This window comes from Monodon monoceros, unplaced genomic scaffold (assembly GCF_005190385.1).
Source record: "Monodon monoceros isolate NGI ecotype Baffin Bay Population unplaced genomic scaffold, NGI_Narwhal_1 Super_Scaffold_20, whole genome shotgun sequence".
Lineage (NCBI taxonomy): Eukaryota > Metazoa > Chordata > Mammalia > Artiodactyla > Monodontidae > Monodon > Monodon monoceros.
In genome coordinates, this window is record NW_021703777.1 from 72,899,001 (window position 1) to 73,022,899 (window position 123,899).

General features: G+C 37.9%; 1 protein-coding gene and 1 pseudogene across 8 annotated transcripts; both read right to left on the bottom strand.

The window, feature by feature from the left end:
• Positions 1-16,577: 16,577 nt before the first annotated feature.
• Positions 16,578-107,491, bottom strand: N4BP2 (NEDD4 binding protein 2). Of its 8 annotated transcripts, none has more exons than XM_029234864.1 (20): positions 107,343-107,491; positions 101,844-101,907; positions 92,875-92,974; positions 79,033-79,115; positions 77,026-77,365; positions 71,914-73,051; positions 68,201-68,325; positions 65,563-65,585; positions 60,572-60,648; positions 54,901-55,053; positions 50,979-53,356; positions 50,273-50,358; positions 49,717-49,762; positions 47,925-48,121; positions 45,014-45,132; positions 40,229-40,367; positions 28,508-28,696; positions 27,436-27,604; positions 20,488-20,611; positions 16,578-19,299 (listed from the first exon to the last, which is right to left on the bottom strand). In XM_029234864.1, exons 5-20 carry the CDS (start codon positions 77,249-77,251, stop codon positions 19,254-19,256), a joined length of 5,235 nt encoding a protein of 1,744 aa, XP_029090697.1. In that variant the 5' UTR covers positions 77,252-77,365; positions 79,033-79,115; positions 92,875-92,974; positions 101,844-101,907; positions 107,343-107,491; the 3' UTR covers positions 16,578-19,253. The 8 variants fall into 8 exon arrangements, with proteins under 8 accessions (XP_029090697.1, XP_029090693.1, XP_029090695.1 ...); XM_029234860.1 differs by having other exon boundaries at positions 19,175-19,299; positions 65,497-65,585; XM_029234866.1 differs by having other exon boundaries at positions 19,254-19,299; positions 65,497-65,585; positions 77,316-77,365.
• Positions 107,492-118,851: 11,360 nt separating this feature from the next.
• On the bottom strand, positions 118,852-121,582 carry LOC114902421 (annotated as a pseudogene).
• Positions 121,583-123,899: the final 2,317 nt, after the last annotated feature.

The following is a 123,899-nucleotide window of genomic DNA, read 5'->3' on the forward strand; positions in this document are numbered from 1 at the left end:
TTTACTAGTATAACCAAGTTATAATTTATCCCCTTTTCCCCTTACTAATTTCAAAATGATATTATTCTTTCCCATTCCACTAGTGGTTATCTTCTTTTTTTAATGTGCATCACCAAATGCATATTTTATTACTAGTCTTTGAAAAGATACTATTTCTCCACCACATTAGTCTATTTCTTGATACTTTCCCTCCATCTCAATAAAATAATACTTTTAGAATGCTTTTAATTTCCACTTCCCTTCCCCCAACCCCACCTCTTGGGTTCTGCTGAGAAATTTTACGACTTTTACTTCCAGGCTCTCATTAGGTGAGTCTCATTTATCTGAAGGCTATTTATTGAACATATGCAGTACACATTCCCATCCAATCCATCATTATCCATGTTTACTACAAAGCTCACTGTTCACTCACCATTTTTTCCTTTCTACTTCACCTTCTCCTTTCTTGAGATCTCTATTCTCATTAACTTGCTGTTAGAGTCCTTTTTTTATAGTTTCCTTGGATGGGGCATATGAGTGATATATTCTTGGTATCCTTACATTTCTGCATCTCTTTCACCCTGGCAGGTGAATAATGCTAGGTTGGAAAGAGATCTCTAGGGTTACATCTTTTTTCTCTCAAAAGATGTAGACATTATTCCACTGTCTGATGCCAGTCTGATTCTTTTCCATTTGTAAATAATTCCTTATTTCTGTCTAGAAATTTATAAGGTTTTTCTGTTCAACATTGAGATTCAGGAATTCTGTCAGAATACGTTTAAGTGCGTGCCTTTTCTCATCAATCCTGTCTAGAACTTGGTGTGCCTGCAAATTCAAGTCTTCATTCAGCTCAGGAACTTTTGCATCTATTAAATTTGGCTTTTCCCTTGTAATTCACTTACATATTAGATCTCCAGGATCTGCCCTCCCCCTCTTCTCCTAGCTGTGAAAGTATCCATTTGAGAGCTTAAAAAGGTATATTAATGCTTTTCCTGATAATATTGGATCATCATAGATATCAGCTAAATTATCTAAGTATAACATTTGGTAAAGCAGCCTAAAGTGAAATATAATAATATATATATATGTTACACACTAGATAATTCACTCTATCAAGTATGACATTTTCATTGTATTTTAAAATATGTATCGGGACTTCCCTGGTGGTCCAGTGATTAAGACTCTGCGCTCCCAATGCGGGGTCCCGGGTTTGATCCCTGGTCAGTGAACTAGATCCCACGTGCATGCTGCAACTAAGAGTTCGCATGCCACAACTAAGGAGCCGGTGAGCCGCAACTAAGGAGCCTGCAAGCTGCAACTAAGGAGCCTGTCTGCCGCAACTAAGGCCTGGTGCAACCAAATAAAGAAAGAAAGAAAGGTCCAGGCCTATTCACCATGTGGAGAAAAAAAAGGAAAAGGAAAGAAAGGAGGGGTAATAGATGAGGCCTAGCACTGGCAAAGATATCAGGGAGGGTTTTGGTGAAAGGGAGAGTAAGAACTATGGGGTAGAGGCTTCCGGTTATCTACAGGATATGAGAGAGTGGGAGACAGAAAGACTATGTGGGAATGCAGACTTAAAGAGGTGTTCATACAAGTTACATATCACAAGTTATATAAAATACTAGTGCTTCTTGTAAGTTCTTTGAGAAATACAAATAAAGATTAGAATTACTTTTACTGTCTTCTGAACACGATACGCTCTGAGGCTGAGTCATTAAAGACCCAGGATCTATTCTGTTCACTCTGTTTGTGGGTTTGCATTCGTGTGTGTGTACACAGAAAGAGATGTATAGTATATAAGTGGATTTATCTATATAAATCTTTTTCAAAAAACACAAATGGGATCATACTGTAAGTACCCTTTTGCACCTTGCTTCTTTTTCCCTCAAACACATAAGTACCCTTTTGCACCCTGCTTCTTTTTCTCTTTTGCACCTTGCTTCTTTTTCCCTTAAACACATAGATGTATTTCTTTATATCCTGCCTGCTTTCTAAAAAGATCTGAGTTAGTTTATGGTGAAATCACAGGCATATGACCTAAAACTGTTAACATGACTCCAAGGACAGGAACCAAGAAATATGAGGGCCAAGGAAGAAAGTATATTCAGAAATTCTAGAATGATTTCATTTCATGAGTGTAATAAAAAATTAATAAGGTCCTTTAAAAACAGATTCCTAAGTAACCACATGCCAGACATTATTTTTAAAAGGAAGAAATTAATTTTACCTAAGACAGAACAATGAAAAGAAAAACTTAGCCCAGACCTTAAAAAGACAGTGAGAACTTCTTACTATACAGCTCCCCCTGCTTCTGAGTCTTAACAAAGAGATTCAAGAGAGTGCCATTAATTCTCCATTGTGGACTTCCGTAGTGGTGCAGTGGTTAAGAATCCACTTGCCAATGCAGGGGACATGGGTTCGATCCCTGGTCCAGGAAGATCTCACATGCTGCGGAACTAAGCCCGTGCGCCACAACTACTGAGCCTGCGCTCTAGAGCCCGCAAGCCACAACTACTGAGCCCGTGTGCCACAACTACTGAAGCCCACGCACCTAGAGCCCATGCTCCAAAACAAGAGAAGCCCGTGAACTGCAATGACAAGTAACCCCCACTTGCCACAACTAGAGAAATCCCGCACGCAGCAACGAAGACCCAATGCAGCCAAAAAATAAATAAATAAATAAAATAAAAATAAATGTACTCAGACAAGTATGTTTAAAAAAATATTCCCCATTGTTTATACCCACAGGGAAACTGAGATAATTCAAAAAGTAGGTGATTTTTAAAGTATATTTCATTGGTTTTCATATATTCAGATGGATAAATGAACAGGGAAGAGTCACTTCTAACATAACAGTGAAATCCCACTGCAAAGAATTATTTCAGAAAGAACTGAGAAACTGTTCATTTCCCACAATCCTCTCAGCTCCTCCCAATGACCCCATCCATCTCATCTCTCTACTTGGTGCAAAACAGCAGATAAAAGCAGAATAATCCTTATAAATCTTTCCTCAACATGGGCTGTGTTGAGTCACATCCTATCAGTGTGAAGGATGGGGACCATGCAAATAAAGAAAACATTTTTTAATCCATCCATATTTTCAGCAGACTGGCTTTCAATCTATCTTCCTCGAGACTCCATTGCCTGTCACCTTCCTGGGCAATATGTACATTAAATGGATGATCCAGAAATTTGATATCAGCTCTGTGACCTTCTCCACTCTCACAACCATCATCTCCATTCTCAGCCACAAATCAAACTCTGCTGGGAACAAATATTCACATCCCTAACATCTTGTACTCTGAAATTCTCTCCCTATCTACAACCTCCTTCCACTTTCCCTCACATGCTCTGAGTCTGTTCTTTATCTTCACTATTCATCTCCATTTCCCCAGTCTACCAGCCCCCTCTGGGTGCCACTTGACTCCTTACCTAGTATGTATCTCCCAGTCAGCCATTTCAACTTTACATATATAACACCCTTTACATATATAACATCCTTCTCCCTTCCTTCCCACATTGACCACCTACCATACCTGTTTGCCAACCACTGATTCTACTTAACCCAACTGATGTCTCTGTTTCTCCTCTCTGACTCCTAAGAACTGCTGGAGAAAAATCACTTGATACAATACACAAATACCAAGTTTTTAAGATATACAAATCTCAATCTGAAACATGATTTTGCTATTTATTAGCTGGGAAAGTTGGGGCAAGTGACATAACCTCTCTGAACATCTTTTTCTAATCTGTGAAATGGTGTATGTCCATTAGGATGCTTTCAGCTGTAACAGAAAACCCAGCCAACCTACGTTGTCTCCCATAACAAGGTGGTTAAAATTGGTTCCAGGGTTGATTCAGTGGCTCATTGATGTCATCAAGAAAAAAGCTTCTTTCCTTTATGCTCTACAATCCTTATTTCGTGGAGTTGGGCCTTGGATGTGTCTCTTCATGGTTACGACATTGGATACTGCAATTCCAGGCAACACAAATAGACACAAAGTCTTGCTGAAGAAGAGCGCACTTCCTCCCATGTGCCTTTCTGTATTAGTGAGGAAAACCTTTCCTAGAACCCTCCTAGTACAATCCTCCAGTCCCTTTGGCTTGGTCATATATCCACCCTCTAACCAGTCACTGACAAAGGGAAATGGGAGTGCTATGACTGCCTTTTCAACCAATCATAATTCACCCTCTGGGGCTAGAGAGGGGTCAATCTTTCCTGAGCACATTGCCACCAGATACCTGAACAAAAAGAGTTGGGATAATGAGAAAGAAGAATAGCTGTTGGGTAGGCTGACAACCTCTGCCATGTGGGTAATGATACCTACCCTGAGGGTGGTTATGAAGATTATGTTGGATACATTTGCAAAGTACCTAGCAGTGCCTGGCACATGGTAGACATGATGTGCTTCAAAGATGTCCACGGGCTTCCCTGGTGGCGCAGTGGTTGAGAATCTGCCTGCCAATGCAGGGGACACGGGTTCGAGCCCTGGTCTGGGAAGATCCCACATGCCGCGGAGCAACCAGGCCCGTGAGCCACAACTACTGAGCCTGCGCGTCTGGAGTCTGCGCTCCGCAACGAGAGAGGCCGCGATAGTGAGAGGCCCGCACATCGCGATGAAGAGTGGCCCCCGCATGCCGCAACTAGAGAAAGCCCTCGCACAGAAATGAAGACCCAACACAGCCAAAAATAAATTAATTTAAAAAAATGTCCACCAATTCTTTGACATTCTTTCCTTCAAAAAGTAGAGCTTATTCCCCTACCTATGAATGTAGACTGTTCTTAGTGACTTGTTTCTAACAAATAGAATTTGGCAAAAATAATGGTGTGAAACTTACAGACATAGAGATCAGACCTGTGATTGCCAAGGTGGGGGCTGGGGGAGGGTTGGATTCAGATTTTGGGACAAGCAGATGCAAACTATTATATATAGAATGGATAAAAAACAAGGTCCTATTGTATAGCACAGGGAAATATATTCAATATCCTGTAATAAACCATAATGGAAAAGAAAAAAATAATGGTGTGAGACTTCCAATACTAGGTCATAAAAGATATTGCAGCTTCTGTTTTGCTCACATGGACTGCTCACTCTGGGGAGAGCTGCCATGTTCGAAGGACACTCAAGCAGCCTGTGGAGAAGCTCGCATAGGGAGAAATTGGGGATTCTCACCAACAACCAGCACCAACTTACAATACATATGAATGAGCCACCACCTTGGAAGTGGATTCCCAAGCCCCAGTCAAGCCTTCAAATGACCGACATCCCAATAGACATGTTGGCTACAACCTCCTGAAAGACTCCAGCTTAGAATTCCCCAGGTAGACCACTCCCAGAATCCTGGGAAACTCTAAGAATAATAAATGTTTATTGTTGTTTTAAGCCACTAAGTCTTGGAATAATTTCTTAGACAGCAATAGATAACTAATGGAGATTTTGGTACCAAAAGGGGGTTCTGCTATAACAAAAACCTAAAATGTGAGAGTAGCTTTGGAATTTGGCATTTGGAAGAAGCTGGAAGAACCTTGAGGAGAAAATTAGTGAAAACTTAAAGGGCCTTGACGAGACTGTTAGTGAAGCCTGGTGGGCTCTGAGGAGACTGCCAGGGAGGGCAGGGAGGTTCATTAGCTTACTATGACAGTGCAAGTAAAATGTATCTTGGTTTTCTCCTTGATAAATTTGAAGTCTGAGCTTCTTAGACCATTGCTTGGAGGTAACAGATATCATAGTTAAATGCACAGGCTTTGGAACCTGAGTGCCTTAGTTTGAACCTTGGTCCCATCACCTCTTGTCTGTGTAAACTTCAAGTCACTTAACCTCTTCGTTCTTCAACTTCCCTCACTGGATTGTTATGAGAATTAAATAAGCTACTGCATGTAAACTTAAAAGAGTACATATTTCTTTCTGTGTCCCATTGCAGAGTTAATTATGGTTGAGAACCTGCAAACCAGGATTGGGGTAGAAGCCAAGAAACACTACCTTGAGTAAGGAAAGGATAAAGTGTTCATGGGGGCCCATCATACTAGGGTAGCATTTCTTAAGGTGTGGCCCACCTGCATTAGAATCATCTGGGGTATTTATTTAAAATTCAGAGCCCAACCTCCTGAAATTGTTTCAGGAAATCTGAAGGAATGCAAAAATCTGTATTTTAACTGAGCATTTTGTGGATGATTATTGTGTATGCTGAAGTTTGAGAGACTACTCTGGGGAGAGTCCAAGTAAACAGCCTAAAGATTGATCTCTTTGAACCCTACTTTTTTTTTTTTAGCATCTTTATTGGAGTATAATTGCTCTACAATGGTGTGTTAGTGTCTGCTTTATAACAAAGTGAATCAGCTACACATATACATATATCCCCATATCTCCTCCCTCTTGCGTCTGAACCCTACTGTTATATTTTGAAAATTAAGGCAGTTTTCCATTCTTCTCCACAATTTATCCATTTTTGTTTTAATGTACAAATAAGGCACATTAAATAATAATGTGGATTATTTGCCATTGAATAAAATTAATGCTTCTGAAAGACATGCTAAGTTTATCCTGGGCTTGTGGTAACCCCTGGCATACCTCTACATACCTTAGTTGACATGCAAGGCTTTTGTGATAAATTCATCAACCTAGTGTATTTCTAGTGCCTGATTTGACAAGTACCATAAGTGTTGTAAATATGGACATTTGATAATTCATCCTCCAGCTCCACTTTCTTCTAATGAGACTTTTTGTATTGTAGAGGCTGGAAAGTTTAAAACTACATTTCCTAGACTCCTCTTGCAGGTAAAAATCTGGGTATAAAATAATTTCCACCAGTTAGGTATACTCTTATGAGATTTGGGAGGCAGAAATAAGTTGGAGGCCATCTATCTACTGCTATTGCTCATTCTGCTAAAAAGTCAGGTTATGGAGATGCCAGGGTTTTCGGCAATATTTTTCTAGTGTCTAGTCACAAGCTCTGGGTATGTTGAGAGTAAGTCGTAGTGGCCTCCTGATTGCCCATCTTTTAATAATGACAGAGGTGGCAGCTACTATGGCAGGTTAATTCTGCTGTATTCTGGAAGTCATTCGCATAGCCAAGTCTAGAATCCACTTTTTCAGCTCTTCTACCAACTTTTTAAATTATATTTTTTATTATAGAGTTTTAAATACTTTCAAAAATAGGCATTATAGAATAATGAATCCTCAGCTTGAACATTTACCAACTTAGGCCAATCTTATTTCATAAGTACCCCCACCCAATTCATCTTGTTTTCAAGAAAATCCCAGACATCATTATCATTTTATGTAAATATGTATCATTTTTTCAAAAAGCAAAGATTCTTTAAAAAAATACAACCACTGTGAGATTAGAAAATATATATTGGTCTTTGCCCCTGGTTCCTGGCACAGAGCTCTTGAAACCCTTGTAATTTCCTAAGTGATAAGAACATAAGGGGCATCTCTTATTCTAATATTTGTCTTTGACCCTGTCCCTGACACAGGGCTCCTAAAACCTCTATAAATTCCTAAGTGATAAGAGCACTAGGAGAATCTTTTATTCTACTGAGGGGACTTTGGGTGGCCTCCTGGATGGGGGCTGGTCCTCAGAAAGACCAAGTCTTGATTAGAAGCTTGGAATTTTCGGTCCCATCCCTTATCCTCCAGAGAGGAGAGAGGGGATGGAAACAGAGTTTTAAATTTATCATGCCCAGGGACTTCCCTGGTGGCACAGTGGCTGGGAATCTGCCTGCCAATGCAGGGGACATGGGTTCGATCCCTGGTCTGGAAAGATCCCACATGCCACAAAGGAACTGAGCCCGTGCGCCACAACTATTGAGCCTGTGCTCTAGAGCCCATGTGCCACAACTACTGAGCCTGTGTGCTGCAACTACTGAAGCCTGCACACTCTAAGGCTGCTCTAGGGCCATGTGCCACAACTACTGAGCCTGCGTGCTGCAACTACTGAAGCCCATGCACCTAGAGGCCGTGCTCCGCAACAAGAGAAGCCACCACAGTGAGAAGCCTGCGCACCGCAACAGAGTAGACCCCGCTTGCTGCAACCAGAGAAAGCCCGTGTGCGGCAATGAAGGCCCAACACAGCCAAAAATAAAGAAAAAAATAAAAATAAAAAAATTCATCATGCCCATGTGAGGAAGCCTCCATAAAACCCCAATACAATGGGGCTCAGAGAGCTTCCAGGTGGGTGAACACCTTCACACCAGAAGGGTGATACACCCCAACTCCACAGGGACAGAAGTTCCTGAGCTCAGGACCCTCCCAGACCTTGCCCTATGTATTTCTTCATATGGTTGTTCATCTGTATCCTTTATCATGTTCTTTAATAACCTAGTAAACATAAGGAAGTGTTTCAGTGAGCCACTGAGTTCAGTGAGCCACTCCAGCAAATTAATTGAAATTGAGGAGAGGGTCATGAGAATCTCCAATATGTAGCCAGGTCAGACAGAAGTGTGGGTAGGGGCTTCCCTGGTGGCACACTGGTTAAGAATCCACTTGCCAATGCAGGGGACACGGGTTTGAGTCCTGGTCTGGGAAGATCCCACATGCCACGGAGCAGCTAAGTCCGTGCACCACAACTACTGAGCCTGCGCTCTAGAGCCCACGAGCCACAACTACTGAGCCCACACACCTAGAGCCCGTGCTCCGCAACAAGAGAAGCCACCGCAATGAGAAGCCTGTGCACTGCAACAAACAGTAGCCCCCGCTTGCCGCAATTAGAGAAAGCCCGCACACAACGAGGACCCAACACAGCCAAATATAAATAAATAAATAAATTTATTTTTTTAAAAAAGTTGTGGGTAACCTGGGGACCTACTACTTGTGATTGTCATCTGAAGTGGGGGGGGGGCGCGGGTAAGTCTTGTGAGACTGAGCCCTTAACCTGTGGAATCTGATGCTATCTCTGGGTAGATAGTGTCAAATTGAGTTGAATTGTAGAACACCCACTGGTGTCACAGACAATTGCTTGGTGTGGGCGAAAACTACACACTTGGTGACCAGAAGTGAAGTGTTCTGTGTGAATAGTAAAGGAGACACACAGAAAAGAAACACACAGGAAGCACGACTGGGTTTTCCTAATGCAACCACAGTATCATCATCCCTAAAAGAAGACAAAAAAGTTCTTTAATATAATTAAGTAACCAATCAATCTTCACATTGCCAATTGTCTTGTTATTGTCATAAAATTTTTCATAGTTTTTTTTTCTGAACCAGCACCCAAATAAGGACTACAAATTGCAATGGCTAATATGCCTCTTAAATCTCCCTTTCCCTTTGTGTTTTTTTTTTCTTCTCTTTGTAATTTTTGAAGAAACTGTGTTGTTAGAGTTTCCCACAGTCTGTATTTTGATGATTACATCCCACGGTGTTAACATATTCCTCTGTCTTCTGTAATTCCTAGAAATTGCATGTTGGATCTATAGGCTTGGTCAGATTTAAGTTGAATTTGGTTTTGTTTTTGACAATATAAGGTGATTTCCACTGATTTTTGAGCAACTGGTTCATTCTATGTATTAGATACCTTTCTGGGATAGTAGAAGCCACCAAAAAAACCCAAAACAAAAACATAATATTCTGCATTCAATCAAATGGGACCACAACTATACAGTTAATGGGGATAAACAACCTGACCCCATTAAAGGCAGGAAATCTTTCCTAACAATATTATCCAATTGATTTTTTAATTCACTGTACTCCAAAGAGGTAGTATTACCAAGATCCACCTAAAGAGAAGCCAATTCATTAGCTTATTATGACAGCCCAGGTAAAATGTGCCTTCCTTTTCTCTTGATAAACTGTAAGTCTGAGCTTCCTGGACTGTTGATTTTAGCTTATATAAAGCTGATAGTGGGAAACCTCCCAAAGGGCATTTGGATAATGGCTTCTGGAACTGTTTGCTCAAAATTACAACATGTGTCTAACTACCAAAAAAATCTGTTTTCATTTCTGACTGCTACAGCCAAGCACAGGCCTCCCAAGAGATACACTATTTACTGTCTACATTGTTTCTGGGAAGCTTGCCGTTTCCAATAAGATTTAAATAGCTTAAGATCCTGGATAACCTCTTCTTTACTTCATTTTACTAACCTGGCTAAGCAATTTTAGCAACCTCATTGTATTATTAGTCAGGGTTCAGTTAACAGAACAAGAACAATTCCAGGTACTTTTTCAGAAAAAGATCTCAGTTACTGTAACCATTGGCTCTACCATGCAGTTTTAGCATTAGCAGAAGTTGGGCAAAGATGACCCAAACCAAACTAAAGCATGTCTAAGCATCAGTTTCTAGAAACAAGCAGACCTTGGCCTCCCCCCAACACCGGGCCCACCAAGTTATTTATTTAGTGGATTTCATAGCAGAGGGTTGAGTTAGTCATTCTCCCTAGTTCATGGCAACTATCACCTTTGTTCTGTGTAAGGCCCCTACATTTTATTGATTTATTCCTTTTTTGCTACCTTCCTCATTTCCATATCCTTTCCTCACCCCCAGGCAAACTTTGTATTTGCATGTGTATCATTGTTATCTGTTGTAAAACATGCATTTTTTTGTGTGTATTTTTAATTTACAAATAGTATTGTGCTATATATCTTTTTTTCCCACATAGCACTGTTTTTAAGATTTATCCACATTGCTGTGTGTACATCATTGCCCATTCTAACTCCTTCACAGTACTCAATAGTGTATTATCCACCACCTTCACATTCTCCCAGTAATGAAGACCTAAATTACCTCCAATTTCCTGCGTCCTTGTGAACTTGTGTAGAAATTCCTTAGGGATACACCCCCCAGCAGTACAACTGCTGTGCCAAAGGATATATAAACATTTTAACTCAACTAAGCACTACCAGAATGCTCTCCAGGTCTCTCACCAGTAGTGCATGAGAGTAACATGTAGCATTGTCCAGGTTTCCATTTTGCCAGACTAATAAGTGTGAGAGAATACCTCATTTTTATTTTAATTGTATTTCTCTTATTAGGAATAAACTTGAGCATCTGTTTATTGGCTTGCTGGCTTTTAGTCTCTCCTTCTGTAAACGGCCTTACCATATTCTTTGACCATTTTCCTGTTAGATTTATTTTTACCAGAGTTCCTCTATATTTAGAAACTAGTTCCTTGTCCCTCAGACATTGCAAATATTTTCTATTGTCACTCATGTTCTTCATTGGGCAGAAAACCTTAATTTTGTTATCAAATGCATCACAGTTTTGCCTTACGGCTTTTGTTTCTGGGTGTTTTAAATTCCTCCCCGTCCCTACGTGACAAAGATGTTTTCCAAAACTATTTTTCATATTTAATGAAATCTCAGATGCAGTATATGAAGACGCATACTGATATCAGAGGTGTTTAACTGTGGGAAAAAATGGCCAATGGCAATTTGTAAAAAATCTATGGTAAGGCTCATCCCATTTTCAGAAATAATAAATCGTGATTCTTAAAATTGATGACACAATTTTATAGCTTCACGGGTCACAACTGAATCATTAGTCCTTCTGGAGCCCACCTATGTATATGTTTAGGTAGGAATCCATTTTGATTTTAATTCATATAGATCTAGCTTCCTGATCTCAGGAGGCAAGATTTCCATATTTTACCTTTAAATATGTTTGTGATTTTTAAATACTCTTGATCAGACTAAAGTAATTCCATTCTATTCTTAAGTATCTGAAGTATTTTACCATGATAGGTGTTGAATTTTATCAAATACTTTTTCCATATCTAGCAAGTTAACTATGATTTTTTTCCTTTTTTCTCTCCTTCTGTTACTGTGGTAAATTATATCCTTGTAAAACCCTCTTAGTTGCGATATATTATCCTTTTTATATATCACTGGATTTGTTTTTGTAGTATTTTGTTAGGATTTCTGCATATATGGTCATTAAGAACATAGGATATATCTTTTATTATGTTTTAATCTATTGTTGCCAATGAAGACAGTTTTTACATGTCTGTTTCTGCTCTCTTATTTCTACTAGTTGGCACTCTTGGTGAATTAGTTCCTTGTATGCTTGGTTATTTTATTATAAACTGCTTGTTTTCCTTGGAAGTAATTTGTGGGATTTTTTTTTTTTTTAATCCACCAAGATGACGGTGTACTCTCCCTGAGAAGACGTGCATTTGCCTCTGCCAGGCAGCTAATGGTGGCATTATCGGGCTGGAACCTCTTCAAACGCACTTCATTGAAGTTTTTTGGACTACCTACATCATGTGACTTTGGGCTGCTAATCTGTGAGGGCCAGTAGTGGTTTTAAGTTTTTATGATTTTTTTTTTTTTTTTGGTCTCTTGCTCTGCTCAGTGCCAAGGCAACTGAGTCTTTTGCAGTCCAAAAGACTGAGTCCTTGCAGTCTTTTGGCAGTGGGAAGGAGGAGAAGGGAAAAATTACTTCTGATTCATCCCCACTAAGGGTGAAGCCCCTTCAGGTGCTATATTTATGGGGTGTCTCTTAGCCTCCAGGTTTGCTGGCTTTGTCTTTTCTCACTGCTCCCCAGTGAGACTTTGAAAACTGAAGCCAAGGTGACTCGTCATGCTCAATGGTGAAAGGCTGAAAGCATTCCCTCTACAATCAAGAAAAAGACAATGGTGCCTGCTCTTACCACTCCTACTCAACACGGTACTGAAATCTTAGCTAGAGCAATTATTCAAGAAAAAGAAATAAAAGGCAACCAAGTCTGAAGGGAAGAGGTTAAACTGTCTGTTTGCAGATGATATAATCTTAATATAGAAAAGCCTAAACACGCCAACAAAAACTGTTAGAACTAATAAACGAATTCAGTAAAGCTGCAAGATACAAAATCAACATACAAAAAGCAGCTGTGTTTCTATACACTAACAATGAACTATCTGATAAAGAAATAAAGAAAACAACCCCATTTACAATAGCATCAAAAACAATAAAATACTTAGGAATAAATGTAACCAAGGAAGTGAAAGGTATGTACACTGAAAACTATAAGAGGTTGATGACAGAAAACAAGACACAAATAAGTGGAAAAATTATCTCATGCTCATTGATCAGAAGAGTTAACATTAAAATGTCCATACTACCCAAAACCATCTATAGATTCATTGCAATCCCTATCAAAATTCCAGTGGCATTTTTCACAGAAACAGAACAATCCTAAAATTTGTATGGAACCACAAAAGATCCTGAATAGCCAAAGCAATCTTGAGAAAGAACAAAACTGGAGGCATCACACTTCCTGATTTAAAACTACACTACAAAGCTATAGCATCATCAAAACAGACACAGACCAATGGAACACAACAGAGAGCCCAGAAATAAACCCACTAACATCTGACAAGGGAGCCAAGAATACTCAAGGGGAAACAGATACTCTCTTCAATAAATGGTGTTAGGAAACCTGGATAGTCACATGCAAAAGAATGAAATTGGACCACTGTCTTACACCAGTCACAAAATTAAATTTAAATTGAGATTACCCAGAGAAGCGCTCCAGAACCTATGAAAGGTACAATTGTATGGTTATACATGTACAAAAGCCATAAATTTGCAGTATTTAATCTTTTCCCTACAAAAAGTCACTTAAAAATTCAATCAAGAGAGCAAAGTTCAAGTTTACCACCTCCAAAAAGAATTACTTGTTCCCCACAGTGCTTCCACAATTCTTTATACACAGCTTCTAGTTCTTAGGACATTTACATGTTTACATCTCCCTACCCCAGTTTATTTAGCTTTACATCACTTGTACCAAGTACTGCTTGTACACATGGATGTGATTAATGAATGTTTAAGAAAACACAGAAGTCACTATGCAAATATATTTAGCAGTATCACTAGAAATAACTTATGTACTTAATCTAGTTGCCACAACTGAGTTATTAAATTAAAAGTGATCCCACTAGCAGTTAAATTGTCAACTGAAAACCCATTCCATCAGCCATGTTGGTTACTATTTGAATATTTAAATTTAAATACATACAACTGTGATACCTTTTTTATTATTCCTAGCACATAGTAGTCATCAACAAAGATCTGTTGAATAAACATATAAGAACTAATTTTCACATTACTTGCATTCAGTAATCAAAAATGATGTGGCAGAGACTGCTCTTCATTCCCCTAATATACATTCTCTTTCCTCCAAGAGAATGCCCAAATTTTAGCTGAATATTTGGCAGTCTGAAATAAAGACAATTTCCCAGCCTCTCTTGCAGCTAGATGTGACCACATGACTGAGTTCTGGCCAATGAGATGTAAGTGGAAGTGTCCTGTGGCAGCTTCCATAATTCTTCTATAAAAGATCATGGCACTTGCCTGTTGCTCCCTTCTTTGTCTTCCCTCCAACAGAATGTAGATGTGATGATCAGAGCTGTAGCCACCCACACTGCTTTAGGAAAATGAGAGCCACACCTTGGATATGGTAGAGTGGTGAGCTAAAAGGATCCTAGATCCCCAAAAACTGTGGAAAAGAGCATGCCCATCAGTCCTGGACTCTCTATATCTCTGAATTTTAAATTAAGAGAAAAATGAACTTTTATCTTTGCCATTGGGAAAATCCATAATACCAGCTTCCCCTGGATAAAGGAGGAAGGCAGATTTATAAACGACAGACTTTCATAGACATATACTGTGGAGCCACATCTCTCTCAGTTGGGGATAATAGGATATTATCTCTTTTTCAGTAATTATTTTTACTGTTATGACAAATGCTGTTGCTCTATACTAGGAGTCAGAGAATCTAAGTTGAAGTCTTACCTCCATCACTAACTAGGCAAATCAGTCTAAGCTTTTGTAACACACCTATGTAATAAAATTCTCTTGAGTCTTAAAATATAATGTATATGAAAATTGTTCCACCATATAAATCACTATACACAAAATAGTTGATGAGACTGTAAGATACCTGTGGATAGAAGCTCTGTCTGTCTCACTTTGTATCCCTAGTAACAAATGCTCAATAAATATTTGTTGAATAAATATTTTTAAGTCCTTGCTAAATGAGTAAATTATTCTGCTTTGGAGGTGAATAAAGTTCAAAGGTCTTTAATATTAATTAAAGTATTACTTGAATCCTTTAGAGATGCAATTCTTAATTTTGACATCAGTCAAAAGATATAAGGTTATGAAAAGATAAACCTAGCTAACCCATTTACCTGGTTCAAAAGTAGACCCCTATTTGCTATAGCAAAATAATTTAAACTAGAATAAAAGGTGTGGTACAAAAATGAAAATTTTTTGACCCTTTTCCCTTGAAATTACAAAGTTACACATACACATATATTTTAATATTTAAACCACTAACCCTACCACATCAAATGAAGGATATCCTCACACTAGACAGTGGTTAAAGTATTTTATTAAATTAAGTACATAATTTGCAAATGGTTTCATAAGAAATTTTAAAAGCAAAGTTATAAAACATTTTCAATAAAAAAGTACAGAGTTAACAGCAAAATTACATTTTCTTTATAGTACAAATAAAAGTATTTTGTTTCTTATATACTATCTGAAAATTTTATAATATATTCTCCAACTGACAGCTGCAATATATTTTAATGAGAAGTCTCATGGTTAATTCAATCATTTGTTAATCAGGGTTCATCATTTGGACCATAAAATTCAATTGCTCAACTTTAAGGAAAATAATAAAATTCATCACCATGTAATGTGGAGTTATAAAAAGCTCTTCGGGATGTAGATGTATTCTAGCCTTATTTCTCTAATAAATTCTGCAAAGAGACATGAAGTAACACTGTAAACTTGAATTACAATTTAAAAATAAGCACCATTAACATACATTCTACACAAACTTACTTCACCTTTTAAATGACAATTTTTTTTGGCCACGCAAACATTTAAATCTGTTTTCTTTACCATGTAAATAAAAATAAGCAATATTTAACCACTACACAGAAAAATTATCAAACTTCACCTCAATTGCACAATGGAAAAGCACTTGGAAAAAAACAGCACACATTATTTCTGTCTTTTTTATACATTTTGTCATTTTCTTAAATTGAGAGCAGTTAAAACATTGTCAGAGCAATTTCCTGAGTTTCAAAGTTTCCAATTTCCAGCTCAGAAATAACCAATCTTACTTTTATACATGTCCTTTTTCTAAGCATACAAAACACTTGAATTTAAAAAGAAAAAAGACCAAAATAAAGGATTGGAAACAATCCAACAGAATTATTTAGCTTTTCTTTTCAAAATGTGTTATAATACACAAGACACTTTAAAGTCAGGATTTCTACTATACAATATGTCCTATATTTAAAGGCCTTAGAAATGCAAGTAGTATTGAAACACTAATAAATTGAAGAAACCTCAACTTGAAAACAATATAGAGATATACGAACAGCCAATAAATGTAAGACAACATGCTTCCATTTCTCCTATTGAAGGAAGGAAATGAATAGTTGGAAATACTGTTAAGAGTCCCCTCATTCCAACCCCACTTTCCCTGTGGTTTCCACATTAGTTCTCTTTTTCCCCTGGTAGATACTGGTAAGAGACTACTGAAAGAATATAACTGTTACTAAACTCTTGCAAATTATACAAGTGTTATACATTTTTTTTTTTTTTTTTTTGGGGTCACGGGCCTTTCCCTTTTTGTGCCCTCCCCTTTGGGGGCACAAGGGCCCGACGCGCGGGGTCAGCGGCCATGGCTCACGGGCCCAGCCGCTCTGCGGCATGTGGGATCTTCCCGGACCGGGGCACGAACCCGTGTCCCCTGAATCGGCAGGCGGACTCTCAACCACTGCGCCACCAGGGAAGCCCTATACTTTTAAAATGTTAATAACTTTGCAAAGAGCCATTCTAGTAAGTCATATATTAGCACAAATATACCAATACATACATCAAAACTTCGATAATCCCCACATTATCATTAGTTTTGACACACAGGATTTAGAAATGGGCAAAAGAGAAAAATTTGATAATCCTCAAACTCTGTTTACCTTTGGCATACAGGATTTAGAAACAGGCAAAACAAGAAAGGGGCAATTATAAAATTTTCTTTCATAATTATGTGTTGGTTAAACTATGCTACACAGTGGGGTAGGAGGCAGTTTGGTACTAAACAACTTCATAAAAACATTTATGATGCTCAAAATTTGCCTATATATTTATGGATGATTAAGAAGAAATACCCTAGATTTACCAAATAAAGCATAAAATTAGAGTTGATACAGTACAAAACATAGGTTCTTTCATTTGGTTTCTGCCCACAAAATACCCCACCTCTCGTTCTGTTTGACTGCTCCCACATCAATCATAATTATAATAAATAATACTGAAATAAGTCTAGCTGAAGTGCTCAAAAGTGATGTTTTTTAAAAACTGGGTAAGGAAATATAAAAACACAGAAAATGAGTATGCAGCTGCACACACTAGAATAATTCTAGGTTTTAGTATTGTTATTCACATTTCTTAAATCATATCAATTTATATGTAGAAAGATTTTATTTCATTAACAGTTGTAGTTTTGTAATAAGTTGCTGAAAGGAATTGCTTTATTTTTAATGTACACAATTCTTCTAGACATCACAAAAAACATAATGCCAAACTGTTGGCATTCTTTTCTTTTTTTTAACAAATTACCACAAACATAACAAATGTGAATAATACTTCAATACCAGTCACTATTTCTAAGTAATAAACATATATTTTTATTTTTGTGGAAATAAATTCAATGATATGGCTCTTCTTTTACAGGCATGCTTTCATGATATATAAAAACATTTTTTGAATTTTATTTTCATTAAAATGTCTGTTCTTTTGGGAAACCATTCTGAAATTCAGGATTCTTTCAGTAATAGCTCAATCGTATCATTCCTGATCCAATTATTTTTTTAAGCTCATCAAAAAACAATACAATTGTTTGCTAAAATTACGTATGTTGAAAATATCCTTCATATCCAAAGTCAAATTTATTTAAGCCAGTGTCTCACATTGGAAAATTATACTTCGCCACACTAAACTTGTGTGTAAAGGAAATTATAACTGACATACTAACAGGACTTTTTTAGCTCACCAAAAAACAGAAGTCAATGAAAGTTTCCTTTCAGAAAGTTGGTTCTTTTTAAAAATAAAGGTAAAAAACTTTTAAATTGTAAGAATTTCTTTTATGATTATATCAAAAAAATTTTCTATATCTATTTAAGTTAATAGGATTTTGACCTACTGTAGTTTAGAAATTACATGCCTCAAATATAAAATATAGCTCTTTAGTACTGTCTTCAATACCACTTACACAGACAGTTCTGTAAGACTAGAAGCAGTTTTTATAAGACAGCAGCACTTGGTAGATATCTAACCATTTCTCCTTCTCTGAAAACTTGCCTGCCTGTGGAAGGTATAAAACTGCAATATAATCTCAGACTCCAACTTTACTCCTAGAAAATGTACACACACAGAACAAAGGAACAAAAGGTAAGAGATCACGATCATATACAAAGCAGAGGAAAGTGCAACAGCATGTCTTCCTTCCTGCAGGATACAGCAAAATGATTTTTTTTGTATTGTTTTGAAATCAAAAAGCACTCAAGTGTTTTTGTTAGATCTCCTTTCTTTCATTACTACTGGTACTAGTACTTTTTTTTTTTTTAATTAATTTATTTACCTTTGGCTGCGTTGGGTCTTCATTTCTGTGCGAGGGCTCCCTCCAATTGCGGCAAGCGGGGGCCACTCTTCATTGCGGTGTGCGGGCCTCTCACCATCGCGGCCTCTCCTGTTGCGGAGCACAGGCTCCAGACGCGCAGGCTCAGTAGTTGTGGCCCACGGGCCCCGACGCTCCGCGGCATGTGGGACCCTCCCAGACCAGGGCTCAAACCTGTGTCCCCCACACTGGCAGGCAGATTCTCAACCACTGCGCCACCAGGGAAGCCCAGTACTTCTTTTTTAAATACAAGCTTTTGAAGGGCTTGTATTATGAACCAGGTCTCAAAGCACTTTAAATACCTCTCATAGAAGCCTTTAAGACTTTACTAAATGTCAAACAACAATTAATATAAAGGTTACATTTTCTGTCTGAGAAAGAATCAGAGCATTTCAATCTTTAAAACTGCAGCTGATAATTTTCTTAGATATCTTGTAATCAGTAAAAATTCTCTTTAATACTTTTAATAGACTACATATTTGGCATGTGATTCAGTAAAAAATTAAACTTCTCTTGAATTTTGAAAAACATAATGTTTTTCTGTTTTATAACTGGACATTACTTCTAATAAAACACACATTTACAGTACAGTTGACTAAATTACTGCAAATAAAACTAATTTTAACCTACAAACCTTCACACTTTTAAGTCAAGGACATTTATTTTACTTTAGCATGACTTTCAAGCACCCTGGTTTAATTTCAGAGAACCTGCAGAAATGAAAAAAAGAGTTATTTTAAAGATAAGAATTTCAAACTGATTAAGAAACATAATCTTGTAATCAATTCAAGTGCCTATGGTAAACATAATATTCACTATCAAAACACTCTCCTTTAAGTTAAATCCAGCACTAATATCTATGCTTATGTTCCTTTTAATCTATTGCCAAAATAAATACATGACTAAGGCTGGGGGTTATTCCTAATTAAGTGTGACAATTTAAGATTTTTTAAAATTCTCAAGCCTGAATTTGACCCTCATGAACAACAGCACGCTGCATGAAGGAGAAGACGATGTCTGCATTACATTATTTCTATGCATTGTAACAGTACAAAGAAATCTCTAATAGGTAAGTCTGATTCATCAGGCCATGAAATGCTTTCAACTCCCTCACTGTGAAATTTAAAGAAACACAAGTCTCTAAAACAGATCATCAATCCCAACATGATAATGTTGTGGTCTAACTACTCCTTTTGTAAAAGTAACTCTAAAATGTCATCTATTTTCATGCTCAGAATTAACACTACCATTTTCTATAATATAGCCAACATTTTATTACATGACATAAACAAAATATGCTACATTCATTGAAACTGAAGTAAGGGAAGGAGGGTACTTAGATTCCTCATAACCACTTAATGAAAAAGGACATTTCATGTTTGTCAGCTAAGATCAATAATGGCACTTAATTTATGAAGATGTGTAAATTCGTAACTGACTGGAGATTTCCACTAATGTGGAAATTACATCCAAATTATAACCACATTTTAGCAGAAGCTCCAACTCCTTCCAAAATCCACAGACATGTTATTTCTTTTCAAAGGAATTAATTAAACAGCAACCTTAAACTATGATATGTATAATCTAACTACCTTGAATGATACATTATCAAAAAAACACAAATATACTTAGTTTCTTTTAGATTTTTAATTTATGATAGAAATAGTTTTGTCAAATGATTACTTCAATAACAAACATTTTTCTTTCATTTCTGGTTTAGTGGACATCATAAATCTAGAAAGGAATGTTATATATCATAATCTAGTCATGAATTTATGGCTAGAATCAGATGGTTAAATTTAGTTAACTATTTTAACAAATTGTTCTGAGCAAACTATTAGTGTTTACCATCTGCATATGAGCAACTGCCATTATCGATAACAGAAATCTATACTCACCTGAAGCTATGGCTTGTGAGGTATTTAATGACAGCTGGTTTGATGCGAGCAACTCCTCCCTGGCTGTGGTTTCCTCTCCCCGTAATCACAGAAAGATAGGGCTTACCACCATTCTGCTTAAATTCTGTTACAACAGGAATTGGAACCATTAAAATTGATCTATCTTACATTCTCAACAGAAAACAAACCTTTACTCAAACACGTATGAAATAATTTTCATGAGGATTTAGAGATTTATCACTTCAAAAATCCCCAAATTAACGTTTTTAAATGTACTGTTTCACCTACACTTTAAGTATGGAAGCTTCCTAGCAACTCATCCACCTAAAGACTTAAGTGGGACTTCTCCGGTGGGGAGAGAGATTTCCATGTGTTATCAGAATTTCTCTCTGAAATAATAACAACAATAATATTAACGATACTTAACAATTATTACACATGGAGTCAGGCATTGCTTTAAGTGACTTATATTTATTAACTAAGAATCTTTACAACAACTCTATTACTCTGAAGCCACGCAGCTTTGGTCTGATTAGCAGCTCTGCCACTAAATGACTGTGTGATAGGACCATGGACAATTATTTAGCCTATCTGTGCCTATTTCCTTAACAATAAAATGGGGTATAAGGCAACTGCTTTATAGAATATCATCCTCAGGAAGAGCCATTAGCAAATCCACTAATTATAGCATGGACTGCAGTCTTACTGCTAAAGATAATCAATTAGTAACTTAAGAAACTCTTCCAAACTGATGATTTTAAAATATTGAATGAACCTGAGACTCTTAAAAGACCACAGCTTCTGCTTTGGAGGTGACCTTGTGAAAATCAAGTATATAAATCCTGAAAGTCAGTAATAGCTACAATAAAATAACAAAAAAAACTTGTTAATAATAGGAGTTGATTTAGTAATTCAATAGATACTTGTTCCTCAGTTATAAATTGCACAAGTTTTGGGCTTCCCTAGTGGCGCAGTGGTTGAGAGTCCGCCTGCCGATGCAGGGGACACGGGTTCGTGCCCCGGTCCGGGAAGATCCCACATGCCGCGGAGTGGCTGGGCCCGTGAGCCATGGCCGCTGAGCCTGCGCGTCCGGAGCCTGTGCTCCGCAACGGGAGAAGCCACAACAGTGAGAGGCCCGCGTACCGCAAAAAAAAAAAAACAAAAGCACAAGTTTTGACCTTTAGCATAAAATACATATACACATAAACATTCCATATTCTGCTCAGTAAGTTGCCCTAAGACTCCATCAGATCCACAGATTGTTTTTCGAGTCTCATATCTCCAGGGCAATATTTAGACTAGAATTTTAGTGGATATGTTGGTCCTGCATTTATAATTCCTTCTTTGCTTAAGATCCACCTCCATAACTTCAAGCAACATTTTGTTCAAAATTCAACTCTCTCTGGGTGATGGCTATACACGGGTATTCACTTTGTAAAAAGTTTTTATGCTATACAATAATTATTTGTGCATTGTTCTTTATGTATGTGATATTACAAATAAATGCTTACTTAAAAAAAAAATATCTCAACTAACCATAATTCAGCTCTCATCACTCCTTCACTACTGCTCCTCTCATCAGTTAAGTCAGTCATTTACAGCATTTCACCTTTCAATAGTTTACTTACTGCTCTGAAAATGTTCTCACATGCCTCAAAGTAGGGTGTCAGAGGATGTTTATTGAATGAATTAATATAATATGCTTAGGCTCCCAAATTTCAGGTTAATCCTGCTTACCACCTTTTTTAACTGATTTTTAAGCATATCTCAGATTTCTTATCATTTCAACTGTAAATATTTCAGTATGTATTCAAAAAGGACCCTTTAAAAAAAACATAACCACAATGTCACCATCATATGGTACAAAGTAAAAAATAGTTCCTTAATATGTTTCTAAAAATGGCTAAAAATGTCCCCTAGTAGTCTCAAAAAAATGTTTTTACTGTGACTTGTTTGAATCAGGGTTGAAACAAGTCTCCACACATTGTATTTGGTTGATATATTTCTTAATTTTTAATCTAAAGGTTCTCCTTCCCGTGTGTGTGTGTGTGTGTGTGTGTGTGTGTGTGTGTGTGCTTTCTTTTCTTATCTTTTTTTTTTACAATTTGTTGAAAAAATTAGATCATTTATCCTAGATATTTACAGTCTGGATTTTGCTGACTGTATCCCCATGGTGCCATCTAACATGTTCCTCTGTTCCCTATAAATCTGTATAAAGTAGTAGTCAGATCTAAAGGCTCTACCTGCTTCTGGTTATTTGGGGGCAAAAGAAGCTTCATGAGTAGTAGTGGTGTATATTTCAATAAGAAGACACAAAAGGTTCAGATATCTTTTTTGTTTTTTAATTCATCCCCAATTTTGACAATCATCTTTTATGACTAAAAGCAATGCGGGGCAGAGCCACAGATTTTTCACCTGGACACATTTCTATTCAACAATACTACCATCTGCTGGTGATGTCAGTAACTACAGGCTACCACAGGTAGCACGCACAAGATGGGCTTTGGCTTCCAAAAAGGGTTTGTATCTTGAGTCTGATCCAGTATCACCTTACACAAATTATTTAACACTTTTATTCTCATAATTTTTTCTATTGAGATAAAATTCACCTAACATAAAATTCATGATTTTAAAATGTACAATTCAGTAGTTTTTAGTACATTATTACAATGTTGTGTAACCATCAACACGATCTAATTCCAGAACATTCCATCATCTCAAAAAGAAATTCTGTTCCTGTTAGCAGTCAATCTCCATCCCCCCTTTCCAGTCCCAGCAAACATTAATGTACTTTCTGTTTCTATTGATCTGCCCATTCTAGACATTTCATGTACAATAAATGGAAATCATGTAATATGTGGCCCTTTGTATCTGGCTTCTTTCACACTGCATAATGTTTACAAGGTTCATCCATGTTGTAGCACGTATCAGCATTTCATTCCTTTTTATGGCTGAATTATATTCCATTGTATGGATATACCACATTTTTTCCATTCACCAGTTGATAGATTTGGGTTGTTTCCACCTTTTGGCTATTATGAACATTCATGTACCAGCTTTTGTGTGGATGAATTGTGTTTTCAATTATCTTGTGTACAAACCTAGGAGCAGAACTGCTGGGTTAGATGGTAGCTCTGTGTTTAACCTTTCAAGGAATGTCAACCTTTTCCACAGTGGTTGTACCACTTAACATTCCCACCAGCAATATATGAGGGTTCCAATTCTCTATATCCTTACTGACACTTATTATTTTCCACTTTATTAAACTGTTTATATCATCAGTTTCCCTACTATAAAATGAGAGGAATACCTACCCTTTATTCAGTCATTTATTCAAAAGTTTTTTAAAGTGGTGAATGAAAGGCTCAGTATACAATAATGATTCAATAATCATCATTGACTCAATTCTTGGCCAAAAAGATGGACATTTAATAATCAATTATACAACAAGCTTTTTATAAGTACTGTGATACAGAGTACTATGAGAAGCTTTTAATAGGGAGCCTAACTTAATCTGGAGGTTAACAAATGATAATGTAACATAAAGAAAAGGAGAAGAAGCAAAACACGAGATGAGAATGTAGAGACAGGCCAAGGAACAATTATGTAGGGATCTGGGAATTTATGCTAAATGAAACATAGCAACCTGTACTTTTTATCACAATGCTAACCATTTATGTAACTATTTATTCACTGTCATCTATCCTACTAGACAGCAAACTCCATAAAGACAGGGATTGTGTGTCTTTTTCACTGCTTTATCCCTGATGTCTAGAATATAGAAGATAATCAAATTTTACTGAGTAAATGATTTACTCATCCTCTATAGACAAAATATTCCCTTATAATACTTCCATATAATACTTCTACTTTTCCTTTCTCCAGATTAAATAATGTATTTAAACCGCTCTTAAATTTTCTCTTTTCTAATCTTTATTGTTTTCTAGTTCTTTCTCCAAGATTTTCAAAATTCTATTTAAAAAACAACTGGGGGAGGGGGATCCTCTACTTTATCAAAGAATGTCTGCTAATAAACAGAGAAGGAACACAAAATTATAAAACACCATTATGAGAACTTCCCTGGTAGCGCAGTGGTTAAGAATCCTCCTGCCAATGCAGGGGACGTGGGTTTGATCCCTGGTCCTGGAAGATCCCACATGCCGCGGAGCAACTAAGCCCGTGCGCCACAAGCACTGAGCCTGCGCTCTAGAGCCCGTGAGCCACAACTACTGAAGCCCGCATGCCTACAGCCAGTGCTCTGCAACAAGAGAAGCCACCGCAACTAGAGAAAGCCCACGTGCAACAACAAAGACCCAACACAGACAAAAATAAATTTTAAAAAATAAAATTTTTTTAAAACACCATTATGCAACCACCAATATAATAATTGATTCAGACAAGGATCATCTGTGGATGCTAAAATCATTAGGCAAAATGAGAACAGTTATTCACACAGTCACAAAGTATCAATCACCAAAATTTACTAATTGATTACAAAGGGAGAAAAGGTACATTTACAAAGTGAAATCTGATATGATAGAGTCCCACATTAAGCTAAGAAATCAAACTTAACACCACCAATACTGGGGCAAACTGACCATATATGTCTCTTGATTAGTTCCCCAAGGATGACCTAACATCTCCTATGCAGTGTTTTCACCAAGAAAATTTTAAACTGAATCTAATCATGAAGAAACAATTAGACAAAGTAAAATTGTAGGGCAATCTACCAAACAACTGGCGTGGAGTCTTTAAAAGTGTCAATAACATGGAAAACAAAAAACAGACTGAGGAACTCTTCTATATTATAGGAGGCTACAGATTTGGGACAATCAACTGGAACATATGATGCATGACTAGATCCTGGATTGGGGGTGGAACATGGCACAGCTACATAGGACATTTCCATATAACTGGAAAAATCTGAATATGGCCTGTATATTAGACAACATCATTATAACAATGTTAAATGTCTTAAAAGTGATAATGTATTGTGATTATGTAGGAGAATGAATTTGTCCTCAAGAGATAAACATGCTGAGGTATGCAAAAGTAAAGCACCACAATGTTTAATGAGACTTATTATCAAATGGTTCAGCAGAAAAAAATTCTAGAGAGATAATAAACAAATGTGGCCAAATGCTGACGACTGATCAATCTAGGTAAAGGATATATGTACAATTCATATATTGTACAAAATTTGTACAATATGTATATTGTACAAGTCTTTCAACTTCTCTGCAGGTTTTTAATTTTTCAATATAAAAAGCTAGGAAAAAGGATAATGATAAGAGGACACATGTTGATATGCAAAATAAAGCTCACTGCAACATTATAATTAAACGTCCATCAATAGAGGGATGGATACATTATGATAAGGTCACACAATACTACACAGCAGTTATAATTTAAAAAACACTCAATCCGTCGAGATGAGTAGATCTTGAAAACTGTATTGGGTAAAAATAAAATAAGTGGCTTGGCTGACGATATAGTGTGACACCATGTATGTTCATTTTTTAAAACTCACAAAAAGGATACTATAGACCAATTACGGATGAATGTACAATACACGTAGTAAAGGTATTTTCAAAACTGTCCAGGATGATGCAGACCAAACTGAAGGATGTTGATTTCCATCAGAAGGGGAGAGAAGAAAGAGAAAAGGATTGGGGATAATGCAAAGGGAGGAACAACAACAACAACAAATATATATATGAAGCACATACAGTAAAATGTTATCACTTGTTACTTACATTCATGGGTACACAGGTGTTCGTTATTTTACTCGCAACTTTTTCAATGTGGTTTTCATAATAAAGTTTTTATATCAATTATATTTAATCAAGCATTTAATTACAACTGAATTGTACAAGCTATATGTGCTGAACTGATAAACCTATATAACATATAGTATAAAACTTTCTAAAATATATACAAATTAATTAATCAGAACAATACAGCTATCAATGACATAGCAGTATTATTGAACCACAGGGTAATAACTGAGGCATGGATTCCATGTCTCCACAATAAAATGTAAGACAAAGAGAAAGCCAAGTTGAGAATTCAAAAATATCCTAGTAGTGCTAAGAGGAGATGACTCCCTAGTATTAGAGTCTGGGGTACTACAACAGATTGAATTTTCCCAAGTGCTACCATCTGGTGATGAAAAGGAAACAAGATGATAAACCAACAAGATACTTTAACGTATATAAAGTACATGATATTGATTGTAAGAGGCAGGCAGTAGCATTCCTACTGACCCGCAAAGACAAAATACAAGCAGAAAGGGAGAAGGGCATACTACCAAAATGTAAACGCTCATAAATCCTGCCTTTATGATAATTCTACAAAAATCCTATCACCTAATTTACTTCTGCACTTTTTATTTTTTTTTATTTTTTTTTTTGCGGTACGCAGGCCTCTCACTGCTGTGGCCTCTCCCGTTGCAGAGCACAGGCTCCGGACGCGCAGGCTCAGCGGCCATGGCTCACGGGCCCAGCCACTACGCGGCATTTGGGATCTTCCCGGACCGGGGCACAAACCCGTGTCCCCTGCATCGGCAGGTGGACTCCCAACCACTGCGCCACCAGGGAAGCCCTACTTCTGCATTTTATTAAACATCTGTTGAGCAACTGACATCTAATAAGTATCTATTAGCTTTAATAAGTGTCTACTGAACAAAGATGTATTATATTCCTGAATGGTCCAGAGGATTCTCAGATTACATCATGCCCTCCCTTTGACAATTATAACAAAGGAATACAAACATAACTGAAACAGGAAAATAAAAATGTTAATGGACATGGCAGTTAGAATTCTTTCCCAAGGTTTTCTTGAAGAATGAATCTAATACAAACATCTATAAATGTGGCACAGATATCCTCAGCCTGCACATTCAGACTTCCTTGAATTTGTGAAAATCTGTCATGACTATAGTCCTACCTTCAGTTTTCTGCTGTAAAACTGTCATCAAATGTTCTATAGCCTCATCCACATGCAGCCCATGGAGGTCTAAAACATTCTGTGGCAGCAGGGAGGCGTTGACTTTCTCAAAGATCTCCACAGCAGCAAGGTGATTGGCTTCTTTCATCTTCTGCTCATGGAGACTACCCTTTAATTATAAACATATCATCAGTAATCACTTTTGATATCTGCTACTTAGTAAGCAATGAGGAAACAAATAGTGCCCCAAATAAAAGGAAGAACAAAAAAGGCAACAACAAATGTAAAATTTTAAATAATGCAATGGGCTAATATGCAAGAATGCACCAAAATTTAGGTGAATTTCAGTGGACAAATAACATAGTTATTAAACTACTAAATCATCATTTCTAACACATTCTCTGATCCAAAAATCATAGGAAAGGGACACTTAAATAAACAACACACATCTCAAGAAGGAATCCACTGGTTTATCTTCTGATAATCCTGAGTCTCAACCCTTTAAAACCTTGCAGTTACCCCTGAAGTCATTCCTCAAGGTTTGCTATTATTGCTCACAAGGTTATACCGGTTTGATACCTTTTTCTGCTCCATCATAAAAAAGTAAGCGATATGGAACCACAGAAAACAAAAAGTAAATCAATCAGGTTTCTTGTAATACCATGCTGTATGAGACCAGGTAGAAATTTTACTTCCCTGAGAGATATTAATGTAACTTTCTTTTTCTGACTATGACAGTGATACACAACTTAAAATTCAAGCATGATAGAAAGCACAAGACCTCTGTAATCCCACCCTGGGATGGCCAATATTAACATTCTGCTTCCTTTCCTCCAGAAAATTCATGTCTGTTTAGAAGCAGTACTGAATGAGAGAATCCAACCTAAAAGAAAATATGGACTGTCGGAAGAATTCTCAGACCCATACATTTCTTACATATTAGGATACTTTATATCACTTATACAATGTACATTCCCCAGAATAACTTAATCAAGTCACAGTATGAGTATTATCTGCTTCAAGATTATTCAGACATTGTAAGTGACAAAGAAAAAATAATTTTCCTCTTTACTTGTTGGGCATAAAACGTGGCAACGTTTTTCTTCCCCATCCGATAAGCTTCTTTTGCCTTGCTATAGCATTCCATCCTCTTCTGCTGGTGCAGGAAAGCCTCTGCCCTGTAGTCATCATACTCTGGGTACTCAAAATCCTGGAAAGATGGTTCGCTTGGTATATCTTCAGTCTCTTTCAATTTCTTTGCCTGTACGGTGTTACACAATAAGTAAAATACGAAAGAAAGTAGAAAGCACAAACTTTACCTTCAAAAAAATGTACATGAAAACTGGGCTCTACTAATTTTTATCTTTCTTCTTAAAAAACAGACTCTCCCTGCTGTCTATCTAGTAAGTCATGCACTTAGCAACTATTGTTAACCTTTTCATGCCATAAGGGTACTCCTTCTTTAACCATTCTTATCTTAGAAGATGTTAAAAAGTTCTCTAAAATTATGAAAATAAAAAAAAATCAAGCCAAAAGAGAGAATATAAGATATTCAAGGAATGATGCTCATTTATCTAAATGCAATATTTTCCAAATTTTAGTTTGTAAACCCATTCAAAGGATCAGTCCAACCACTGAAGGAAGTAATGGCGTATTTCAATATTTTTTATAAACCAATTGAGAAAGTAATTGAATAATATTCTTGTTAAAACAGAAAGGCATGTGGAGTAACCATGCCTTATAGTAGGTAAAAAATCATAAGGAGGTTTATGGGCAGTTTTCAGCCAGCTAACTACCAACTAGCCGCTATGGTAGTGTTGACTTCTTGAGTTTTCTGAAATATCATCAAGTAGTTGTTACCCATATGAGACCCTGAATTAAAGAAACTAAACTAACTCTAATTTAAAACACAAGGTTAATGAAAATAATAATTATTATACAAATATGCCTCAATACTCTCCACCAAATAGAAAAGAATAAAATTAATGCATCACCATATTCCTAACTCATTACCACAGTCAAAAATCTGTAAATATACAGTCAGTTTATTTTTTGCAACAAACCCAAGGCTCTCTCTTACCTAAGAATATTCATAGGACCTACATCCTTATGTCACACTCAGTAGTCAAGCTTCACAAGCTTCTTTCATATTAACGTTTAAATATTCTGTGAGTATATGGCTTGCATCCCTGATAAAATCAAAGATTTTCCAGGGAGAGGATAATAAAAACACTTTCTATGACCTTTGAAAAGCCCATAGTGCCTAACAATATGGACATAAACATTTCATAGCTTTAAAATCTCTCTGTGTTGGTGTTCATACTAAAAAATGCAAATACATTTGGTTCTCTGGGAAGGGACCCTTCATTGCTTATTTTTAAAAAAGAAAAAACATGGAATTCCCTGGCAGTCCAGTGGTTAGGACTCGGCACTTTCACTGCCAGAGGCCGGGGTTCAATCCCTAGTGGGGAAACCAAGATCCCGCAAGCCGCATGGTGTGGCCCAAAACAGACAGTACATAATGAGAGACACTTTATCAAATAGCTACTCTCTTTTTAAATAAAACCAAAATTTATTTTGACATCCCTTTCATAGTGATGTGGTTTACTTCATTAACAAGGGCCAAATGAAATACGTGCTGCCTAAGAATTTATGTAATTAGTGTCACTTGAAAGTGTGATGGACTATTATACCAAAACCATTTCCAATGGTAACAAACTTGCAAATTTTATTAAAGGGTAAAGGGAAAAAGTAGTAGTATTAATAAAACACAGTTTTAAATAAATGTTAGTTTCTTGAACAAAGCAGACAAACCAAAATGTTACTGATATCATGATATTCCCCTTTAGTATCTCTGATCCCTTGGGATCCTGGGATATCAAAGACAGACTATTCTGTTCACAAATCTTAAAAGATTTTTATCAGTGTTGTGACACCTACCTACGTTTTTTTGAGAAAGGCTAAGAATAATCTCCAGTATAACTTACCCAAATTTACGTTCTGGCCAACATTTACACAGCTCACAAACCCCTTTCTGATTCCAACATTTTCTAACCATCTCCCACTCTGAGCAAGCACACTTTGTCCCCATCACTTCCTCTATTGCCATAATGACCAAGAGTGCCTTGCTCTATTATCAGGTGAAAAAGTAATCTTCATTCCCAGTTTGGCACTGAAGGTCTCATCATCATCTTGTACACTCCCTGAATCTTATAATACTGCACCTATCCATGATGAACACAGGCATCAGCAGTACACTTGGTTCCTGTTCCGTGTACACACTAACAGATCACATGAAAACCAAAATTACCTAAGTTCTACATATAAGCTAAGTGATGGTGAAATATTCAAAGAAAAAAGGCAACATACAAGTGGTGCTCCACTATCCCTGAGTGGTCTTATTAATGAGCAAGTATAGCAGGATGATTGAGGACTGTTTAAAAAAGAAAAAAAAGCCTAAAACGAATACAAGATTAATATACAAAATCATACAAAATCAATTGTATTTCTATGTATTTGCAATGTACAATCCAAAAATAAACTTAAGAAACCAATTTCATTTATAATAGCATCAAAAAAATAAAATGCTTAGAAATAAATTTTTTAAAAGGCATGTAAAACTTATACTCAAAACTACAACAGGGGCTTCCCTGGTGGCGCAGTGGTTGAGAGTCCGCCTGCCGATGCAGGGGACATGGGTTCGTGCCCCGGGCCGGGAAGATCCCACATGCCGCGGAGCGGCTGGGCCCGTGGGCCATGGCCGCTAAGCCTGCACGTCCGGAGCCTGTGAGGCCACAACGGTGAGAGGCCCGCGTGGCGCAAAAAAAAAACGAAAAAAAACCCTACAACACACTGTTGAATGAAATTAAGAGGACCTAAATAAATCGAAAGGTACTCTATATTCATGAATTGGAAGACAATATTGTTAAGATCGCAATACACCTCAAATTGATCCACAGGCTCAACAAAATCCCCATGAAAATTCCAACTGGCTTCTTTGCAGAAATTGACAAGCTGATCCTAAAATTCACATGGAAATGCATGAGGACCAGAATAGACAAAATAATCTTGAAAATAGTTGAAAACACACACTTCCTAATTTCAAAACTTACTACAAAGCTACAGTAATCAAGGCTGTGGTACTGGCATAATGAGAAACATACAGGTCAACGGAATGAAACTGAGAGTCTAGTTACAAATTTATAGTCAATTCATTTTCAACTAGGGTGCTAAGGAAATTCAATGGGGAAAAGCAGTCTTTGCAACAAGTGGTGCTGTGACAACTGGATATCCACATGCAAAAGAACGAACCTGGACCCCTATCTCATACCATATACAAAAATTAACCCAAAATAGATCAAAGCTCTAAATGTAAACACTAAAACTATAAAACTCTTAGAAGAAAACTCAGGTGTAAATCCTCATGACCTTGGATTAGGCAATAGTTTCTTAGATATGACACCAAAAGTACATCCAACAGGTTCCTGTTTCAAGATGGCGGAAGAGTAAGACACGGAGACCACCTTCCTCCCCACAGATACACCAGAAATACATCTACACATGGAACAACTCCTACAGAATACCTACTGAACGCTGGCAGAAGACCTCAGACCTCCCAAAAGGCAAGAAACCCCCCAAGTACCTGGGTAGGGCAAAAGAAAAAAGAATAAACAGAGACGGGACAGGAGAATAGGGACGGGACCTGCACCAGTGGGAGGGAGCTGTGAAGGAGGAAAGGTTTCCACACACTAGGAAGCCCCCTCGCGGGCGGAGACTGCGGGTGGCGGAGGGGGAAGCTTCGGGGCCGCAGAGGAGAGCACAGCAACAGGGGTGCGGAGGGCAAAGCGGGGAGATTTCCGCACAGAGGATCGGTGCCGAGCAGCACTCACCAGCCCGAGAGGCTTGTCCTCTCACCCGCCGGAATGGGCGGGGCTGGGAGCTGAGGCCCGGGCTTTGGTCAGAGCACCGGGAGAGGACTGCGGTTGGCAGCGTGAACACAGCCTGCAGGGGGTTAGTGCGCCACGGCTAACCGAGAGGGAGTCCGGGGGAAAAGTCTGGACCTGCCGAAGAGGCAAGAGACTTTTTCTTCCCTCTGTTTCCTGGTGTGCGAGGAGAGGGGATTAAGAGCACTGCTTAAAGGAGCTCCAGAGACGGACGTGAGCCGCGGCTAAAAGCACGGACCCCAGAGACGGGCAGGAGACGCTAAGGCTGCTGCTGCCGCCACCAAGAAGCCTGTGTGCGAGCACAGGTCACTATCCACACACCCCCTTCCGGGGAGCCTGTGCAGCTCGCTACTGCCAGGGCCCCAGGATCCAGCGACAACTCCCCCAGGAGAACGCACGGCACGCCTCAGGCTGGTGCAATGTCATGCTGGCCTCTGCTGCCGCAGGCCCGCCCCGCACGTACCCCTCCCCCCCCCGGCCTGAGTGAGCCAGAGCCCCCGAATCAGCTGCTCCTTTAACCCCATCCTGTCTGAGCGAAGAACAGACGCCCTCCAGCGACCTACATGCAGAGGTGGGCCAAATCCAAAGCTGAGCCCCTGGGAGCTGTGAGAACAAAGAAGAGAAAGGGAAATCTCTCCCAGCAGCCTCAGAAGCAGTGGATTAAATCTCCACAATCAACTTGATGTACCCTGCATCTGTGGAATACATGAATAGACAACGAATCATCCCAAATTGAGGAGATGGACTTTGAGAACAAGATTTATGATTTTTTCCCCTTTTCCTCTTTTTGTGAGTGTGTATGTGTATGCTTCTGTGTGAGATTTTGTCTGTATAGCTTTGCTTCCACCATTTGTCCTAGGGTTCTATACGTCTGTTTTTTTGTTGTTGTTGTTTTAATTTTTTTCTTTTTTCTCTTAATAATTATTTTTTTATTTTAATAACTTTACTATATTTTATCTTATTACTTTATTTTATTTTATCTTCTTTCTCTCTTTTTTCCTTCCTTCACTCACCCCTCCCTCCCTCCCTCCGTTCTTTCTTTCTTTCTTTCTTTCTTTCTTTCTTTCTTTCTTTCTTTCTTTCTTTCTTTCTTTCTTTCTTTCTTCTTCTACTAATTCTTTCTTTCTATTTTTTCTCCCTTTTATTCTGAGCCGTGTGGATGAAAGGCTCTTGGTGCTGCACCTCTGAGGTGGGAGAGCCAACTTCAGGACACTGGTCCACAAGAGACCTCCCAGCTACACATAATATCAAACGGCGAAAACCTCCCAGAGATCTCCATTTCAACACCAGCACCCAGCTTCACTCAACGACCAGCAAGCTACACTGCTGGACATCTTATGCCAAACAACTAGCAAGACAGGAACACAACCCCACCCATTAGCAGAGAGGCTGCCTAAAATCATAATAAGTCCACAGACACCCCAAAACACACCACCAGACGTGGACCTGCCCACCAGAAAGACAAGATCCAGCCTCATCCACCAGAACACAGGCACTAGTCCCCTCCACCAGGAAGCCTTCACAACCCACTGAACCAACCTTAGCCACTGGGGACAGACACCAAAAACAACGGGAACTATGAACCTGCAGCCTGCAAAAAGGAGGCCCCAAACACAGTAAGATAAGCAAAATGAGAAGACAAAAAAACACACAGCAGATGAAGGAGCAAGATAAAAACCCACCAGACCTAATAAATGAAGAGGAAATAGGCAGTCTACCTGAAAAAGAATTCAGAATAATGATAGTAAAGATGATCCAAAATCTTGGAAATAGACAAAATGCAAGAAACATTTAACAAGCACCTAGAAGAACTAAAGATGAAACAAACAACAATGAACAACACAATAAATGAAATTAAAAATACTCTAGATGGTATCAATAGCAGAATAACTGAGGCAGAATAACGGATAAGTGACCTGGAAGATAAAATGGTAGAAATAACTACTGCAGAGCAGAATAAAGAAAAAAGAATGAAAAGAACTGAGGACAATCTCAGAGACCTCTGGGACAACATTAAATGCACCAACATTTGAATTATAGGGGTTCCAGAAGGAGAAGAGAAAAAGAAAGGGACTGAGAAAATATTTCAAGAGATTATAGTTGGAAACGTCCCTAATATGGAAAAGGAAATAGTTAATCAAGTCCAGGAAGCACAGAGACTCTCATACAGGATAAATCCAAGGAGAAACACGCCAAGACACATAGTAATCAAACTGTCAAAAATTAAATACAAAGAAAACATATTAAAAGCAGCAAGGGAAAAACAACAAATAACACACAAGGGAATCTCCATAAGGTTAACAGCTGATCTTTCAGCAGAAACTCTGCAAGCCAGAGGGGACTGGCAGGACATATTTAAAGTGATGAAGGAGAAAAACCGGCAACCAAGATTACTCTACCCAGCAAGGATCTCATTCAGATTTGATGGAGAAATTAAAACCTTTACAGACAAGCAAAAGCTGAGAGAGTTCAGCACAACCAAACCAGCTTTACAACAACTGTTAAAGGAACTTCTCTAGGCAAGAAACACAAGAGAAGGAAAAGACCTAAAATAACAAACCCAAAACAATTTAGAAAATGGGAATAGGAACATACATATCGATAATTACCTTAAATGTAAATGGATTGAATGCCCCCACCAAAAGACACAGATTGGCTGAATGGATACAGAAACAAGACCCATATATTTGCTGTCTACAAGAGACCCACTTCAGACCTAGAGACACATACAGACTGAAAGTAAGGGGATGGAAAAAGATATTTCATGCAAATGGAAACCAAAAAAAAGCTGGAGTAGCTATTCTCATATCAGACAAAATAGACTTTAAAATAAAGACTATTAGGAGAGACAAAGAAGGACACTACATAATGATCAAGGGATCGATCCAAGAAGAAGATATAACAATTGTAAATATTTATGCACCCAACATAGGAGCACCTCAATACATAAGGCAAATACTAACAGCCATAAGAGGGGAAATCGACAGTAACACACTCATAGCAGGGGACTTTAACACCCCACTTTCACCAATGGACAGATCATCCCAAATGAAAATAAATAAGGAAACACAAGCTTTAAATGATACATTAAACAAGATGAACTTAATCGATAATTATAGGACATTCTATCCAAAAACAACAGAATACACATTTTTATCAAGTGCTCATGGAACATTCTCCAGGATAGATCATATCTTGGGTCACAAATCAAGCCTTGGTAAATTTAAGAAAACTGAAATTGTATCAAGTATCTTTTCTGACCACAATGCTGAGACTAGATATCAATTACAGGAAAAGATCTGTAAAAAATACAAACACATGGAGGCTAAACAATACACTACTTAATAACGAAGTGATCACTGAAGAAATCAAAGAGGAAATCAAAACATACCTAGAAACAAATGACAATGGAGACACGACAACCCAAAATCTATGGGATGCAGCAAAAGCAGTTCTAAGAGGGAAGTTTATAGCAATACAATCCTACCTTAAGAAACAGGAAACATCTCGAATAAAAAACCTAACCTTGCATGTAAAGCAATTAGAGAAAGAAGAACAAAAAAACCCCAAAGTCAGCAGAAGAAAAGAAATCATAAAAATCAGGTCAGAAATAAATGAAAAAGAAATGAAGGAAACGATAGCAAAGATCAATAAAACTAAAAGCTGGTTCTTTGAGAAGATAAACAAAATTGATAAACCATTAGCCAGACTCATCAAGAAAAAATGGGAGAAGACTCAAATCAATAGAATTAGAAATGAAAAAGGAGAAGTAACAACTGACACTGCAGAAATACAAAAGATCATGAGAGATTACTACAAGAAACTCTATGCCAATAAAATGGACAACCTGGAAGAAATGGACAAATTCTTAGAAAGGCACAACCTGCCAAGACTGAATTAGGAAGAAATAGAAAATATGAACAGGCCAATCACAAGTACTGAAATTGAAACTGTGATTAAAAATCTTCCAACAAACAAAAGCCCAGGACCAGATGGCTTCACAGACAAATTCTATCAAACATTTAGAGAACAGCTAACACCTTTCCTTCTCAAACTCTTACAAAATATAGCAGAGGGAGGAACACTCCCAAACTCATTCTACGAGGCCACCATCACCCTGATACCAAAACCATACAAGGATGTCACAAAGAAAGAAAACTACAGGCCAATATCACTGATGAACATAGATGCAAAAATCCTCAACAAAATACTAGCAAACAGAATTCAACAGCACATTAAACGGATCATACACCATGATCAAGTGGGGTTTATTCCAGGAATGCAAGGATTCTTCAATATACGCAAATCAATCAATGTGATAAACCATATTAACAAATTGAAGGAGAAAAACCATATGATCATCTCAATAGATGCAGAGAAAGCTTTTGACAAAATTCAACACCCATTTATGATAAAAACCCTGCAGAAAGTAGGCATAGAGGGAACTTTCCTCAACATAATAAAGGCCAAATATGACAAACCCACAGCCATCATCGTCCTCAATGGTGAAAAACTGAAAGCATTTCCACTAAGATAAGGAACAAGACACGGTTGCCCACTCTCACCACTCTTATTCAACATAGTTTTGGAAGTTTTAGCCACAGCAATCAGAGAAGAAAAGGAAATAAAAGGAATCCAAACTGGAAAAGAAGAAGTAAAGCTGTCACTGTTTGCAGATACATAGAGAATCCTAAAGATGCTACCAGAAAGCTACTAGAGCTAATCAATGAATTTGGTAAAGTAGCAGGATACAAAATTAATGCACAGAAATATCTGGCATTCCTATACACTAATGATGAAAAATCTGAAAGTGAAATCAAGAAAACACTCCCATTTACCATTGCAACAAAAAGAATAAAATATCTAGGAATAAACCTACCTAAGGAGACAAAAGACCTGTATGCAGAAAATTATAAGACACTGATGAAAGAAATTAAAGATGATACAAATAGATGGAGAGATATACCATGTTCTTGGACTGGAAGAATCAACATTGTGAAAATGACTCTACTACCCAAAGCAATCTACAGATTCAATGCAATCCCTATCAAACTACCACTGGCATTTTTCACAGAACTAGAACAAAAAATTTCACAATTTGTATGGAAACACAAAAGACCCCGAATAGCCAAAGCAATCTTGAGAATGAAAAATGGAGCTGGAGGAATCAGGCTCCCTGACTTCAGACTATACTAAAAAGCTACAGTAATCAACACAGTATGGTACTGGCACAAAAACAGAAAGATAGATCAATGGAACAGGACAGAAAGCCCAGAGATAAACCCACGCACATATGGTCACCTTATCTTTGATAAAGGAGTCAGGAATGTACAGTGGAGAAAGGACAGCCTCTTCAGTAAGTGGTGCTGGGAAAACTGGACAGTTACATGTAAAAGTATGAGATTAGACCACTCCCTAACACCATACACAAAAATAAGGTGAAAATGGATTAAATACTTAAATGTAAGGCCAGAAACTATCAAACTCTTAGAGGAAAACATAGGCAGAACACTCTATGACATAAATCACAGCAAGATCCTTTTTGACCCACCTCCTAGAGAAATGGAAATGAAAACAAAAATAAACAAATGGGACCTAATGAAACTTCAAAGCTTTTGCACAGCAAAGGAAACCATAAACAAGACCAAAAGACAATCCTCAGAATGGGAGAAAATATTTGCAAATGAAGCAACTGACAAAGGATTAATCTCCAAAATTTATAAGCAGCTCAATAACAAAAAAACCAACAACCCATTCCAAAAATGGGCAGAAGACCTAAGTAGACATTTCTCCAAAGAAGATATACAGACTGCCAACAAACACATGAAAGAATGCTCAACATCATTAATCATTAGAGAAATGCAAATCAAAACTACAATGAGATATCATCTCACACCAGTCAGGATGGCCATCATCAGAAAATCTAGAAACAATAAATGCTGGAGAGGGTGTGGAGAAAAGGGAACCCTCTTGCACTGTTGGTGGGAATGTAAATTGATACAGCCACTGTGGAGAACAGTATGGAGGTTCCTTAAAAAACTACAAATAGAACTACCATATGACCCAGCAATCCCACTACTGGGCATACACCATGATAAAACCATAATTCAAAAAGAGTCAGGTACCAAAATGTTCATTGCAGCTCTATTTACAATAGCCCGGAGATGGAAACAACCTAAGTGTCCATCATCGGATGAATGGATAAAGAAGATGTGGCACATATATACAATGGAATATTACTCAGCCATAAAAAGATACGAAATTGAGCTATTTGTAATGAGGTGGATAGACCTAGAGTCTGTCATACAGAGTGAAGTAAGTCAGAAAGAGAAAGACAAATACCGTATGCTAACACATATATATGGAATTTAAGAAAAAAAAATGTCATGAAGAACCTAGGGGTAAGACAGGAATAAAGACACAGACCTACTGGAGAATGGACTTGAGGATATGGGGAGGGGGAAGGGTAAGCTGTGACAAAGCGAGAAAAAAGAAAAAACAAAAAGAAAACAAAAGTACATCCAACAAAAGAAAAAATTGTGATCAATTTTTAAAACTTTTGTGCTTCAAAGGACATCATCAAAAAAGTGAAAAGACAACCCTTGGAACAGGAAAATTTCTGCAAGTCATATGTCTGATAAGGATCTTGTATGTAGACTATATAAAAATTCATACAACTAGAGAATTTTTTAATTGTAATGGGTAATGGATATTAATAGACATTTCCTCAAAGAAGTTATACAAATGGCCAATAAGCACATGATAAGATGCTCAACATCACCAGTAATCAGGGAAATGCAAATCAAAATCACAACGAGATACCACTTCTGTATTAGCCATGTCTTTTATTTCCTGTATTCTGATGCTTTGACATCTGGGGCCTTGGTGACCCCCGGAGACACAGCACCCACCACCTTGGGGTTAGCTAATTCCTAGAGATAGGAAACAACTCACTTGCTAGAACGTTTTATATATGCAAACCATCCAATCTAGAGCCCATACCCCCAACCACCTTCTTTATGGGGCTCTCACTCTCTGACTACCATCTATATACCCTGATCACCGAAGCCAGGTATCAGAAAACTAGGGACAGTTCCTATGCCCCAGAGCCTGCTGAAATTATTCAAACTAGTCCATCCTAAACATGCTTATTACTCTGCGTGGCCCAGTCCTTCCTGCAGACACCACAAAAAAGGTTCTTGCCCACACTTCCCCCCTACTTCCTTTGCCTCCTTGACCCTGGTGCTTCCTCATGTGGCTTTGGGCCATGCCTCCTGTTTCTAGGGATCCTTCACAACGTTTCCATGTCTGGGTGTCTTACCATACCTGATTAAAACAAATCCCAGGTACCCATAAGACAACTTCACACCCACTAGGATGGCTATAATCAGAAAGACAGATGATAACAAGTGTCAGAGAGGATGTGGAGAAATTGTAACCCTCATACACTGCTGATGGAAATGTAAAAGAACGCAGCCATTTGGGGAAAATGCTTGGTAGCTTCTCAAATGGCTAAACATTTCCACCCACATTATTTATGCCCTAAGACCCATCATATTACACCCACTGCTATTCAATTAAGCTTCATACTCTACTGTGTAGTCTATACATAAAAAGTTACAGAAATTCCAATGCTTGTTGTGCACAAAGGGTTTAAAGAAAAAACATATAATCAGCTATAAATTCACTATTTTGAGCAAACAGATATTCTAAACCAAATATGCTATTGGTGGTTAAATTTCCAGTCTATGAAAAATGGTGAGAAATAATCATTAAACTATCTAACAAACCAATTATATTTTCAAACACAATTATTTACCATTACTGTAAAAAATTAAGTAGCTCTATACCTTTTTCTCCTTAGACTTCTGTGCAGTATGAGAAGTGACATTCTCATTTTGGTGAACAAACTCTTGTGCTACCACTGTTTTTACAGGGTCTCCTTCAAGAACACAATTTAGAAATTGCACTGTGTGTTCTAACGAATAGCTGTAGAGAGTTGAAGTACAAATATGAGGTCAATAAATGAAAATAAAAGTTATGTGGAAACATTAACATAAGCAATCTTACAAAATCTTAGAAGAATATGAAAAATTGGCTCACTTCTGAGTTTTAAACATGAAAATTAAATGTTCATTGTGTATCTCAAGACTCAAGAATGAACAGAGGGAAAGTGTCAAGTCAGAGACTCTCAAAAACTAATTTTTTAAATGAATACCGAAAAGTAACATATTGATAATTAATTCATTTTCTTATCTTTTATTCCAGGTAAATTTTCCACAAATCTTTCTTTCATCTTATCACCTATACTTAAGTCCCTTGTTGGATTCACACATGGTTTCAGTTTCCTTCAAACATCAAAAACAGACAATAAATCCTTAAACTGACATTCTTATCCTGTCAAATTTTACATTTTACTTATACCATGGCGTTCTAGTCAAAGAAATTCTAAGCAGGGATATAGAAAGGAAAAACTAAAACACTACCCTACCTCCCACCCCTACATTATTTAGGCATATTTTCATGGTGATACTATAGTATGTGGAATACGAAATTCTACAAAAATTGACAAACATCTGAAACGCTAATGTCCCTGTATCCAAAGAAACTCATTCCAAAGAAAATTATAAATGATTTTATACTGCTCATTATTTCAGACTATTTATGCCTCTGATCTTTTCCAACGGCCAGATAATGAAGAGCTGACCACAAAGGACTGTTTTTGAAATGTGACAGCTATCTAAAATACTGTGATATTTTGCTATTCATCAATTTATTAAAGACAACCCTTGAAGGTGAACCATTTGGGACTACCAATTCTCCTTGAGCACTCTCATCTTGCCGCCTCACATATGCTCAACAAATTGGGGTTTCTAGGGGCTAGAAACTACCAGAAATTAACCACATCCTAACTAGTTCTTAAAATCACCTGGCTTGCCCACTCCTAGGGCCGGAAGCCAGTCTCCACCACAGGCGCTGTTAGCAGTGCGTGGCCCTGGAAGATGACACTGCAGGCGTATACTGCAGTAACTGAACGAACCTACCCTTCTTACCCGGGGTGAAACTGAAGCTACTGGTAACTGAGACAATTATCCACCTGTTGGCAGACAAATGGAGGTAATCATTTAATACCATAATACCTGCCCCGAGGGGCCTGACTGACCAATCACTCTGAGCATCGAGAGGAAGGACTCAACTCGGTCCCCTTACCTTGCCTGGGGAACCACAACTCTGGGTAATTTCACATCAGGGCTTCTTGCCCTAGGTCCCCATAGAAGAGAGTTGCCATATGCCAGCATCACCCTCCTAACCCCTAGTGGCTTGGGATATTTTAACACACAACTCTAAGAAAACAGCTGTTTAGGTAGCAAAAATAAATAGAAAAATTGTGGATTGAAATAATACCATGAAAAACTTGATTCAAGTGACATATTTAGAACTCTGCATACTCAGCAGAGAATATTCTTTTTCAAAAGCACTTTCAGGGACTTTCCTGGTGGTCCAGTGGTTGCGAATCCACCTTCCAATGCAGGGGACATGGGTTCAATCTCTGGTTGGGAACTAAGATGCCACAGGCCACAGGGCAACTAAGCCCACGTGCCGCAGCTACCGAGCCTGCGCGCTCTGCAGCCCGTGAGCCAGAACTAGAGAGAAGTCAGCATGCTGCAATGAAAGATCCCGCATGCCACAACTAAGACACGAAGAAGCCAAATAAATAAGTAAATAAATAAATATTTTTTAAAAGAGGCACTTTGTGCAATATTTATAATAACTGATCATGTATTAAACCACAAAGGAAATCTCAACTTCCAAAAAGCAGGACTCTTTCAGGCTGGATTCTTATACCCCAACACAAAAAAACAAAGAGTAATCCCCCCCCCTCCACCAAACTATCAAACCATTTAGAAAATATAAAACTCTTGGATAAATTAGAAAGTCAAAGTGAATTAGATATTATTTAGAAAAAAAATGAAAATACTATATATCAAAATCAAAACATTACATATATATCAAAAACATTACACAGAAAAAAATTCACACCCTTAAGTATATTTGTTATTAAAGATTGAAAGGAAACAAACTAACCAAAGAATTGAAAACATAACAAATTTAAAGAGAAAGGAACCATCAAAAATAGAAAAGAATCACCAAAAATAAATGATTAGAGAAATAAAACAGACTTTGATCAATAAACCAAGAGCCTGTTCTTTAAAAGGGTCAATCTGATAAACAGCAATAACAAAGAAAATAGAAAAAAAACATTAGGAAAGGAAAAAAGGACATGATAAATACAAAATAATGTTTTAATTATCACAGAATATTATATACAACTTAACAATAATAAACCTGATGATTTTCTAGAAGACAAACTACCAGAAAAGACTCATGGAAAAAAAGCAAACAACTGGGCTTCCCTGGTGGCGCAGTGGTTGAGAGTCCGCCTGCCGATGCAGGGGACACGGGTTCGTGCCCCAGTCTGGGAAGATCCCACGTGCCGCGGAGCGGCTGGGCCCGTGAGCCATGGCCGCTGAGCCTGCGCGTCCAGAGCCTGTGCTCCGCAACGGGAGAGGCCACAACAGTGAGAGGCCCACGTACCGCAAAAAAAAAAAACACAAACATCTGAATAAAGCAATACTCCTAAAAAGATAGTGAAAATACCTTCTCCCTAAAGAAAAGTGAAGAGACCTTCCCCCTAAAAAGGCACAACCCCAGAACCTTCAAGGTACTAATTTATTTAAACTTTCCAGGGCACAGAGAAAAATGGCAGTCTTGCCAGGTTCTTTTATTAAGCCAAACACCAAATTAAACCCTAAAACCAAAATCTGACAAAGATAACACAGGAACAGAATATCACAGACTTATCTCATTTAACTACTGTTGCAAAAATCCTGAAATCAATTCCGACACTACATTAAAGGAAAAAAACAAAACCTGAAAGATTTTTTTACTTCAGAAATTACTGTGACTAACATGAAATATACTAATAAACTAAAGAAAAAAAGTCTATATTGGATTCTCCAAAGATTCTAAACAGGCATCTATTTAAAACAACTCTTGCTAAAATAGGAATTTAAGGAATACATTAAGATCGAAAGTATGTATTACTCAAACCAGAAGCATTCCTAACATACTAAGCATCAAAACACACTACAACACCACAATAACTAAAACAAGATGGTGGAAACTTAGGACCAAATAGCTCAATGGAATCAAAGAGTCTATAAAAGAAAATGTATATTTGAGAATGTAGTAAATATTAGTAATTATATTTTATATCAATGGGTAAAGGTGAGCTATTCATCCAGTTAATCATTTGGAGAAAACAATTAAGTTAAACTCTACTTCATACCATACACATAAAAATGCTAGATAAACTTTTTAAATTTAACTATTAAAAATACTGCAGAGGGCTTCCCTGGTGGTGCAGTGGTTGAGAGTCCGCCTGCCGATGCAGGGGATACGGGTTTGTGCCCCAGTCCGGGAAGAACCCACATGCTGCGGAGCGGCTGGGCCCGTGAGCCATGGCTGCTGAGCCTGTGCGTCTGGAGCCTGTGCTCCGCAACGGGAGAGGCCACAACAGTGAGAGGCCCACGTAACACAAAAAAAAAAAAAAAAAATTTACTGCAGAAAATATTTTCATAATATTGGGGTAGGACAGATTTTCTTAAAAAGTGATAAAACTCAGAACCAATAAGGGAAAAGACTTTCTGATAAAACATGAATTAAAATATGTATATGGCTATATCAGAAAAAATTACTATAATCTATATTAACAAAGATAACTACACATGATATATAAAGAGCTCTCACAGATCTAGAAAGAAATACAAACAGTCAAAAGGAAGACAGGCAAAGGGTAAGCAATTAATAGAAAAAGAAATTAATGGAAAAAAAGCTCAACCTCAGTAGTAATAAGGAAAATAAAAGTTTAAACAGCAATGAAATATTTTTCGCACCAGACTGGCAAAAAATTTAAAGATTCTTAATATCCAGGGCAGGTTACACTATCAGCGCATATAACTAATATGGAAAGCCCTTTTAAAAGGAAATTTGGCATTAGCTGTAAAAAAATTTAATATACACACGCTGGACCAGCAATTTCACCTTTAGGAACTAGCCTACAATAACATTCATCCATGCACACAAAAATGTATGTTCAAGGATACTCAGTGCAACATGGTTTCCAACTTTTCTTACAGTCAAAAAGCCCATAAACAGAGCATGTTTAAATAAACTACGGTACTTTAAGAAATCACTTAAGAATACTATGGAATACTCTGTAGACTTTAAAAAGAAAAGAGTAGATCACAAAGTATGGACAGAAAAAATAAATAACAGTAAAACTACAAAATAGTACATAAAACACAACCTATTTTTGTGTTTATATAGACACAAAAGCAAATAGGTACACGTGTACACACATACATTAGTGTATGTATATGAGAAAAAACTGAGGAGGAATATGAACCAATTGACAGAAACTCCTCACTTTCTACATTATTGCATTTAAATGGTTTATAATATACCTATATTATTTTTGTTAACAGAAAAATAAAAATAAGAGATTAAAATGCATGACATATGCTTTCAATGACATCACAACAGAAACTACACACAATCCTTCTAGCACTCACTTGTGGTCCTTGAAAATGTCCACCAGAAAATTTTGGTTAATGGCTGGAAATATCTTAAAGAGCTGCTTCTCCTTTAGTTTAGTGGCACAATCTTTTTCAAATATAAGCGGCTCCCTTCTCTAAAACAAACAAAAAAAAGACAAAAACCATCTTTATGATGGAATTTACAATACTAGTTATGCTGACCCAAAAGCATGGTTATTTTATTGCAAAAAGACTAATAATTTAAAAGCAGTCACAGACTTTCTTCACTGATTAAAGGCTAAAATTAGTAATATAAGTATTCTTGCACAATTTATTTATATCCCATTTTTTGCTAAGTATTTGAAGCTGTTCATTAACACACACATACATACACACAATCACACATATACATATATGTGTGTGCATGTGTATATATACTCTCACATATACACACCCAACACATTCAATCATATTATACAAAAAAGGATATATATATATATATAAACAGGATATAAATAAATGAAGTCAGAGAGTAGAGAAAATAAAGGTAAGAATATAGGATAAAGCTAGCAAGTAAAATTAGTATATAAATGCATGCCACAAAATCCTGTACAATTGCTAAAGGTGGGCCACAAATTCAGTTCTTAGCTTCTTAGTGGCCAAAGCAAAGGGGGAAACAAAGATTCTCAGTGTCCATAAAATAAAAACAAACCAGTTGCTCAGGAGAAGTACAGCTTTTTCTGGTACTGAGACCTGAGAGAAATTTCTCCCATGGGTCCTCATTAAAGGGACACTGTGTGATGCTGTGAACAACGTCCTCAAAAACATATTCTCCTCAATGGGCAGAAACTACAATGTACAAATAAGTTGCAAATTCAGGTTGACAGAAAATCTTAAAATTCACATAAAAAAATTTTTTTCACAAACATATTTACTCCAAAGTAATTGCATGAGATTTGTTACTAATTGTTATTTTTTCAAAGTCATATTTGGATTGTTTAAATAGCCAAACCGAAAGAGCTTTCCTAAAATGTGCCATGTGAATTCTAATTGAGGAATATGGTAATCATTCTTAAAGTGATTTCTAACTCTAAGACAATTTACTGACATTGTGATTTAGCTATGTAATATTTTTGTTTATTCCAAAAATCCTAATGTCTGAAAAATAACTTCCTATAAAATTTCAAAGGTGTCTCTGAAAATATAAAAATTACAATAATTTAGGAAAATCCTGGAATAGTTAATGGCTTTGAAGCCTAACCATATTTAGGCCATTTATAACACCAAACAACAATAAAAAAAGAACCACAATAGGTGACAATCTGACCAGTAAAAAAGACTGATCAGACATCACAAGAGTGATGAAAACAAGCCACCTCAAGAATTTTAAATATTCACGTCTTATTTAAGATATACATTATAATCCGACCTTACTAAAAAATTCAGTGATCAGATTTACTAGCAATCTGCCAGATCATAGAGTTTCTAAACTACAAACTCTAAGGTCCCATCAATAAACTGAAAACTCATAACTGTAATCATGTTACAATTAATTATCCTATTCATACATTATGCCTAATGCTTACTTTATATGCTTTGCTTTAGAAGAATTTAAATGATATTTCTCCTTTGGGAAATTCTCTTACTGAGAAATTTCTCCAGAAATTCTCTTAACTGAGGCTCTAAGGGGGAATACCCTCAGGATGAAGAGTATAGCTTCTATTACCAAACCCATGGAAAAAAAAGCAAAAATCACTGACAGGAGAAAAAAAAAAAAAAATTAAGTTGGAAAGTCAAAGAAACTTTTTTGTTCATTATTATACTAAGAGATTAAAAGACAGGTTAGAACCATAAAGATAAGTTTCAGTAGAGGAAAATGGCATTTCAACAAAAAGTGTCACACCATTTGAGCATAAGTTCTAGGCTTTCCTTATTTTTTAAGAAAATCTATTTCTCCAATTTATTACATATGTAAATTGAAGAAGATATCTTAAACAACACTAAATTATAAGATCCTACTGAAGAGATTGTTCTTTGGATTATGTAAACATGCAAAGATGGTAATGGTAGCTTATTTCCAACTTAATTAACAAGATAACTGGGGGAAATAAATATGAAGGTAGAAGAATCCCATCATTCTTTCTATGCCCCAATTCTATGTATTTCGGCCAATATAAAGGTGTTCCTTTGAGCAGTCAAATGAGTGAAAAAAGAGGGTAAAATGCTTTAATATCACCAACTAAGAAATTTTTTTTCCTTGAGAATTGGACTAAATAACCTCTAAGGTCTTTTCCGTTTTGGTTCTGAAATTCTCTAATACTAATTTTCAGAATTCCAAAAAACGTTAAGAAAAAGAAATGGAAAATAAACAAAATTCTCTTACGGCTTCATATCATATAATTAGATATGTTGAATAAAGAACAAAAATTAAGTTCAAAGCAAAGTGAAATATCTGTTTGAACTTGTTTAATTGCAAAGTTAGATAAAAAAGAAGAGTACTTAATTTCAGATTCATAAGTTTCTAAAATTTTTCTCTAAAAAATTTTGTTTCAAAGATGGACAATTCTTTAATAGCAAGTGTCATTTCTTATTACTAACTTATAAATGAAATTATCTTCAAAGGAAATATTCTTTCATGTTTTTCTAGAATCAAAAAATTGCAGAAGTAAATGTTAAAGATAAGATATATACACCTGCAAAATTAAATCTAAAACAACAGATTTAACATAAATTGGCTTACTGTTATAGAATATCAACTAATTTTCCAGAAGCAAAGACCTCCAACTTCAAACTACATTTAAAACATTTTTCAATTTTAACATTAACTTCAATCAGGTTAAAATATGATTTCAGACTAGGAAAAGTAGAATCAAATGAAAATCAAAAAGTAAACATATGATTAAATTAGAGTCAGAGACAAAGGCTTAATATTTATACTAACTCATACCAAATCATGCTTTTCCTGTAAGGCAATTTCTTCTGACATTATTTCTCTGAGTGATACTTTTTTAGTATGAGTGTTCCAATGATCCAATAAGGGTTGCATTTCAGGTGCTGCTAAAGTCTTCAGTAATTTTTTGCCCGCTCTCTGAGATGATTTTTGTTCTGGATTATCAAGACCAACACGCCCAACCAGGGAAGGATCTACAAAAGCAGTATCAATAGTGTCAGACCATCAACAATAAATGTACAAATTAGGCATTATTCATTCTGTTACATCTACCTCAGAGAGACCCAGAAAACATGATTTTTTACTCTTTGCTTATAAATACAATATTCCAAGTTGTATTTCAAAGTTTCAAAATACATCTTCACATAATTGCAAGCAAGTATAAATGTAGAAATATTCAAATGAACAATGATCTGGGTATTACTGTAAATCAACTCAGTGCTTCCCCACTCTTTTTCATATCACATCAACACAGAGAAAACAGTGACACACATATACACTGGTAAACAGAGGAAGCTGCAGCCAGCCGGAAGTGAGCAGCTTTGGTCAGCTCTGCTTGGCCACTCCAAGAACTGAAAGGATGAATATTTCTGCAAATCTGTAACCCACTGGAGGTCTACAATAAATACTGAACAAATGATATTCAACATAAGGAAGGAACTAAACATTCTAAGAAGTTCATAATAACAAGACTTAATGTATAATATTTCAGCTTTTCTAAGTACCACATTCTGATATACTCCTTTGATTTCCTGGAGAGTGAAGAAATAGCAAATGCTGTCATCTGAATAACTCTGATACTCTTTGGAAACCTCCAGCTCTCAAACAGCTTTAGCTCTTGAAGCTACAACACAGGTCTGAACTAAAGTTAAGAATCTTCATTCTCACAATCTTCAACCTGGAGTCCTAGTATGGAGTGGACAAGAGAGGCATCTGGAGGAACTCAGGCACAAAAGGAGGACCCTGTAACAGGTCTGCCACCCTGCACTAACCACTTACGACAATGCTATCTAAGAAATCTTCTGGAATCAATTATTTTCAATTTGGCAGATGTAATCAAAAAGCAGGTTGACTTTTGTGCTCTAATTATATTAACATCAATAAAAAATTTGAAAAATCAAGTAATATTTCAATGATACTCTCAAACACAGGAATACTTTATTGCTCTCAAACCAGAACAGTTTCCCTTCATTCAGAGCAAAATCATAAACAGGAAACACCCTGACTATGTGCATTAGAGCACACCTTGGGTGTTCCACAGCACTCCTGTTTGTTTTTTTTTTAATTGAAATATAGTTGATTTATAATGTTGTGTTAGCTTTCAGGTGTTAACTGAAAGTTAAATGATATTATAGGGGCTTTTTTCTTCTTTAAGCTTTATTTTCTTTTGTATCAATATTAAATGTTAAAACTTTTATTTGCAAATCAAAATTCTTGGGTAACATATTTTGTGGAAGTATATTTAAAATGAGTAAGATTCAGGGACTTCCCTGGCCTGCTCACAGTGCAGGGGGGCCCGGGTTCAATCCCTGGTCAGGGACCTAGATCCCGCATGCTACAGCTAAGAGCCTGCATGCCACAACTAAAAGACCCCTCACGCCACAACTAAAGATCCTGCACACCTCAACAAAGATCCCACACGCGGCAATGAAGATCCCACATGCCACAACTAAGACCTGGCGCAGCCAAACAAATAAACGCTTAAAAAAAAAAAGAGAGAGTTAAAATTCACACACACCAAGTTTCAACATCAAGACAAGAACATTAGAAGTGAAAATATGTGCTTTACCTTGCATTAATTTGCCACAGGATACCTCTTCTTGTCTTTGTCGCTCCTAAACACAGAGGCAGAACAGGATTGGCAAAGCAGGGTGCATTAGAAAACAAGCTTATATTATTTTTCTCTAGTAATCATTTCTCCCTGTAAAACTATCAATCATTCTTGCTAAATCTAATAAAAGCAGATAAATATAATTATAAATTGATTCCATCTATATATTTTTTCTACTTATAGAGCTCTTATGCTGTGATTTTTTAAAAACTGTTTATGAAAATTAGCACTGCAAGTCTTTAAGGAGTAAAAAACTATTTATGATTTTTTTCCATTAAAAAAAATAATCAACAGTCATATTGAGCTCCATCATTAATTATATAATTTGGCCAGTCTGGAAATAATCTAAAATACTGGAAGGAGAAAAAAAAAATCAGTAGCCTGTTAACTGGTAAAATTACTTCTCTCTCAAAGTCAAAATTCAATAGAATCTTTCATATAACAGATTTTATTGAAGAGCAAAGGTGACAAAATGTACACAAAAGGAGCTTTCTATAAAAAGAAGCCTACCAACCATTACAGATTCTTTCCATTTTTCATGAATCACTTTAGCCAGATTCAGATCTATATGAACCACACAGTCCTCAACTGTTAAGGACCCTTGTGAAGGGGAGAAGAAAAGAAAAGAAAATATGATCATTACTCATTATACATTTGCAGAAAACACACTCAACTACCTTATGCATCATAAAACTAATTTGTATTTTTAATTACTAACCTATGTCTCTAGTTCTAAATCTCTTGGGATATTTTTATGTAATATGTCATTGTTTTCACACTTCTTGGCAGGTACAATTATGTTTCATATATTTAAGTTATTCATGTCCATTACACTAAATATATTTAATATATTCATTTCCATTAGTCAAGACTTTCCAGTAGGCGTATTCTAAGGAATTATCTTGCCTTAAGTGTATCTGGAGTAGCAGCAAAGGATTCAAAAAGATGTATCTGTGCAAATAAGTATGAGGTAAATACCAGAGAAAACTTCCAGTATATGCACAAGATGAATACAAAGTCCATCTAAATACTCTCTATTTCTTCAAATTATATACTTAAAAATCTTCTACAAACACACTATGTCAAAAATAATAAGGTAGGCAACACAAATTACTTTTACACTTCTAGTAACATAAAAAAATTTTAAAATTGAACTAGACCCTCTATCTATATTCTACTTACACAAAGATATACATATAAGTAATTTACTTTTTCCTTACCTGAATCAATACCAACAGGGCCAAATAATTCATTGAGCTGAAAAGCCAGTTCAGGGGGCAATGCCAATTCCAGACAGTCTATGGTCAGCGATTTGGCCATCACTGGCGTGGGATTCAACATCTCAGTTTTATCTTCTTCAGTAACTTCAGCTGACAAAGCACTCCCTGCCATTAGAATTTTTTCCACTTCCTGTTCATCTTCATTCATAAATTCTTCTGTGTTTGGAAATTTCACATAATCCTTTGGAAGATTTTCACTTTTATTTATGTCAAAAGAGTCAGTAAAATAAATTTCTTCATGTAATTCAAGATCCGAAGTGCTCGACACAGAATTTAAAATATCAGACAAATTCAAAGAAGAATTTATACTGTCTCCAATCTCAGTGACTTCTGGATTCTTCTCCATTTCACTCACATTTTTAGTGGTAGTAGCTTTTAGAGTGCCTGGAAAAAGCTGCTTAACATTATATAAACCTGAAAGTTCTGCCTGACTATTAGGAAGTACTTCATTATTATTCTTGAGATCTACATTAGGAAATATACCTGTTATTAATCCAGGTTTTTCAGTAGTTACAGCTCTTATTTCTGCCTGCTCTAAGCTTTCCTTTTCTGAATTACAGGTGGACTGTACATTAGTGTTACTGATACCAATTTCATGGCTAAATTCTGGCACAGAAGAATTAGACTCCTCTAAGCTTCCTCTTTGGCTAATAATTTCCTTCAAATTCAGTCCCAGAGAAAATGGCCCAATTTGTGTTTCATCATATGACTTTTCTATATTCTCAAATTCAGTATCCTCACATAATTTAGTTTCAGAATCCAATAAAAGGCTCGTGGCCCAAATAATATCTTTGTTACACCTCTCATATAGGTCTTTTAGGGCTTCTAATGAAAACGATCCGAATAGTTTACAAAGAATGTTAAGATTTTCAGATTCATCAGCACTGGTAAGCTCACTTTCTTCAACATATGTGCTTTTGTCATACATTACCCTATATGGAATTGTTTCTTGAACATATAATTTTGTGTTAATACTGAAAGCTTTCGGTTTAAATCCATCTAATTTTCCTGTTAATACTCTCAGAGAATCTGAAACACTAATTTTATTCTTTTCTATTTTCCATAAGAGAGCAAAATCCTGTGGTTCAGTCTGAGTACACTTGCCTACTTCTATTCCAGGGACTTCTTTAGTCTTTTCTTCTTGAAATTCAGCTGAAGTTTGTGGTCCCACTCCTCCAGGAGCAGCTGGCACACTATTGGTAAAAGTAAGAGACAATGTGTGTTGCCTATGAATCTTTTTACTTGGACAAGTTTTATTCTCACAGGTCATTTCATTGGGCAGCATTTCAGAACTTCCTCGAGTAGAACTACCCAACGTTTTTAGTTCTTCAGGGCTTGTGCCCCAACAGGCCTCACGTGCTGTATATAAGGACATTTCATTCATACTGTTGTTAGTTCCAAATTCTAGGTTGGGTTCATTTAAGCCAGCCTTTGGCATTCTTGATCTGTGCTCTCTCTGAGCTAAAGAATCAGATGAAGGCCAGTCACCCACAATGTTAAATGAGTCTTTTTCAGTATTTTTATAAGTACCAGATTTACAGCTATTGAAAGATTCTGAGGCATCATCACACTGTGACTTGCTGTCATCCTCTACGTGTTCATGTGGAGATCCTCGTGGCTGGATACAATCTATACTCACAGATAAACTACTGTCTAATACTTTATGTGACTGAGGGCAATTATACTTTTTGTCACTGTGTATAGATAAAGCTTTCTCAGTTTTTCGGTTCCTTTTTGTCCTCTGACCGATAGACTTATCAACTGGCCAGTCACCAACAAAAGACAGCTCTTGTCTTGGGAACTTTTCCGAAGTTGATTTACTTTTTTGTTTTCCAAAGGCTTTTTTCTTTACTCCTGCTCTTTCTTCCAGCGTTTCACTAGATGAAGATTTTTCATTTTGAAGTGGTACAGTATTTGAAAGACCACAGTCTTCTTGATTATTTCCACCACAGCAAATACTTGGTGATATTCTCTCTACAAAACTATCTGCACTGGTTTTACTACACTCTTTTTCAGGAGCCATTTCTACTGGCTCTTCTTTTTCATGTTTGTCTGTTGCTCGTTCTTTGCTTTCAGAATCAGAAAAATAAATGTCTGGAGCTTCGTGAATGAAAGCACTCTGAATGTTAGGATTCATACCACTTATTTCTTTTTTTCCGTTGTTTAAATCTGCATTAGGGAGACATGTAACATTCTCAGGTAACAAATTTTCTTTGGTCACATCATGTTTCTTCTCTTCAATTAACTCTGGATGCTTCAGAGACGAGGATAAAACATTTTCTTCTTTTTCAGAGGCAATATCTTCATTGTCTCTTGGGCTGTAAGATTTGTTTTTAAGTATTATAAGGAAATCTCTTAATGTTGCCATTAATATTATGATTTAAAGAATCATTCAACTGAAAGAGAGACACTTGATCCTTCCCTAATACACTATGAACACATCGCTTTATTGTAATCCCAACACCTAGCACAACGCTTGGCATACAAGAAGCACTCAGATTTTTTCAAATTGAATAATTAACATGAGATTTTCAGTTAAGGTGTTTATTATCCATTAAATATTAAAGCTAAGGTTCTAAATTTGTTCCCAGAAGAGGACACCTCCCTAGCTCCTTTCCAACCTATTTAAGCTTAACATATGTGAAACTAGGTCTGCCTCTATACCACCTGTCATTTGCTGCAGAGGAAAATGCTTAAGATTGATTTACAAAGTCTCAAAGAGTCAACCAACGTGATCTGCACAATTAAGTGAAATGAGAGAAAGGGAGGACAGCTCTCATTTGAGATGTCACTTGCTAAATTTTTTAAAGCCATCCTCGATGTTAATTTCAGACTCAGAGCACTTTTGCCGAATCATTATACTTTCAACTTCAGTGCATTTTCCTTATTTAACAACTCATCTTCCTTTCTTTCTTTATTGCAGGGGTTCTCAAAGTCCCAACTATCCCATGAAGCCTTCCTAAGTGAAATCACACCTAACATTCAGTTTTCTATATACCAGATGCTATTATAAGTCCTTCACAAGTATTAATTCATAATCCTTATGAGATCCTTATAAGCAAAGTGTTATTATTGCCATTTTGCAAATGAGGAGCCGAAGTATAGAGCGATTTTATAATTTGTCAAAGATTACAAAGCTTTGGGATTTGAAGCCAGGAAATACAGCTAAGGAGCCCATATTCTTAACCACTTTGCAATACTGCTCCTCAATAAAAGAGCATTTGTGAATTTTCTTTTCCCAACTCCTTTTTAAAAGGGTCTCTCATCCCTAATCATCAAAAAATGTGAGCAATTCAGAACTTTATTTATATTTAAGACTCTTCTTTACTCACTTACTTATTCAATTGTTTATGTATCCTAAACGTTTTTAACATAATCAGTACTATCCTGAATTACAAACTTTCAAAAGGCTGTGACTTGTTATTACTTAGTAAAAGTATACCATGCATAATACATTTTTACAATACTAGCTTGAAAGAGTATTTTTATTAATACCTAAGAAAATTAAGAAGTAATGTGACTATATACAAAATAACAATAGGGGGTAGATAAGGTAACAGATAAATACTGGAATAGCAGCAAGTTAAATAAAGGCAGGAGTATTCATAGTGTAAACATGGACCTACATAAACCAAAAGACAATGAAACCCCCATGTATGTCATCACCCACATAAACTTTTACTTCTCTTGCTAACCATATATATCCTGCTCCAGGTAAGACTATACCTAAACCCTACAAACAACAAATGCCTACCTTATTTTTTAAAGTTATTTGGCAATGATTTTAGAAGTTCCTAAATTATCAGATTTTTTAAAATTAAGTTTTTAAATTGAATTTCTGTACATAGAGACTTTAACCTACCTAATACTTCTGTCACAAGAATATGCACACAACTCGATACGTTCCATTTTCTCTGGAACTGAAGAACTCATGATTATGGGCACTGAAACAAAACGTTGATAGTGTTCCAACATTCTTGTTATTTTTTCTTTGCTTATCCCATGAATATTACGCCTAAAAATTCCAGGGGAAAAAAAGGGTAGAAGGAACATTGGTAATTAAGTTCTTTAAAAATCGGCTCATATAATGTTAAGAGAAACAATGATACATTTCTAATATATAAAAATATCAAAACTGGTTTATTATGATACAATATAAACTATCTGATTCTAAGTTTCATTTTATTCAGAATGTCCTAAATTACCATTTTCTTAATCATGCCATACAATCTTTTCCAAACATCCTTCATCAACTTGGAAAAAAACAGCAGATCTTAATAACTTTAAGAGAAGTTATTCTCAAGCTCTGCCAAAAAAATCTCATACGAACATGACCATCATTTCAATTGATTAATTATTAACTAGTGACTAAAAAAATTCCACTACAGAGGCTTCCACTTATGCCAGTACAGCAGACTAGATGTGCCAAAGGACACTCCTATTACAGTAAAACTGGATCCCATACGAATTAAAGCAGACACACACTTTAACACATTTTAAGTTCAAGTAAAGAAAAAACATTCTTAGTATTTGAAGTCTCTGGATGTCCAAATATGAAGTTCATTATATTTGTGCTTTCATTCATGGTAGCTTATTCCTTTGTTTTTGTTTATGAGCTCACACTTAGTTGAATCTAATATATGGGAATCCTTAGGCCTTAAACTGGGGGTGCTTTCATTCATACAGCATCTGAATTTGCATCTGCCAGGAGGCAAAATGGTATGCTTTAGTCCTTCAAGGGTCTTGTCTTAATGAAAACATCCCAGTTGAAACTCTCCTATCTCAGGATGGATCCAACTTTAGTGTCTGGATCCTGGGGCTAATATTAGCATTTGCCCCCCTGGGGAAATCTGGCTTTCATATTTAAATACCTCAGTCTTATCTGGTTTCAGATGACAGAGAAGCAAAGAGATAGAAAATATGAAAGAGAGGTTGAGACATAGACATAGAGGACAGAGCAAAGAGGTCTAGTATACATCTAATCCAAGTCCCAGAAAGAGAAGAGAGAGTATGTGGGACAGAAGCAATTTAAAGAAAAATGGCTGAGAATGTTCCAGAACTGATGAAAGACATCAATCTCCTAATCTCACAAATCCAACAAATCTTAAGCAAGATAAATAAGAAATCTACAACTAGAAACACAGTACTGATATTGTCATTCACCAAAGATAGAGATGATATTAAAAGCAACTAGAAATTTAAAAAAACTAATCATCTACAAAGAAACCAACTATTAGAATTACACCTGACAACAATAATAATGGACAAATGTCATCATCAATAACAGAAACTATCAATCTAGAATATATACACCCAGCAAAAGTATCTTATAAGAATGAGGACAATAAAAGGAATTTCAGATTTTTTTAAAAAAAAAAAAAAGAGAGATTGACATGAAACTGGTCTACAATGTAAAGAAAATCCTAAAAGATGAACTGTCAGGCAGAAGGAAATTCTCAGATGAAAGACCTATAATGAAAGGAAAATTAAGCACAAAGCACTACACACAGCACAAATAACTACATGAGTGAAAACACCATCTGTACATTCCAGACAATCATAGCATGTAAGTTGGAAGGGAGGTAAGTATCAGAGTTAACATGTTTGAAAGTCCTTGCATTTGTGAAGAGGAAAGCTAGGAAAATGGTTTAATTTTAAAGTCTGCATGATAAAACTTTTAATGTAACCACTAAAAGAGTTTAAAAAGTGTATATAATCTCCAAATTAGTAGAGAAGGAAAAAACGAGTAAGAAAATTTGCATTCAATTAAAAAATCCAAAAAAGGCAAGACAGGAGGAAAAAAAGTCAAATATATAATTTTCTGTGATAGGAGAAAAAACAGTCACAGAAAAGGTGAGATTAATAAAAAGTACAGAGAGAGACAGCAAGAAACAAGACCAATTATATGAATACCCAAAATAACTGTAAAAGAACTAAGCTTATCAATGAAAAGCCAAAGATAGAGTGAATTTTTTAAAACCCAGCCATACTGGCTATAAGAGATACACCTAAACACAAAGATACTGAAAGGTTGAAAGGAAAACTATAGAAAAAGAAGTAACACTCAAATACTAACTAAAAGAACTGGTATAGTTCTATTTATATTAGACAAATTAGATTTTATAACAAAAGTTAATATTAATAAAAGAAAATTACTAGACAAGGATAAAAGGTTCAATTAGAGTGATATAAAAATCTTAAGCTTATATGTACTTCAAAAAATATCCTCAGTATATTTAAAGCAAAAATGGGCAGAATTATAAGGAAAAACTGACATAATCAACATAATAGAGGGAGATATCAACACCTCTCCCATAGTACATTTTCTCATCCCTCTCTTAAACATTAATCCATCAAGCAAAATTTTCTGAAAAGTAAAGCTACAGATGCGAGCAAAAGAATAAGCATGATTTAATGATATATTAATATACTATAACTGTTATACATTCTTATCAAGCAAATATGAACATTTATAAAAAATTGACAATGAACTAGTAAAACACATCTTTAAAAATATCAGAGAATTAGCATCATACAAACCGCACAATCTTACCTACTGCAGTAAAGTTGAAAACCAATTTTTTTGAAAAGATAAATTTTAAAACCATCTGTTCCAAAATTTAAAACGTAGCTCTAAACAACCCAAGGGTTAAAGAATTAAAGTAACAGTAATGCAAAATAGAAAATAAATGATAAAAAGAAGATATTATATATTAAAATTCTAGGGGCATCTAACATGATACTTAGGGAAATTTATAGCATTAAATGCTCATATTAGAAAATGACCTAGGGCTTCGCTGGTGGTTCAGTGGTTAAGAGTCTGCCTTCCAATGCAAGGGACACAGGTTCAAGCCCTGATCCAGGAAGATCCCACATGCCGTGGAGCAACTAAGCCCCTGCATTACAACTACTGAGCCTGTGCTCTAGAGCCCGAGAGCCACAACTACTGAGCCCACATGCCACAACTACTGAAGCCCATGCGCCTAGAGCCCGTGCCTAGAGCCGAAGCCACTGCAATGAGAAGCCCACGCACTGCAACGAAGACTCAATGCAGCCAAAAAAAAATAAATAAAGCAAAATAGACTTTTTTTTAAGCAAAGAAAGTAGAATAAAAGAAGCAGAAATGAATGAAACATGAAACAAACTTACAATAGAAAGATCAACAAAGCAGAAAGATGTCTATTTGAAAATGCTAATAAAACATCTGATCTCGGGCTTCCCTGGTGGCACAGTGGTTAAGAAGACGCCTGCCAATGCAGGGGACACAGGTTTGATCCCTGGTCCGGGAAGATCTCACATGCTGCAGAGCAGCTAAGCCCGTGTGCCACAATTACTGAGCCTGCACTCTAGAGCCCGCGAGCCACAACTACTGAGCCCTCGTGCCACAACTACTGAAGCCCACATGCCTAGAGCCCATGCTCTGCAACAAGAGAAACCACAACAATGAGAACTCTGCGCACCGCAACGAAGAGTAGCCCCCACTTGCTGCAACTAGATAAAGCCCGTGCACAGCAACGAAGAACCAACAGAGCCAAAAATAGAAACAAATAAATAGGGCTTCCCTCGTGGCGCAGTGGTTGAGAGTCCGCCTGCCGATGCAGGGGACGCGGGTTCGTGCCCTGGTCTGGGAAGATCCCACATGCCGCAGAGCGGCTAGGCCCGTGAGCCATGGCCGCTGAGCCTGCACGTCCGGAGCCTGTGCTCCACAACAGGAGAGGCCACAGCAGTGAGAGGCCCGCGTACCGCAAAAAAAAAAAAAGCCAAACAAATAAATAAATAAATTTATAAAAACAAAAAAATCTGATCTCTGCTAAGAATAATCAAGAAAAAAAAGAAGATACACATAAACACATTAGGGTTTAAAAGTACAGATGCAGCAGAGATGTAAATGGTAAGAGAATACTACAAGAGTTTTAATAAAAAGTTTTTCGTTTTATGTATTTATTTATTTAATTTATATTTTGGCTGCGTTGGGTCTTCGTTGCTGCGTGTGGGCTTTCTCTAGCTACGGGGAGTGGGGGCTACTCTTCGTTGTGGTATGCAGGCTTCTCATTGCGGTGGCTTCTCTTGTTGTGGAGCATGGGCTCTAGGCACGTGAACTTCAGTAGTTGTGGCACAAGGGCTCAGTATTTGTGGTTCGCGGGCTCTAGAGCACAGGCTCAGTCGTTGTGGCACACGGGCTTAGCTTCTCTGCAGCATGTGGGATCTTCCCGGACCACGGCTTGCACCCGTGTCCCCTGCATTGGCAGGCAGATTCTTAACAATTGCACCACCAGGGAAGTCCCATAAACGGTCTTAGTAAATTTGAAAACTTTGGTGTAATGGACAAATTCCAATGGAAACTTCTCACAAAGAAAACAAAGGATCCAGACAGTTGCATAAGTAAATTCTATCAAACATTCAAACTTACATAAACTCAGAAAAGAGAAGAAATACTTCCCAACTAATCTTATGAACCTAAAACCATGATACCAAAACCAGGCAAGACAGGGCAAAGAAGAAAAAACTGTAAGTCAATCTCACTCATTCATACAGATGCAAAAATCCTAAATGAAATACTAGAAAACCAAATCTAGTAATGTATCTAGTAATGTATCAAAATGATAATAAAAAGGAATGAAGTACTGATACATTCTCCAACATGGGTGAACCTTGAAAACATTATGCTAAGTGAAGATGTCAGACACAAAAGGTCACATATTGTATGATCCCATTTATAGGAAATGTCTGGAATAGGTAAATTGATAGAGACAGAAAAGCGGATTAGTAGTTGCCAAGGGAAAGGGGAATCGGGAGTGACTAATAGCAAATACAGGGTTTCTTTGTTGAGGTAATGAAAACATTCGTCAATTAAACAGTGGTGATGCTTGCACAACATTGTGAATATCCTAAAGTTAGGTTGTCCTTTATTTAGTACTGACATTAGTTTAAATTACCATGGAGAAAATACCCTGACCAAAATTAATTTAGGGCTATCTCTAAGGGAATACAGAGCACAAAACAAAATACACTGTATGTCCATGTCCTGAGTTAACATTTTTATCCAAGTCAAACAATCAGAGAAAAAAGTATAACCTTGGGGGGAAAGCAGAGTGGGTAGTGAAAAACCTGGACAGCTACTACCTTTTCCATTTATACCTCCTCACTTCCGTCCAGCATTGTGAGTCACTATGCAGCTACAACAATTTGTCCCTGCCAGTAGCACACGGTTCAGGTTTGCCAAATCCTAGAATCTCTTCTAGTTTCAGATATTGACATTATATTATTAATAAGTAATAAAGTACTGACTATATAAGACAATTGGAATTTTTCTGACTGTTCATTAACAATTTAGGAACAGAAAGACAAATTCTTCACAAACTGATAAAAGAAAGCCTATAGGCAATACAAAATTTGTTATTAATTTTTAAGTGGCGAAGCCGCAATCTAATACATTTTGTTTCGTTCATTATTTACAAGGGGAAAAAAATCTAGATGGACTTTCTATCACTCTCATGAAATTAAAAACACGTTAGATAAACTCCAAGTTTTACCTTGCAAGTTCCTTTGGTTTGAATTTCCACCAGGTATCCGGTTCCCGGAAAAGGACTTTATATTTATGTTTTTGAGACTACATACAAAAAAGACAAATGCATTTTAAAATAATTACTTCCATGAAATTTAATTCATTGTTTCCAAATTCACAGCATGTTAAAACTGAAAAAACCTAAAAGATTATCTAATCTTGATGAGTGTGTTACCTGGTAAAATACACAGTCTCTTTGATCCAGCAATGAACTTCCAGAAATTTATGCTATTGATAAAAACTTATGTCAGAGTGCAGAAATATATATATGGCGAAAGATATCCAGTTCGCCATTATTTGTAACAGCAAAAGAATACAAACAACTTAGTGTCTATTAACATGGAACTGGCTAAAGAAATGAAGATACAGCCATACAGTGAAAATATATACAATGGTTTTAAAAATACTATATGTGTTAATGAGAAAATGTTCTTAATATAAATTGTTAAGAAAGTAAGATACAGAATTTTCACTTGAATAAAAAAGGATTAGTCACACATCTGTATATGTATAAAAACTTCTGGAAAGTTTCTCAAAATTACTATGAAAAGCACCTACCTCAAGGGGATAGGACTTTAGGCATTCTTTTTTATGGTTTGAATACCTACCATAAACATGTACGACTTTTGTAAGTTTAAAACCATCTTAAATGACAGCTCATTCTATTTTTCAAAACTCTAATATGGCTGTAATCTAAAAGCCAAGCCCTATACTTGTGCACTAGACCCATCTTCTCTATCTCAAGGGTAACTGAGTTCAGCAACTCTCCCCTCTGAGGCATGATTAATTTTTCTCTCCCTGCTGAATCAATCTCATCACATTCAGTTATTTCTCCCATTTTACTCTAACCTCTCATCCCCTGACAGCTATCTCCCCATTTTCCTACTCCCATTGCAGGAAAACGTCTCAAATAATAACTATATTCTGTCTCCAATTCTTCCCCTTCTAGCCTCTCAAACCCACTCCAACTGGCTCCTCCATTGAAACTGGGCATGGAAACCATGAATTACTTCCACATTGAAAAATGCTACGGTTAATTCTCACTCTCTTGCCTCTCAGCAGCATTTGTCACAGTTCATCACTCTCTTCTTACACTGTTTTCATTACTATTGCTTTTCCTACTCCTCCAACTGGGTGGGTGTTCTCAGTCCTTTTTGTTAGTCCTTCCCTTTCACCCAGACCTCTTCTCACAATGGAATGGCCCAGACTTAGTTCTTGGTCTTCTACTCTTGATCCACACTCACTTCCTCAGTAATTATCATGCCACTCCTTGGCTTTAAATATCATGCATTAGGTAATGACTCTCAAATATATATTGTTAGCCCAGAATTCACTCCTGAACTCCAAACCCAGAGATCCAATTACCTATTAAACAAACTTAACACAGTCAAACTTAAACTTCTGAAATTCATTACCTCACACCCACCACAAAACTATTCTACCTGAGGACTACCCTGGCAGTCCAGTGGTTAAGACTCTGCAGTTCGATCCCTAGTCAGGGAACTAAGATCCCACATGCTGTGCAGTGTGACCAAAAAAAACAACAAAAAACTATTCTACCTGAATTGAACCCTCTCCATCTCAACTGATGACAACCTCCAGTTACACAAGCCAAAAACCAACCTTGATGTCATACTTAATGCCTCTCTTTCTTTCACATCCACATCAATACAAGAAATTCAGTTGGCTCTACTTTAAAAATATATCCAGAATCTAATCTCTACTCACTATCACCTTTACTACTACCATGTTGGTCTGAACCATGTGATTTTTTACTTTAATTACCACTATAGCCCTCTAACTAGTCTCCCTGCTTCCATTCTTCCCCACTCATAAGTCTATTCTCAATGCTGCACTACAGTGATCCTTTTAATAGTCAGATCATGTCACTACTCTGCTCAAAACCCTGTTATGAACTGAATGATTGTGTCCCCTCAGATCCCATATGTGGAAACCGCCATCCCACCATGTGACTGTGTTTGGAGATAGGACCTTTATAGAAGTAATTAGGGTTAAATGAAGTCAAAAGGTTAGGGCCCTAATCTGTTAAGATTAGTGCCCTCATAAGAAGAGACACCCTGGGGCTCCCCTGGTGGCGCAGTGGTTGAGAGTCCTCCTGCCGATCCAGGGTACATGGGTTTGTGCCCCGGTCCGGGAGGACCCCACATGCCACGGAGCAGCTGGGCCCATGAGCCATGGCCGCTGAGCCTGCGCGTCTGGAGCCTGTGCTCCGCAACGGGAGAGGCCACAACAGTGAGAGGCCCACGTACCGCAAAAAGAAAAAGAAGAGACACTGGAGAACTTGCTCTCTCCACCATGTGAGAACACAGCAAGAAAATGGCCACCTGCAAGGGAGGAAGAGAACTCTCACCAGAAACTGACCCTGCTGGACCTTGATCTGGGACGTCTAGCCTCCAGAACTATGAGAAAATTAATTTCCTCTTGTTGAAGCTACCCAGTCTATGGTTTTTTTTTTATGGCAGCCTGAGCAGACTAATGTATCTTCCACGTCACCCAAGGTAAAATCCAAAGTCCTCACAGTGATCTATGTATGAGCCCTTACATAATCTGCCCTACCATCTTCCCAACCACCATTACATCTCTGACCTCACCTCCCACTATTGATCCTCTCAGCTTTATGACAAGATGCCAAAGTGGTCATTGCTATTTTCTGTCATTCTGACAGAAAAGTCCAAAATTCAACCCAGACACCAAGGTAGGTAGTGACATAACACCCTGTAATGAGCTTACTCACTTCCATCTCCTCACCTCAGCACCAAATTTCATACAAATGATTCAAGGCCTGGCAATAGCCCAGGTCTCTAATTACCTAAAGGGGTATCATACAGCTGTTAGGATCAAATTAATTTTAAATTCATGCATACACAAAGAGAAAAAGAGAGACTATCAATTTAAAGACTTTTTCAACTCCCATATCAATAGGCAAACCTTAAAAATATGTTACATTACTCAAGAGGATTCTGACTTAGGTCAACCTCTATGATAGCCCACAAGGGACAATATTGCTTTGCCATATATATACATACATACACACACACACACACACACACACACACACACACACGTTTTGCCAATTGCCACTAGGCATATTTGACTGCTCCCTATTTATCTCTTACTACTTTAGCTACTTTTGTAAATGACAGTCAAGATGATAATAGACTGTTTACTCTATTCCACTCCCCTACAGCTTTCATTATCTTACTACCAAAAGAAGCAAAAAGTGATCCTCTTCTCTATAGTAATTCCTTCATCTACTTCTTTATGAAGACAAAAGCATTTGCCATCTATGAAGCAGGAGTTCTTTATACTTCTAAGTAGAGTTGCAAAGAGTCAAGGAATCAATACTGGAAAAATAGCTTCATATTTTCAATCATTATATAATAAAAAAGGGGAAAGAAAACATTATAGAAGGCTGAAGCCTAAACGAAAATCAGAAACACATAATTCAAGGACTTCTTTGTTTTCTACATAGGAAAGTAAAGTGGTTTTTTTCCTATTTTCATAGGAAAATAAAGAACTTTCTAAGATGAGAGCAGGAAGCTAAGAAAAACCTACAGAGGAGTTAAGTAAGGTTAAGGGGGAAGCAGGTCCCAGTGGTGAATATATTAGTCTAGAAACTAGAAACTCCTAAGGCCAGAAAGCAAACTGTGTGTGATTTTAGTGCTCCCAATGCACTAAAATCAAGTCTTTGTTCCCTCTACTGCCCTGCACAGAAGTAAAATCTCACTTGTTCAAAGGACACAATTTTCTTCAGAAAAGTAAAGAATCATACCTTGTACTTCAAAACAGTACAAGTGCACTGGGCACAGCAATGGGGGTATAAGTTGGATGTGTTAAGAACATAAATCAGCAAGTACAATATTTACTAACTAAAGAAACAAACTGAGCTTCAATGTGCCAGATGTGCTAATCTTGGGGTAATAAAACAAACAATACCCATACTCACAAAAGCTTCACTCATCAATTTACTCAATGAATATATATATTAACTATATGCCAAGCATAGTGCTATATTCTGGAGATTCAATGATGAAAAAAATGATAGGCTTACCCTCAAGAAAAATGGATAGCTTAGAGCTAAATTCAGCCCATCAGCCAGTATTTGTACAACCTAGGAGTTAAGAATAGTTTTTGTGTGTGTGTGTGTTTTTATCTTTAAAAGGTTCTTAAAAGAGAATATGCAACAAAAACTGTGGCCTGCAAAACCTAAAATATTTACTATCTGGTGCTTTCTAGAAAAAAGTTAGTCAACCCATGGCCTACTGATAAAAACCGTGTGCTTAATACTATGACAGAAGTAAGCCAGGGTGCCAGGAAAGCAGAAAGAGTGCCCAATTCAGCTTTTTAGTAAGTGAATGAAAGCTAACTTCCTGAAAAAGCTGACATCAAAGCTGGACAAAAAAGGAATCCAGCAAATTTGGAGAACTGAAAATAGCTGAATGTACAGAATTTTGAATTTCTCAGAATAGCAAAATTTCAAAAGAAATTTGGGGACTAAGAAAGAACCAGCAAATTTTGATTCTGCCAAGTAAAAGCAATAAGAAAATGGTTGTGTGTGTGTGTAGACACACACATACATACACATAAATACACACAAACATAAAATTATAATTTAATACCACTATCTTTTCATAAAAGACATCAAAAAACAAAAACAATCTCAGAATTTAAAAACTGAATCTCAAAATTTGAAAACTGAATAAATTTAGTTTTATGGAAAAACTATTCCTATTTTTCTCATTTTGCTAAAGGCCAGAGAAAGCTCAGTTACATACAGTCCAAGGACTGTTTGCTTGAGATTCACTTGTGTAATTAACATCCCCCAATAATTTCAAACCCACTATTAGACTTATGACAATTCATGGTACAAACCAAAGCAACATATGGCTTCATTTCCCATGCCTGTAGATTTGTATTATCTATTATTATAGGAGATACCTTCTTCTCAAATGCTTCTTTTGCTGAAATACAAACAGAAAATGAGAAATCACTTTTAGTAACAATATTAAGGATTATCTTGATATTTTAAAAATCTGATCTTGTTTTCATAATTTGAAAATCATAGATATGTGCTAATTTTATTCACAACTCTATTTCTAAATACTATTTTGAATATATAAAAAATTAAAACATAGGGAAATGTTGAATAATAAATAATAAATAATAAAATTATAATCAGAGAAATTAAATAAAAACTGTCTGATTTTAGTTTGACGTGCATGTTACATGTATAAATAGCATAAATGGGGAAAAAAGCTATCATTAAAAACAATATCATACCATGCTAAAAGCAACATGGTATTCTGGATAAGATTCTGGATACCATGAATCCAGAATCTGGATTCTGGAACAGAAAAGGACTTTTGTAGAAAAACTAAAATCCAAGTAAAATCTGGAGTTTAGTTAATAGTAATGTACCAATGTTAATTTTAATTTCTCAGTCTTGACAAATGTACCATAGTTATATAAAATGTTAACATTAGAGCCAAATGGGTGAGGGGTATAGAGAAACTCAATATTGCCTTTGCAAACCTTTCCATAAATCTAAAATTATTCCAAAATAAAGTTTAAAAACAAAAAATATAGGCAAACACGCATACACATGACAAAAAACAAGATGTCTTGATTTGAAATAAGCAATTATTATATGTCTTGTGCAAGAGATTTTCTTATAAAACTGCCTTTTTTCCCAAGGAATTAGACCATTCAGGGAATTAATGATGAGCCACAATAAATAAGCCTTACAAGGAAAATATTTGGAAGTTTTAAAAGTTCTGTATACTCTCTTATAACTCAATAATAAAAAGACAAATAATTCAATTTAAAAATGGCGAAGATTTGAATAGAAAGCTCTCCAAAGGAGATAAACAAGTAGCCAACAAGCACACAGAAAGATGCTCAACATCATCAGCCATCAGGAAAATGCAAATCAAAACCACAACATGATACCACTTCACACCCACCAGGATAGCTATAATCAAAAAGATAGATAATAACATGTGTTGGTAAAGATATAGAGAAGTTGGAACCCTCATAAACTGCTACTGGGAATGTAAAATAGTGCAGCTGCTTTGGAAAATAGCTTGGCAGTTACTAAAAAGGTTAGACATAGACAGGCATGTTCATAGCAACATTATTCATAATAGCCAAAAAGTGGAAACAACCCAAATGTCCATCAACTAATGAATGGATAAACAAAATGTGGCAGATCCATATAATGGAATATTATTCAGCCATAAAAAAGAATAAAGTACTGATACTTTCTACAACATGGATGAACCTTGAAAAACGTTATGCTAAATGAAAGAAAGCCATTCACAAAGACCACATATTATATGATTCTACTTGTATGAAATGTTCAGAAGAGACAAACCTATAGAAAGAGAAAGTAAAGTAGTAGTTGCCTGGGGCTGGGAGAGAGTTGGGGAGAAATGAGGAGTGACTGCTAATGGGTATGAGGTCTTTCTGGAGTGATAAAAACGTTCTAAAATTGATTGTGGTGATGGTTGTACAACACTGAATATGCTAAAAACGATTTGATTCTTATCTCATTCAATAAAGCTTTTTAAAAAAAGAGTTCTGCCAATTAATTTCATATCATCATTGTTGCGGTTGTTGTTATAGAAAGGGCACACTGAACTACGGCTAAGCACTTTTCATTCTCATTTAACCTTTACAAGAATCCTGGGGGTTTAGTATTATTAAGCCCTTTTACAGATGAAGACACTGGGTCCTGGAGAATATAAATAACTTGCACAAGATCACACAGCTAGTAACTGGCAAATCCAAGATTGCTCTTCATCACATCACACTGTTTATTTTTGTGTTGGTATTCCTGAGTTTTCACTTCAGTATTTAGTTCAAGAATGAATATAGAAAAATTTAACAATGTCTAAAGATGACAAACTCAAGAATAGCCTTCACAGTGCATTTATCGTAAAAGAAACACTAAGTAAAATATTGTCTATATGTCTTAATAAGAACTTCACACATAAAACTCTATCCATAACTAAACATTTCATAATAAAACCATCTTCAGTGAATAGACAGTTGCACTAATAAAGAAATTAAGGTTTTACCTATGATCTCCCTGCAGGTTCAGTTTGAGGAGAGTCATTTTTACATTCACACTATCCTCTATAAAAATTAAGCCAATCTAGGCAAGACTAGTGATTAACAATGCAAATTCTATTTTAGGAAACAGGAACCAGAGCCAGAAAACTGTAACCATCTTGAGCTATTCAGAGACCAGCACAGAAAATCTGACTTACTATATATACTTCTGCAAGATAACCCACTGACTAAATAAAACTTAAACATGTTATGCAATGTTCTAAGCTATTCTATAAAACTTAGCTCATTTAATTCTCATAACAACTCTATGAGACTACCTCTTTCACTTACTATGTAACATTAGAATTGTTATAATTTTACCTATATTATATATAGTTATAATTTAGAATTAAAGATAATTATAACTTTTAAAAGTTATACGTCTCTCAAAATACAAACACTAAGTAGATTTTTTTCTTTATATTCCTCTTAATATTACGCATCATCTGATGTCTATTCTTACCACGATTCTGGTTCCATTCATGTGCTTCTCCTAAGTATTTTACATCAAACTGGTATTGTCCATTTATGTAAAAATAATCATCAGTACTAAGAATGACTCCACTTGGATTATCCTCTTGCAAAGTCCTGTGAATGATAAATGTAATTATTTTCATTCATTTTTCTTCTATTTAAATTCTCTCTCCTAATTTTTGCAAGGTCTTAATCCGAATTAAAAATTCAAGTATTGGACTTCCCTGGTGGCTTAGCGGTTAAGAATCCACCTGCCAATGCAGGGCACACGGGTCTGATCCCTGGTCCAGGAATATCCCACATGCCGCAGAGCAACTAAGCCCGTGTGTTGCAACTACTGAGCCTGTGCTCTAGAGCCTGCGCACCATGACTACTGAATCCTGCGCGCCTAGAGCCCGTGCTCCGCAACAAAGAGAAGCCACCGCAATGAGAAGCCCGTGCACCGCAACAAAGAGTAGCCCTCACTCGCCGCAACCAGAGGAAGCCCGTGCAAGGTAAAGAAGACGCAACACAGCCAAAAATAAACAAATAAATTAATTTTTTTAAAAACCGACTTAAAAATTCAAATATTATTATTTAAAAGAATGAAAATATTTTATTATTCAAACAAATCACACTAGAGGGACTTCCCTGGTGGTCCAGTGATTGAGAATATGCCTTCCAGTGCAGAGGATGCAGGTTTGATCCCAGGTCAGAGAACTTAAGATCCCACGTGCCGAGGGGCAACTAAGCCTGCGCGCTGCAACTACTGAGCCTGCATGCTCTGGAGCCCATGCGCCACAACTAGGGAGAAGCCCATGCACCGCAACAAAGAGCCCGCGTGCCACAACGAAAGATCCCGTGTGCCACAACTAAGACACAACGCAGCCAAAAATAAAATAAATAAATAAATAAAATATTAAAAAAAAAATCACACTAGAAATCCTCTAAGCAGAAGTTTGACCCCCAGGTATACTGACCTGAGGCAAGGCTACTTTGCTTTATATACTATAAAGGTTTGAAAATTAACACATTTTAATTATCAAGAAAACCAGACAACTGCAAATGCTTCAGAACTCTTATCAGTCACAGGCAATCCCCTCATCTGGTCACTTGATACACACTGATCTACCTTACCCACTCTAAGTGGAAGGTCACTTCCCATTAGGTGAGTACCTTGATATTCAACCGATCTTCAAAAGTAGATGAAGCTCTTTGTATATTGCCATAAATTTAGTGAGTATGCCGAAAACATCCAAAAATATAATGTTAATAGACTATTAATTTAATCTGTTAAATTATACAAAGTTAAGATAGTTTTGCGGGGCTTTTCTGACATCTCTTTCTTTTGGCCATGCTGCGCAGGTCGCAGGGGATCTTAGTTCCCCAACCAGGGATCAAAGCTGTGTCCCCTGCAGTGGAAGCACAAAGTCTCAACTACTGGACCACCAGGGAAGTCTCCCATCTCTCTTTCTTGACTCTGGAATTTATCTTCTATGTAATTGAGATACGTGCAAAAACTAAGCAAACAGAATCCACAGAGACATAACAATGCTACCCTCTTAACCATTTGTAAAATATCACCATTTATCCTCTCCTAAAACATGTATAAATATTCCTGAAGTTAAAATATACTTTTAAATTAATTTTTATTGTAGTATAGTTGATTTAAAATGTTGTGTTAGTTTCAGGTGTACAGCAAAGTGAATCAGTTATACATATATCCACTCTTTTTTAGATTCTTTTCCCATATTAAAATATACCTTTTGAATTTAATTTTTATTAGTATCTACTAAGTGCCAGGCACTGTTTTAAGCACTGAGCATACATCAGTGAATAAAAACAACAAACATTCTTGCACTCATGGAGCTCACATTCTGGTGAATGCTCACTTGATCCCACTTCTTAAGACTCCTACATTTACCCTCTTCTCCTTTATCTCTAAGTCTTCCCCTCTGACACTTTAATTCCTCTTTTCCCTTTAAATGTGTATACATCTCAGCTATCTTTTAAAATTGTAACCACACTTTAAGGACCCCTTTTTCAACTATTACCCAACTTCTCTCCTTCCCTTAACTGCTTTAGTATAAATGCTTTTTTAAGGTCTTAAGGTCTTCCACCTTCCCAGCGCAACAAAATTGTTTTTCAAGATATCCATTCATGACCTTCTTTCCAATAAATCCAAAAGCTGTTTTTCATCTTTCATTTTCCTTGGGCTTGCATGCTAGCTTAATACTGTGGACTGTTCTCTCTGAGAAAACTCAGCTTCTATGTCTCTGTACTTCCCAGTTATTTCTCTCTATTCATTCAAAAATTATTAGTAAGCTCTGACTTTGTGACACGCACTTCTTTCTCTTCCCAACTGCTAACTGTAGCTGCCTCTGGCTCTAAGGCCTCTGAAACCTAGTTCTTCAAACAAATGTCACAGCACTATTACTTTTTAAGGTACAACCTTTTGTTCCAATCTTTCACAAAATGCAATATCATAACTGACTGTAATGTCTATAATATTAAATTAAAATGTTTTTTATTCTTGTGGTCATTAAATCAATGAGAAAGCCTATGTCTACAGAAGAATATACTTAGAAGTGTATGAGTAGAATATGCGGAAATTTATTGGGAAATAAATCCACACTAAGAAAGGACATTAAAAAAAACAACTGAAGGGCTTCCCTGGTGGCGCAGTGGTTTAGAGTCCGCCTGCCGATGCAGGGGACGGGGGTTCGTGCCCCGGTCCGGGAGGATCCCACATGCCGCGGAGCGGCTGGGCCCGTGAGCCATGGCCACTGGGCCTGCGCGTCCGGAGCCTGTGCTCTGCAGCGGGAGAGGCCACAACAGTGAGAGGCCCGCGTACCGCAAAAAAAAAAAAAAAAAAAAAACTGAAAATGAGCTCATCAAGGTATACATGCATACTCACTAATGCTAGATACACCCAGGATCAAATAGAAAAGACCCAGCTAAGAATAGAAGAGAGCAAAGAGTTAAAATTTGGAAGGAAAAGGGAAAAACTGGCAAATAAAATATATTAGATGTAAATATTCTGGAATTTAAAGAAGGAGGGTAGGAGAAAACTTTGAAAACAACACTCTTTAACAAGTGCTACTGAAAACACAACAAAGCTGCCTCTAACCCTGACTCTAGTCTCTCACACCAAGGCATCCACAACATTCCTTGATTACAAAAGGGACATAGATGGGTATTTGAGATAAAACAACTGAGAGCACATCTTGCAAGAAATAAATCACTGAGAATTTGAAGTTCTCTATCAGTGGTTCATCCCATGTTCTTTCTTCAAACATACATTTCTAAAACCTTATTTAACAACATGCTACACTTCCAAATCTCCAACTACCAGTAGAATTCTTGTGTATAAGACTTCCTTGAATTCAAAATCAATTATGGCCCTTTATCTCTATAATCAAAGCTGAATTCATCTTTCTCCCACTCAAATTAGTTCTCTTCCACATGAACTTATTTCTGTTGATTTCACAAGTTCACAATCTTGGAATCATCTTTAATATTTTCCTCTATTCTGTCTCTCAAAATATTCTAAGATGAAAGAATTCAATAAAAACTTCTAGAGAAAACAGTGCTATTAGCTACAAAGTTAAAAACAATTAGTAAACATCTCTATGAACTAAAAGTATTCCACATATTTATGCTGTTATAAATATTCAAGTTCATGCATTACACTCTTTCTTTAAACTCAATTAAACCTCATACCTTGCCAAAAAAGATTTTCCTGATCCCGGAAGCCCTCTGAGAAGAACAAGAACTAGTCCAACATAAGATGATGTCTTCTTTCTTACAACCTGAGAAGCTGGAGTTTCTTGTACCTGATAAGCACTTGTTCCCTCTTTATTTCTCCATACCTTTGTTGGGGAAGTATGAGAAATAACCGGCGGTGGAAATGTATAGTTGACAGGTCTCCAGTGTGCAGCTGTGGTTACAACAGGAGCTACAAAGCCATGGTTTCCTTGAAAGAGGTCAAAAGCAGGAATCATTGGATTCCACATTGGTGGAGGGGGAGGAGGAGGCAGCAGTAGAGGGAGAGGGGTAAGTACTGGGCAGTAGTTCACATCCTTCCCCTTTGGTGGCAGTTCAGTCTGTTTGTGTGACTGGAAATTGAATTCTTCAGAAGGTACAAAAACATCAGGGACAGAAGATTTCTGATCTCCACCTGTACCTAGTAAACCAAGCCCCAGATTTTGCACAGTAAGGTTTAAAGGCGCCTGAAGTTCGTTGGCATCCAAATCTACAGGGGCTTGAGAGAACTGAGTCTCAACACACACAGATTCTAAAAGCTCTTTCTGAATTTGGTTACTACAATCCATCGTAGTGTCATTTGCTACATTTAAAGAACTACTGAGAAGAGAATCTTCCAATGCCAATGCGTTATCCTTTGTAAAAGTTTTGGACTCATTTGAAAGTGAATGTGAAGTTAAGGAATTTGAACTTAATGTAGAGGCAGAACTCTCTACATTTTCACTGTTCAAATCCATATTTTGGGTAGAAAGAATGGGAGTCGTACTACTTGAATCTGAATTTATAAATGCACTCGGGTTACTAAAATTATTAACATCTCGCAAAGGCAAAAATGAGTATGCATGGTCATCAGGAGAAGAGTTCAATTTCTCAAAAGCATTCTGTATTAAGGAATCTAAGTCTTCAGTCAGCTGCATGTCCAAAAATGAATCCATTTTTGAATCTTCATTCTCTTCTTCAGGAGGACACTTTTCCATTATTTCACATCCCACTGCATCTACTTGGTTCTCAGAAGCAACGAAGCTTTTTGAAGGCGATTCTTCTATTTTAGCGTCAGTGGCTGATAATTCTAATAGACAATCCATGGCATTTTCAACTGTACAACAACAAGAACGACAACAAAATATATCCGTATGTATTGAAAACAGTAAAATATAATTTAATTAAAATCCACATAAAATTATACTAGAATTCACATTGAATGAAATACAGAGAAATTTATAAATATTCAAGTAATTCCTTAAATTAATATTTTACTAATATATCAGCCTGTATTAGTGAAAGGTTTAAATTATGAAGACATGCAATGTTACTTTCCAACAAACAGTAGTAAACTAGGCTAATGAACTGCCATCAAGTAGATATTCTCTGATGAATTTATTGATTAAAAGTAAAAATATCTGTAATTATATACATTAGGGTTGTTTATACAGATCCTAAAATCAGTTGATTTACTCAAAAATACTAACCTACTGCATGTCCTTTTAAGTATGAAGTATTTTAAGTACTCTCCTAGTAAATGTAATTTGTATATATGGTCCATGTTATGAATTTCACTTAATACAAAAAATATGTATGAGCATGTACTACGTATCAGACATACTTTGTACAAAGATGAATAAGACAACTTTTAACTACACTCAAAGGATTTTTGCAGTCTAATGGAGGCAATTACAGATAATTACGTTAGAAGACAATCACACTATAATATAGGTTAAATAATGCACACTCTTTATAATATACAAATGCCTTAACAGCCTTATAGGAGAGTAAGGAAAGATTTCACATAAGGTAATATGTGAACTGGGAGTCGAAGATCAAAAAGAAAGTTGTCAGACACAGAAGGGAAAGGCAAAACCAGTCTTGAAAACACAAAGCATGTTTAAGGTATTGAGAAGTTTGTTGGAATGCGAGTACAAGTAGTATGGTGGGTAAGAGGAGATAAAACTGGAAAGGGAAACTGGGAAGGGTCCTGTATTTCATGGTAAGAAATATCAATTTTATTTTCTAAGGGAACTTGAAGGGAAACTACCTGTCATAGCATTTGGGCTAGATGCTTTGTCATCTCACTGAATCTTCAAATTATACTATGAGTTACAGTATTCCTAGCACATAGATGAAGGAAATGAAGTTCAGAAAGTACATTAACTTAGCCCAAGTCACACAGATATTAAGTGACAGAGCCAGGACTGGTATGTCTGACTCCACTGCTGAGCTCTTTCCCTTATAACATAAATACAGAGCCATTAGAATTGTTAAGCATCAGAAATTTGAGGCTTTTTTATATTATTTTTGTGTTTTATCTTGTTTTATGGAAGATAAATGTGGAAACAGCACAGCACAGTAGGTAAAAGCTCTGGTCCGGAGTCAGAACGACATTTAAATCCCTACTTGCTGGCAATAACACTTTGAACGAGCTACTTAACTTTCCTAAGCCTTGATTTCCTCATCTGCAATGTGTGGATAATAGAAGTACCTACCTCATAGTGTTGTTGTGAGGATTAAATGAGATAATCCATGAAAAAGGGCTGTGCACAAGGACTGGCACCTAGTAAGCACCCAAATTATGTTCCCTTAAGAAGAAAAACAAAGAGGGATTGGAGGGGGCAAGCCTGACAGAGAGACCAGTTAGAAGACTATAGCAATGCTACAAAAGCTAGAAGCCCTAAACATAGAAAAAAGAAAAAAGAAAAGGAAAAAAAAGCAAATATAAGAGGTATTTCTAAGAAAAAAATCTATGTGATAGAAAAATCACAAAAGAAAAAAATCAACCAAAAAAATTAATGTGTATATAATGAAAAAAACAGTATTAAGTAAAAATAAGTAAAAGATCAAACTATATCTATATAACACAAAAGAAAAGTTCTTTCACAGAATGTTGAAAAAAATTAAAACAATAGTATAAAACAATGAAAAGCACATGAACAATTCACACAATACAAGAATTAATAAACAATCATACACAAATATATTCAACATTTCTCTTTATCTTAAATAAAATAGCATTAAGAAAAGGTAAAATCTTATTCCTAAAATCTTAAAATAATACCACTCAATGCTCAAAAGGCTGTGACGAAACTCCTATACTTATACAGTGCTGGTGTCATTACAAATAGGCACACCCCCGTTTTTTTTTAATAAATTTATTTTTTAAGTTAATTTTTATTGGAGTATAGTTAATTTACAATGTTGTGTTAGTTCCTGCTGTACAGCAAAGTGAATCAGTTATACATACACATATATCTACTCTTTTTTAGATTCTTTTCCTATGTAGGTCATTACAGAGTACTGAGAAGAGTTCCCTGTACTATACAGTAGATCCTTATTAGTTATCTATTTTATATGTAGTAGTGTGAATATGTCGATCCCAATCTCCCAATTTATCCCACCCCACCCTTTCCCATGCTGATACCATATGGCACACCTCTTTAGTAGGCAATTTAGCAGTATGTTTCCAAGAGCCAAAAACTGTCCTAACCCTGTGATAGAAGAAAATAAAACTTTGGGACTGAGAAAAAAGCCAAAAGACAGAAAAGTTTATTTGTACCAAGATGTTCTTTGCAATATTAATTATCCATGTAAAACTTAGTTATAATTAAATAAATTAGAGCACAACAACCCAATGGAATATTAGAAAGCTATTAAAAATAAATATAAAGACTGCAGCCAACACTGAAAAAAATGCTTATGTTAAGTTTAAAAAGTAGAATATACAATTTCATCAATGTTATTATTCAGATTACTCAAAACATCAGTATTTATGAACAAGGTGTAGAGAAGATCCTGGAAAAGAGGAATGTTTTTTGTTAGGATGTAAGGGTAATATATTTTCCTTGTAATTCTTCATTGCTATGTCAGTGTATGTGCAACAAATAAAGTTTAAACACATCAAAATTAGGAAATAAATGTTGAAGCCACAAGTAAAATTGTAAACACTGTCATTTCTGAGCATCATGTGGACTGCTAAAAACTGGTTTTCTATATACATAACAGGATAGATAAGATATGCTCACATCACAGACCATGGAATGTAAAAAAAATGGAAGTTTATCACATTACCAAAACTCCCTAAACCTAGAATAATTTTATCTTATACTAACCATGGCCAATAGCAATACTAAACATCAATATTTAATTTACTCATCAGTCAAATTTGATATGTATGGCTGCAAACATACATCTAAACAATTTATTACAAGTCATTAATAACTTACTATACTGAAGACTTTATCAAAACAAACCAAAAAAATGAAAACTCAACCTTCACTGAAAAAGTCCTATGAGGTACATACTATTATTATTCTCCTTAGCAGATAAGAAAACTGAAACCAGAGAGGTTAAGTGACAGAGCTGGAAATCCAACCTAGTTTTCTTGACTCCAAAGCCAAATTTTTGAAACCACACTACTCTATTAGCCTCAATTCTTAATCAGCTCTCATTTCCACAATTATAATTACCTTTTCACTCAAAAAATATTTACTGAGATCCTACTGAGTCATTTGGTATTTGGGGGCTTGGAGACACAACAGTAAAACAAAAGATTTTTAAATCCCTGTCTTTAAGGAGCTTACATTCTAGGTCAATGGTTCTTAACTGGGGGATGATATTGCCCCCAGGGGACATAAGATGATATATAGAGGCATTTTTAGTTGTCACAACTGGGGTAGCAGGGAGGAATGTGCTACTGGCAGCTAGTGGGTACAGGCCAGAGATGCTGCTGAACATCCTACGATGCACAGGAAAGCCACGCACAACAAAGAATTATCCGGTCCAAAACGTCAATAGTGCCAACCTATTCTAGAGGGAAGATAAAAAGAAATAAAACAGAATATGATATCTACACATACATCTTACACTTACAACTGTACATTTCTTGAAAGAAGAAGCTAAGCTTTATTCTTCTTCATATCCCTTGTAATACCCAACTTATACCTTGCCCGCAGCAGATATTCAAAAAATGATGAACAAAATAGAAATAAGGTAGTCATTTTCTATATTACTACTGGTCATAGCATAGTACATGAAATCTTCTTATAAGATGCAAAGGGTTCAAACTAAACTTTTTCTCACCTTTGAAATCACATTCAGAAAGCATCAAATACACTACATCAGGATCCAGATCAGAAAACATCTCTGAGATACTGGTGAAGAGTTCTTCCTGATCAACTTTTGTCTCACACATGGAAGGAAGAGTAGTGGTTGGCTCCTCATGACTAGCAACACTGGATACAACTTCCTTAGAGTTTGTAGTCTTCCAAAAAGGATTTCCCCCAAGATTTTTCCTTCTCCTTGGCATTCTGACTTCCAAAACTAAAATGTTTCCCTTCTCTTATTTAAGACATTTGATATTTAAGTCATACCTCAAAGAAAATAGGGTTAAATATCTTGCACAATCCAGCAGTAATAGGACCTAAAATAGAAAGCAAGTTGAAACACTCAGACTATAGTTATATTTCCATGTCTAAAATCGGAACGACATCTTTATTTAAGAAAGTACCATCAACTCTGGTGGCAGCAAAGCCAAAAAGCAGTCAAACAATTTCTCTCTCCAAAATATTCAAGTTTTTCAGGATTGAACATGTTAAAAATTAAGATATTAACAAATACAATATATTTTCAGAACAATGAGTACACTGTTTTAGTACAATTATTTCATTTTTAAAACAAAAACAGTATTCATAATGAGAATGCCTACTGAACACCTATTTGGATGTCCAATAGGCATCATAAGCTTAACATGTCCAAAACTGAGCTCCTGATCACCTACTTCATACCTGTTCTTCCTAGTCTTTCCTATCTCAATTAATGCAACTCTATCCTTCCAACGGCTCAGGTCAAAAACCTTGGAATAATCCTTGACTCCTGTCCAGCCCACATCCAATCAGTAAGCCAATTTTGTCAATGCAACCCTCAAAATGTATCCAGAATACGATCATTCCTCACCATTTCCACTGCTACCACAGCGGATTAGTATAAAAGTCTCCTAACTAATCTCCTTGCTTCCACCCTTGCCCCTTCAGTCATAACAACTAGAGTGACTCAGTTAAACCACAGGTTCAGATCATGCCTCTCTTCTGCTAAACTATCCACTAGCTTCCCATCTCATTCAGGATAAAAGCCAGAGCCCTTAAAAGGGCCTATAACGCATACACTTTTTACTTCTGTCCTGTCATCCCTAATCCTCTTTCCCTTGCTCATGTCACTCCAGCCATACTTCGCCTCCTTCTTCTTCAAACATCAGCCATGCTCCCATCTCAGAACCTTTACATTTGGTCCCTTCTACCTAAACTAATATTATCCCAGGTATCTAAAAGATGTATTTCCTCCTATCATTAGTCCTATCATTACTCAGTTGTTACCTTCTCAGCAAGTCAGTCGCCCAACACCACTCATCCCTTTTTCCTTACTTGAATTTTCTCCCTACGATTTACCTTCTAACATAGTGTATGCTTTATCCATTTGTTTTATTTATGTATTGTATTTACTACCCATATTCTAGTAAAATGTAAGCTCCACAAGGGCAGGGACTGATAGATCTGGAGAACTTTGACAATCTACTTGCTTTCTCCACTTGGATCTATTTAATAAACAATTCAAATGTAACACACCTAAAACCAAATGTCTGATATTTTCTCAAAAACCTGCTCTAACCATTTGGTCTGGCTACTGTCATCTTTCACCTGTATTCCTGTCTCCTAAATGGCCTCCCTGTTTCCACCCTTTGTCCCCTACAGTCTACTTTCAACACACCAGCCAGAATGATCTTCATACAACATATAAGTCAGAATGAATCAGGGTCTGCTTTAAATTCTCAAGTGGCTCTCCATGTCACTCAGAGTAAAAGCTAAAGTTCTTACTATGGCCCGTCTCCCTCTTGGCCTTTAATATACTTTTCCCCAAGATATTTGTATTGCTAACTCTCTCACTCCTTCAAATCTTTGCCCACGTGTCACATTCAATGATTTCTTCCTTGATTACCCAATTTAAAGTCATATCACCCACTTTCTCTGCCCCAATTTCCCTTTCCTGCTAACCACCCATTGCCCTTAACACCTTCTAACATACTATAAAATTTACCTTTTAATCAAATTTATTGTGTCATAGCTCTCTCCATCTTCCAGGACTGCAATGTCAATATGGCAGCCACCAGCCACATGAGCCTATTTAAATTTAAATTAATTAAAATTATATTTTTACATATTAATATCAGATAAAGTAGAATTCAGAGCAAAAAAAAATCAGCAGAGATAGAGGACATTATATAATCATAAAGGATCAGTCTACCAAGAACACGTAGCAACTCTAAATGTGTATGCACCGAACAACAGAGCCACTAAGTAAGTGAAGCAAAAACTGACAAAATTGAAAGGAGAAAGAGACAAGCTCACAATTATAGTTAGAGACTACAATACCCCTCTCTCAATAAGAGTAAATAGACAGAAGATCAGCTAGGATACTGAAGCACTCAATAACACCATCCTTTAAGGATCTAATCAACATTTATAGAACACTACATTCAACAACAGCAGAATACATATCCTTTTCAAGTGCCCAAAGAACATATACCAAAATAAGACCATACCCTAGGCTATAAAACAAACCTCAACAAACTTAAAAGAACTGAAATCATATAAAGTATGTTCTCTGACCACAATGTAATCAAACTAGAAATCAATAACAAAAAGATAACAGGAAAATCTCCAAACACTTGGAGCATAAGCAATATACTAAATAATTCATGGGTCAAAGAGGAAGTCTCAAGGAAAATTTTAAAATACACGGAAATGAATAAAAATGAAAATATATGACATCAAAATTTGTAGGACACAGCTAAAGCAGCAATGGCAGAAATTTATAGCAAATTTATAACTAAATGCATACATTAGAAAAGAGGAAAAGTCTCAAAACAATAATCTAAGCCCCCATCACAAGAACATAAAAAAGAGAAAAATAAACCCAAAGCCAGTAGGAAAAAGGGAATAATAAAGATCAGAGAAGAAATGAATAAAACTAAAAACAGAAAAACAATCACTACAGACCCTGCAGACATCAAAAGACTAATAAGGGGGCTTCCCTGGTGGCGCAGTGGTTGAGAGTCTGCCTGCCAATGCAGGGGACACAGGTTCGTGGCCCAGTCCGGGAAGACCCCACATGCCGCGGAGCAGCTAGGCCCGTGAGCCATGGCCGCTGAGTCTGCACATCCGGAGCCTGTGCTCCGCAACAGGAGAGGCCACAACAGTGAGAGGCCCGCGTACCACAAAAAAAAAAAAAAAAAAAAAAAAAAGACTAATAAGGGAATATTATAAACAAATGTATATGTGAAAGTTTGACATCTTCTATGAAGTAGACTTATTTCTCAAAAACCACAAATTATCAAACTCACCCAACAGGAAATAGATAAAAGCTCTATGATTTTTAATGAAATTTAATTCACAATTTACAAATTCCCAAAAAAGAAACTCCAGGCCCAAATACCTTCAATGGAGAAGTTTACCAAACACTTTTAAGAAGAATTAACTAACCCTATATAATCTCTTCCAAAAATGGAAGAGGGAACCTTCTTAATTCACTTAATTCACAGATAAAAACAATACTGAAGCCAGTATTGTTATCCTGACACCAAAATCAGACAAAGCCAGTTAAAAAAAGAAAAACGAACCTGCAAACCCATATACTTCCTGAATACAGACATAAAAATCCTTAACAAAATATTACAAATAGAATTCAGCAATTTATTTTAAAAGAATTATATACCATGATCAAGCGAGGTTTATTCCAGGGATACAAGGCTGGCTCAATGTTTAAAAATCAGTATCCCACCCATATTAACAGGCTAATGAAGAAAAACCACAATTGTATCAATGAACAAAGAAAAAAAGTGACAAAATTCAACACCCATTCATGATAAAAGGTACCCAAAAAATAGGAATATAAGAGAACTTCCTCAACTTGACTAAGAGCATCTACAAAAACTCTACAGATAACATTTTATTTAATAGTAAAATACTATATGCTTTCCTCCTAAGACTGAGAACAAAGCAAGGATGTCTACCTTCACCACTCTTATTAAAGATAATGCTGGAACTTCTAGCCTGTGAAGTAAGAGAAGGTAAGGAAATAAAAGACATACCGATTCAAAAGGAAAAAATAAAACTGTCCCTATTTGTAGATGACATAGCTATCTATGTGGAAAATCCCAAAGAACTGACAAAATCTCCAACATATAAGTGAATTCAGCAAAGTGCAGGATACAAGATAAACACACAAAAGCAACTGTATTTATATATTCTACCAATGAATACATGGGCACTGTAATTTACAATACAATATGACTCACAAATGCTCCAAAAAATGAAATATTCTGATATAAATCTAACAAAACATATACAAGGCTTGTATGCTAAAAATACAAAATCATGATGAAAAATACCAAAAATGTAAATGAATGGATTCATGGGCTGTTAGACTCAATACAGTAAAGATGTCAATTCTCCCCAAATTGATACACAGGTTTAACTCAATTCCTATCAAAACCCCAGCAAAGATTTTTTGTGGATATGGACAAGATTATTCATAAATTTAAATGGAAAGACAAAGGAACTAGAATAGTTAAAACAATTTTGAAAGAGAATAGAGCAAGAGGAATCAGTCAACTCAATTATTAAGACGTGTTATAAAGCTAAACTTATCAAGACTATATGGTATCAGGGGAGGGACAGACATATAGATCTGAGAACAGATTATAGATTTGGAAACAGGCAAGAGAACCCAGAAATAGACCAGCATGAATATGCCCAACTGACTTCTGACAAAAGTGCAAAAGCAATTCAATAGAGAAAATATAGCCTTTTCAATAAATGGAACTGGAGCAAGTAGACGTCCACAGATAAAAAAAATAAACCTTGACCTAAGTCTCACACTTTATTAAAAAAAAAAAAAACTCAAAATGGTTCAAGGAGGGAACTCTGCTCAATGTTATGTGGCAACCTGGATGGGAGGGGAGTTGGGGGGAGAATGGATACATGTATATGTATGGCTGAGTCCCTTTGCTGTGCACCTGAAACTATCACAACACTGTTAATCAGCTATACTCCAATATAAAATAAAAAGTAAAAAAAAAAAAAAAAAAGATCAAGGACTTAAATCCATAAAACTATAAAACTTTTAGAAAGAAAAAAAAAGAAGAAGAAAATCTTCAGGATCTAGGCTAGGCAAAAACACCAAAAGTATGATCCATAAAAGGAAAAACTGATAAACTGTACTTCATCAAAATTTAAAACTTTTGTTCTGTGAAGAACCTTGTTAAGAGGATGAAAAGAAAAGTGACAGACTGAGAGAAAATGCTTGCATACCATGTATCTAACATAGGACTAGTATCTAAAATATATAAAAGAACTTTATCAAAACTCAAAAGTAAAAGCAGGGACTTCACTGGTGGCACAGTGGTTAAGAATCCACCTGCCAATGCAGGGGACACGGGTTTGAGCCCTGGTCCAGGAAGATCCCACATGCCGCACAGCAACTAAGCCCATGTGCCACAACTACTGAGCCTGTGCTCTAGAGGCCACAAGCCACAATTACTGAGCCCACACACCACAACTACTGAAGCCCGCGTGCCTAAAGCCCATGCTCTGCAACAAGAGAAGCCACCAAAATGTGACGCACGTGCACCACAACGAAGAGTAGCCCCCGCTCGCCGCAACTAGAGAAAGTCCACACGCAGCAATGAAGACCCCACGCAGCCAAAAATAAATACATTTTTTAAATAAATAAATAAATTGATTAATTAAATCAGAGGGGGAAAAAATAACAAATAACTCAGTTAGAAAATGGGGGGAATAAACATTACACCGAAAGGATATCCAGATGACAAATAGGCACATAAAAGATTTCAACATCATTAGCCATTAAGTAAATGCAATTTAAAACTACAATGAAATATTACTTACACATCTATTAAGTTGGCTAACATAAAGAATAATGACAACACCAAATCCTGGCAAGGATGCAGAGAAGCTGGATGGCTCATATGCTGCTGATGGGAATGTAAAATGGTAAAGCCACTCTGGACAAGAGTTTGGCAGTTTCTTAAACTAAACCTGCAACTACCATACAATTAAGCAATTGCACTTCTGGGTGCTTATCTCTAAGAAATGAAAAATTACGTTCACCCCAAAACTTGCACACAAATGTCTGTAGCAGCTTTTATTCATTATAACCAAAAACTAGAAGACAGTTCAGATGCCCTTCAATGGGTAACATGGTTAAACAAACTATGTTACTTCCATTCATGAAGTACTAGTCAGCAATAAAAAGAAAATATACTATTGATACACAAGACCTGGATGAAATTCCAAAGAATTATGCTGAGTACAAAAAGTCAATCCCAAAAGGCTATATACTGAATGGTCCCCATTTATTTAACATTCTTGAAATGACAAAATTATAGAAATAGAGAACAGATTAGCGGTTGTCAAAGGTTAAGGAGGAGGAAGGAGAGGGTAGTAGTAGGTGTGGCTATAAAAGGGTAATTTGAGGGACTCTTGTGGTGATGGAAATGTTCTATATCTTGACTGTATTAATGTCAATATCCTGGTTGTGATGCCATACTAAGTTTTGCAAACATGCTTCTTTTATTGAGGGAACTGGGTGAAGAGCACAGGAGATTTCTCTGTATTATTTATGACAGCTGCATGTGAATCTACAATCTCAAAAAGTCTAATTTTGAAAAAGAGGATGTAAAATTAAAAATTCAGTTCCTCAGTCACACTAGTCACATTTCAAGGGCTCAATAGCTACATGTAGTTAATGACTATCATACTGCACAGTGAACTTTTCCATAATTCTACTGGACAGCACTGTTCTAGAATATAAGTTCCATTGGGCAAGTGAATATCCCATTTTAGGAAGTTAAGAAGCTTTATATACAGAAAAGTACAAATTGAAGGTCATAAAGAAAAAGAAGTACTACCACATCTAGCCACATTTAAATTTAAATACCTGTATATCAAAAAAAAAAAAAAAAAAAAGGGGCTTCCCTGGTGGCGCAGTGGTTGAGTCCACCTGCCGATGCAGGGGACACAGGTTCGTGCCCCGGTCCGGGAAGACCCCACATGCCATGGAGCGGCTGGGCCCGTGAGCCATGGCCCCTGAGCCTGCACGTCCAGAGCCTGTGCTCTGCAATAGGAGAGGCCACAACAGTGAGAGGCCCGCGTACCGCAAAAAAAAAAAAAAATTTACAGGAAAATGGCAACTCTTTCCAATTTCTCTCCTTCCATTCTTTCTTAGACAGGATTTTGCCCCCACCATTTCTACCGCTACACTAACAACTGCTCATATCTAAATCACCAGTAACCTACGTCAATGATAAAAGTCAAAGACAAAAGGTCTAATCCACCAGGAAGATGCAGCAGTTCTAAATTTGCATTCAACTAGTGAAAGCCCTCTCTTGGTAACTATTAGAACAAGGAGGTCCCCACCACAGACACACAGAGAAGGAGGAGGTGGAAAAAGGGAGAGAAAAAACAGTAAGGCCATAAAAGATTTGAGCCATACTATAACGACTTATTATCTATACAACACTGGACCCAATAACCACAGAATACACTTTATTTTCAAGTACACATGGAATTATGCTAAAAATCAGTAGCAAAAATATAATTAGAAAACCAAATTACTTGAAAATTAAGAAATACATGTCTATATATCAAAGAAGAATTCATTATAATTACATACTAATTAAAATTAATTTTAAAAATAATTATTAATATCAATTAGAAAATATTTTTAACCAAATAAAAATGTTATATATCCATACTTGTGAGAAACAAAGTCACGCGTAGAAGAAAAGCATACAAATGCATATATTAGAAAAGAAGAAGGGCTAAAAAAATAAATGATCTAAGCATCCAAATAACAGTTGGGGGAAAAAAACAGCAAATCAAACCCAAAGAAACTAGAAAGAAGGAAATAATAAAGAGCAAAGAGAAAACAGAAAACAACTATACAGTACAGAGGATCGAAAAAGTCAAAAGATGGTTCCCTGGGGGAAAAAAAAAACACAAGAATAAATCACTGGCAAGAGTGATCAAAAAAAGAGAGAAAAGGCACAAACAACCAATATCAGAAATGAAAACGGAGACATCACTGTCAAGCCCACGGACATTTAAAAAAAGAGATGAATCTTGTCTTACAAGACTCTCATTATCTTAAGACTCTGATGCATCTCTTTAGGAGTCCAGTATATGTCTATATACAATTTATGGAAGAAATTTGCTTTCTTTTCACCTGTTAGTTTGAAATTAATGAATAAATTCTTTGTCTTGGTTGTAAAAAATAAAAAAAGAGATGAAGATATCATAAACAATTTAACATCCATAAATTTTAAACTTTAAATGAAATGCACATATTATTTTTTAAAAAACAAACATCATACTATACCAGATATTTAAAAAACCTGATAGTTCTGTATCTATTAAAGAAATGAAATCTGTAATTTAAAACCTTCCCACAAAGAAACTCCAAGTCTACATGGCTTCATCAATAAATTCCACTAAAGGGACTTCCCTGGCGGTCCAGTGGTTAGGACTCCACTCTTCCACTGCAGGGGGCTCGGGTTCCACCCCTGGTTGGGGAACTAAGATCCCACATGCCGAGTGGCATGGCCAAAAAAATTTTTTTTCTAGTTTTTTAAAATAAATAAATTCCACTACGGGTTTCCCCGGTGGCACAGTGTTGAAGATTCTGCCTGCCAAAGCAGGAGACACAGGTTCGATTCCTGGTCCGGGAAGATCCCACATGCTGTGGATCAACTAAGCCCGTGCACCACAACTACTGAACCTGTGCTCTAGAGCCCGTGAGCCACAACTGCTGAAGCCCGCACGCCTAGAGCCCATGCTCCGCAACAAGAGAAGCCACCACAGTGAGAAGCCCGTGAAGAGTAGCCCCCGCTCGCCACAACCAGAGAAAGCCCACAAACAGCAACGAAGACCCAACGCAGCCAAAAATAAATAAATAAATTTGTAAAAAAGTAATAAAATAAATTCCACTAAATAATCTAATACCCATCTTATACAAACTTTTCCAGAGACTAGAAAAAGAAGAAACACTTCCCAACTCATTTTATGAGGCCAATATAACCTGATAACTCTGCAAGTTATTAAAAGAAAGAAAAATTACAAGCCTATTTCACTCATGAAAATAGATACAAAATTCCTAAACAAAATATTAAAGTAGTAATACATAAATTATGAGTGATGTTACATAAAATACAAAAATTATATTAGTGACTGATAAGAATAATGCATCAGTAATCTGAATTTATTTTAAGAATATAAGGTTGTCAAAATATTTGAAAGTCAGGCTTCCCTGGTGGTGCAGTGGTTAAGAATCTGCCTGACAATGCAGGGGACATGGGTTTGAGCCCTAGTCTGGGAAGATCCCACATGCCGCGGAGCAACTAAGCCCGTGCTCCACAACTACTGAGCCTGTGCTCTAGAGCCCACACGCTGCAACTCCTGAAGGCCGCACACCTAGAGCCCGTGCTCCATAACAAGAAAAGCCACTGCAATGAGAAGCCCATGCACCACAATGAAGAGCAGACCCTGTTCGCCGCAACTAGAGAAAGCCCACGCGAGCAACGAAGACACGACACAGCCAAAAATAAAATTAATTAATTTAAAAAATATATTTGAAAGTCAACCAGTGCAATTCCTGATATTAACAAAATAAAGAAGAAAAGTCATATCATCAACTACATTGTACCAGAGCTCATGGCCAGAGCATTAAGACTTGAAAAGGAAATAAAAGTTCTAAAGATTGGAAAGGAGGAAATAGAACCATCATTATTCAGACACTAAAATTGAGTGCATATGAAATCCAAAAGAATTTACAGATTATCTGTTGGATTACCCAGATAATTTAGCAAGGTTGCCAGACTGTATATCTCTTTAACACCAACATTGAGAAAATGAAATTAAATCTAATGGTCTAGACTTACTAGCCACATTTACTCAGCTGATAAATCCCTCCTCCAAAGAACGTTTAACATTATCTTCTCAGGACAGTGCCACTCTCAGGATTTCCTCATCACTCAATTTGGAAACAGTGGAGCTTACCCACTCCTTTGGTGATCTTTCCACGGCTTTAAACACTAACAAAATGCTAACTAATTTACATCTCCAATCTGCACCTCTTCCCTGACTCCATACGCACACCAAACTACCCACTGAACATCTCCACATTGTGTATCCGATAGACATCTCAAACCAAGCATGTCTAAGTGATCTTCTGAAACTCCACTGCAGACCCCCCCTAACTACAATCCTCTCAACTGCAGCAATAGAAGTTTCCAGTTGCTGAGGCAAAAAAAACTGAGTCATTTTTGCCTCCTCTTTCCCTCACACCTCATGTCTAATCATTCAGCAAAGCTTGCCAGTTCTAAATTCAATGTATATTCAGATCATGTGGTAACTCTATGTTTAACCTTCTGAGGAAGTGCCAGACTGTTTCCCAAAGTGGCTGCACCATTTTCAACTTCTACCAGTATTGTATGGGGATTCCCCATTTCTCTACAATCTCACCAACACCTGTTATTGTCTCTCTTTTTGACTATGGCCATCCTAATGGTATCTCATTGTGGCTTTAACTTGCATTTCCCTAATAACTAACATAGACCATCACTTATGTGCTTACTGGCATTCATATATCTTCTTTGAAGAAATGTCTATTCAGATCCTTTGCCCATTTTTAAAGTTAAGGGTTACTTGTCTATATTACTGAGCTTTAAGAATTTCTTGTGTTTCTGGATACAAGTCCTTTATCAAATATAAAATATTTTCTCCCATTCTGTGGGTTGTCTTTTTCACTTTCTTGATGGTGTCCTTCGAAGCATATTTTTTATCTTGATGAATTTTTTTTTTTTGTCAGTTACACTTTTGGTGTCCTAAGAAACCATTGCCTAAACCAAGGTCACAAAGATATGTGCCATGCTTTCTTCTAAGAATTTTGTAGTTTTAGCTCTTACATTTAGGTCTTCAATCCATTTTGAGTTAATTTTTGTATATGGTGTAAGACAGGGGTCCAAGTTAATTTTTTTGCATGTGGATATCCAGTTGTCCCATCACCACTGGTTGAAAATACTATTCTTTCCCCATTGAATGGTCTTGGTACCCTTGCTGAAAATCAACTGACCATGAGAATAAGAGTTTACTGCTTGACTCTCAGTTCTATTTCATTCATCTATATGTCTATTCTTATGCCAGTATCACACTGTCCTGATTCTTGTGCTTTGCAGTAAATTTTAAAATTAGGAAATGTGAGTCTTCCAATGTTGTTCTCCTTTTCCAAGACTGTTTTGCAATTCCGGGCCCCTTGTATTTTCCATGTGAAATTTAGAGTCAGCTCGTCAATTTCTGCAAAGTCAGACAGTACACTGACAGGGACTGCGTTGAATCAGTAGATCATAAGTCAAATCAGGTCACTCCTTTGCTTTAAAACCTCCAATAGCTCTGCATCTCATGCAGAGTAAAAGCCCAGGTTCCTAAAATGGCCTAGTTACAATCCTAAACGGTCTGGTTCCCTAATAACTCTCTCAAATCATTTCTTGCTAGTCTCCCTCTTGCTCTTTCTTAAACTCACCCAGTATTCTCCTGCTCCACTGCCCTTACACTTGATTCATAGCCAGAAATGCACTCCTCCCCACCCCCCAGATATGTATCTGACTTGCTTTTTACAAGACTTTACTCATGGCACCTTTGTAGTGAGGCTTTCCCTAACCACCCAGTGTAAAATCGTGCGCACACAGAGTTCTCTCCATCTTCCTTTCATTATTTTTTGCTTCAAAGCAGTTATCACTCTATAATTTAGATGTTTATTTTGTTTAATGCCTGTATACTGACACTAAAAGTAAGCTCTTTGAAAAAAATGTTTTTGTCAATTCTGTTCACTCCTGCATTGCCATCACTAAACTATAGTAAATATCAAAATTAAATACCAATACTAAAACAATGTCTAACATATAGTAAGCACTCAATAAATTTCTGCTGATGAATAAAGGATTAAGGCAGGGAAAAAGAACTAAGAACGAGAAAGCAACAGGTACAGAATTCTAAGAAGAAACAGAAATACTCAATAAACATTAAAAAGTTTAACCCCATTAATAAAACCAAATTAAAAGAGATAATATAGGATTAAAACATTTTTATATTGCCTATTAAATAAAACGTAATTTTTAAAAATGACAATAGCCAGTGTTAGCAAGGCTAGAGTAAAATAAAAATTCTTATACATTGTGATGAGTGTAAACTGGTATAACCTTTCTGAAAAGCAAAATGGCACTGACTATGTATCAAGAAATTTTAGGTTACTTATATTTTTTGACCCATTTTTTTAATTCTACTTCTAGGAACTCATCATAAAAAATAATCACAGGGCTTCCCTGATGGCGCAGTGGTTGAGAGTCCGCCTGCTGATGCAAGGACACGGGTTCGTGCCCCGGTCCGGGAAGATCCCGCATGCCACAGAGCGGCTAGGCCTGTGAGCCATGGCCGCTGAGCCTGTGCGTCTGAAGCCTGTGCTCCACAACGGGAGAGGCCACAACAGTGAGAGGCCCTCGTACCGCAAAAATAAATAAATAAATAATAATAATAATCACAGATTTACATAAATATTTATATAGAGATGTTCAAAATACTGTAACTTTTTATAAAGAAAAATGGAAAACAACTAAATATTTGGTGAGAAAGAAATGATAAAAAACTTTCTGATGACGGTAAGTACAATGTATTAAATACTTAACATATGCCAGCTAGAATGTTAAGATCATGATTTTACTTAATTCTTAAAACAGTAATTAATATTATGCCTACTTCACAAGTAAGAAAACTAAGGACTAGAAAAAGTAAGTTATCAGGCTTAAGGCTCTTAAGTAGCAAAACTGGGATCTGAACCCAGGTTTGCTAGACTCTACTAGATACAATATCCCTGTAAATTCATAAGAATGGAATTTTATACAGCCATTAAAGACTATATTTTGGATATTAACTAGAGATTTTTAAAAACTATGTTAAAAAAGAAAGCAAGACACAAAACTGAATATAATTTATACAGACACCTAAATGGGACTGGACTATATTAGATTGGAAAGGAAATCCTGGGTAATGGTAACTTTATTTTTAACTACTACTTTTTTTTATCTACTTTTTATAAACTACTTTTTGCATTTTCCAAATAATCTATAATATATACATTCTTTCATCATCACGGGAAAAAGCAACCACTGTTATCAATTAAAGGTGAATCTTGGACTTCCCTATACACTTCCTCCAGCTTGCAAACTATATTATCCTTCCACCCCTTTTTTTATTGTGTCTACCTATATGCAAAAGGATCTAAACATATAGGCAGTTTCAGTATCCAACCAGTATAAGGAAGAAACTCTTAAGTATAAAAACATACATAGCTGGGCTCCCCTGGTGACACAGTGGTTGAGAGTCCACTGCCCCGGTCCGGGAAGATCCCACATGCCACGGAGCGGCTGGGCCCGTAAGCCATGGCCGCTGAGCCTGCACGTCCGGAGCCTGTGCTCTGCAACGCGAGAGGCCACAACAGTGAGAGGCCCACGTACCACAAAAAAACCAAAAAACAAGAAGCATACATAGCTGACACTACCTCCCAATCGCTCTGTAGATCCAGTTTACTTCAATCCTATTTATTCACTTAAGGAATGTTCACATTTAACTTTTATCACCTGATTTTATATATCTTCATTTTTCCATAAAGAAGGTCTCATTAATACACTAAACAAGCTTGTGTAGCTTCTTCATATACATACCTGACCTAAATATTCTAAAAGGATATGGGAAATTAGGATGGGTAAGAAGGTTTGATATATTATGGAGAAATGTGAAAGGGCTGGTTCTCAAATGAAGAACCTAAAAACAAATAATATAAATTGTTATTAATAGTGATACCATGAATATATATATAAATTTCATATACACATTTTCCAAGCTCTTCTACCTCTATTATTGAGTTTTAACCTGAGAGAAGCTAACCAATACATACTTGCTCACAGATTATCATTAAAATATTTCAGCATGGGGCTTCCCTGGTGGCACAGTGGTTGAGAGTCTGCCTGCCGATGCAGGGGACACAGGTTCATGCCCTGGTCCGGAAAGATCCCACATGCCGCGGAGCGGCTGGGCCCGTGAGCCATGGCTGCTGAGCCTGTGCGTCCAGAGCCTGTGCTCTGCAACAGGAGAGGCCACAACAGTGAGAGGCCCGCGTACCACCAAAAAAAAAAAAAAAAAAAAATTTCAGCATGATAAGCAGAGGTCTTATTAACTCTAGTTCTTTTTTTTTTTTTAACAGATAAGGATATATGTTCTTTTAACCATTAAAAAAAATTCAGGGTGAACATGAAGTCTATAAATAGTAGTAGAAGTAAACATGAACTCTAGAAGTGGTATGGTAATGGTCAGTACTGCCGTTAAAGTGGATATACCAATAAACACTTTAGGAAAAAACTTTCCTACTAAAAACTACATCATCAAAAAAAACAAACAAACAAACAAAAAAAAACTACATCATCAACACAGTGCTAACACTTAAAATTTTTCCTGTATCAGTTTATGAATAAATCTGTTACATGCATATAAGGGCTAGTAATTTTAAAGAACTTATCTTTATGGAAAAATATCCAGAAATAAATTTCTATAACAGTCAAGAAAGATATTCTATTTAATACTCAATATCAACCATCTAGAAATAACAGGCCTAAGAAAACTGATACTAACAAATATATCAATAGTATTTTAGCTCTTTAAAACCACCATAAAAGGAACGAAAACAAAAAATTATCCCTCTAAAAGGAACAAAAACAAAAATCATCTCTCTATAAGGAACATATAGGGAAGTTAGAAGACTCAAATATGGCACAATCCCAGACAAGATCAGAAAACATCTCTCTCAGAAACAATTGCTACCAAGAACCAATACAATCATTTACTGGGGATTAAGTTACCCTACAAGATGATTTTAAGTCTACTGCTTGATAAGCTGAAGGTAGATACTAAATCTCATCAAGGTACCAAAGGGCGTGTCACTAAAAAAGACAGTATTTATAGAAAATGTAACCAAATTAAGGTAACCAATAATCTTAAAATGCATCCATCTGTCATAAGAACTATTATAAGTAATAACTGGACATACTAACTATTGATAAAGAATGGTTAAATAAATTATGGCAAAAAAAAAAAAAATCATGCTTTGGAATACTATGCAGCTATGAAAAGTTGAAGGTATAATGTAGAAACCAGAAAGATCTCTGAGACATATTCTTAAGGGGAAAAGCCAGTTGCTGAACCATATACAGCTTTGGGCCAAAGAATGGCAGGAAAGTGTATTTCTCTACAATTCTTCAACACTTTCTATACTCCTTCATTACTTACTACCAGTACTAATCTTCCTTAGATATTTTAGGTTCTCACATTGTTGGTTTTACTGACATATTTTCATCTGTATGTGTTTATTTCCCCAATTAGCCATGTTCCTTGAGAACACAGATTATGATACACACTACTCCAATTTGGCATTTAGTCATAGTCCCATACATAAAATAGGTGCACAAAAAATATTTGTGGATGGCTAAAATACGTAAAATATGAAGGAGTAAGAAGTGGTATTTTAGAAGCAAAGACACCAAAACACACATTAAATGGGAAAACCACAATACAGTTCTTTAGACTTCTTGGGTCAGCATGTTTTATGCAACCACAAGCTCTTTGAGAAATTCTAGTAACAAAATATGTGATTACATTTTCCTTCTTATGAGAGATTTCTTTAATCACTCAAATATGTAAATAAAAGCTTGAAAACCTATGTGTAAAATATACTCACTCTAGACTTCAATAAACTTACCATCTGTCTATCACTGATGCTATCAATGTGCTTATTAAGGCCACAGTTGACACCTGCAAACTCTACAGCTCTTCCTGTTATCCAACGTAATGTCTTCTTACTATTAAAAAAAATGTAAATGATGATATATTATATACATACGTAACAAAAGCAAATTTATATCAAATAGTAATCCCAAATGAAATCAAAGTCCAAAATATATACAATATTTATAATATAGATATATATCATATTCCAAAGAGAAAACCACAAAGTAAAGAAAAAAGACCGACTTCATCCACCGCCATTAGAGGTGACTATTACACTCTGGAAATGGATATATAAAGGGAAAGACCTAAGCATTTATTCTGCCTTATAAGTAGAACATTATTTCAAGGCAACAAAATAGCGCTAATTGATGAGGGAAACCTTCTTTATTGAAGACAACTATGTAATAGGATCTAAAACTAATTACCATATCGTAAACCATAATTAAATAGCTGATCAACAATCATCAATGAAGGCTAAAATCATTAGGTGAAAGGTTGATATTGACATACCTGGTGCCAAAGTACCATGCCACAGATTATTTGCAAGATATAAAAGGACAAACATAATTTTACAATAAAACGATCTGGTGGTCATCACCTTGGCCTGGTGATCAAATACAGCATCCAAATGGTGGGACAACTAAACATTACATGCCTGTAAGTGAAACAATATGTGTACACAGCATTGCTAAATGAACTACTCTTCCAAAAATGTTTAACCTGAACCTGAAACACCTTTAAATCTCACTCCCAGTTTATATGAAATATAGGGGATAGAGGAAAAAGTTACACTGACCATGAAGGAACTATCAGCAATACAAAATGTCAGACATTCCCAACAGAGCCAACAAATCTGTATTATGGGGAGGAGGAGGGAGGGTGGTAAAGGGGGTGGGTAGGTAAGAGACAATTCTATAATTAAAAAAGACTCAAGAGACAGCCAGATACAATGGGTAGCTCTTGACTAGATTTTCATATTTTTTTAAAGGCAATAAAAGATGTTTTTGGAACAATTAGAGAAATCTGAATATGGTACAAGTATTATATATTAGGGACTTATTGATAATTTTGCTAGGAATGATAATGGTTTTGTGGTTATATAGGAGACTATCCTTTTTCTGGAAGATATGTCAAAGATAATACATCTTATGAATTTTTTTTTTTTTTTGCGGTACGTGGGCCTCTCACTGTGTGGCCTCTCCCGTTACGGAGCACAGGCTCAGCGGCCATGGCTCCCGGGCCCAGCCGCTCCGCAGCATGTGGGATCTTCCCGGACCGGGGCACGAACTCGTGTCCCCTGCATTGGCAGGCGGACTCCCAACCACTGCGCCACCAGGGAAGCCCTCTTATGATTTTTTAAAAGAGTAAATTTCAAGCTAAATCCTTAAATGAAATTATCAAAGTTCAAAATATATATAACATTTATAATACAAATGTATAGTACACAAAAAGAAAAAAACCCTCATTTGCCACCATTTACTTTTAAAACGCTCAGGAAATTTATATATACATAGAAATATACACATATATAAAGCAAATGTAGCAAAATATTAGTAATCATTAAATCTAGGAGGTGGGTTTACATGAGTTCAATGTACTATTCTACTTTTCTATATATATGTCTATGTATTTTGCTAATAAAAGTTTTTAATATGTACCATGCTTCAAGTAAACTGGTTTGTTTACCTCTACAAAGTAAAAAATTCTTTTTAAATCAAATACCAACCCTTAATTTGAAACTCTGAATTCAAATATACCAAGTTTTAATAAAAGCAGGGCACACTCCATATTTTAAAGGTTATATCTGGTTACGTATGTGTTCTAAGAAAAAGAAAAATTTAATCATGTGGTAAGGGAAGGAAGAAAATGAAAGAAAAATTTTTAAAGGATAAAAATTAAGAGAAAAGGGCTTCCCTGGTGGCGCAGTGGTTGAGAATCTGCCTGCCAATACAGGGGATACGGGTTCGAGCCCCGGTCTGGGAAGATCCCACATGCCGCAGAGCAACTGGGCCCGTGAGTCACAACTACTGAGCCTGCACGCATCTGGAGCTTGTGCTCCGCAACAAGAGAGGCCACGACAGTGAAAGGCCCGCGCACCGCAATGAAGAGTGGCCCCCGCTCGCCGCAACTAGAGAAAGCCCACACACAAAAACGAAGACCCAACACAGCCAAAAATAAAATTAAATAAATAAGAAATAAATAAAAATTAAAATAAAAAATTAAGAGAACCCCAAATAGCCAAAGCAACCTTGAGGAAAAAAAAAAAAAGTTAAAGTTACTGTGGGGACTTCCCTGGTGGCGCAGTGGTTAAGAATCCGCCTGCCAATGCAGCGGACATGGGTTCAGTCCCTGGTCCGGGAAGATCCCACATGCTGTGGAGCAACTAAGCCCGTGCGCCACAACTACTGAGCCTGCACTCTAGAGCCATGAGCCACAACTACTGAGCCCATGCGCCTAGAGCCCATGCTCTGCAACAACAGAAGCCACCGCAATGAGAAGCCCGCGCGCCGCAACCAAGAGCAGCCCCCACTCGCCGCAACTAGAGAAAGCCCGCGCACAGCAACAAAGACCCAACGCAGCCAAATAAATAAATAAATAAAGTTATTGTGTACTGTTGCTGGGAATGTAAAACGGTACAGCTACTATGAAAAACGGTATGGAGGTTCTTCAGAAAAGTAAAAACAGAATATGATCCAGCAATCCCACTTTTGTGCATACGTCCAAAAGAATTGAAAACAGGATCTCCAAGAGATATTTGCACACCCATGTTCACTGCAGCATTATTCACAGTAGTCAAGAGGTAGAAGCAAATTAAAAGTCCATGCAATCTCACCCTTGGGGGACAGAGCCAACTTGGGCCCAGCACTGTACTGAAAGGGGTAAGGGCAGCCATTGCTAGTGCTCATGGAGATGTTGGATAGGGAGCTGTCCTGAGCTCTGACTGGCATACCAGAACTGTCCCAGCGTGTGTCCCAGCCTGGACCAGGCACACGATCCAGCTCCTCTTGCTTCAATGCTGCTCCCCATTACCAGGCATGGGGAGAGTGCACACTTAGAGAGAACAGACCAGCTAGGACCCGACCCTCAGGATTTCTAACTCCAACACCTTGGGACCTGACAATGCCCATAATAGGGTGGTGATGGCCACTGAACATGGGAGAAGCTCCAGTTCACACCTGTCTCTGGTTCTAGCCTCTCAGTCTCTAGTCTCACCTCACACCAAGGTGATAGCTTCCAGCACACCCTGGGGGAAGATGTGACCCATACTCACATGCAGAGGACACCCTTCAAGACTGGGATAGGTATCCTAATTTCATAGAGACAGAGTGAGTTAAACAAAATGAGAAGACAAAGGGATTTCTTTCAAATGAAAAAATAAGAAAAAAAAACCCTGGGCAAAAAGAAAACAGCCAATGAAACAGATAAATAATTTACCAGATAAAAAGTTCAATGCATTAGTAATAAGAATGCTAACTGAACTTGGAAAAAATTGAGATGAACACAGTGAGAATTTTAACAAGAAACAAGAAAATATAAAAAAGAACCAGTAAGAGCTGAAAGATACAATAATTGAAATGAAATACACACAAGGAGTTGACAGCAGACTAGTTGATACAGAAGAACATACAAGTAATTAAGAAAAAAAAGTTTGTGCAACCTAAATGTTCATCAATAGAAAACTGGATTAAGACAAGTGGGAAGGACTTTTCCTGGTGGTCCAGTGGTTAAGAATCTGCCTTCCAATGCAGGCAATGCGGGTTCGATCCCTGGTCAGGGAACTAAGATCCCACATGTCGCAGGGCAACTTAGTCTGCGCACCACAACTACTGAGCCCTCGCACTTTGAAGCCCGTGCGCCACAACTAGAGAGAAGCCTGCGCACCACAACTAAGACCCGATGCAGCCAAATAAATAAAGAGAAAGAAAAAGAAAAAAAAAGAAAGAAAATGTGGGATACACACACACACACATATACATAATGAAATATTATGCAGCCTCTAAAAAAAAGGAAATCCTGTCATATGCTCTAACATAGATGAAACCTGAGGACATTATGCTAAGTGAAATATGCCAGTCACAAAAAGACAAACAGTGTATGATTCTACTTATATGAGGTATCTAAAGTAGTCAAGTTCCATACAGATAGCCTACAGAACATCATTAATCATCAGAGAAATGCAAATTAAAACCACATGGGGGGGCTTCCCTGGAGGCACAGTGGTTGAGAGTCCACCTGCCGATGCAGGGGACACAGGTTCGTGCCCCAGTCCGGGAAGATCCCACATGCCGCGGAGCAGCTAGGCCCGTGAGCCATGGCCGCTGAGCCTGCGCGTCCGGAGCCTTTGCTCCGCAACGGGAGAGGCCACAACAGTGAGAGGCCCATGTACCGCAAAAAAAAAAACAAAAAAACAAACCACATGAGGGACTTCCCTGACGGTCCAGTGGTTAAGACTTCCCCTTCCAATGCAGGGGGGGTGCGGGTTTGATTGGTCAGGGAGCTAAGGTCTCACATGTCTCACTCCCAAAAAAACAAAACATAAAACAGAAGCAATATTGTAACAAATTTGATAAAGACTTAAAAAAGAAAAAATGAGATGTCACCTCACACCTGTCAGAATGGCTATCATCAAAAAAACCACAGGGGCTTCCCTGGTGGTGTAGTGGTCAATAATCTGCCTTCCAATGCAGGGGAAGTGGGTTCAAGCCCTGGTCCGGGAAGATCCCACATGCTACAGAGCAGCTGAGTCCATGTGCCACAACTACTGAGCCTGCGCTCTAGAGCCCACAAGCTATAACTACTGAGCCCATGCACCACAACTACTGAAGCCCACACGCCTAGAGCTTGTGCTCTGCAACTACAACAACAGAAGCCCGCACTCTGCAACAAAGAGTAGCCCCTGCTTGCCTCAACTAGAGAAAGCCCATGTGCAGCAACAAAGACCCAATACAGCCAAAAATAAATAATTTTTTTAATTTAAAAAAAAAAGAACACAAATAACAAACGTTGGTGAGTACGTGGAAAAAAGGGAACCCTCACGAATGTAAATTGGTGCAGCCACTGTGGAAAACAGTATGGAGGTTTCTCAAAAAACTAAAATTAGAACTACCATATGACCCAGCAATTCTACTCCTGGGTATGCGAGAAAACATGAAAACACTTATTGGAAAAGATAGATGCACCCCAGTGGTCAGAGCAGCACTATTTACAATTGCCAAGATATGGAAGTAACCTAAGTGTCCATCAACAGATGAATAGATAAAGAAGATATACACAATGGAATACTACTCAGCCATAAAAAAGAATGAAATTTTGCCATTTGCAACAACATGGATAAACTTGGAGGATATTACGCTAAGTGAAACAAGTCAGAGAAAGACAAGTACTGTATGATACCACTTATATGTGAAATCTAAAAAATAAAACAAACTAATGAATATAACAAAAAGAAACAGATTCACAGATATAGAAAACAAATCTGTGGTTACTAGCGGGGAGAGGGAAGGGGGTGAGGGGCAAGATAGGTGTAGGGAGTTAAGAGGTACAAACTACTATGTATAATATAAGCTACAAGCCATATGCTAACACATATATATGGAATCTAAAAAAAAACAAGTGGTCAGAAGAACCTAGGGGCAAGATGGGAATAAAGATGCAGAACTACTAGAGAATGGACTTGAGGATACGGGGAGGGGGAAGGGTAAGCTGTGACAAAGTGAGAGAGCAGCATGGACATATATACACTACCAAACGTAAAACAGATAGCTAGTGGGAAGGAGCTGCATGGCACAGGGAGATCAGCTCAGTGCTTTGTGACCACCTAGAGGGGTGGGATAGGGAGGGAGGGAGTGAGGGAGACGCAAGAGGGAAGAGATATGGGGACACATGTATATGTATAACTGATTCACTTTGTTATAAACCAGAAACTGACACACCATTGTAAAGCAGTTACACTCCAATAAAGATGTTAAAATATATATATATATATATATATAAGCTACAAGGATATATTGTGCAACACAGGGACTATAGCCAATATTTTATAATAACTATAAATGGAGTATAACCTTTAAAAATGGTCAATCACTATGTTGTACATCTGAAACATATAATATTGCCCATTAACTATACCTCAATAAACAAATATAGTAGTCAAACTCTTACAAAGTAGGATGACAGATGCCAGGGGCTAGAGGTGAGGTGGGGAAGGGGGGGTTGTTCAATGGGTATAGAGTTTCAGTTCTTCAAGATGAAAAAGTTCTACAGACCTGTTGTATTAACCATGTATATACAGTAAGTCCCCTCCATACAAACCTTCAAGTTGCGAACTTCCAAAGATACAAACATGTGCTCGCATGTCCAATCAAGTAAGGTGTGAAGGAAACTGCAGCTTGCCCTCTGTCTCCTATTGCTGACGATCCTTCAGCTCTACCATCTCCCAGCTCCTCTCCCTCCTCCAGTCAGTAACCCTTCTTGCCTGTTCACTCGATGCCAGCTCCTGTATGCCAGCTGTTGTACAGTACTACTGTACTTTTCAAGGTACTGTACTGTAAGATTAAAAATGTTTACTTTTTTTGTTTTTTTATGTATTATTTGTGTGAAAAGTATTATAAATCTATTATATTACAGTACTATACAGCCGATTGTTAGTTGGGTACCCAGGCTAACTTTGTTGGACTTATGAACACGTTCTCAGAATGGAACTTGTTCATATGTAGGGGACTTACTGTATTATTAACACTACTATACTGTTCACTTAAAAGTAGTTAAGATGATAAATTTTGTTATACGTTTATTACAATTTTTAAAAAATCTATAAGGGGTTTAACTACAAAGAAAAACAAATGTAAGAGAAGGGAAAGAAAATGTTCACTCAAGAGAGGTTAAGTCAGAAATAGAACAGAAAAGAAAGTCACAAATAGAAATCCCAAGAAGTATAAATTTAATTACAACTACACCATCATTTATCAACTCTAGGTCTCCTGATAAAATAGACTTACTGAATCTTTATAGCTCCAGAAACTATACGCAGAATACTCTACTAGGTGCTCTGTACACCCCAATATGACTGATTGTACATAAACCATATCCATGCCCTATTCAACCACTTCTTTCCTACCAACTACCACCCTCCAAAAAGCCTCCATCCTCTCCTCCCTATCTTTAAAAATTCTAATTCTAAAAAGTTCAAATTCCTATAGTGGAAAAACTGTTTGAAATTTGGTTTCTCAATACACCCTGAATTGATAACAATGAAGCGAATTCTTAACTCAGACTATCCAAACTCCCAGTATTTCCTAGGCAGTTTCAGTTCCTTAAAATAAAAGTAGTTTACAATTTATTGTTTCAACTTCCCACTTTCTGTTGACTTCTTGATCCAATGCAATCTGCCGCCTACACCTACTGGTTTTTCTCTGGCTGCCCCTTCTCAGTCTCCTTCACTGATTGCTTTTCTCATGCTTCTCTTTCAGTGTCATTGTTACCCTGGGTTCTGTTCCCAATCTTCTGCTCCACCACCTTTTTCTAGGCCCATCCAAATCCAAGGCTTCAGTACCTATGACTCCAGCCAAGAATTCTCTCCCAAACTCCAATATAGTTAACTGCCTTGAGATAGCAGATAGATGGGCCCCTGGGCTAGACAGCTGGTGTTTGTCAAGTGGAGTAAAATTGAAGCTTTGTTTTCCCTAGACACTCCAAGGACAAAGTTAGTGGCAAGAGCGGAGCTTTGCTGAAGTAAAAAGATAAGATGACCACTCCTGAGGTCGACAAAAACTTCCCTGTCTGCACATGCACAGGAAGGCTCCTTGAGGGGTCAAAAAAGGGAGGGGGCGCCACCCCATAATAAGTGTGGACATACCCCCAACAGCCCTCTGCGGTGGAATCCATCTTAGCAAAAAGTTGCGCACCCATGCTGGGGAGAGTCCTAGGACAGGTCAGATGTGAAAAAAGAAACAAGATTATTGGCCCAAAGTAAACAAAGACCCGGAAGGACTGTCCTATATAAGTGATTTAAATCACCTCTTTACTGCGCTCCTCCTCATTAAAGAAGAGACTCATACCCTTTCTCTCCAGGTGTATATTTCTGCCTTGCTTCAGGCTTAAATAAACAAACTGTTTCTCTGTGTGCTCTCCCACTTGTTGTGTTGTGTCTCTAATAATAAAATTTGTACCTGTTTTTACAGTTTTTGCCTCCTTGAAACATTCCTGCTTTCAAATGGGGGCAAGAGCCAGGGCCACTTTGCTTCTAGCCTCTAGCCCCTGGTGGTCTAGCAGCTAGGATTCCTAGTTTTCATCCAGGCTACCCAGATTCAATTCCTGGGCAGAGAACTAAGATCTCTCTTCAGGACCGCTCACTGCTGTCTCTCCGAAAACTGCCTGACAGACATATCCATGTGTATATTACACAGGCACTTCAAGCCTGAGAGTTCCAGCTTAAAATGCTTCAATGACTCCACAGCTTTCAAGATCAAGTTCCAACTCCTTGGTTAAACCATTCAAGGACTTCTATGATTTGGCCCCTTACCTACCCCTACCATTCTCTTCCTCTATTCCTCCCCAGGTACTCTCTACTCCTCCTGTATCTAATTATTTGTTTCCCAAATAACTAGATAGATGGGCCCCTGGCCCATCTCACATCTCTGTGCCTCACACATGTTCTACCCAAAAGTCCCTCTACCCCATCCCACCCAACCCATATTTCTTGCCTCAATTAACTTTCTTTCAGGAAAGTTTTCCACTATCCCAAAGTCTGATTTACACAGAGCTGCCACTGCATCCTAGATACACCTCTACCTTAGCACCTTTGTATTTATTCGTTTACACTACTAGTCTATAAGCATCTCACAATGTGTTTCTATTTAGCAAACAAAAGCTTAACAAATATTTGTTATATGCCAGCACAAACCAAAAAGCCAATTTAGTTCTTTAAAATACTGGACTTACCATTTCGGTACCTGGAATACTCAGGTCCATTATACAGGGCATCTCTTTCCCATGAATAAAATATCTAGGAAAATAAATTGAAAGTCAGAAGGGTGGTTAAGATTTAGAATGGATATTCTTTGTGTCTGCCCAGAACTCCTTCTCCTCCCCTACTCCACCAGGGGCCTGATTCCTGCTAATAGACCCCTGGCTATATAAGTAAGCACAACACATGATCTAGGCTGAACTAGGCATAGTACCTCATCCCCTCAGCTGCAGGAACTGGTCAAAGGACAGGCATGTGAGCAACTCTATCTAGATCCTCTGACATGAGTCTCTAAGTAGGTAAGCCTGTGCGCCAGGAACCAGGTCCCACTTTGTGAAGAAGCATATCTGCAGTAGGAGAGATGGCGCCAGTGGTTAGGACTAGTGGCTAGGACTCGGCGCTTTCACTGCCAGGTCCCAGGTCGGGGAACTAAGATCCCACGTGCCGCGGGGTGCAGCCAAAAAAAAAAAAAAAAAATTTATAGGAAGGATCTAACTATGGGCAAGTTCCCACCTTAGCTCCTTATGGCCATCTCTATCCATACACTTTCTGTTATATGGTTACTGAACCAGTAACTTTTCCATCCATAGGCCATTTCAAACTGTATCTCTGGTATTTGCAATCCAAAAAGTCCTAACTAATAACCTCTAACTAATATTCAGAGAAACTGAATAAGATGGAAATTATATGTAAAGGAATACTTCACTGAAACTGTAAAAGGACCTACTTAGTATGCCTTTCCTACTTAGAAAACTTTCATCTATCCGATATAATGTCTTTCTCTTCCCTACTAGGTAAACCCCCAAATTACTATTTAATTCCCTTTTTAATACACTCTATGCAAATCACATCTTTTTTTTTTTTTTTTTTTTTGGCCATGCCGCACAGCATGCAGGATCTTAGTTCCCTGACCAGGGATCGAACCAGTGCCCTCTGCTGTGGAAGCATGGAGTTTTAACCACTGGACCACCAGGGAAGTCCTTCACATCATTTTTTAACATAGTCAATTTACCTTTTTCTTTGTTACACCCTAACCAGTATATGGTGAGATAACAATAAGCAATTACAATGAGAATACAGAATACTAGGCAAACAAGTAGAGGACTGGCTTCCCTAGAGAGGTCATCACCTCTACGGAGACCTGAAAGATAAGCATGAGCTAACAAAACCAAAGGGGAAGGAAGCAGGGAGCTAGGTAAGGCATTCCAGACAGAGGAAAGCTTCTGTACTCAGGCCTAGATTTAACAAACGTGGCATCTTGAGGGAGAAATCCAAGTAACTGTTTATGACTAGTAGCACATTGAGGGCAAAAGGAGAAAGTGACAGAGGATGAAGAAGTAAACATGCCAGATCATGATCCTGAAAGCCAAATTAATAAGTTCAGGGACTTCCCTGGTGGCACAGTGGTTAAGAATCCGCCTGCCAATGCAGGGGACACGGGTTCGAGCCCCGGTCCAGGGAGATCCCACATGCTGTGGAGCAACTAAGCCCGCGAGCCACAACTACTGAAGCCCGCGCACCTAGAGCGCATGCTCCGCGACAAGAGAAGCCACCGCAATGAGAAGCCCATGCACGGAAACGAAGTAGCCCCCTCGCTGCAACTAGAGAAAGCCCGTGCGCAGCAACGAAGACCCAACACAGCCAAAAATAAATAAATAATATAAATAAAAGTTTTTTTAAAAGTTCAGATTTTATCCTGAAGGCAATGAAAAGTCACAAAAAAAAAATGTTTTGGGACTTCCCTGGCAGTCCAGTGGTTAGGACTCTGCACTTCCACTGCAGGGGCGCACAGGTTTGATCCCTGGTCAGGGAACTAAGATCCCACAAGCCGCACAGTGTGGAAAAAAAAAAAAAAATGTTTTTTAGCAGGGGAGTTACAGGTTTAAATGTGTTAGACAGATTACTCTGGCTACAGTGGGAAAAGTGGATTGGAAGGCAAGACTGGAAGAAGGGATAACCACTTAGGAGGCTACTGCGGCAATCCAGGTAAAAGATGATGCTAACCATGGAGTTGGATGTTAGCCTTGGGAATAGAGGAAAAGGCACAGGTTCAAGAGATATTAAGGAGAAAGAATTCAACAGGGCTCAGTGATCAATCAGAATATGAAGCGAAAAAGAGAGGAAAAGGAATAGCCCATGTTTCTGCCAAGTTATTATTAGCAGCGCCTACTATTTACCGAATTCTTAGCACACATGCATTATCTCATTTAATCTTCCCCTAGAAAGAAGACGTAGTTTGTTTCATATTTTTGGTTTGAGGCTGGGAGAGGGAAGGTTGATAATAACTACAGTTTGGGATATGCTCAGTCTGAGTTACCTGTGGGAGCATACAAATGAACATGTCATGAAGGTAGATGATATACGAGTCGGTTATCAGGAAAGAGCTTTGGGTTGGAGATTTAAGAATTAACAGCATACAGATAGTAACTGGGAAAATATTTTTTAAAGTAAAATATCTCCTTTATTCATGCCAATATTTATTTAATACCTATACAACTATAGCTTTGGGACTAGTGTTAGAGAAAAAGAATTGAGTAAAATTCAGTGAAACTCAGTTACTATAGGGAGGAGGTAGCTCAATATAGCAGTAAGTATGTAATGGTTCAGAGGTAATACAATGAGTACGTGATTATCTCTGCTGGGGGAAGGAAGGAAAGAAGACTTTACAACATGTACCACCTAAATCTTGAAGTAGGTTAGCAGAGAGTTTAGGGGGAGGAGGACACGGAGAACAGTGAAGACACTACAGGCGGAAGAAACAAATTTAAACACAAAAGAAAAAAATTTTTAAAAGATACCCTGCTTCAGAACAGAAAAATTAAATATTATTCATGTCAGTCTCCAAAACTAATTCTTAAATTTAATAAATAGAGCAGATATATTAAAAAAATTTTAAAGACACATAGGGAAAATTCATTTTACTAAATACTATATCATATTATGAAAGTAACATTATACAATTAAATGGTATGGCTACAAAAATTCGATAAAAGATGGAAGGATTGTTATTAAAAGTCAAGAGTCCAGATACAATTCTTTTTTTTTCTAATTTATTTATTTTATCTATTTATTTATTTATTTTTGGCTGTGTTGGGTCTTTGTTGCTGCACACGGGCTTTCTCTAGTTGTGGCGAGAGGGGGCTACTCTTCGTTGCAGTGCGCGGGCTTCTCATTGCGGTGGCTTCTCTTGTTGTGGAGCACGGGCTCTAGGCGTGCGGGCTTCAGTAGTTGCGGTGCACGGGCTCAGCAGTTGTGGCTCATGGGCTCTAGAGCACAGGCTCAGTAGTTGTGGTGTACTGGCTTAGTTGTTCTGTGGCATGTGGGATCTTCCCGGACCAGGGATCAAACCCATGTCCCCTGCATTGGCAGGTGGATACTCAACCACTGTGCCACCAGGGAAGCCCCAGATATAATTCTAATGCCGTTTGGCTTACTCATAGACTGGCATGATAAATATAAAAATAAAAAAATTCAATCTCTTCTTCAATTCCTAATAAAACTACTACTAAAGGCACTTAATAATGTGATCTGCTAAGATTTAATGTTTGACCTGACAAACTAAGATTATTCCCAAGACTTAGAATGTGAGTTTGCATATAAAAAGCTGAATAGAAGGAAGGCAAAGATGGTAGTTCTCTTCTAACTGCTTTGCATATCAAAAGACATGCATAACCATAGATAAGAAGAAGAAATGGGAGATTTTAAGAGAAGGAAAATCCTCAGATAGTATTAAAAAACATGCACCTACACTGATAATATATTTAGCCTCTCTTGTGTACAGATACTATGCCTACTTTAATAAAGAAAAAAACATTCAATAACTTAAGCCCACTTTTTCTATATGAAGTCCAGTGATCGGTCCTCTTTACTCTCCCCTTCAGAGCAACTAAAGTCAACAGGTGCACAAACTGACATTCGTAAGTACTAAATGCTGATTTGTCATGGGTTTTGTTTGTTTTATACATTAGTCTTTTTTCATGAACTAAAGTGTAGCATCCATGCAGAAAAGCAGCCACTTCTTTCCTATTCTTTTCACCATCTCCATCACGGCAGCCCCCCATCCTACCACAGCCACTTGAATAATAAAGGCTCTGGCACGGGAACAAAAAATTGTTGATTTAATTTCTGACCTTTAACAACGGACAACGTAAGAAAATTAAACCATGCTTATTATCAAAACAAACACATGATGTTTACATTTCTTAAGGCGTTTAAAGATTCTTTCATTGAAAACTGAAGGATGAAAGCTAAAATGAGTTAAAAAGAGAGCTGGGCGTTTGATAGAAAAACAGTGGAAATAATAAAAAAAGAATGAAAAGCCTGCTGTTGAGATGAAAAGGTAACATTATTTTTTAAGTGGGGGAAGAGAGGCAGCTGCAAATCAGTTTTTTCTGAGAAGCCAGGTTCATGTCCAGGATTTTTTTCTCTGAGCTCAACCAATCCCCACCTTTTCTGAGTTATCCAGTTTCCAGGCAAGCAGCGCTTCTTGATTGGCTTAAAGATGTTGAGTAGAAAAACCAGCCAATCCTACCTTCAAGTCAGAACTGTGCTATGAAGACATTACAACCACTGCATGGCGAGAATGTGTACAAACCTGTCCGTGCCACAAATATCAGATCCTAGTTCTAAAGACTGTTGCCGAAAAGAAGATTCTTTAAAGCCAACAGCGAGCGCGAGCGGCCGTTTACACTTTTTTCTTTTTAAATTACTCTAGCTCTCTTTCAGAGAGAAAACAACAAAAAACACCACGTTTTAACCAAGAGCTTAAGAAATAAACTGCCCCAGGTCAAGTGACTCACTCTATCCAAGACGGATTTCCACACGGACCTCTAGGAGAGGGTCCGGATCACGGTAGGGCTCAAGGAGGGACCCAGCGAGGATCAAAGTTGCCGTGGGGGAGGGGGTGTGGACGACGATCCAAGCGGCACAGACACCGGGAACCGGGAATGCCTCCCCGCAGTATCCAAACTCGGAACGTGCGGAGAGGCTGTGTTTGGATTGGAAGTGAGTAAATAAACAGCTCTAATAGGACTACGTGCTCGGGAGGGTGGCCCGAAGTTCCAAGAAGGATCCGCCTGGGAAAAGCCGAAGGCGCTCGGAGGGCCTCGAGGTCAAGTCCGGGCGGGAACTGACAGGGAAGCTACTGGGGGCGAGAGGGGTGTGTCAAGGGCCTGGAAGGCCGCCAGGGACTGGGGGGCCAGGAAAGCGGCCGCAGCTTCCGCCTTCGCCCGACCTCGGGCGGCGCGCCATGGCCCGCCTCTCACCGACGCCTCACTTCCCTTCCGTCCGAGCGACCGGGCCCGCGGGCCGGACTGCCAGCGCCGGCCCCCCACGTTCGGGAATTGGGGTTTCAGTGGCAGCGCCTCCCGCCGCTTACCTCAGGCCCTCCGCTCGGATTCGGGGACTCCGGGATTCCTTCCCTCCCGGACCCTCAGCCCAGCCCCGCCGCCCCGCCTCCCACCCGCCGCCTTTACCTGCTCCGGGAACGGGCGGAGGGCGTCGAGGCCGAGGCCGCGTCGTCGAGTGTGAGACGCAGCGCCGCGATTCCGCAGCCCTTTCCCGCCGCCGCCACTGCGCTCTCCAGCACGGCGCAGGGCTGGCGAGCAGCGGCGGCCGCGCGGGGGAGACGCACGGCGGGCGCCCGGCGGGGAGACACTGCCGCTCTCCGTCCGGCTGGGGAAGAGCAGCCTCGCAGCAACCAGCCGCGAGAGGGCGGGTGGGCGGCCGAATGGGGAGGGGTCTCGGAGAGTAGGGAATGGCTGCCACGTCGCCCAGGTGGATCGCTGCTCTCCGCCTCCCCCACCCACGCCGGCTCCCGACCAAGACCTCTGGTTCGTCCCCGAGCTCCGCTGGGGCGCGTCGGCCCGCCCCGCAGGGCCAGCCCCGGCGACCCCTGCCCGCGGGCGCTCCCGCCTCTCCCGCTCCCCACTGAGAGCGGGCCCAGGCCTGGCCGGTTCTGCTGCATCTGAGCCGCCCCCACCCCCGAAAAAAGCTCGCCCGAAAGCCTGACGTGTTTCCCCCTCTCCTTGTGGTGGGGTCACACGGAGAAGCAAGCCATTTTCAATGCGTCGGGTTTTCGGGGAAGGCGGGAGCCGTTTTGAGCTGGTGAACATAGCAATACGGGGCCCGTAATTTCGGCCGAAACAAGCTGCGCGGTAACCATGTTAGACACAGCCGTGTATAAGCCTCTTCACTCTCTCGCAATCTTCAAAAGCAAAACAGAAACACAAGATCGCATTCGCTGGTTGAGGCTGGGAAGGAAATGGAAGCCGGGGCGGGCCCGCCAGCTTGCGGGTCCCAGCGGCAAGTTGGTAGAGACCGCGGGGCGAGCCAAGCGGCCTCGGCTTAGCCTAACTGAGCTGTTGACTCGAGGCGTGTAAGGCCAAGGCGGCGGTGGGCGCGCGAACACCGCCTCCGCGCGCGCCGCGCTGTCCGCGGGAGGTTTCCGGGCGCGCGGCCCGCTGCCCCTCTGCGCGCTCGGGCGTCTGACACGGCGCGGCCGCCTCGGAGCCGGGAGACAAAGGGGTCGGCTGCCGCCGCGGCCGCAGCCGGGACCGAGGCTGCCTGGTGCCAACCGGCGCCGCCGACATGCGGTCAGAACACGCTGGCGGAAGCACAAAAAAAACGAGACCACGTTTGCAACGTAGAACCGCAGACGCTGACCTTTGCCCCGCTTAGAGCTTCAGTTTTCAGGTGCCAAGAAAAAGCAACGAGGTTTTCTGCCCTTTTGCATTCACTGTGTTATTAGATCGTCCCCAAAACCTGCTCCATGTTTTTGTCCTCCTAAACTCTGCCTTCCTTTGTTTGTTTCTTCTGTGTTCTGACGTGAAATGTTGTGTTTTCAGGCACACGAATTTTTCACCCTTGCTTTCTGGGGGTGGTGATTATGCTTGTTTTTTTCCTCCCTCTGTTCCCCTCCCTTTGCAATTACTTTTTGTTCCACCATCAGTGTTTTTCGTAGAGAAAAGAAGTAGCCCCCTGACAAAGTATTCCTTTGCATCGAAGAGACAGACTGTCAGTGTTGTTTTAGTAATTGCTATAAACTGAGTGGAAATTTGGGGAAAATGCAGGTGAATTTTTATCTTCATTTAGGTCTAGTTGGAACACTAACTCACGAAAACATTCTAGTGGTTTTTTTAGAAACCCGAAATATTTAAGCAGAGACCTCGGGTTTGGTACATGTTCTAATGAAACCAACCACACGGGGGAAAATAGGTCTGGTTTTTTTTTCCCTTTTGTATGATTTTTGTATTTTTAAAAGTCCCTTGAGCCCCTGTTAAGAAATTAAAATACAAACACCCCTATCAATGCTTTTATTAATTTTGAAGCAGCAGAGATTTTAACAAAGTACCCAGAATCTCAAGATATAAATAACTTTTGCTGAGACCCTGACATTATCTCTGCCTCTGAACATCCATTAAAAGAGACTAATAACAGTGATACATGCCACTTTAGTAATGAAAGAATCCTAGTAATTATAAACTTCAAAGAAATCTAGCAAGTTAATATTAATTTCATTCATATGAAATATGAACATGATAAAATGATTATCATGCTGATAATATCAACATGATAATAAAAACTGGCATTTAAATTCTTGATTTTTCCTTTGAACATTGTTAAGGATTCATCACATCTTAGGTCTGAACAAAAAGAAATAAAGTATTCTTAACACTGGAAAATATATTTCAAGCCAGCAAGACATCACCCAGGCTGAATATTTAAAGAAAAAATAGTGTTTGCTTCCTATATCAATAAAAGAAAAACATCAATACTATAAAGTTCTAAAGTCAGACTCAAATGAAGAACAAAGCAATCTTTACTCAACATCCACAATGCCAGCCTTCTTTGTGAATATTTATAAAGATTTCCTCCTTCCTTATTGGTTTAATTCTAAACCAATGGGAAAAGTACAACACATCTTTTAAAGGATGAGACATAAGCATTAGGTTAAAACATTGGATAAACTGATTGTTTATCATGCTCATTCTCATTTGAGATTGGGTACTTTTAATTTTAAAGAAGAAATTTAAGAATATCTGAATTATTGAGTATCTTGATGTACCTTAAATACCAAGGTGCTACTCCTGATCTCACATTGCTCTCTATAATCTTCCAGTTGGTTATGTTACAATATTTAATTCTCTAAAATGCCAGATGAATCTGTAGAATGGCAAAATGCTACCACTTAACACTTTAAATAAGATGAACCCTGGCATTTCTTTAGATGAAAGACTGGCCTTTAAGGAAATAATAAAATTTACATTTTTTAAAATGTCTTGGATTTTTGTAAATAAATAAAATTTTGTAATTTATTATAAACAAATCTTTGATATTTGTCTAAAGCATCTTCGGTCTATTTAACAGCTAAATTCTAAACATGCTTGTTTATGTTTAGAACATATGTATGATTTCCTCTCAGTCGAAAATAATTTATGCCACCTTTACATTTCTATCCTTTTAATTTGACTTGGAGCATTCCACTTAATTTAATTATTTATATATTTATAATCTCCCTTAGTAGATCATCAATTCATTGAAGATAGGTTCTGTTTCCCATTTAGTCTTGTATTCCTCATTACCAAACTCAGACCCTTGTACAAAACACTCCTTGAACACTTGATGAGTAAAAGAATGAGCATTACTCCATGACACAGCATATGGCAAATCAAAAGAAAATCTGTCTCAGGATTTTTTTCCTCTTTTACATAGTGGCTGATAAATACTTGTTTTCATTCCCAATTAAACTTAGAATAACATTTTGCAATAACATTACTAAAAGAAAGTAAGAACCAACATATGCTGGAACTCCTGTGTTTTTCGATTTTAAATCTGGTAGAAACTGGATAGTGAGTTATATTGCTGTTATCTAAAGTAAGTAATATCAGTGGGCTTATCTTTATAAAAGATTTCTTTACCATACTCAACAGGAGCTGCAAGCTTTGTGGCCTTGGGAAAATTACTTTAAGCCCTCTAAAACTCAAATCTCTCACCTCTCTAATGCATTCATTATATCTACTTATGATTAATTAAAATAATGAAAGCATGTAAAAGTAAAGGCTCAATAGATGGTAGTTATTAATTGCAGATATTATGGATTCAATCATGAAGAAAAAGTAATTTTCTCTGTGCAGTTATTTATCTATAAAAAGGCAGGCATAAAGTGCTGCTTTTTTTAAAAAAAAAGTGAGGAAACAAATATCTCGAAGGAAGGAATAGGGTACTAAGAATATCTACGGAGAGGAGATAACTTTTAAGAATTGAAATTTGCTAAGAGAATACATCTAAAGTGTTCTTCATGTGCACACACACACACACAAAAGGTAACTATGAGAAGTGATGGGATGTGTTAATTGTGATAAGCATTTCACAATGTATACCTATATCAAATCATCATGTTATACACTCTAAGTATGTACAATTTTTTATTTATTATTATTTTTTTTTTTTGCGGTACGCGGGCCTCTCACTGCTGTGGCCTCTCCCTTTGCGGAGCACAGGCTCCAGATGCGCAGGCTCAGCGACCATGGCTCACGGGCCCAACCGCTCCGCGGCATATGAGATCTTCCCGGACCGGGGCACAAACCCATGTCCCCTGCATCGGCAGGCGGACTCTCAACCACTGTGCCACCAGGGAAGCCCGATATCCAGAGTTTTAATCAAGTAAACTAGATAAGGGAAAAAAATTAAATATTGTTTTCCTAGAAAAACATTATCATTCCTAGAAAAAATGTTGTCATTCCAACTTGCTCTCTGAATGTAATATCACCTAAGTGCCTTTGTCACAGGTAAAACAGTTCCAGATTTTACTTTAGGTCCCATATAGATGTGAGTGTTTCAAAATATGTCCTACATTGGACATTTGTTCATGGTAGGGCATAGGATTTTCTCATTATTTGCTTTGATGGACTGCTGAAAAATACCTGTTCCAAATCAGGATGGTTTGTAGGATGATGTCAAGGAGTTTCCTCATTTTCTTTTGGCTGATTCCAAAATACAGAGGAATTTGCAGCTGCATAGAACATAGAAGAGGGAAGTTAAATAACAGTAATTTGTCAGAGATTAACCAACATTGATCAGAGTAGCCCTGCTCAGTATACAAATTCTCCAGTCTCCTTCCATTTAATTCAGTAAATATATATTCCTTTTCTGTTTGGTTTTGTTTGGGTTTTTTGGCTGCAACTCGGGGCTTGTGGGATCTTAGTTCCCGACCAGGGACTGAACCCCCCCCCCCCGCTTGGCACTGGGAGCTTGGAGTCCTAACCACTGGACTGCCAGGGAATTCCCAGTAAATATATATTCCTGTGATTTATGTTGGGGTCTTCAGGGAGCCCAGTAAATAGCATTGGTCTTCTCTGTCTAAATTGAGAATAAAGGGCAAGTGTAAGGTAAATGATGGATCAAGTATCTCCTGAACTGATAAGGACCAACTGGAGGCTGTAGCTTATGAGAACCAAACTGATCTGTCACCTGAACAACTCAGTTAAGTAGACTTCCCCACCCTATTCCACAGGCAGCACAGGGCAACACTGGGTCTTGCATGGGGCCATAGGCACTTCTGCCTTTATGGGTCCCTTCTTCCATAAAAAAATATTTAAAGACATATTTTATGACTGCACTGATATAAATAAAATATATTAATACCGTATATTAAAACATTTTTTTGGGCTTCCCTTGTGGCACAGTGGTTGAGAATCTGCCTGCTAATGCAGGGGACACTGGTTCGAGCCCTGGTCTGGGAAGATCCCACATGCCACAGAGCAACTAGGCCCGAGAGCCACAACTGCTGAGCCTGCGCGTCTGGAGCCTGTGCTCTGCAATAAGAGAGGCCACGATAGTGAGAGGCCCGTGCACCGCGATGAAGAGTGGTCCCCGCTTGCCACAACTAGAGAAAGCCCTCGTGCAGAAACGAAGACCCAACACGGCAAAAATTAATTAATTAATTAATAAACTCCTACCCCCAACATCTCCTTTAAAAAAACAAAACAAAACAAAAAACATTTTCTTTAAGCCTACAAGTTCGTTTTTTTCCTTTCATTTTAACTTGAATGAAAACATTTTCAAGGCCCCCGAAAATATCCTGACCCCTAGACACTGGGCCCACTGGGCCTAATGGAGAAATTAGCCCTGGGTAAAACATTGGACCAAGTAAGTCATAAATCCTTGGTATGTACTCTCTGAGCAGCCTTACTGTCCAGAGAGAAGAGAGGAAATCAGGCAACCATGCCTAAGTTGTTCTTCCTGAATTTACCAATCAGATGTCACTGTCTACTCTGGGATGGGTAAAGTAATAGGGAGAAGCTAGGAGTTACACCATTCTAGCTCAGTCCACATAAAAGAAAATATCAGGGCTTCCCTGGTAGCGCAGTGGTTGAGAGTCTGCCTGCTGATGCAGGGGACACGGGTTCGTGCCCTGGTCCGGGAAGATCCCACATGCTGCAGAGCGGCTGGGCCCGTGAGCCATGGCCACTGAGCCTGCGCGTCCGGAGCCTGTGCTCCGCAATGGGAGAGGCCACAACAGTGAGAGGCCCCAGTACCGCAAAAAAAAAAAAAAAGAAAATATCAGTAGAGAAAAAGCAACCCTCTCTTAGCAAGCCTGTCCTTACTACTGAAATGGTTACATTCACTTACCATAATTCGATAATCCTGGGCTTTAAGATTACCCATCTAACTCTTCTTGCTCCAGATTTCAGTTTACCAGAAAACTTTCTGATTATAACTATATGGCCTCCCATATCTTCCTACCAAGAAAGAGTGTATCAAGCAGCTGATAAGCCATACAACCTGCTCTCTGGTTACGTTTATCATTGTAAATTGATAACTTAGCATCCTGATTTACAAATTATTCACACAAGAAATTGGTTGGCATGAGAATTCATGGATTTGTTTAATGCATTCATGTAACTGACTTGACCACGTTATTAAACCAGAAAAGTTGAGGTTGAAAATCTGAATCACTGACAGCTTCATCTAAGGTACTAAAACCCTAGAGCACTCCACCTCCATAGTCAGCAAGTTTTTGTTAGCGGCAGTTCAATTTTCCCATTCTCTAATCAAAACGTCCCTCACACTACTTCTAATAACAGTGTACCCTTAAATTACATGGGGGGGGCCTGTGGGGGGAGAAATACTCTGGCAAAATTTTCCACAACTACTGTTTCCCTCCAGTTCTATTCAGGGAATTAAGAATACCACCTGCTTTTCTCCATGAATTATAATTAGGGGGAAATTAATTATCATTAGTTAGTTCTGTGTAAAACAAATCATATTCTTTACAACAGATCATCCACAGGAAATTTTCATTTGGACTTAACTACCTCCATGGCCAGACAAGATGTCATCTTGGATCAAGGTAAGGAAGAACTGGTGACACAACAAAGTTTATAATGGAATATCTCAGTAGTTATATTCTTTCATTAAGCATCTACTGAGAGCCAATGATGTGCCAGTCAGTATGTGCCTAACATAACTGGAGGCTGCAAAGCATTATCTAGCTGTGTGTCCAAGAAGAAAAGGAAACAGATTTTGGTGAATATATATATATATATATATATATATATATATATATATATATATTAGTTTCTGACTCAATGACTGGGATTTTTATCCCCACTTTCACGGGAAATGAGGCACGGAGAGTAAGTAACTTTCCTAAGATCGTATCTAGAAATCGTGATATAATCATGATGCAATCATGACAGAAACCCAAGCCTGTTCAGCTCATTAAACATTTACTGAGTCCTTACTCTACAGCAGGCCCTGTGATGGGCATTGAGGGTGCAGCCATGGCCTTCCTTTGAAGAACTCCATCAGCTTCCTGCCAGCGGGCCAGTACATGGCCACTCATGCTTTCTGCCAGCCTTCCTGGTTCCATGGGAGCAGCATAACTTCTCCTCCTAACTAAGGCTACTTATTCCCTGTGCTCTAGATCTCACCCCTCACCTTTATTTATTTATTTATAATTTTAATTTATTTTTTCTTTTGGCTACATTGCAAGGCTTGCGGGATCTTAGTTCCCAGACCAGGGATTGAACCCGTGTCCCCTGCAGTGGAAGCAAGGAGTCCTGGGAAGTCCCAGGAGACAATTTTTGCAAATCATATATCTGATAAGGGACTTGTAGCTAGAATGTACAAAGAACTATTGCAACTCAATAATAAAAGACAACCCAATTTTAAAATGGGCAAAGGATCTGAGCAGACACTTCTCCAAAGATGGCCAATAAACATATGAAAGGGTTCAACAACATTAACTATCAGGGGAATTGCATGTTTCTGATGCTCTGACATTTTGGGACCTTGCTGACCTGAAGCTCCTGCCCCTCCCCTGCCGGGGTTAGCCAATTTTTATGGACAGTAAAACGACTTGCCTGGAGACATGCCTTTCATAGACAAACCAACCAATCTACAGCCCAAATCCTCAATCACATACTTTATCAAACTCTTCTACTGCAGGCTACTATTTCCCTATCTTACTCCCCCCGGCCAGGTACCAGACAGCTAGGAGCAGTCCCTTTGCCCCAGGGTTTATGGAAATTATGCAACCTAGCCAATCCTAAACCGTACTCAGCCTCACTTGTTGCTTACCACAGAAATCACAATAAAATTCTTACCCACATTCCCCTCCCCTCCTGACTGAACTTGGTGGTTTCCTCTGCCATGGCATGGCGTGCCACCTCCTCTTGGGATCTCTGAGCATAACAGCTGTCTTTTCAATGGCAATCTGATCTGTTGACCTTGTCATACCTGAATAATAACAAAATCTATTATTTTATTTTTTTGTCCGCAGCATGCAGCATGTGGGATCCCGGGCTCCCCAACCAGGGATCAAACTCGTTCCCCCTGCAGTGGAAGCACGGAGCCTTAACCACTGGACCACCATGGAAGTCCCAAAATCTACATTTTAAGACAAAAATGCAAATTAAAAACAAAATGAAATGCCTTGTCACACTCTGTAGGATGGCTGTTATCAAAAAGATGGACAACAACATGTATTGGCAAAGATGTGAAGAAATTGGAACCCTCATATGTTGCTAGTAGGAATGTAAAATGGTGCAAATGAATGGAAAACAGCCTGGAAGTTCCTCAAAAATTTAAACATATAGTTATCACATGACCCAGAAATTCCACTCCTAGGTATATACCCAAGAGAAGTGAAAACATGTCCACACAAAATCTTGTACATGAATGTTCACAGCAACATTATTCACAATAGCCAAAGAGTAGAAACAACCCAAATGTCTATCAATTAATAGATAGATAGATAGATAAAATGTGTATATCCATGCAATGGAATATTATTCATCCATAAAAAGGAATGAAGAATTGGGAGTTCCCTAGTGGTCTAGTGGTTAGGACTTGGTACTTTCACTGCTGTGGCCCAGGTTCAGTCTCTGGTCAGGGAGCTGAGATCCTGCAAGCTGCACAGCAAGGCCAAAAGATAAGTAAATAAAATGTTTGTTAAAACAAAAAAGGAATGAACTATTGATATATACTGCAACATAGATGAAACTTGAAAACATAATTTCAAGAAACCAGTCAAAAAGTACCACATTTCCATTTACATGAAAGGCCCAGAATAGGTAAATGTATAGAGAGAAAAAGTAGATTAGTGGTTGCCTAGGGACAGGGAGGATGAGTAACAACTAAAGGTTTCTTTTTGGGGTAATGAAAATGTTCTAAAACTGATTGTAGAGCTAACCGCACAATTCTGTGAATATACTAAAAGCCATTGAGTTGAACACTTTAAATGGGTGATTTGTATGGTTTATGAATTATATTTCAATAAAGCTTTAAAAAAGAGAACTTTTGGGAATTCCCTGGCAGTCCAGTGGTTAGGACTCTACGCTTCCACTGCAGGGGGCATGGGTTCGATCCCTGGCTGGGGAACTAAGATCCTGCTAGCCACACAGCGTGACCAAAAAATTAAAAAATGAAAACAAATTTAAATTTAAAAATAAATAAAAAAGAAAGCTTTTCAATGACTTCCCACTGCCCTAAAAATAAAAACTAAATCACTAAGATTAATAGGGAAATAAGGAATCTGGTTCCAGCTAATTTTTCCACTGTCATCATTCACCAGTCCTCTCTTCATCAGTCATTACCCTCATCTTTTACTCTAATTCTAGCCATGCTGATTTTTTTTTTTTTTTTTTTTTTTTTGCGGTAAGTGGGCCTCTCACTGTTGTGGCCTCTCCCGTTGTTGCGGAGCACAGGCTCCGGACGCGCAGGCTCAGCGGCCATGGCTCACGGGCACAGCCACTCCACGGCATGTGGGACCTTCCTGGACCGGGGCACGAACCTGTGTCCCCTGCATCGGCAGGCGGACTCTCAACCACTGCGCCACCAGGAAAGCCCCATGCTGAATTTTTTTTTCCTTGAATATGTTTGATGGTTTTAAAATATGTCTACAAGATCTTTGGCACTCCTCCTTTCAAAAAGTTGAAGTGTAATTCTCTCCCCTTTCAATATGGGCTAGACTTAGTGACTCACTTCTAATGAGTAGAATGTGGTAAAGTGATATTGCATGACTTCTAACACTAGGTCATTAGGCATTGTGACCTCCTTGCTCTCTCTTAGGGAAGTTGTCATATTTCAAAGATACTCAAGCAGCCCTATGGATAGACTCATGTGGTAGTGAAACAGGAAGAAAGTGGGTAGGACACAACCTTTGAAAGAACGACATAGCCTGAGGACATGACATAAACTGATTAGAACCAAAAGGGTACAATATGGCAGACAAGTCGACTTCCACTAGACCTTGAGCCTCAGTATACGCTCATTGTACTACATTAGCATGCTAAATGACACACTGGCAGGTGCCGTGACAGTTCCAAGGCCGACCATAAGGATCAAAAAGTGGGTGGTGGGGTTTCCCTGGTGGCGCAGTGGTTGAGAGTCTGCCTGCCGATGCAGGGGACACAGGTTCGTGCCCCGGTCCGGGAAGATCCCACATGCCGCGGAGCGGCTGGGCCCGTGAGCCATGGCCGCTGAGCCTGCGCGTCCGGAGCCTGTGCTCCGCAACGGGAGAGGCCACAACAGTGAGAGGCCCGCGTACCGCAAAAAAAAAAAGTGGGTGATGGCCCAATTCCTGGAAATCCCAGCCTCTTCCTGGAATAGCTAGAATACTCCTTCCACTCATTAGCCTGTGAAATTACCCACCCCTATAAAAACTGACAACCCCATACCCTGGTGCTGCTCTTGCATTCTGAGATGGCCCACACTCTGTGGAGTGTGTTTCTCTCTAAATAAATCCACGTCTCACCTATCACTTTATGTCTCACTGAATTCTTTCTGCAATGAGACATCAAGAACCTGAGCTTCATTAAGTCCTGAAACCAGGTGTGTGATCTCAGTTGGAAGACCTTGGGTTTTGGCCATGTTCAAGTCCCAGCCTCTTGGGTTTGAGTCCCAGTCTGGGTTTTGGCCGGGGTGAAGTCCTGGCATGTGGGTTCAAGTCCCAATCTGAGGTGCACGGTTTCAGTAGGGAACTGAGGCCTCCTGCCAAAAACCATGAGAATGAGCCATTTTGGAAGCAGATCCTCCAGCCAAATTTATTAAGCATCCAGATGACTGCAGCCCCAGCCAATATCTTGATGATAACCTCATGAGAGACCCTGAGCCACAACTACCCAATTAAGTCACTTCCAAATTCCTGACCACAGGGACTTCCCTGGTGGTCCAGTGGTTAAGACTCTGCACTTCCACTCTTCCCTGGTCAGGGAACTAAGATCCTGCATGCTGCACAATGTGGCCAAAAATTAAAAAAAAAAAGAAAGTAAAGAAAAAGAAAAAAAAATTCCTGTCCTCAGAAACTGTGAGATCATTTTTTTTAATTTGATATTTTTATTTTAAGCTACAAAAACAAGCAAACAAACAACAACAAAAAACTTGAAATAGGCTTTTCAAGTTATGTAAATTCCTCCTTTCCAAGGAAGCTGAAGTTAGATCAGTGCAAGTTACCCTCAAGGCCACATACATCCTGCTTCACGGCTGCTTTCTCTCTGTTGGGTTTTGATCCTTCTTTGAGTCATAGTCTGGATCATTTTCCTCATCTCCTTCTTCTTCCCCTTTCTCATCCTCTTCTTAACCTTCTTCATCATAATCATCATCATCTTCTTTAGTAACTTCTCCAGTAAAGTATACACTGATCTTGGGATTATACATTCATGTAAAAAGTGATGACTTCCAAGGTCTGCAGCAAGGCTAGCTTCAGCAGCAGCAACCAGATCTCCACTCTCAGGAACTTCAGGAGGTGCAAAAATATTAAAGAGTATTAGAAACTGTTTTGGTCCCAGTGCAAACTGCCCCAAGTCCCTTGTTTCTGCTTCTTAATGATTTTCAAAGTGACAATTCTTTCCTTTTTTCCAATCTATATGGACCTTGTACAACCCTTAATTTCTGGTCCATCAAAAGAAAAAGGAACAGAATCATCTGGTTCTGACTTATACTATGTGTCTTTGTCAACAGTTCACTTGTAAAATATTCACTGGGTTCAAAGTGAAACTCTAAGACAAAACTCATAGGCCAGTCTGCATCTAAGGACTTCACTTTCATATCTTTCAAGTGCTTCAGAATATGTTTATCATGTTCCTGAAACATATCACTGAGCAGGTCAACATTCTTAAAAATGGTCAACCAAAATTCAGGAATTCCCTTGGAGTCTGCTTTTTCTTTATCTTTTTTCTCATCTTCAATCTTGGCCTTTTCTTTCAGTTCTTCCAAAATTTCATTTTCCTCATCTGGTTTCCATTCACATTCTTCTTATGTAGGTTCATAAGTGATCTCAAATCGCTTATCAAATAGAGGCTGATAGAGAACAGTATATTTTCCTTCAAGATCATGAACTTCCTCATAGAATTTGGCTTCTATCTATGCACATTTAACTTGAAGGATTTTCACAGCGTTCACTTGTCTTTTAACTACCCTAGGCAAGCTTTCAATGTATCCTGTTGGTGTTTCTACCAGACCATCAAATCTTTCTTGAAGGGCTGCAAGAATCTGAGGATTTTGCAACATCTGAACAGTCAGCTGACCTGCTTTGATTTTTGATTCTTCACCAGTTTCTTCTTCTACTTCTTCAACATCAACCAAACCTTGATCAAGTTCAGACTGCTCTTTCTTGTTAATGTCTGTGTTACTGTAAGAACTCCAAATATCGGTGGCTAGCACAGGGAGCCAGGTGGCCGGAGCTGCACAGGTAGTGAATCAGGGTGGCAGCCAGGGTGGGGGGCAGGGGTGGGAGCAGAAGGTAGCACCATGAGCAGATGATGCTAAAAAAGCAAATATTTGTTTCTTAAGCCACTAGATGTTGGGGCTTAAAAAAGAGATAACTTATATAATATGACATGCTACATGTCACCCTCAAGTCAAACACCTTAAGATGTTTACCTCACTAATCCTCAGTCATCCTTAAAGATGTTCCCCAGTCATCCTTATCCTTATCAGCTTCAAGATCATTTTTTCCAGGCTTCTTTAACTACTGATTAGGTCCCTCTGCTACTTGCTACCATAGCAAATATCCATCAGTTGAATCATCTGTACACCCCTATAGACTCTTAAGTTCAATGAGGTCCCATATAGAATCTGTCTTATCAACGTCGTGTCCTTAGCACCTGCCACGGTGCCTGACATATGGTAAACTATAAATAAATATTTGGAGAATGAATAGCTAAATGAGTGCATGATTGAATTGGGAGATGTAAGGAGATAATAAAAATGTAATGAGATAAAGAACCCATGTGTGGGACTTCCCTGGTGGTGCAGTGGTCAAGAATCCGCCTGCCAATGCAGGGGACATGGGTTCAAACCCTGGTCCGGGAAGATCCCACATGCCGCGGAGCAACTAAGCCCGTGTACCACAACTACTGAAGCCCGCACGCCTAGAGCCCGTGCTCCGCAACAAGAGAAGCCACCGCAATGAGAAGCCCACGCACCGCAACGAAGAGCAGCCCCCGCTTGCAGCAACTAGAGAAAGCCCGTGCGCAGCAACGAACACCCAAAACAGCCAAAAGATTAAAAATAAAATAACAAACAAACGAACCCATGTGTGCAGAGGCTGCTAAGAGAGCACAGAAGAATGGCATTTAATTCAATCTTCACTCCCTTACGGTGTGACTTTTTGGCAAGTTACTAATATCTCTATCTCTCACTGTCTCTAAGGGTCATTTTCCTTATGCATAAAATTAGGATAAGAGTTCCTGCCTCATAGGGTTGTTACATTCATAAGCTAATACCTAGTAGAAAAAATGATAATAACACCTGGGGATTTAGAGAAGAGCTCCATGAGAAATGAATGCCTGGGTAGTATTAAAGCGTGAGTAAAAATTAGGCAAAAAGGTGGCAAAATCTAGGCAGACAGAAAAGCAGAAACAAAGTTTCAGAGGTTAGAGGTAGCAAAGTGCATGTAGAAAACTTCACACAATTCGTACCCCTAGAGTATAAAGTGCAGGAAAGGGAAGTGGCAGATGGTGAGACTAGAGATAGGGAGGTAGGGATAGCAACATGGAAAGTTTCTTATGTTATATTACACTTTTGGAATTTATTCTGAAAAAAAAATTAGGACTATTGAATGGGAGTGAGTTGGTCATATTTGCACATATTATTCCGATTAGCTTAAAAATCACTAATCTTCACACCCACTGAAATGGCTATAATTAAAAAGATAGACATTAATACGTGTTGGCAAAGATGCAGAGAAATTGGAACCATCATACATTGCCGTTGAAAATGAACAATAGTGCCGCTGATTTGGAATTCCTATTTTCTGTTCTTTTGATAGTGGCCATCCTAATGGGTGTGAGGTGATATCTCATTGTGCTTTTGATATGTATTTTCCTGATTACTAGAGATGTTGAGAATCTTTTCATATGTGTGTCACTTATTTGTATATCACCTTTGGAGAAATGTCTATTCAAATCCTCTGCTCATTTTTTTTTTTTTTTCGGTACTGGGGCCTCTCACTGTTGTGGCCTCTCCTGTTGCGGAGCACAGGCTCCGGACGCGCAGGCTCAGCGGCCATGGCTCACGGGCACAGCCGCTCCACGGCATGTGGGATCTTCCCTGACCAGGGCACGAACCCGTGTCCCCTGCATTGGCAGGCGGACTCTCAACCACTGCGCCACCAGGGAAGCCCCCTCTGCTCATTTTTTAATCAAGTTATTTGATTTTTTATTGTTAAGTTGTAGGAGTTTTTAAATATATTCTGGATATTAACCCCTTGTCAGATATATGAGTTACAAATATTATCTCCATTTAGAAGGTTGTCTTTTTACTCCATTGACTGTGCTCTTTAATGCACAAAATGTTTAGTTTGAAGTAGTCCCATTTTTCTATTTTTGCCTTTGTTGCCTGTGCTTTTGATGTCATATCCAAGAGACCACTCATTGCCAAGTCCAATATCATGAAAGCTTTAACACTTTCTTAAATACCAAGAATGCTCTCCAGGGAATTCCCTGGGGTTCCAGTGGTTAGGACTTGGCGCTTTCACTGCAGTGGCCCGGGTTCAATCTCTGGTCAGGGAAATAAGATCCCGCAAGCCATGCAGTGTGGCCAAAAAGAAAAAAAAAAAAAATGCTCTCCAGAGCCAGATTTTTCTGTTTACCTGTGATGAAAGCCAAGTTTTTTCTTTCCAGTCCATCGCCAGCAAATACTTTTGTAAAATACAATAAAAATTAATTACTAGAAAGTGACTTTAAAAAGAACAAAGACCTCAAAAATGCAAGCTGACATTTTTATTATTAAATGCAACAAACATAAATTATTCTGTCAAATTGCTATAAAAGTTCCTAAATGTTTGTTCTCAATTTCCATGATTATCTGGACACAGACAGGTAATACTAGTTCAGGAACTAACTCTAATCCACGGTGCACACTCTGAGATTTTGAGTAGCACTCCTCTAGATCTTCCTCAAGGGTGTGGTATGGCAAGTAAGTGAGGTAACCACTGTGTCTTTATGTAGCCATGGTGCCTCTATGGCTTATAGACAGAGCATCCCAAAATAGTTAAGATTTCCTATAAACACACAAGGGCTGAGAATGCCTTCAACATGACTGATCTTCACTGTGACAATACACAGTGGTCTAAAAGACTCCTCTGCATCACCACAGTTAGGTAAAACAAGAACTGAAAAGAATAAAAAAATCCACTCTCACTGTATCATAGTCCCCATAGCAGCTCAAACACCTGCCTCCTCCATCTCCCACTTAGTCAACCAAAAATCTTGCAATTAGCAAGGGAGGATCCTTTCCTGACACCGCCCGTGTGTATAAGTGGGTGTAGAAATACTTGAATAATTTTTACTTCTTTTACTTTATCTCAAGGTTTTTAGGAGAAAAATCAACACCAGAAGAACTTAGAGGAAATGCTTCTGATTCCATTGATGTCACATCATCTCAGTAAGAAAAGCTGCGGAACTCATTATTATGGCAGTGCCACACCTGTCCTTTTTGCAACATGCATCAATAGAGCTCTGGCATCTCAAATATACTGGGAGGAAGTCACTTTGACCCAATCCTATACAGTATTTCCTAGAAAGAGACCAACTCTTGCTATGAACAGAAGAGAGGGCTCAGAAATACCTACAACGCATTCTTAAAAAAGGCAAACTGATTGGAAGGTTGACTGTGAAATTTGTCCTGAAGCTGTAAGTTTGCACAACAAGTAGGCTACTTTTACTTAGATTGTATGTTTATTTATAGTGGTTTATGGGGGTGAGGGTAGCTGATGAAGAATGTGATACCCCTCTAGGGCCAGGATTAAGGTAGAGCAAGTAAGTCACTCAACTAGGGGGTAAAATTTAAGGGGTGACCCAAAAGCTCAGTAATCAAGATAAATAATATTTAATACAATATTTTAAAAAATAAAGATTGGTGCAGAAAGCCTCAAAAAAACAGAATATCCAAATTTTAAAGATAGGATCAGTATTGCTAATTTTCTCTTTGGTCTCAGGCTTCGGCATAGCTAGGCATATCACTGCTTGGTACTGCCATTGAACAAGTACATGCAGAAAGAACTGCTTTCAGAAAACTGCTGG

What these genes read in the sequence shown, in the direction of transcription:
- N4BP2 (XM_029234860.1), bottom strand. Translation starts at nt 77,251, where the DNA reads ATGCCAAGGAGAAGGAAAAATCTTGGGGGAAATCCTTTTTGGAAGACT. An exon ending in TTCTGAATGTGATTTCAAAG is followed by an intron (nt 73,052 to 77,025) that starts GTGAGAAAAAGT and finishes GTTGTTGTACAG; the next exon opens with TTGAAAATGCCATGGATTGT. An exon ending in AAACCAAAGGAACTTGCAAG is followed by an intron (nt 55,054 to 60,571) that starts GTAAAACTTGGA and finishes TGGAATTTTTAG; the next exon opens with GCGTAATATTCATGGGATAA.